This window comes from Pelodiscus sinensis, chromosome 23, assembly GCF_049634645.1.
Source record: "Pelodiscus sinensis isolate JC-2024 chromosome 23, ASM4963464v1, whole genome shotgun sequence".
NCBI classification, from domain to species: domain Eukaryota; kingdom Metazoa; phylum Chordata; order Testudines; family Trionychidae; genus Pelodiscus; species Pelodiscus sinensis.
Genome location: NC_134733.1, coordinates 12,154,738 through 12,272,236, shown reverse-complemented (window position 1 = coordinate 12,272,236; position 117,499 = coordinate 12,154,738). Strand labels below are relative to the sequence as shown.

The window sequence follows — 117,499 nt, the reverse complement described above, 5'->3', positions numbered from 1 at the left end:
TTTAAACACACTGTTAATAAGATAATATATTAAATATAGAACAAGCTGTATATATATAGCCATGAACTATAAATAAATAATACTGTTTGCAACAGTGGGTGCAAAAACCCACTCACTTTTAATTATGCTGTGACCAAAAAATAACCTCAGGGCTAATAACCAAATACATTAAAATAACATCACAGCTGAAACGGCCCAGGATCGCCCCGTGCTTTGCAATGGAGCTCAGAGACCGGCCAGATGCATGGCAGGTGGGGGTCAGAAGCAGGTCCCCCTGCTGCCAAGGATCGGTTTATCGGAAAGGGACTGCTTCTGCCTGAGCTCGGGGCTGAGATAGTTCCATCCCTAGGAGCGGGAATGGATTAGCTGGGTCTGGAAACATGGCCTCTTCAGAGCAGGCAGAGCAGCCCAGCCAGGTAAACGGGGCCGGAGCCGTCTCCTCGCACGGAGGTGGCGGGGGTGGGGTTTGTGCCTTGCACCCCGGGAGGGGCTTGTGCGTCCTGCCCCACTGACTGACCCCCCCCATGGGGGAGGGGTGTGTGGACTCTGCCCCCGCCCTGTGAGGAGGGGCGTGTGCCCCTACATGACTCTCCATGGGGAGGGGCGTGTGCTCCCTGCCCCACTGTCTAGTCCCCACATGGGGATGGGAGTGTGCCCCAGCCATCCCTGTAATCCTTTCTGGGGATGGCAGTATGCACCCTGTCCCCTGTGCGCCCCCTATGGGGAGGGATGTGTGTGTGTCATGGATCCCCCTTGCCTGTACTTTGCCCATCCCATGGGGGTTTGCATGTACGTGTCTGCATCAAGGTCCCCTTTTCCCCTCCCCAGCCTGTGCCCTTTTCCTGCCCAGCTATGGGTTAGAAAAATGCATTGTTTCTCTTTTTCCAGCTGGTGAGGCCGAAGCCCTGTAAGGGTACGTCTACACTGCAACGTTATTTCGGGATACCAGCGTATCCCGAAATAGCTATCCTGTGTCTCAACAGCAAGTCCATTATTTTGGGCTCTCTATTCCGACATCCCTGTAAACCTCATTCTACGAGGAGTAAGGAATGTTTTGGAATAGCGCTTTATTTTGAAATTTGGCAGTGTGGAGCCAAACGCCAAATGATGAAATAAGCTTTTTTGAAATAGCATTGAAATAAGATATGCAATTTGAGCATCTTATTTTGAGTTACAATGCGGTGTAGATGCACCCTAAGTGATTCCCTTCCCATCATATGAAACCTTGGTCTACCTTCATGCTGACTAGGGAGGGAGTCACCTTATTTGGCTGACGTGTGTTTTTTCCAGTTTGTCTGGACTAGTAGGCAGGGGACATACACTATGCTGTTACTGCTAACCATAGATTCTGGGCCTCTATGTGCTTTAGTAGGAACTGATATAAGAGGTACAATACACTATAATGACCAAATGCAGATCTAAATGGAAGAGACATTCAGGCCAGGCCCCCAGACAATTCATGAGTTTTTATATCTCCCTTTTTAGGTAAAATATAGTCGGGGAGAGAAGGGAGATCAGACTAATTTCAGATGGGATTTGGAATGAGTTAGACAGTCAGTGAGGTACTGTAACATGTAATAATGGCAGGTGTGGCAAAGAAGAAGGCTCTTGCACCAACTGTGTAAAGAATATCACAGTGATGAGTATAACGTAAGTGCCTTGTTAGATAGTCTTAGTCTACCTGTCAAATTTAGATCAACCTAACTACACCCTTGAGCGCCATAGTTAAGCCGACCTAACCCTTGATGGAGATGCACCTAGGTCAACAGAACAATGTATCTAGCTTCTGACATCTGGGGAGGTGGATTGCCTGCTATGACATTCTGGAATGCAATCCAGAGCAGTGAGGGGCCCTGTGAACTTGGGTGCTTTGCAAAGCTGCATTGCTGTTGCTCTCACACACTGGGCCATTGATAAACAGCCTTCCTGCATACAGATAACACTCTGCATGTTTGTGTATAGATGTAGCCTGCCAGTCAATCACACTTTGGTTTCTACCAGCCTTGGTTACCACTTGCATGGTGACCCCAACACACTCTCAATCCCTTTTTTCCCCCATGTGTTCTGCATTGTCCAGCCCTCTCCTGGGCAATTCAGATATATTAGGTGCATTGCCCCTCTAGTCTATGGGGATCAATATACCATAAATGGTGTTACCCGCTCACCTAAAACATGGGTTTGTTTTGAATAAAGAATAAATCAAGTTTAAAAGAAATTAGGTTTTAAGTTAATACAAGTATAAAACATTTGAGTCAGAAATGGTTATGAGAGGGGAAAAAAGATAAAATACTTCCCTTTACTAAACTTAACAAACAAGGCTTGGATCAAGATAAAAATTCTTACCACATTTATTTATTTAAAATCTTTTTGCCCCAACTCACTATTTAAAATATTCTAGGAGGCTTACAAAAATGTTTAAAACACAATACAAATATATAAAAATTAAAATACGATTGCATCGTAGCAGCACTTTGATTGGATGCAGAGGGAGTACATGGCGCTGGCAATGTTGTGTGCAGTCGCATACGTTACTTCACGTGCCCTTGCTTTATGTATGTGTCACTTCAGTAATATCAGTAGGGGAAAAACAATGTGGCTGGAGGAAGCCAGTGGAATCTCACAACCCCGCAACGGTAAACAAAATGTTTCGCAGGCCACACTTAGAACCCTGGTAGGCTGCAGGTTGCCCAACACTGAACTATCAGGACAGGATCTCTCTGAAAATCCAAAGGCTGCTTTTTAATGTGCTTAGGTCAGAAAGAGTGATGGATCAGAAGAGAGAACTTGGGATGTTTTTGGCCCTTACTTTTGTAGTTCAGTTACACTTTGAAAAGCATTTTCCTTAGGGTTACCCCTAGATGTCACTTGTGAGGATAGAGTCAAGGAATCTGATGGTGAAAGGTGGTCATGCTGCTGTTTGCTAAGATGCAAATCTGTTTGTTCCTGTCCCCCTCCCTTGCCAAAGAATTGCCACTTGACAGGAGATTGCCCATCAGATTTGATGACACTTGGCTAGGGGCATCAGCTCGTCCTTAGTCTTTGAAAAATATGTTTACCCACTCCCCAGACTTGTCTGGTAAACACGCTCCCATAATGATTTCAGCTTACATTTGTAACTTTACATATAATGTTGATACATACACTGATAGTGTAGGCTAGAGGTGGGGAACCTCAGGCCCGGAGGCTGGATGTGGCTCCTGACTTGTCTGGATCCAGCCCCTGAGACTCATGCCCCCTCCCCCAGCATTGGGGAGCCTGCGCTGGGTCCCCCTAAACCAGGGGTGGGCAAAAGGGCCTCTGTGGGCTGGATCCAGCCCGCCAAGTGGGTGGATCTGGCCCGCAGAGGCCCTGCTTCTCCCCTGCCCCCCCCCCCCCGGCCAATTAGAGCCTGGGGGTGGTGGAGCGCCCGAAGCCTTCTCTGCTCTGCCCCCGCCCTGCCAGCACGCAATTGGCCTGGGGAGCACGCAAAGCCTCTTCCTGCCCTGCCAGGAGCACGTGGCGCTTTGAAGTATCATGTGCTGTTTGCAGGGTGGGGAGGAGGGGGGGAAGTTGAGGCTTCGTGCACTCCCCCACCTCCAGGCCAATCAGGCCCTGGGGGTGGGGGAGCTGCATAAAGCTTCCTTCGCTCTGCCCCGGCCCTGCAAAGAGCCCACGGCACTTTAAAGTGCCACGTGCTCCTGGCAGGGCAGGAGGAGGCTTCCCGTGCTCCCCTACCCCCAGGCCCTGATTGGCCTGGGGTTGGGGGAGTATGCCAAGCCTCTTCCAGAGCATGGGTGCGTAGTGAGAATGGGGGGCAAACAGACTCCCCTATCCCTAGACGAATCATGGTCTGGGGGTGGTGTAGTCCCGTGCCTTCCCATTTAGGCCCTGTCCCTTCCTGTTTAGGCCCCTCCCCTTTCGGGGTGGCCTGGGGTTACTTCGAAAATTTTTGAAGTGGCCGGCCCCTAGGCAAAAATTATTGCCCACCCCTGCCCTACACTCTGGTGTGCAAGAGGAATATGGAGAGTGTCTTTCTCCTTCTCAATCAAGACCGTGTCAATGAGGGTGTGGCTTTTTTCCCCTTCTCACTTGTTTGTGGCCCCTGACTGATTTTTCTGTGGGTCATTGGCCCCCAACCCAAAAATTGTTCCCCACTTCTAGTGTAGACATTCCCTTGTGGAGAGGGGAGTAGGGACCACAATGCCTGTGAGGTTGGCTGGAGCGAGCCCTAGGAGGGTATTAAAAACTAAGGGAAAATAATCTGATTAGTCTGAATCCTTAAATGAATGTGGGAATCCTGAGTATATGCAGTATATAGCTGTTCTAAATGTGTGCAGTTCTGCATATGAAGAGGGGAAAGGGAACTATGAAGGCTTGGGTAAAATTTCAGCAGCAGGAAGGAAAATGATGACATTAATATCTGCCTCCAAGTCTGACCATGGTCTCCTAGGTCTTGTCCACATATAAACTTGGACTTCTTTACTAAACCAATGCAAACCCTTGTATGGATACTCTTTTTTGGTTTGAGAATGGCTAATTTGGTTTAGTTTAAATTGGTTGGAAGTAGGTTTAAAATGAACTTTGAAGCTGCTAGTAATTAATACAAATAAAAAGCTGGGAATGGAAGAAAACTGAAAAGGGAAACAAAGGCACACAAGGAGAATTCTCTGACCAGCTGAAATAAGGACAATAAGAAGGCATTTTTAAGTATTATGAACAAAAAAGAATACTAACAATGGTATGGTCCATTACTAAATGGAAATGCAAGTGATCAATAATAATGAAGAAAAGGCAGAAAAGTTCAATAAATAATTCTGTTCCACATTTAGGAAAGAAACAGATGATGAAGTCATATCACATGATAACAGTCTTTCCATTCCACTGGTCTCTTAGGAGGATGTTTAACAGCAGCTACTGAAGTTAGATGTTTTTAAACCAGCAGGTCTGGGTAACTTGAATATAAGAGTAGTAAAAGGTTAGCTGAGTTAATGTTGATTTTCAATAAGTCTTGGAAAATCAGGAAAGTTCCAAGACTGGAAGAAAGCAACTGTTGTACCAATATGTAAAAGGGGTAAACAGTATGACCCAGTAATTATACACCTGTCAATCTGACATTGATTCAAGGCATGATAATGGAGCAGCTGATATAGAATTTGATTAATAAAGTATTAAAGGAGTGTAATGCCAATCAACATGGGTTCATGGAAAATGGATCCTATCAAACTAACTTAATATGTTGGTTGATGAAGCTAATAGTATTGATGTAATATACTTAGACTTCTGTAAGGCATTTGACTTGGACCTACATGACATTTGATTAAAAAACTAGAACATTACAGAATTAATATGGATTAAAAGCTGGTTAACAGTTAGATCTCAACATGTAACTGCAAATGAGGACTCATCAAACAGGTGTGAATCTAGTGGAGTCCTGCAGGGCTTAGTTCTTGGCCTTACACACATTAACCTTTTTATTAATGATCTCTCAGTGCTGCCTGCCCTGTTGCCTCTAGCCCTCCAGCCCTGGCTGGGGCTACCTCCCCAACCGCATCAACCCCAGACGGGGGCCATCTCCGCTGCCCCCAGCCCTGTCCAGGACTGTGTGCCTGACATTCAGCCCTGCTGCCTCCAGGCCCGGCTGGGGCTGTGCTCCCTGCTGTCAGCCCTGACTAGGGCTGTGTTTCCCACTATGCCAGCCCTAACCGGGGCTGTGTTTCCCGCCGCACCAGCCCCAAGCGGGACTGTGCTCCCCACCATGCTGACCCCAGGTGGGGCTGTGCTCCTCACTGTGCTGGCCTCACTGGGGCTGCACTTCCCATTGCCAGCCCAGCCCGGCTGCGCTTCTGAACCTGGCCAGCTGGGGCTTTCTGTTTCAACAATATCTATGGTCCTACTGGACCACAGATGTCACCAGACCAGAGAATCCCAGATTTTAGAGGTTCAGCCTGTGGCAAAGAAAGGTATAACATGATCCAATGAGTGGAAGTTGAAGCTAGACAAATTCAGATTGAAAATAAGGAGCACATTTTTAACAGTGAGGATAACTAAACATTGGAGCTGATTACCAAAGCTTGTAGAGGATTTTCCATTGCTGATAATTTTTAAAGCAAGAAGGGATGTTTTTCTAAAAGATTTGCTCTAGGCATTATTTTGTGAAATTCTCTGGCCTGTGCACTATAGAAAATTAGACTAGATAATTGCACTGGTTTCACTTGACTGTTCATGCAGAGGTTTGCACTGGTTTAGCTGCATTATTTTAAACTCAGACCTTTGCTTGAACCAATGCAGATCTCCACGTGGGCCAGCCCCGAGGTAATGCTAGCAGGTTAGGGAGGGATTTGCTGAACTTTCATCTTTGCACTGGCCAACCAATCTTGGTGGTACTTTTTAGCACAAGCATTCTGAGCCCTTCTTCCTCCAATGGATGGACATCTCAGCAGAATGAAAATTTGGGAAAGATTGTAACTGATCTGTGGGTCACCTGGGAAATTTGCAAGGTGTTAGCTTTAAACCTTGTTGAAAGGAATGTGATAAATTGAAGTGCCACTTTGAAAGTCTGGTTGTCTGCGTAGTCAAGATTTTTGTGAATTGCCCTTGGAGAGGGACAAGGGAGTTATGTACACTGTCATCTTAACCCATCCCTCTTGAGACTTTCTGTTAGTTATTCAGAGCTGCAGTGCCTCAAAAGAAGGTTTGATATTTGAAAATGGAAACTTCTCCCTGTCTCAGTTTCCCAGTGTGAAAAATGGGGATGGTAATGGTTAACTGGTTCACAGGGTGTCAGCATATGTAAAGAGCTGAATGGTGTTATTACTTGGTCTGCTTTCTTTCTGTCAAGAAGAGTTTGAGAGAGGGCAGAATATTCCTTTCTCTGGCACATGCTGCTGAAGAGTAATTGTTCCACATTAGGGCAATTATTGTCTGTTTAATTGCATTGGGGAGGAGGGAAATAGATTCTCTGGATGGGCTGGAATAACTGTCTTGCTGCCTGTAGTCTGTGAGGGAGGAAGGGGCTGGCTAACCCTTTTCTTGCTGGACTCCACTGCAGGCTGTGTGGAATTGTGGACATCCCAGGCAGTCACACCCCTTCAGGTGACACAGCTGATACATAGGGCAGCCAGATGTATGTTGCCCCAGGTGTGTGGCAACACTGGAGTGTGGTTAAAGAGCAGCTGCTGAGGTGTGGTAGTCTTTGAAACGATGCTCTACTTTGGAAAAATCCTGCTTGCGTGTGATATTTTCTCCCTCTCCTTGCTGTGCACCCAAGTGGAAATTAAATAGGACCATTGTTGCTTTCCACATCCATCAACTCTGGCTGCTGACTTCCCAACCTGGAGTCCTCTGTCTGTGACATTGTTAACATTTCCAGTGCAGTGAATTGAATCCCCTCACAAGGCTTTTTCCTGTGAGGTGCCAAGTGCCCTCCCCTTGCATTGATCTCAGTGGGCTTTGAGAGCACCAGCAATTTGTAGTGTTGGTTAGAAACATGGAGTGAAGCCTCCAAGAGAGCAATAGTCAGTGGGGGGCTGGACTCTTATGGGAGATATTTTTAAGCTAAAAAAAGTCTTAAGAGATTTCTCTACCAATATGACTAATGCAGAGTCCAATCCAACTCTCATTGAAGTTGGTGGGAACATCAGATCCTTAAATTGAAGCTGAAAGAATTTTAAAAAATCATTTACTTTTCCCCATTGATGCTGTTTATTTCAACATAATACTCCACACCCTCATGTTGAACTGTCACCACTAGGGATGTAAAGGACTAGTCGACTATTTGACTATCCGATAAGTAAATGCTTATCGAATACTCAACAGGATAGATGACTAGTCACTCCCCCACCCTTGCTGCCTCTATTAAATAGAGGCAGCAAAGAGGATGGGGGAAAAGAGGAGGGTACTTACAAAAGGCAGTGCCACATGGAGCCCAAGGTCAGCTGGAGTCAACTAGTCCTTAATATCCTTACTCCACGCAGTGTACCAACTTTGAAATGCAGAAGAGCCCCCACTGGGGCTCTTGTATATTTCAAAGGCGGAATGTGGAAGAGCTTATCTACTAGTCAAGTAGTCAATGGAAATTCCATCGACTATTCGACTAGTAAATTAATCGCTAATTACATCCCTAATCACCACCTCCTGTGGTCTATTAATGCAGGTTGAACCTCTCTAGTCCAGAACCTGACCGGTTCCGAACGAGAGAATTTTCTGGGAGGTCAGTATTGTCTAGTAGCATTACCAACACTTTAACTGCTTACTGAACTGTTAGAGAATATATGGGGTAAATTAGAGCTAAATAACAGCAGAGAACACTGACAGCCAGGACTGGTGGCTGTAAACAAACTTTATGGGACTGTGGGAAACTTGGCCATACCCATGAAAAGTTGACATCCTGCTAACTAAAATAATTCTGGGATGATGGATGTTTCTGGATGAGAGAGTTCTGGATTAGAGAGGTTCAACCTATACTTAGTTCTCAGCATGTTTCCTGTTAAAATTTGAATTAGCTTGCATGATAAGAGGAGAACAGTCAGTGTCATTTTGGGGTTATGCTGTGTTTCTATTTGGTTTCATTTTCTGATTCTCATGAATTGGTATATTGCTACCCTCTTTTGGTACCAAACATTGCAGGGTGATGCTGGAATCCATACATATGTGTTTTAATTGATATAGTGATATTTGCTGTTTAAAAATACCATAACAATTTCTATTGGGGTTTGTAAAAGATTTTTTTTTTAACTAAATATGCTTTTGATGCATTTTAGACTCATAGATATTGACAGTGCCTTCTATAAGAAATCAAATAACAATAAAGGTATTGCTTTTCTGTGAATGTTCCTAACAATAAAATCTGGGGAAGAATAGAGAAACAGAGCAAAGTGATGAGTGGGACAGTTTTTAAAGATCAGTTTTCCTTGGGCATCAGCTTTTCTGTTAATTCTAAACTCTATGGCAATATACTTGATGACTCAAGCTTAGCAAGCCACCCATCCTGGCCTCTGATATTTTTAGTAAAGTCTGAATCTCGATACCACTGGAAAACCTAGAATTTCTTTTAAAAGAGTTAGCAGTGTTGCTTTTGGGTTGGATAACAATATTTTAATTTTTCCAAGCCACTTGGTTTGGGACACAAATGACACCTAATTAGCTGTATAATGACACAGAGAAGTTGAGACTCCTGTCACCCGGAAGTTAGCATGTAGTATGTCTTTGCGCGTGAGAAAAAGATTGAAAACTATGGAGCTGCTGCCTGAGTGGCTGTGACATTCCCCAGGGTGCAATCTGGACTATTGAACAACTGTGGTCCCTTAATTCTCAAGCATGGGGTCCCTTTTACACTGCTATGCTGTCATGACAGCCTTACTTGGCCTGCTCACACAGCCTTCAGAATGCAAATTCACGCCCAGCTACATAAATGAGTATTCTGAATATCCACTCATTCATAAAATTATACACAAGGAGATACCTGCAAATTCATATTCCCAGTCTTGTGCCCCACCAAAAAATGGGTCTTGTGCTTTCCAGCACATTACTGAACTATTCAAGCTCCGAGACAGCCTGTCATTTCATCAAAGGATATATGCACCAGCCTTGCTTATCCCAAGTGGAGCTTCCCACACACTTTAATCCAAACATATTGGTTACGATTAGGGATGTAAAATCCCATTTACTTAGTTAACTGGTTAAACATTATGTTTAACCAGTTAGCTGATAAAATGGTGTGAATGGGGCATTGCTCTAGCTCAGATGTGCTGGAGGGCCCCCCGGAACCTGCTGCAGCTGGAGCACTCCTAACCATGACACAGATAGGGGCTGCTTCATCTGGGTTGGAGCATCTCTGCCTGCAACAGGCAGGTGGCTGCTCCAGACCGCACTAGCTAATTGTAACTGGTAAGCCTCACCCATTCACATCCCTAGTTATGATAAAGCAATAAGATAAGTTTATTAACTACAAAAAGATTGTAATTACAAGTAATAATGCATCAAAGTTGAGATTGTTTGCAAAAGAAATAAGAGTAATAGTCAACTTGATACCTGATTTGACAAGCTCAGTGATGTAAAAGCAAAGATTTTGTCTCACCATATTCTGTTGTAAATTTCACAGGCTGGGTCTCTTTGCAGCATAGGATCACTCCTCCCTTAGTTCAGTTCTTTGAGAGTTGTTGAGGTTATGAGCAGAAAGACGGGAGGAGGAGAGATAAAATCAAGTGCTTTGACAGCTGCAGAAACTTAATTTCTCTAACTGTTTCAGAGGCAATATCAAGGCAAGCTTACCCCAAATTTCCAGTGTCTCTGGCTGTGTTTATCCTCTGGCCTTTCTGCTGGGACTACAATAAGAGGTGGGGTGTTTTGTGATGTAGATATCTGAACTCTACATCCAGCTTCCTGGTCAGTTATCCCATGGCAGCAATTTATGTCTCAGCCGGTGAACTGGAGAAGAAATGCTCTGTGTTGCGTGAGAACAGTTCCCTTACTTTTTAATTGTCCCTTGAGTTTCCTGTGTTTGGAGTCTTTACTGCAAGGGAGATGCCTCATCTCCCTCTACATTAAAAAGGGTTGTAAACATGGCTGATACAATCGAAATGCCATAAATAACTTGTAAGTCAGATGCATATGGTCAGTCTCTTTGAAGGCAGCTCTCAATCAGAGTGCTTCAGTATTTGTCCTATGAGTATTCAGGATCCAAATTCCTATTGATAAGTGTAATGTATGGATTCCCACAGTAACCTGCACTTTATATGGAGGAGTTAATCATTGCAAATCCAGCATCAGACCACTTCCAGGAATAGCCAAATGGTCCACATATGCGGAGTGAGTTTACAGCAAATATTGGTTAGACTCCAGAGGGAAGTGCATATGGACATATTAAGGACACTGGTGGAATATCCCACAGTTGTGCAATTGGCATCAGGGAAGTAGGTTCCTTTCTGCGTTTTTCTGCTGATTTTCTCTGTGATCTTAGGGCAATTCTCGTCTCAGTTTCCATATCTGCAAAATAGGAATAATGAATACTAGCAAAATTGATTTGAATTCCTTGGAAAGGGCTACAGAAGGGCCAAGCACGCTTATTCTGAATAACCAGTTTTTGTAGACAGAAGATCTGTGGAATAGTGGCACAGAGGAGTAATGCTCCACAAATGGCTCCATACACACATGTAGCTTTTAGGGTTTCATGAAGAGTTTTATCCATGTGCCTTTTGCTCTGCTTGTTCTCAGAAATTATGATCCAAACCCCACTGAAGTCAGTTAGCTTGAGTGGGCTTTGAGTCAGAACCTGAGACAGCACAATGTTAATCACAAGAGGGCTCTTCCTGTGGCCCTTAAGTACACCAGGTGCTGGAGGGAGAGTATGGGGAGAAGAGGTACAAGTGTGCCAAACAAAGTCCTGGAGACCTTGTGGCCTTGATGCATTGTGTGATGTGGGGAGATGGCCTCAGGGCTCTGTGCCCCAGTTATTTTGTAGTTTATAGATTTCCTTTGAGTAAGGCCTTGCCTATACTTCAAAGTTTAAAGCACAGCCATGGCAACACAGTCAGGGCAGCAATGCTAGGAGAGAGAGCTCTCCCAGCACTCTAGGTTAACCATCTTCACAACACAAGTAGCCAACAATGCTTGGAATGTAGCTCCACCACACTTTGATATTCTGCTCTCTAGGTTCCCTTTCCGGAAAGCCTCCTCCTGACTATAACCATTTGGACACCAGAATTTCCCTGAAAACCAGCCAAGCTATGGAATATTTACTATGAGGCATGCAGACGTCCTCAGTCTCCACTGAGTTAACCTACTCTGATATCTAAATAAACCACACAAACTGTATTTTTCTTTTATTGTCTAGATTTTCCTCACACTTTTATAGGAGAGGCCTTGAGATCACATGGATGCTTGCTCTGACCCTGCTATAAAATCTTGAAGGCATGGGTTCACGTAAGAGGGAGTGAATGTGAGGCCCATGGAAGACCTTGTGGCAGGGGAGATAGTGTCTCTCTTAGTAGCCTGGGAGATGGGTTCATGCACTTTAGTAGTTGGACACCTTTGTCTTGGTACCTTGCAATACAGTCTCCTGCACTTGTATAGAGAGGTACTGCGACCTGCAATACCAGGACCTATATTATATATTTGAGTCCTGCTTGTGATGCAAGTATGACTGGGAGCATTGAGGTTGCAGTAGTGAATTACTAGTGCCCTCTTGTGGTAAATGCTTGTTCCAGTGCCTTATTTTTATTATAGGGAACACTTGAGATGCTTAGGAGGTATAATATGGTGTATAACAAGGGCAGGGAATCTTTATTTTGCCTGGGGGCTGACCCACAGAAAAATCAGTCAGGGGCCACCCACAAGTGAGAAGCAAAAAAATAAACAAAAAAGCAAACCCCTCAGTGACCCTCAGGTTTGATCTGAGGAAGTGGGTCTGGCCCACGAAAGCTCATCATCTAATAAACCATCTTGTTAGTCTTTAAAGTGCTACATAGTCCTGTATTTTGTTCCCTTACTGAGAAAGACACTCCCCAATTCCCCTCACACCCCAGAGCCTAGGCGGCTCAGGCTAGTAGATTTTATATCCTCCAGCCCTGCGGTAGGGCGGTTGGAGCACCAGGGTGGGCTCCCAATTGCTGAGGGAGGCCCCAAGCCTCGGGGGACGGATCCAGGCAAGTTGGGGGCTGGATTCGGCCCCCGGGCCTGAGGTTTTATGAGCATGAGTCAGACAGCATGGGAGGAGAGGGTGTCTCTCAGGCCTATTTTATACTGTATGGTTAAATCAACATAAGCTGCCTTGTGTCAGTCTAGCTGTGGAAGTGTCTTTATTTGAATTTGTCTACCACCAACTTAAGTGTCTTTCATTGCCGATTCAGTAACACCACCTGCCCGAGCAGCATAGAGTAATGGGCAACGTAATTATATCAATGCAGTATCATTGCAGGCTACTATTATCGACTTTCAGGAGCCATCCCACAATGCCCCACACTGACAATACAATTGATATGTATTGATACGATACTGGTGAGGACATACACTGCTGTCACAAGGAGCTAAATGTGCGCACTCAGGCAATTAAATAACTCTGGTGGCTGTGTGCTGATGTAAGGTGGGTCAACAAAATTTGGTTGTGCAGATATGGCGTGAGACTTTGTGGTGTTACTTGACGATTTGAGCCGAGGATTTTGCACACATACAAAAGTCTAACTTGTGCCAAGAAAAGGGGCTTCTGTGCAGTAAACTAGTTGCGATATTTTGTGCTGGTCTTTGATACATTGGTGTTGGATCAAGTTATTTCTGCTCTTGGACTGGTGAGGAAGTCATCAAGGATAAAGTGTGGTCTGAGCCTGAAAGTTAGGATCTCCTGAGTTTTAAATCCAGCTTAATCATTGCTTCAGGTCACATAGCATGTCAACTATCTTCACCTCTCTGTGTTTCCATTTCCACATCTGTAATACAAGAGTGACAATTCCAAGCTCTTTGGGAGTTGTGAGCTTAACTGTATTTCTAAGATGCCTCTTATCTTGGTGAAGTGTAAAGCTCTTTGGAAATGGAAACTCCCATATAAGTGTTAAATATGATTCATAATTCAGCTCCCTGTTGATAAGCAGAACGCGGAATATATAGTGTTTGGTTTTTGAAACATAATGATTAAATTTCCTAATATTTTTTCACTGGTTTAAAACAAATACAACTCCTTTTTTTGCTATGTGGCTAGCTATCGTTAGAGAGTTGCTGTGAGGCCTAATTAATTAATTAATATGAATTAGTTTGAAATCATTGGATAAAAGATGCTAAAGAAATACAAAACATCATTGGATCCCATAGATGGGACATCCCCAGCTTCATACCAAATTCAGTCTTTCTGCACAGGACGATAAAACTCTGGACCAGAGAGATGTACCTTTGAACTAGGGCAATGAAGGACTAGTCTACTATCCAATAAGCAAATACTTATCAGATAGTCAACAAGCTTATCAACTAGTCGCTCCCCCCCCAGAAACAGGCAGCAAGGAGTGGGGGAAGAAGGGGATACTTCAAAGTGGCAGCGCTGCGTGGAGCCTGGTTCCATGCAGCGCTGCTGCTTTGAGACCCTGCCACGGGAGCCCGGCATCAGGCTTCTCCTGGCATTTCAAAGTGACAGTGCCACTCAGAACCCAGGATCAGCTGAGGACTGATCCTGGGCTCCATGCGATGTTGCCACTTTGAAACACTAGAGGAGCCTGATGCCAGGCTCCTGCAGCATTTCAAAGCATCAGCGCCATATGGAGCCCAGGACTCCCCAGCTGATCCCAGGCTCCATGCAGCGCTGCTGCTTTGAAACTCTGGGAGAAGCCTGATGCTGGGCTCCCACAGCGAAGTTTCAAAATGGCAGTGCTGCACAGAGCCCAGAGTCAGCAAGGAGTCTCCTGTTGATCCCAGACTCCAGTGGTGCTTTTGCCTTTGAAGTGTAGCAACAGCCCTAGCTGTTTCTACACTTGAAAGGTGGAGACGCCCTGTCGAATAGTCGATACAAAATGCATCAACTATTCAATTAGTCAATTACCCGCAATTTAACATCCCTACTTTGAACTCCGTTTAATAACAATACTTTGGACTTCTGTAACAAATTCTTCCCCTGTGGAACTCAAAGCCATTTGCAAACATTAAGCCCTGGAGATGGGTGATTTGTTATCCTCCGTAGGCATGTAAAAAACCCGAGGCACAGAAAGGGGAAATGGCCTGCCCAGGATCACACGGAAAGTCCAGTGGTGAAGTCAGAAATGTACACATATTGATTTCCAGTACAGATGTAAAAGTGTAACCATTTAAATGATTAACCGATAAACATCAGCTTATCAGTTTCTGGTACAGTTACACGCCGGCTCCCCGGAAGTGGGGCCAGCTGGGGAGCCAGTTTCACTGTGGGCTTTGCAATGTAAAGCTTACATACGGGATTTTTAGCGGTTGCATGGTTACACTTTTAAACGATTTTTTACATCCCTACTTTCCAGTCTCACATTCTGTCTACTATATCATGCCATTTACTTCTGAAGTGTAATTATCCAGTATGTTTCTTTCAAAATGGCACGCATGATCTATCTTTCAGGGGTTTCTTTGACTCATAGTAACTAATGGCTCCTTAGAGGTGCTGAGCACTTGCATCTTCCAATGGATTACACTGAAGCTGCAGGAGCTCTGCATCTCTGATGTCCAGGCTTTTGGGTCACATGTGATCTGTGGTCCATGAAAGAGCTGCTATTCATGTCGTTGCTCATATTTTCTAGAACAGCCATGGCCAACCCACGGCTCGTGAGCCATATGCAGCTTTTCCTCCCTCCCCTTCAAGTGTGGCTTGCAAAGCCTCCCCTGTGGCTCGCAAAGCTGCCCCTGCGCCCCTAGAAATAGCCCCCGGTTCCCTGTGCTCACCGGGTGCTGGGGAGCCGTCTGGTGCGGCGAAGCCAAATGGTGTTGGCAAGATGGCACCGACCAATGGGAACCTGATGTGGCCAAAAAGCCAACCTGAGGTTTTTTTAAAGGGGGCAGTGTCCTTTTTTTTTTTTTTTTTTTTTTTTTTTTTTTTGCTTGACAACATTTTTCCCCCAGCTCTTTGCACTATATGCACAACTGTTTTGGCTCTTTGCCCGTAATGGGTTGGCCACCCCTGTGCTAGAAGATCCTCGTCCAATACTGTGGGGCCTTAACGTAAAAGTATTTTCAGAGGTGTCCATCAGGTGGCACTGTAACCTCACTCTTATTTTCCCTTTACTTTGCAGACGGGCTCTTCTCCTGGAACTGAGAATGCAGTGTCTCGGGAGCCACTGGTGAGTTCCTCGATATGCAGAGTATCATTTCCTTTCAAACTATTAAACTCCTTTTATGAATTGCTCTCTTAGTTGCACCATTTTGCATGAGCACTTCCTCTCATAAGTGCACGTGCTAAGAGAAAAGGTCTAAACCATTCATGCTGCCCTGCTAGTGACCTCTGAATTCTAATCTTTGCCTATCACCTCCTCCTTTCCAGGGGTTAGTTGTGGGTCAGTCAGTCCTCCTTGCTTATCTGAGCCTTGGGCTGTCTTTGAGCAGAAACTGCTTTTCCTAAATGTGCGTAGTGTGCGCTCTTGATCAGTGTGTATTAGGATATATCTACACTAAAAAGTTTTGTCAGAAAAACGTCTGTTTTTCTGACAAAAGCTGTTATTTCCACACTGCAATCGTGTTCTTCCAAAAGTAAATCAAAAGAAGAGGGGTTTTTCTGGCGTTGGTAATCCTCTTTTCTACGAGGAAGAAGCCTTTTTCCGAAAGAGCTCTTTCAGAAAAAGGCATGTATGGACGGGGAAGAGGGAGTTCTTTCGAAAGAAGAGGAAAGAGGAAAAAGCCCAGGTGCCCTGGTGGCCACTCCGTCCATAATAATCACAGCTTAAATGCGAGATAGTGTGGACACTGTCTTTCGAAAAAGCAGATCGCTTTTTTGATGTGCTTTTGTGTGTGGACGCTGTCTTTTGGAAAAAGTTTTTTTGGAAGATCTCTTTTAAAAAAGTACAGGACTATGTAGCACTTTAAAGACTAACAAGATGGTTTATTAGATGATGAGCTTTCGTGGGCCAGACCCACTTCCTCAGATCAAATAGTGGAAGAAAATAGTCACAACCATATATACCAAAGGATACAATTTAAAAAAAAGTGAACACATATGAAAAGGACAAATCACATTTCAGAACAGAAGGGGGATGCCGGGGGAAGGAAGGTAAATGTCTGTGAGCTAATGGTATTAGAGGTGATAATTGGGGAAGCTGTCTTTGTAATGGGTAAGATAGTTAGTGTCTTTGTTGAGACCGACACGCAGAGTGTCGAATTTTAGCATGAATGACAGTTCAGAGGATTCCCTTTCAAGTGCAGATTTAAAAGGCTTCTGGAGCAGGATGCAGGTAATTAAGTTATTGACACAGTGTCCTTTCTGGTTGAAATGACAAGAAACTGTTTTTTCTTTGTGATCCTGTCTAATATCTGTTTTGTGGGCATTGATCCTTTGGCGAAGTGTCCGGTTCTTCTGAAGGAAGCCTGCAGTCTAGACATAGTCTTAGTGAGGAATCTGAATCCATTGAAGAAAACCTCTGAGACATAAGACCTGCAATCCTGAAAGTTACTGTCTAAGAAAACTAACCTGCCAGTTCAGAAACCTCATCCCCAGTTGACTGCATCATGCTCAAATAAGGCAGGAGCGAACTCAGCAGTGGCTGGCAGCAGGTATTGCATGTCATCCAATGTTTTGACTTGTACTGTTTTGAAAAGGGCTCTGAGATTTGTGTGCGTGATGATAACCACGAGAAACCTCATCTTCTTATAGTGCTGTGGTTTGGGAATCGAGCCACCATTTTTCTCTCCTGTATTGCAGCGACTTTATATTACTGTCTCCTGGTTTCTCTACTTCACCTTCTGGCCCAATCAAAATACTGCCAGAATAGTTGCCCCATCTGCTTCTCTAAACAATACATCACCTCTCTCTTTTAAGTCTCTTCACTAGCTTACCCTCAGTGTAGTTTTCAGTGGGAATTCTGAGTGCATGACGAATATGGACCAGGCTCTCTGTCGGTATCATTAAGCTCTGACTGCTTTCTATAAGGGCCCTACATTGGTAACATTAAACCTCTTGCATTTTGGATTCTTTGACTGGAGCATACAGGAAGCTATTTTTTAATGGAAGGAAGCATTTCCTTAGAGATGGTGAGTTAACAAGTGAGGCTAAAGACATATCTTATAGAAGGAATGCTGCTCATGGACTGGTAAATTTGGAAACCTGAGCACAGAAGCCTTGTAATGAATATCCTTCTAGCCTTGTACCGCTGCAAGTGTGCCCTAATTCAGGGATGGGCAGTAATTTTCTCAGCGGGGCCGCTCCACAATTTTGGTAAGTCATTAGGAGACCGCTCAGGCCCTTATAAGGGTAGGGGTTTTCGGTGGAAAGGGCAGGACAGGGGGCTAGAGAGAGAGAGAGACTGTGTGTGTGTGCGTGTGAGAGAGAGAGAGAGAGAGAGAGAGAGAGAAGACTTTGTGGCACAGACTGGGAGAGGGTGTGAGAAATAGACTAGGTGTGTGACAGAGTGTGTGCGCTAGCTGCTGCTGGGTAAGTTTCAGAGAAATGTCATTCATTGTCTCTTTTAAGACAGGGAAAGCTGCCCTGCTCTGTTGTCTTCCCCACTCCCCGGCTCTGCAGAGATGAGGTATATGTGGGGGAAGTGTTTGTCTGAGTGTTTGTACGAGAAAGAGACCTGGCTTCTGGAGAAATCTAAAAAACAGTGCACTGTCTCTTAAATCTCAGTCACTCACCACACTTCAGACTGGAGCAGCTCCATTGTATGTCTCCCTCTCTCCGACCCCTTCTCTTCAGAGATAGGGTACAGAGGATACCCTGACTTTGGCAACCTCCCTACTTCCCCCTCTCAGCCACCTCAGTAGCAAAATGCAGGACATTGTAGCACTTTAAAGACTAACAAGATGGTTTATTAGATGATGAGCTTTCGTGGGCCAGACCCACTTCCACCTCAGTAGGAGAGTCCTGGACCAACTTGGCTGTAGGACAGAGAAAGGTGGGAGGAGGGGCAGCTGAACACACGCTGCTGGCATGCTCTGCTAATCAGCTGAGTGGGCCAGACAGAAATGCTGGGTGGGCTGGATGTGGCCTACGGGCCATACTTTGCCTACCTGTGCCCTAATTGGTTGAAGCTCCCTATGTCAAGATTTACCCTCACTGGTGTCCTGTTGTTTGAGAGTTTTTTCCCAGGAAGCCCAGAAAAACCCTCACAGCTGGCGCTGACACTGGTCTAGAAGTCATTCTCTTTCCAGGTTAACTCTTCCATTACCTACTTTTTAATTAATATCTCTCCTCTTTTTTATATACAGCTACATAAGTGTTCAGAGGAAAGAAAAACACATAGCAGCTATACTTGTGTGGGAGGGTATAGATATAAAATACAAACAACAAAGAACCCCAAATAATGGTGAATTCTGCATGTGCAGTAATCAGAGCCCTGTTGAAAGGTGGAGCCTTTCTCTATATTTTTTAATTAATTTTATATATTAAACTCTCTGAGGCTCTGTCACATTTGCTTAGGAGGCATTATTGCTTAGCTGAGTAGCTGTAGAAGCCTTATTAAATGAACAGTTCAGTTCTGTGAGCTAGATGACTTGCCCCACACTTTCTTCTGCCGCTTCTTCACCCCCACCACAATGTATGTTCCTCCCATGTATCAAATGGGGCTTGGACCCTTGCAATGGCCTTGTAGACCACTGACACCTGTCACAGGCTTGGATGTGCTCTGCACTGCCTCAGTGGGTGCACAGTGGCCATCCTGTAGTTCCTTTCTCCCAGGGACACTTCGACAAAAACAGTGAGCCTTGGATCATGTAACAAAGTCCCCTTCTTGGGGCTGGTTTCATGAGAAAGCATCAGTCTTTTTCCCCCACCTCTCAGCAGGACATATTCAGTCTCTCCCAACCTCTCCCTCTGGGCAAACAGTTCTTCCCTAATATCTCCTTAGGCTGTTCAACACTGAACATAAACTCAAGCCTCCTCAGCTGTTTCCCTGCCCTCTTCCCACTAGCGGGGTAGCGGATTACCATAGCTTCTTTTTGGGTCCCAGGCTCTCTCAATTCCAAGCTGCTTTTCAGTGTCCCTTTTCCAGAGCTCAGCTTCTGTTCTGCCAGCCCTTCACTGATCCTGGGTTGGTGTCTGAAGCTACTTACTGCTGAGCTCCCAGTTCTACTTGTTTCCTTTCCCCACAACTAATTACAATTAAATTCCTTTCCAGAAGGCCTCAAATCCCTTTTGAAACTTCTTTTAAACTGAATTAATTGTCCCACATTAGGGGTTTGCTGGTAAGGCATAGGTGCACTGGTCCTAGTCATCCCTACGGGCCAGTCATCATTTGACAGTGCTAGACTATACAATGTTCACATAAATCCTAATGATTACATGCACACCCTCTCCCCCTTGCAGCCTCTGTATCAGAGGCAGCAAGGGGCAGAGAGGCGAGAGCTGGTGCCAGTGGGGAGCTGGCTTTTAAGCCTGCCCCCTGCATGTGCTGGCTCCCATACAACTGCCTGCCCCCCTGTGCTGCTGCCTCAGATAGAGAGGCAGCAAGACAGGGGGTGAGGTGGGGCAGGCAGGAGCCAGTACACACAGGAGGTTGGGTTTCAAGCCAATTCCCTGTGCGTACTGGCTCCCACGGAGCCACCTGTCCCCCACACTGCTGCCTGTATAACAGAGGCAGGGCAGGCGGAAGTGACAGCCTGTGCTCATCAGGGGCTGACTTAAAAAGTAGCTCCCTGAAAGCACCGGCTCTTGCCTACCTCCCTGCGTGTGAACGTGTAACCGCTAAAAATCCAGTAGTTACATGTTTACACAAATACACATTTGTTAACATCCCTAATAATCAGTAGAAAAAAATGTGGCTGCTGTCCACAAGTGGACTGTGTGTTGGGGGAAAGGGATCTCTGCATCCTGGTGTAGCCCCACTCACTTCAGAATTGATATAAAGCAATGGTAGGAGGAAGCTTGTTTCCATAAACTTGCAGAAGCTAATATTGGAAAATAGAATTGTGACCAAAATGTGCTTAGTACCCCCAACTCCCTTTTACTTCATTGGGGGTGGAGGGTGCTCAGCAATTCACAGGATGGGTCCTCGTTTGAAAGAACAAGAGGAGAGTGCTTTCATAGATATCTATGACAGAAGAAGGAAGAAGGCAGGTATCTTTTGCCAGGTCAGGGAATGCCACTTTAGGATCAAATCCTGCTTGCGTTTTGTGTGCAGCTTGAATGGAGCTAACCAGACACCCAACCCTGCATGGTTCTCAATGCTGCATGCTCTGTACTGAACATCCTGTCCTCCCCTGGTTTCAGCGAGAGAGCAGGCTCAGTGGCAGCCGTTGGTGCTCAGTATCTTGCAAGAGGCAGTCTGCCTTCTGTGCATTCAAGCGAACAGGATATGCATATTCTCTGCTGCATGATGGGCATTTGCAACACAGCATGTCTGGGTTCAGGATGTAAAGGGCTAGTCAACTAGTCGACTGTCCGATAAGCAAATGCTTATTGGATAGTCAACAGGATAGCTGACTAGTTGCTCCCCTCCCCACTTGCTGCCTCTGTCAGATAGAGGCAGCAAAGGGGGGGAGAAGAGAAGGGTACTTAAAGGTGGCAGCGCCACATGGAGCCCAGGGTCAGCTGGGGAGTCCCCAACAGACCCCGGGCTCCGTGTAGTGTGCCAGCTTTGAAATGTACAAGAGCCCCAGTGGAGGTTCTTGTGCAATTCAAAAAGGAAGCACTGCATGGAGCCTGGGGCCAGCGTGGGAGTCTTGAGTCCGTCGCTGACCCCAGGGTCCATGTGGGCGCTTCTGCTTTGAAATGCACAAGAGCCTCCACTGGGATTCTTGTGCATTTCAAAGCAGAAGCACCCACGTAGAGCTCAGAGTCAGCTGGACTTCTCAGTGGTCCTGGGCTCCATTGGCATTCCGACTTTGAAATGCAGAAGAGACACCGCTGGGGCTCTTGTACATTTCAAAGGAGGAACGCGGAAGTGCTTATCGACTAGTCAATGGAAATGCCATCAACTACTCGACTAGTAAATTAATCGCTAGTTAATATCCCTGGTCTGGATTAGTGTGGGCTTTCAAGAGGGAACCATACCAAACTGATTTCACACTGGTCTCCCCATAGCCATTGCATAGCTCTAGTTTTCAGCCATTTGTGACCTAGGTGTAATTGAAACAACCAGATTTGAAGCCCAGGAGATTCTTGTCCATTATTAAACCCCTGAGCTGTCATAAGAACATAAGAACGGCCGTGCTGGGTCAGACCAAAGGTCCATCTAGCCCAGTAGCCTGTCTGCCGACAGTTGCCAGCACCAGGTGCCCCAAAGAGAGTGGACCGAAGACAGTGATCAAGCGATTTGTTTCCTGCAATCCTTCTCCAGCCTCTGACAAACAGAGGCCAGAGACACCATTTTATCCCCTGGCTAATAGCCTTTTATGGACCTAACCTCCATGAAATTATCCAGATTCTCTTTAAACTCTGTTATAGTCCTAGCCTTCACAGCCTCTTCTGGCAAGGAGTTCCACAGGTTGACTACACGCTGTGTGAAGAAGAACTTTCTTTTATTAGTTTTAAACCTGCTACCCATTAACTTCATTTGGTGTCCTCTAGTTCTTCTATTATGGGAACTAATAAATAACTTTTCTTTATTGGCCCTCTCCACACCACTCATGATTTTATAGACCTCTATCATATCCCCCCTCAGTCTCCTCTTTTCTAAACTGAAAATTCCCAGTTGTTTTAACCTCTCTTCATATGGGACCCGTTCCAAACCCCTTATCATTTTAGTTGCCCTTTTCTGAACCCTTCCTAAGGCCAAAATATCTTTTTTTGAGGTGAGCAGACCACATCTGTACACAGTATTCAAGTTTTATACAGGGGCAGTAAGATATTCTGGGTCTTATTTTCTATCCCTTTCTTAATAATTCCTAACATCCTATTTGCCTTTTTGACCGCCGCTGTACACTGTGTGGACGTTTTCAGAGAATGATCCACAATAACTCTAGAACTCTTTCCTGATTTGTCATGGCCATATTAGCCCCCATCATACTGTACGTGTAGTTGGGGTTATTTTTTCCAATCTGCATTACTTTACACTTATCCAAATTAAATTTCATTTGCCATTTTGTTGCCCAATCACTCAGTTTAATGAGATCTTTTTGGAGTCCCTCACAGTCTGCTTCTGTCTTGACTATCCTAAACAGTTTGGTATCATCTACAAACTTTACCACCTCACTGCTTATCCCTTTCTCCAGATCATTTATGAATAAGTTGAACAGGATTGGTCCCAGGACTGACCTTTGGGGGACACCATTAGTTACCCCTCTGCATTCTGAAAATGTATCATTTATTCCTACCCTTTGTTTCCTGTCTTTTAACCAGTTCTCAATCCATGAAAGGACCTTCCCTCTATCCCATGACAATGTAATTTACACAAGAGCCTTTGGTAAGGGACCTTGTCAAAGGCTTTCTGAAAATCTAAGTATACTATATCTACTGGATCCCCCTTGTCCAGTCTTCTTATGATAAACTGTCCACATTTTAAAAATCCTCCTTTATGAGAGCTCACTGTGGTAAAGCATTGATAGTGGGGAATGGGTAGGGGTTGGGAGAAGCTGTAATTTTTGCAGTGGAGGGCGGACACTCATTTCCCTGCTGTCATTTTTGGCCCATTAAAATTTGACTTGTAGCTCTATAGTGGGAAGCATAACCTTGTGTTATGTGCCTTGAGTCCAGCTGATCACTGTCACTGCCCTGTTCCTAACCCTAATCTTCCCCCAGCTTTTGGTTTTACAGCTATCTCCCATAATGCTCTGAGTACTTATGGAATTTGAATAGGTTTGTTTTTCAGAAGCCACTGAAACCAAAGTCCTGGGATGTGTAAAAGACCTAATTAGAGCACAAAACCCCTCTGTAGGTTAAAATAGCAGAATTTTTTTTTTTCTCCTCATTTTTCTTTTCTCTTTTGTTCCCTTTCTAGCTTCCCTTTTCTTTAGCCTTCATAGAATAGTAGGACTGGAAGGGACCTCCAGAGGTCATCGAGTCCAGTCCCCTGCCCTCGTGGCAGGACCCAATACTGACTAGACATTTATCCAACCTATTCTTCAATATCTCCAGAGATGAAGATTCCACAACCTTCCTAGGCAATTTATTCCAGTGTTTAACCACCCTGACAGTTAGAAACTTTTTCCTAATGTCCAACCTAAACCTCCCTTGCTGCAGTTTAAGCCTATTGCTTCTTATTCTAGCCTCAGGGGCCAGGAAGAACAATTTTTCTCCCTTCTCCTTGTGACACCCTTTTAGATATCTGAAAACGGCTATCATGTCCCCTCTCAATCTTCTCTTTTCCAAACTAAACAAGCCCAATTCTTTCAGTCTTCCTTCATAAGTCATGTTCTCTAGACCTTTCATCATTCTTGTTGCTCTTCTCTGGACCTTCTCCAATTTCTCCACATCTTTCTTGAAATGCAGTGCCCAGAACTGGACACAATACTCCAACTGAGGCCTAATCAGTGCAGAGTAGAACAGAAGAATGACTTCTCATGTCTTGCTCACAACACACCTGTTAATGCATCCTAGAATCATGTTTGCTTTTTTTGCAGCAGTGTCACACTGTTGACTCATATTTAGTTTGTGGTCCACTATAACCCCTAGATCCGTTTCTGCCGTACTCCTTCCTAGACAGTCGCTTCCCATTCTGTATGTGTGAAACTGATTGTTCCTTCCTAAGTGAAGCACTTTGCATTTGTCTTTATTAAACTTCATCCTGTTTACTTCAGACCATTTCTCCAATTTGTCCAGATCATTTTGAATTATGACCCTATCCTTCAAAGCAGTTGCAACCCCTCCCAGCTTGGTATCATCTGCAAACTTAATAAGTGTACTCTCCATGCCAATATCTAATTGTTGATAAAGATATTGAACGGAACCAGTCCCAAAACAGAGCCCTGCGGATCCCCACTTGTTATACCTTTCCAGCAGGATTCTGAACTGTTAATAATTACTCTCTGGGAACAGTTATCCAGCCAGTTATTCACCCACCTTATAGTAGCCCCATCTAAGTTGTATTTGCCTAGTTTATTGATAAGAATATCATGCGAGACTGTATCAAATGCCTTACTAAAGTCTAGTAAGGCTTTATCTCTCTCTTTTCTCTCATTCCTTTTTGCATTCTCCCAGCAGTCACATTGTGTAGCCTTTTAAATCTGACTTGCCATCCCAGAAGAATTTCTCATTAGCTCTTTGGGGTGTTTGATGTCAGAATCTGGTTTCTGCCAAACCTGTGGCAGCAGAGTAAGTAGGGACTGTAAAGTTCACACACACACACACACACACAGAGATATCCAGTCTCCTGACTTGAACCTGGACTGGTGGAGAACCTGAAAAAACTGAGTCATTATTTTTTTGCCATGTTTAAACCATCTTTAAAAGCACTTAAATGAGGTCCTTCCACAAGTTGCTTGCGACTTCCTGACACAGAACATGCTTCTCACCTGCTGTTTTGTGTCTGGGACAGGTATTGGTAAAGGAGCGCTGTTTGTAAATATAAATCACTGCACTGGTTTCTTAGTGAGGACTCTTGATGTGGAGTGTAGGTTGTTTTTCCCTTAGCAATTCTTGTGTTTGCAATATCACTTAGCTTTTCTTTCTCTTGTTGTCAGAGTGGTGTTTTCTCTTTTGTTTCATGTAGCAGGTGATGGCCTTAGGCATCAGAGCATGGACATTGCTTAATGGACCCTGGCAGAGTAATTGTAAAGAGGGTTATCTTTGCCTCTCAGGTAGGGAGTGTTGAATTCGCTGATATCCATTGAAGTCCTAGGGTTTTCATGCACCCCTTCTGGTTCATCATCCTTTCATCTTCTCCTTCCCCTGTAGTAGTTGGCAAGTTACTTATATAGCCCCTATCATTCTAGGATCTCCCAGCACTTCACAGACCTTAGTTTATTAATTCTCATAACGTGCCTGTGTGCAGTATAGGTGATACCTTCATTTTAAAGTAGAGCAAACTGAGTTACAGAGTTAGTGCCTTGACCAAAGTCACACAAGAAGTTGGTGACAGATAGGAATAATCACAGTCCCCTGCTCCAATAACTAGACCACATCCTCCTCTAGATGTTTCACTGTGCACCTACTTCTGTGTTCAGGAAAACTTCTGGGTGCATCACCCTGCAGCGCAGGGTGATAGTCAATGCGCTTTGCTTCTACCTTACTGCACTCCAGGTCTTTCCAAGTGTAGGCTGCAAAACACAGTCTACTTTGGAATTATCTGAATTTCTCTGGGGACAATACAATTTGCTGCCTGTTAGAACATGGGACAGTTTGGCTTCACTGTTTTTATAATTTTAATTTGTAATTATAATTTTATAATTTGTCCTTTTTCTCTTTTTTCATCATATTCATATGAATTAAAATAATTTTGAGAAGGGGAAGAGGAGGTTTAAACAAATGTATCTCCAATATTTTCCAAGCTCTTAATCCTACAAATTGATCTCACAGCTATAGTCAACAAGTTCAGCGTTAGTATCCGGTTTGATTTCCTGGACTGTCAGCTAAGGTCTTGCTTCACAGTGGAAATGTTGATATTTGTATCCTAACACTACAGTTGACTTGAGGAAGGACATTCAGAGGAACTTGTGTGAGCCAAGGCCCATTTGTGCTTTCAGACTGGAGACCAGTGTTGGCACTGTATGTTTGTGGAGATGCCCATGTGGCAGGAATGTATTGGATGGTCCATGATGTACCATAAAGGTTTATCTGCACATGTGACAATGCAGAGATTGGAGAATGGGATGACTCCTTTTCCTGGTGGGTTGTTTGCTTAATTCTGGACAGCCTTTGTGGTGATCAGAAATTATTTGAGAGCTACTCTGGTGTCCTGTGTGGAATGAGTCAGTGGTCTCAATCCAGTTCCTGATAAAGATGGGCATCTTTCATCCCTGCAGGGGGTGGTTAAGTTGGCTGGGAGTTTATGCTGTCTGTCTCCTTTTTGGAAGTCTGAGCCAGGATCCAATGGCTAACGGGGTCATGAAGACTGATTTGGCCTCTTGCCCTGAGATGGGGGCCCTCCAAGACATGGATGAGGCATGTAGAAGGAAGCTTGCCCTGCTGCTACCCTTTACGTAAATGTTTTGTGGGCAAATAGGAGTTCAGTCTCCAGGGCTGTCTGGCACCTTTCCATGAGCCTTAAATATTCTTTCTAAAAGCATCTTTGGGCACAGATGGATCTCAATCATTTTGTGTGAGCACAAAGTATCTGTGAAGGACAGTCAGATTCCTGGGTGCTCCCACTGCCAAGGATTTTGTCAGAGCCATGTGAATGAACAACAAAACCAGTAAAAAGCATAGTAAATATTTATGCTGTGTAAACCCTCTGGGAACAGAAATTGGAGCTAGGATGCTGGACTCTCTCCATGATTTACAGCCTCTCTCAATTGGCTGGAATTGAGCATCTAGCAATCAGTGGCAGAAATAACAATGTGCTTAGGCCCTTCCCGTTTCGTCTCCCCATTCCCAGCTTTGCTCTCTTCTTTCAGCTCTTTCCTTTCTAGAAGAGGCTGAGGGAGAGTTTCAATTAGAATTGTGTGGGAGGAGCTAAAGGCTTGAACCCAAAGTCTGAGCACCTTCAGCTCAAACTGAAGTCAATGGAAGCTGTGGCTACCCAGGGTCAAACAGGATCAGGCTTTTTGGTTCTGGGGCACTTAATTACACAAACAAACCTATTGAGTGGTTAAAAGGCACATGATCGGTCTTACAGCCCTTTTGATTCAAGATCTTGACTGTCTTCGGTGAAGCCAATTATAGTTGAGAGCATTCAGCATTTCTCAGAATCAGAGCCCATGCTTGTTGCTGTTTTTCTGAATGAATCATTAAGTACATCCAGAATCTAAGAAGTGATAATTAACTACATGGCCTTCAAGCAATTACTTTTCTTTGAACTTTGGGTTTCCCCTTTAACTTATAAGATGACGTCTCTCTCCTCAGTCATTCCTACAAACCAAAAGGTGACGCAGAATAAAGGGCCTTCCAACAGACAGAAAAGATCTCTCCTCTGCCTGAAACTGACAATCAGAGTGAATGTGAAGGCATTTCCATTGCAAAGCCTCCTGCTTTAGTTGACTAAAACTCAGTCTCACTCAAGACACATGAACAGTTAAGGCCGTTGGACCTTTTCAGGTTCCAGAATCATAGCTTATGTTTGGGATTAGTAATAGTACGTAGCCTTCTTGGAAGGAATTCTTAGCTTTTGGAAGTTGCTAGGAGATACAGAAGTGTACTGGAGGGGACCTTGTGCCTCCATTTTCTCTCCCCATTGCACCTGTTATAGTTTACAGTTAAAAACAAGATTTATCCTTATTTGCCACACAAATTTTCTTTCTGCCACAGTGAGTTTGTTTGAACAGTCCAGAGCCATGGCCTGCATTGAGTGATTCTCTAAAAGTAAATCTATCCAGAGGGGATTCCCAGACAGCCGGAGTCAGCAGGCAACTAACTTATAGCCCCCAGCGAAACATTAGTCAAGATAATTTACCACTGTCAGCCAGAGAAAGACACTATCAGCTTTGTGACCTCATGTACAAGCAGTAACCCTAATGGTGCGATAATGCTTCAGTTTGTTTGGGGAGTTCCTGGGTATGTTGCTGTGGATTTCCAATGCTAGAGGATGATTCCATCAGGCCTTAGAGGGCAATTACAGTGCAGGCTTCATTCCTATCAGATCAGGAAGGGGGAGTTCGACATGTGTTGCTTCATTATGCAATATCCTTTGGTTTGCTGCAGAGAGAATGCTTTAATTTATCAATCAATTTTCTGTTGTGTTTGACCTTTGGATGAGGGGTTTTTTTTTGGTCTGGTTTTGTCTTTTATTGCTGAGTGTTCATTGACTTTTTTTGTGGTTCCTGTGAAATGTACTCTCTTAATTTGTCGATTCCTTTTACTGTGTTTTTAGACAAATATACATGCGCAACATGCAGACACAAATGTATTTACAGAGCATAGTTAAAGAACTCTGTCAGGTCAATTTAGGTCCCATATCTGCAATCAATAGGAAAGTTTTCTTAAAATTATTTAAAATCCCAATTGCAGCAGAATCTCAGAGCTACAAATTGACTGGTCAACTTACACACCTCAGTTGGAACTAGAAGTATGCAGTCAGGCAGCAGAAGAGACCAAAAAACAAAACAAAACAAAAAACCAGTACAGTGCCGTGTTAAATGTAAAGAACCAACCAACCAACAAAAAGCAAACTCAAAAGGGAAAGTTGGTAAAAAGATTTGACAAGACAAGGAAACTGGGTTGTTATTTTTGGGTTTAAATTAAGATGGTTACAAGCAGTATTTTTCTTCTGCATAATAAAGTTTCAAAGCTGTATTAAGTCAATGTTCAGTTGTAAACTTTTGAAAGAACAAACTAAATGTTTTGTATTGCATTAAAACCTCCTTTCCTAAGTTGTTAATAACTCTAAAGTTCTGCTGTAAGTATTTTTATGTGGATGCCATTCATCTTTCTCCTCCTGCTGTATTCACAACCCAAACATTGCAGTACAGGCAGTCCCCGGTTTACGTACAAGATAGGGACTGTAGGTTTGTTCTTAAGTTGAATCTGTATGTAAGTCGGAACTGGCGTCCAGATTCAGCCACTGCTGAAACTGATCAGTTTCAACAGCGGCTGAATCTGGACGCCAGTTCTGACTTACATACAGATTCAACTTAAGAACCCCAGGCATCCCCAAGTCAGCTGCTGCTGAAACTGATCAGCGGCTGATTCCAGGAAGCCCGGGGCAGGGGCTTCTTGTAGTCAGCCACTGGTCAGTTTCAGCAGCGGCTGACTTGGGGACGCCTGGGGCAGAGCAGCTGGGGTGCTGCCCGGTTGGTCCAGTAGCGCCCAGAGCGGCGCTACGGGATCAACTGGCAGCGCCCCAGCTGCTGTACCACAGGTGTCCGGAGCAAAGCCGCGGAGCACGGGGGCAGCGGGACAGCCTAGACACGCCGTGGCTGTCCTGCTGCCCTCGGGCTCCGTGGCTTTGCTCTGCTTTGCTCCCCGTCCCCCTGGTCTGCAGACCAGGGGGACGGGGAGCAAAGCGGCGGACCACGTGGGCAGCGGACAGCCCAGACGCGTCTGGGCTGTCCGCTGCCCGCATGCTCCGCGGCTTTGCTCTGCTTTGCCCCCCATCCCCCTGGTCTGCAGACCAGGGGGACGGAGGGGGAGGGGGGGCAAAGCAGAGCCAAGCCGCGGAGCGTGCGGTCAGCTGACAGCCCAGACGCGTCTGGGCTGTCCGCTGCCCACGTGGTCCGCCGCTTTGCTCTCTGCTTTGCTCTGCTTTGCCTCCCCGTCCCCCTGGTCTGCAGACCAGGGGGACGGGGGGGGCAAAGCAGAGTCAAGCCGCGGAGCACGTGGGCAGCGAACAGCCCTGTCCGCTGCCCGCGTGTTCCGCCGCTTTGCTTCCTCTCCCTGGTCTGCTGGAGACCAGGGAGAGGAAGGGCCCCGTTCGTAACTGCGGATCCGACATAAGTCGGATCCGCGTAACTCGGGGACTGCCTGTATTGTGCTAGTGCATGAGTAATGGCAATTTGCTGTTATTTAACATTTGCAGTAGTATTGAAGAGCCTACACCAGATTGGGCCCTCATCATAATAGGTGCTGTACAGGCATATAACAAATGACAGTCCCTGCCCCAAAGAGTTTACAATCTGACAGACCATTCAAAACAGGAGGATAAGACAAACTGGTTGGAGTGTGAAGATGGGAGAGAGAGGTTAACAATTGAAAGGATGTGCACTATGCTTTGCCATCATCTGCCTAGTTGTTATCAACTAGCAGTTTTCTGTATGCCTTTTGGCAGAGGTGAGTTTTGAGACAGGAAAATGAGTAGTCATTTTCGTTTTCTTCTTCAGGCAAACAGCATTATTGATCTAAAGTTGATTACAGTTCTAAGATTGTTTTAAAATAATTTTGTATTCTCAGGTGTTATATCAGAAGTGAGGAAATTAAAATATCTGGCCAAAAATGTCAAAACATAGGTGCTAAACATAAGGCATCTAAATAAGTAGTTTGACATTCAGAGGTTCTGAGCTCCCACAGTTCTTACTGAGAGCAGTGCGTGCTTGGGTTTCAGCTGCTCTGATAATCAGCCCACTTCTTTGGATGCATGCTAGGCAGTCAAATGCAAAGTATTAATTGGACGGTTTTACTTCAATTGTGATGAATTTCATTATGCTTGTATGACGCTTTCGAGGTGTAAAGCTCTCTATGCCCGCTAAGCTTTCTTACTGTTGGAGCTTTGAACTGCTAGCTGGCAACTCTGTATTGCCCAGCAAGATTGGGAGCCTTTTGTGACATGTTTCCTGGCTGTTGGAAAGGGCAACATTCATTCCACATAGGTGATGGTGCACGGCAAGGTGGCACCTGCACCGCATACACTTGGGTAATGACGGGTTGTGGGATCAAGGTGTGGTAATGGTGTCTTTCCAAACGTGAGCATGGAGAATGTGCTGTGTGCAAAATGGCTTATAGAGGGCAGCAGCCACCCATGATTCCTGGTTCATAGAAAGAGAGAGACCAGGCTTGAAACTTCACCGCATCTGCTGCTTTTCCAGCTTTTGAAATAACTCTGTGCAGGAGCCTTGCACTTCAGGGAATCATTTGACTCCTGATTATTTAACCCCCACCCTGAAACCTTTCCCTTGAGAAACTTAACTCTCCCCCAGTCTGCAGCGCTCCTGGGCAGTTGTATTCTGCTGCTGTGTTCAGGCGTAGGTTGCTTTTATTGATTTTTAACTTAATCAGAGAGGGCTAATCCGATGGCTAATGGGTAAAATAAGACAAGAAGGTATGAGAAAAGTTATGCTCCCAAATTTTACCTGCCTGCAAATATTTCACACTTTTATTCATTTTGTCCCTCCCTCATTTTTACTGAGGGGAACATGAGTCAATCCCTGAAAGGCCTTAGTTCAATTCCTAGTGGACAAGTTTCCACCTCACTATAAGTATCATCATGGTTGACTCCCTTGCTGACAGTCAAGAATTGAATGAGTCACAGAGACATGAGCTCCCTTCCAGTAAGAACAAATTGCCATTTCTAAACCATTGAAACTCACAACAGCTCCCCTGGCAGGTGGGTTAGTAGCACTATTCCTATGTTGAAGGTGAGGTCACTGAGGCGCAGAGATGGAATGACTTGCCCAAGGATTACAAAGCACTTTAAAAGATGGATAAATAGGAATCATGTCACCATTGTAATACAGCCAACTCTGAGATGGAGGGGAGCAGCCAGGTTAATAGAATTGTGAAGGTAAGAATTAGGAAAAAACCTGACATCGGGTTGCTCCCCATTCCTACTCCCAGAACATTTTTATGGCAGCTGCAGCAATTGCTTATGTCAGGCATTGTCAAACATAGAATCAGAGAGCTGGAAGGAACCTTGAGAGGTCATCAAGTCCAGTCCCCTGCACTCCTGGGAAGACCAAGCATCATCTGAAACATCCCTAACAGGTGTTTGGCTAACCTGTTCTTAAAAATCTCCAATTATGGAGATTCCACAACCTCCCTAGGCAGTTTATTCCAGTGTATAACCACCCTAACAGTTAGGAAGTTTTTCCTAATGTCCAATCTAAACCTCCCTTACTGTAATTTAAGTTTATTGGTTCTTGTCCCATCAGAGGTTGAGGAAAGTAATTTTTCTCCCTCCTCCTTATAACAGCCTTTTAGATACTTGAAAGCTGTTTTCATGTCCCCTCATTCCTCTCTTTTCCAAACTAAACAAACATCATTCTTTCAAACTTCCCCCATAGGTTATGTTTTCTAGATGTTTTATAATGTTTGTTGCTCTTCTCAAATTTGTACACATCTTTCCTGAAATGTGGTACCCAGAATTGGACATAAAGCTCCAGATGAGGTCTAATCAGTACAGAGTAGAATGTAAGAATTGTTTTTCATGTCTTACTTACAACACTCCTGTTAATACATCCCAGGAACATATTTGCTTTTTTTGCAAACATCTTCATGGAAGATTGCTACTCTCCTCACATTCTTAGCCACATAGACTATCTCCTTTCCATTCACAATCCTATAACATCCACAGCAGGGGCAGTTATAGAATCATAGGACTGGAAGGGACCTTGAGGTCTTTTAGTCCAGTCCCTTGCACACAAGGCAGGACTAAGCATTGTCTACTATCCCATACAATCCCTATGGCAGTTGCTCACATGGAAAAGAGATGATATGAGATACTGATACATTTTTAGCTTTTATTAAAAATTATTTACAAAATGGGAACAAGGAAAAGAAGCACCATGGTACGATCCACTGGGATCAACACTAGGTTACTCTGAGAGTCACTGTATTAGATTAGCTGTTCTATCTCTTCTTGGCCTGTGCTTTTGCTAGTGCTTTGTAGAGTCTTGTATTGAGTGGGTCTCTTTTAAATGTCACAGTAATAATAATTCCACAGCCCAGTGTATCTTGCTGTCAGGAAGTTTCCCTGTTATTACGCTTAAATTTCCTTAATTCCATTCCATCATTCCTGTTTCTTTCCCCATGCCACTGTAAATGAGCCATTTCCCTCTTTAGCATCTGTACCCTTCAGATGTTTGCAGACAGTTATGTTGTTTCTGCCTCTCCCCGCCATCCCCATCCTTGTCTCTTCTTAGCCAAGTTCTACATATTTAGCTAATTTAATCTTTCCTCGTAAGTCAAAGCTGTAAGTGACAGCCCTGACATGGAGAGTAGCGTTGGTTACACACGCTGCCAACAGGATATAAATACTTTCTATGCAGTGATTGAGAATTATAGTCAAGATTGCAATGAGCCCTCCCGAGGTCCTATTTTTGGTAATGCCTTTCTCAATGTTAGATTGCCTCAACCCCATACAGCAATGGCTCAGTTTCTCACATTGCAAGTAAGGGTCACCCCGCACTAGGTCCATCTCCATCACTGGCCAGTTGCGACATCCAAGGTTTAAATTGCCTATGGCTGTAGTCTAGATCAAGCCCTGCTGAACCCTAGGCACAGATGTTACTGCTGCCCCAGCCAGGATCAGGGGCAGGAATTGCCATACAAAGAAAGAGAAAAATTCAAGCATTGGAACCTAGTGCATCCAATGTTCAGCTGGTATATTTTTCTATTGTAAGTGCTCCGCTGTGCAGAAACTCTCATGTAGAGGTTCACAGAATTGACATACCCAGCCTGCATTGTCAAGAGAAGGCACACGATGCTGCCATTCCTGGCTGCCACTGCTATGAAGAAATGTAAGGGTCCTGCTGATACAAGTGGGAGCTGGGGGAAGGGCTGTTATCTGTAGCCTGTGAGGTGTTGGAATGGATAAAGGGATAATGCTGTGCTGCGCTTTTCTGTGTTGGTACACAAAGCTCTGTTTTTTCAGCTGAGCAGATTTTGTTGTAGGTTACCTTAGGTGACTTGTCTTCTTGTGTTTGCTGTGCTTTCTGTGAAGAGATGGGTGTAGCCGGCGCTAGTGTTGGAAAGTGGATGATCTGGTTTTAATGCTGTGTTCTGTAAATCTTCGTGCAATGCAGATTCCCCACTGGGGCTAGTTCACAAACATTACATGTATTATTGCAAAGTGTGCAACATAAGAGGGCATTTTATGAAAGGGAATATCAGAGGAAACATTATAGCAAGGACCTTTATAGCCCTTCTATTATTATGGTTTAAATCTTGACGTGGCCTTTATTTGTAATGATACTGGGACCAGTAAAGAAGTGTGTTTCTCCCTCACCCCTCCCTTCTTCCCCATCCTCTTTTCATTCTTTTCTTCCACATCCTGTTCTGAAGCTGTGGTACAGAGATACAAATCACCAAACATGCAAGCAGTCAGAGAGCCAGGTTTCGGTTTGTGTGGAATCGGCCCCCTTTGACTCAGAAGTTAGAAACCAGATGACTCACTTCTTATGCATGTATGTTGTTTCACTAACTGTCATTTTGCAAAATACTGCAAAAGCTTCAAACCACAATTACTGGAGTTTGAGGTGGTGTGTGTGTGTGTGTTTATGGTCCTTTTGGAAGATTTTAACAGTGATTGTAACTGAGTGTTCTCTAAAGAGCTGAAAACTGCGTGTATTGGCAATATAAAAATATGTAGGGATCCATTTTGTCCTGTTACCTGAAAAATATTGTCTGGATAAATTACTTGAAACTCCCCACGTGCTAAACATCTGTTGGGTATTGTAGGGGTGGGTGGGTGTGTGTGTACACACACATTTCTTAAAAGGAAAGCAGGCAGATGTTTTTCATTAGTAATTTTAAGGAATAAATATGGTTCTGGTTTTACTTTATTTCTAACAAAATTCTAGTATTTCTTTTCTAGGTAGGAAACCAGCAAATGTGAGGGTAGGTCAACAGCAGAATTCCATTGCAATAAAATCCTTTAGCAATATGGAAAATCAGAAAAGATATCTAGAAAGCTCTTATTTTCTAGTGATTTCATTATTATTTATACAGCTCAACTACAGTACTTTGTAATTGTGAAAAATAGAAATGCATTTTTATTTGTTAAATTCTACAAGCATGATTCTAAGCTTTGTTAAATCTGGATCCTCTCTATCAAATCAGTGGAGTCACACCAGTGTAAAACTCAGTTTGCGGACTCAGCATTGGGCCCTACATGTGAAAATGGCTCATAGCTCTCTTTTGATGGAATCCACTTGTGGTTATGGATTTCCCCCTGCTTAGTTTTCAGGTCCCCATCCTTTTTAACCACTTTGTGCCATGGCTTATGTTGTGAGAGGAGCTGCAACAGATCACAACACAAAGAACTGTGACGTAGCCCTGAGGGGACTTACCAGCCTATCACAGTGTATTAGAAAGTGACAAATTAGTGGCTAACTTTAAAGAAATAGTTTGTGGTTGGTGTTTCCTTTTAGATTGAGATGGGCCTCATTCAGTATAATGACAAAGCAGCCATTAGAAACAGAAAAAAGGGGCTGCTGCTAATATCACAAAGTTTGGACACAATGACCCACTATCAGAGAGAAAGTTGTGCTTCTCTGATTGTTCTGATCAGAACAAGAATGTCTCTCGCTTATTTTATTTTTGTTAAGAAAAGGGAATTTAATGCTTGTGAAAGTTAACAAATTGATAGCTCCAGAAACCAAAACCTTCTGCTTGCAGAACAGATGCTGCATGGGAGTGGTATTGCAATGAAACTTTCCCCCACTTCAGTATGGAAGGGACCTCCTGTAGGGATGACAGGGGAGTTCAGTCTCCATAGCCCAGTCGATGCTTGGCGTCTCTTCTGAGGCTGCAAAGAAGCATGCCAATTCTTCCATTTAGCTGACTATTGTATATACTTTAAAAGGGAAGGTTTTAATGTAGTTGGCTGCTATATAGACTGTTAAAGGGAAGTTATTTATTTTAGCTGGCTTCTGTATGGATTGTTACAAGGGCGTTCTGTTAGCTGTTGTTGCTATATTGACTGGTAAATGCAATGGACTGTATTGCTAGTAGCTGTCATGTTGCCTGTTACAGAAAAGATCTGTATTTAAGCAGTAGCACTGCACTGGGATCTCCCAAGCAGGATATTAATGCTAATTCATCTGCTCACCCCCTGCTGTGAGTGTTATTTGTTTAAATCTGTAGAATCCCACAGCGCGTTTATATCCTCACTAGAGTGAGCTCCGTTCCCTGTAATTATTTAACATTATATGCTGATATAAATTGTAACAGTTAAAGAATGGTAATGAGTAGCAAAAAACCCCACAAACTTAACCTTAGAAATGGCAGAGTCAGCTCTTAAAACAGCAGCCAGCAACTTTCTCTCTCTCTCTTTTCCCAAGTCCATAGGTACAATATTGTGTATAGGTTATGTGTGTGTGTGTATTCATGCTTGCGCTGGCAACTGTGCCAGACAAGCTGTAATTATGCAGAATATACTGTGTAGCTTAGTCACATACGCATAATTACATATGGTTCCTATGTATAGCCAGTCTCTCAGCCCTTCAGCTTTTTGATGAGCTGATTTGATAGTTGATTTGAGTGGAGGCTACCATATTGGTAGAGAAATGGTGCCCCCTGGATTCCTCCCTAGAGTATCCACAGGGAATATGTGTCCAAAGCTTAGGCTAACAATCCAGTGGGTGTCAGTATTGTTCCACTTAAATGCCTCTGGCAGAGAGTTTGTGTGGCAATAAAAACTGGACTTCAAAGGAGCAGTTTTGTTGGTAAACAACTAAATTACAATTTATATATTCATGCCTATGCTTGTTCCATTTGTATGTAAAGTCAGATGGACATATCTATCAGAACCATTATGTTCTGCTGATCTAAATTCCTCTCTGTTTCATGTGAATATTGTGGCCTCCTTGCCCTACATTGTCATATGTCAAACAGCCACAGTGTTCTGCCCCAGATGTAGCTGTGCTTCACCAGTGGATGATGTGACCCTGTGTATAATTTTTATATCAGTTTAAAACTTGAGAGGTTTGTGGAAATAACTTTTTATGGTGTGCAGAATTACCCTTGGATGCAACAAACATTAACATTCCATTTAGATTTGTGGCTTGCGTTGGAAAGTGCTATACCAGTGTAAATAGCACTTACCTGCATGCACATGGCCCATCCATATGTGTTTCTTATATTTCACCAAAATCAGATCTCTATTACAATAGAGAAATGTCTAAACTGGATAAGAAAGTGTTCATCTACTTAAAAAAAAGTAAATTGCTTAGGAGAGAGAGGAAACCCTATAAAAAGCAAAGAAAATTCATTTTAAAAAGATTTCTTCATTCTCTCCCTTCCTCCTCTGATTTCAGGAAGGGAGTAAAAGCTGCCATAAGAGGAGCGGTGCTTGTACTTGATTTGCAGAGTAGTGTGATGGTCGGTCGAGCTGCATTGGCAGCATGGACCTATGCCAGACTTCACCACAATTCATACTGTGTCAGTTTAATAAATGCACTACTTAAATTATGAAATTACAAAAGAAAAAAGAGAATGCACTTATTCAGACTCTTAATACATTAAAAATAAGGCATTAAAACACTGACTTTTTTTTTCCTTCCGAATCAATAATGAACAGGAAGGGTTGTAGACATTAACAGTCATGGACATTCAAACTCTTATACATAAATTATCTTAGAAAAATGCACATAAGACTTGAATAATGTAAATACATTAATGCATTTAATAATTTAAACATTAAAGCGCATGCAGGAATTCGCAGCAGAGGCTGTTCTGAGATAAGGAACGGTCCTGGAAGTTGTGTGTCCCAAGATCGATGGCTGGTTTCCCCTTGAGAAAACTCTCTGGGGAAGTCGCACTGTACTGCTAGATGACTGCTTGTCCTGAGAAATCCCAGGATGTTCACCATCTCATCTGCTTCTTCCTCTCCCCTGCTCAAATCCCAGTATCCTGAAAAATCCAATCTGTGCACTGAATTCTCCTCTCTCTGTCCATGGCACACACCTTGCAATTTGTCTAAAAATTAGGTACAACTTTGAAGAAAAGAGAGAATTGTCTAAAAACTAAACCCCAACAACAATGGTTAAAGAAGCTGCTGCTCAGCTGGACAATTGAGAGGAAGTCTCAGGACCCTCCGTTCCCATGGCATTGAGCAGGGACAGGACAGAGGACCTATATTTGTGATCATGGAAAGTAGAGCTAAGTGTAATCCGATCTACTATTTCTCCTGGGAGATAGGCCCAAGTACAAGCAGTGAAATGGGGTCCTGCTCTTCTGGGGCTCCACATGGACCCATAATTCACTGGCCAGCACAATTTCTATTCTTTGGCAGCCAGGTTAGGGGAGCCCTCTCTGTCCAGTCATGCCCACCTGCAGGTTTTAAGGCTGCCCCATCTCCAGTGTGCTGACTGCTGCATGCTTCTCTCTGTTCTTGCTTTTGTCTTCCCCTTTGGACTGAAGCATCTTCCTCACTGTAGCAGCATCTGATTAGCACACCAAGGTTCTCATGCCAGGCATTTTCCTCAGGACTGAGTTGTGTCATTTCTGTGGGTGTAATTAAGTTTGAAGGGTGTTGTAGCAGCCCCTCACTGCTTCTCTTCTTGGTTCAAATCCTAATTCTCCTTGCCTTCTCTACAGGGCAGCATGCAAGCAATTGCTTTGGAGGCCATTTGCACCGAGTTGCACTTCTCCTCAGAGTGGTGTGAGGTATACCACTTAGCTTAGATACCGAGGAGATGGGTGCTAATACAAAAAATGCGTAGTTTGAATCTAAAGGGAGACCGGAAGTTCGTTAATGAAAGGAGCCTGGCACAGGGCAGCTGTAATTATAGGTGTGAGAAATCTGAATCTGAGGAGGGCTGTACAAATGGACAAGTGGAGGGAGGCACCCAGAAACTGCGGGCTGTGGGCAGGAATGCTGCAAAACCAGCTTCTGGAACTCATGATTTGTCAATTTCTTATTGAACTCCCTTTTCTTTTAACAGAGTTGAATCTGCGCATGTGCCTGCACATGTGTGCACACTTGCACACAGTGCAGATTACATCCTGTGATTGGAACGGTGATATTATTAAAGCCAAGGAGGTTGGGAGGCAAATCCTGTGGGAGACATAGAACCTGCCCAGAAAATGAATTTGTTTTATTGGTGGTTCCTTTGGGCATTTGTCCTATTTATCATCTCTGCACCCTTGTATATACATCACTGCAGAGAAGGATCTTTGTGGTGGGCCCTGAGGCCCCCAGAGTCAGCTGGGAGGTGGCTCCTAAATGCTTTTGGTGGTCTGGGATTTGGAAAATCCAAATAGATGCTGTGTGTATCATGGCTTTTCTCCGTTCGTTGAAAACCCTAATCTCCATCGAGCATTTTCCCCTGCAGGGACCAGTTCTACAGCCCTCTCCTGAGGTGGATCTGCTCATCACTTCAGTCAAATTTCTAGGTGGGTCCCACAGTGGGAACTATGTGGCTGTCTGTTCAGGGAGCTAGCACTGGTCTAATCTAATGGTTATAGTGCAGGACAGGCATTCAGGAGGCCTGAGTGCTAATTCCAACTGTGTCTGACTTGCTTGGACGAGTCACTGTCTGTGCTTCTGTTTTGCTCTCTGAAAAAGCAGGATATAGTGCTTCTACGTTAAAGGGATTCTTGGGTGAAAGATGCATAAAACAAAGGTGCTTCAGGCCACATGGGGAAAGTGGCCCAAGCAACAGCAGGGAGAAGTACTCTAATCCGAGTCCCTATGATTCCTCCATTGAAAAACAGCAGGGTCACTGTGCGCATAGAATGATCCATGTAACTCTCACACCTGCAACGGCAGGCAGCTCTCCTGCTAGAGAGGCATGTGTAATAGATATGGGAACCTCCGGCCAGGAGATGTTCACTACTATCTGGGGACCGCTGAGGAAAGACTGGGTGAGGTGCTACTCTGGATAAAGCTTTCAGAAAAGAGGAGGTGTGGGTTGGAGATCTCCCAAGGCTTGCATGGTTTACTGGCCACGTTTGGCTGCATTTAAGAGGCAGAATCATTTCTAGCAAATCCTAATGCTATGTCAAAGCCTGCTTTCCGCTTTGCTGGCTTTGTCTCTGTGGGGGTATTGCATGCTTTATCCCATTTCACAGCCTGGACCCTTTGTCTCCTGCTTAGGGGATTACATGGGGCAGAGATGTAAGAAGAAAAGGAATCCTGCCACTATCCCACCCCTTTATCTATCTATCTGGCTATGTATCTATCTGTGTACCTCTGTCTGTCTGCTCTCCCGGCAGCCAGCTTCCTGCCTTCCAAAATCTTGTCCTGAAATGCTGATTCAAAAGCAGGCAGCATCTTTTGGGCTCTTGGCAGATTAAATGGCTCTCACTTCCTCTCCTGGCACAGGGATTTCATCCCTGATTTACTGTGGTCAGGCTTATCAACATCCCTTACTTGAGCTGGGCGCAGTGGTGATGGTATGAAGGTCATTGTGTGTGTAACTCATCTGCTTCTGCAGAAGTCATGGGAGGATGGACATCTAAAGCAGCGTCTCCTGTGGGAGTGAGAGGATGAGGAGGGGAGGAGAGCCCAGCTCTCTTTCCTCTCAGCCTATTGGGATGGGGTGAAGGTTTTGACAGCCTAATACAGCGTTTATGGTAGGATAGAGATGCGCGGAAAGTTTCCCCACTCCATACAGCCCAGCTGTGACCAAATGACAGGTAATTAACAAATCAAGGCCTCCTGTTAGTCTTGTCCCTTATGCTTTGAAACGGCTCTTTCATTGCACATGTCCTTTGGCAGAAGCCTGCACATTGTGGCTGTTGAGTGAGGCATTTGGATCAGCTTTGAAGGTCTGGGGCTTATCAAGATGTCAATGTGCCTGAATGTTTCTGGGCACAGTTAATGTTAACTATCAAGAAGATGGCATAAGGGACAATGTTTGGAACAGTTTAATGCCTTATTGATTAGAGCAGACATTAGAAACCCCTCCAGTAATGCAAGATGTTGCCAAGGAGTATCTCTTGCTTGTGTCTACACTTGAAGCTGGGGTTGTGATCCCCGGCTTGAGTATACTCAGGTGGCTAGCCTATGCTACTGTGACTCTACTACTGTTTTTAATGTACAGTACTAGTTCAATGGGAGCTGGCAAGAGTATGTCTACTCAGATTAGATCTCACACCCCACCCAGCTCTAGATGTAGACATAGCTAATGGAAGTGGGTTCTACAAAAAGTCTTTATGTCTCTGTGAAATCTAGAGTGGTCATGCTTCTCATTCTCCTCCAGATAAGTTTAAATCTCCAACAATACGAAGATGTAGGTGTGCGCAGCCAGTGGTCCCTGAACCTGACATATGTTGGAGCAGTGAAAAAGATCTAATTGCATCAAATCCCCTCTAAGTTCATGTATGTGGAGCCCATCAAGCTGAAAGCATCGAGACAGCATCTGCTGTTATCAAATCACTCATGAGTCCAGCTAATTAAAATAGAGCTTCATTTTTCTGAACCATTGTTTGGCAGGAATTTGAAACAGGTCTAACCCAATTTCTGCGTGTTTATGAGCCTTTATTATATCAAAGATACTTTTCTGTAAATGTACAGGGCAGCGTTAAATGAATTGATCCGCACTGTATCACTGTAAATGCACTATGGACTTGCTAATGATTTCCCTTTCAGCTTTCTGGTTTCCAGACATATTACAGAAAGCTTGTTTTCTTCCCTCATCCTGTCATCCTATTTCTCCCTTGCACACCTCCTTCAGGCTAGTGGGATATTAATATTAGTATCATTTATTTAAAATATGTAAACATTTGTGCTCCAAATTGGCATAGGAGGTATCTGTATTTACTGAGGTCTTACACAGATGCTACAAGATAATGTCTGAATATTGCTGTGTTGAATCTGTTTGGGCTGATGGTGGTTGTTTTTCTTTAAATTAAACTTTTTAGATTTTCAGAGAACAAACAGGTATCATATTCCGTCTCATAAACTGATACACAGGGGATAAAAATACACAAGAATGTGCTCCCTGAAGGCTGGCTCTGCTTGCAGGCATCCAAAAACTAATTCATTAATACTCGCCACAGAAAGAGAATACCACACATAGGGCTGTTCAGTCCAGTATATATCAGTCTATGTAACTGCTGAGTAGAAAGCAAGAGGAGGAAATAACTGTTTCCTAGTTCCAGATATTTACAACTAAATGTGTTCATATAACATTCTGAAGTCTGAGTGTTTAACTCAGAGTATTGTGGTGAAATTAAGACAGAGAAATTTAGGGTTAGCATCAAGAAAACTTCCTGATGGTGTAATCTATTAGTCTGTGGCATAGTCTCCTTAGAAGGATGGTGGAGGCATGGCACTGTTAAAAGTAGACTAGACAAAGCATTAAAAATAAACCGTAGGGAGCAATTCTGGGCAATCAAGGGGTGGCATAGATGGCTTGTTAGGTCTTTTCCTTCTCTAGTTTCTGTGATTCTGTGGAGTTCTGTCGATTGAGCACTTCAGGAAGGACTCTTATCTATCCTGGAATTACTTCTATGGGTGATCATCACTTAAGAACGTAAGAATGGCCATATGGGTCAGACCAAAGGTCCACTTAGCCCAGTATCCTGTCTTCCAACAGTGGTCAATGCCAGATGCCCCAGAAGGAGTTAACAGAACAGGTAATCATTGAGTGATCCCTCTCCTGTCATCCTTTTTCAGCCTCTGACAAACACAGGCCTGGGACACCATTCCTATCCGTCCAGACTAATAGCCATTGATGGACCTAACTTCCATGAATGTATCTTGTTCTTTTTTGAACCCTGTTAAAATCCTGGTCTTTACAACATCCTCTGGCAAGGAGTTCCACAGGTTGGCTGTGTGGAACTAGGAAACAGTGCCTTGTATTTTTCATTTAATGCAGTATGCCCCACATGTATAGTCAAGTCTATGTAAAACTCAAGGACAACAGTCATGAATTGATAGTAGAAACAACCATAGCAATTTAATACTAGCAAACTTGGAGGAAGGCTCTGCCAAATGTGATGACATCAGTAATAGGAAATTTTATCTCATCTGATGTGTTCTTTAGAGATGGTGCAGGTTGTTCCAGAGAGTTTTAGTGGTCCCTTGATGATGAGAGCATATAACGCTTTGTACATCTTTTAAGGCTGGTAGAAAGTGGCAATTGCAGCATAAGTAAATGAAGTACCTCAGATCAAGTACAGCGTGGATTGCTGCACCGTGGGCTTCACAGCTCTTAGCCCTGCTAACAAGACTTGACTAATCTGGGGGACACTTTTTCTAGTCTGCTCTGTCTTCATCCTTTATCCTAAGACTACCAATAAAAGTATAAGTTTTGCTATGCATACCTGTCCTGCTAAGAACTACTCTGTGTCTACCAACTCATATCCCTGGACCAGTCTGCCCAGCCTGCTAGTGTTCATGGAATGACGTACGAGAACTGCATTATATCCACTGTAGTGTTTTGGCAGAGCACAGGAGTGTGAGTAAATCCAGATTCTCTTGGATGGCAGACTCACCCCAAACTAGTTCTGTGCTAACGTTGGTGTGGGTACAGAATGAATGCGTACAGACCAAAAAGGGCTTGTGTATGTCCCGGTGCCTCCTGTGTTTGCATTCGCTGCTCATGTTGCTATTGCAGAAAGAAGCTTTAAACCTGTCATTCTTACAAAGAATGCTATGCCCTTTTTTATTTTAAAACAAAAAAGTGGATTATTTAGTCTGAGGTTCCCAAAGCCCAGGAAATGCATCTCTTGGGCTCCTTGTCAATTTGGGGCCTAATGAAATATAGAAAATACTCAATAAAAGCACCTTTATTACTTTAGTTGTTTAAATGTAGAGTTTTTAGCCATCAGGTTAATGTTTTTGTATCATTTTTTGATTCGATTGTGAGCACTTTTCCAGGTATCTCTGCCACTTGAGCGCTAATTGGATTTCCGCAGATAAATGGTGCTAGCGGTAGCCCTTACTTCACTGCGTTCTTGCTTCATCATTATTTTATTTGTTTTTACTGTAAAGGTTAATAAATCTTTGTATGTTTAAAGCATGGAAAAGGGCAGGCAGGCAGGCAAAGGACCACAGCGTGGACAGGGGAAATCTTTGTAGTGTTTTCTCGAAACTGAGTGAGGCATTGTGCCCTCTGTTGTATTTTAAAATGCCCAGCTGGGTGTGTTATAGGGCCAAGTGGCAATCCATAATCCTTCAGATAAAAAGCGTTGATCTCTCCACTAGTTCTCAGACAGAGCCTGAAGGCATTCCAATTGGGTTACCATTGATTTGGGCTGAGGAGGACACTGAACAGCACTGGGCTATTTAAGAAGAAATATATGGAGTTTATTTTTTTTAAAGGAAAATTGGAAGTCTTTTAGTGCAAATACAACTTGGTATCCCTAGATTATCAGGAAAGTCAATATGGAACCTACTAATGTACTAAAGCCAGGGAAGTAGAAAAGATCAAACCATCTTCCTTGTGCTCTAAAGATGAGAAAACATCATCTTGCTGGGCCAGGCATTGATCATTGGGCTGCTGGTCTTGCAGTGGCATGGACCCAGGCATTCAGTATTGTGCCAGTGCTCTGCTGCAGCATGGACCCAATCATTGTGTTGGTGCTGATGTTTTGCAGTAGAATGGATTGAACATTCAGGGTCGGTGCTAATGCTCTCTGCAGCATTTGTGTAGGTGAAGGCTGGTGTGTGTGTGTTTTTTTTTCTTGAAGCGGGTAATTGTTTATTAATTTTTTAGTAGGTAAAAAGTGTAATTGTAATAATCCTTGACATGCTGACTTCTCCGAGGGCTAAGGAATAAGCAGTGTTGCTTTGTAGCTTCTGTGCCTCACTCACAGTGTCTCCTTATCTCTGTTTTGAAGATCTCTGTATTGAAACTGTTCAGGGCAGGATCTTTTGAGGATAGTTTCCTGTGGCATTACTCCTCTTGAACATTTGATCTTGATCTTGGATTGTGCTAATTTTACTGAAAGGTCTTAGCTGGAGAAATCAGGAGACAAGGTGTGTGAATTCTTTGTGTATACACACTGCTATATTGGTTGAGCCTTATCTCAAATGTATCATGGCATTTTTAAATAGTGATTATGAGATCTCTGAAAGTTCCCAAAATGATCCCACCAAAAAGTGAAATCTTCTCTTTGTTCTTAGAATAGTTATGACATGGACAGTGGCCATACAAGCTATGGATGTAAATCAGTAACCAGTTAACCGGTTACACAGTAAGCATTAGATGCTTACCAGTAACCAGTTAACTGGTGCCTGGCCCAGCTGGAGCAGCCCTTTCCTACCCGCTGTGCACTGCAGGCAGTGGGCTGTTCTAGTCCGGCTGGGCCCATTGTGCTACACTGTGGGCCAGCAGCCGGTAGCCCTGCAGGGTTGGTAGCTAAGCCTCTCGGTTAACCGTGTAACTGATAGAATTTTTATCGGTTACATGGTTAATATTTTTATATATTTTTTTACATCCCTAGTGAAAGCTTTCCCCATGCTTACCCTTGCATTTTGAGCATTTTAGGGGTTAAAAACAAAGTTCAGTCTCCATATCCTTTTGCTCTTTTCTGAAACTGCTCATATAGGTTTCCACTTTTGAAGGAGAATTTTTATGGTGTGGGCATCTGTCCATTGGAAACTGGACAAAGATGAGTGGCATAGCTGAATTTGAGCTGATAAAACTGTATGCCTCTAAGAATCGACATCCCTCGATCATGCAACTCTTACCAGTCAGTTTTTCTAACCCATACTAAGTTGCTCTCCTAATGCAGCAATTAACAACAGTTACAAAGTGCCTAAGCTGATTGATCACGTTGTTGTTGTTGTTGTTTTGTATTGCAGTAGCACCTAGAAGCCCTAGTCATGGACCAGGACTCCACTGTGCTAGGTGCTGTACAAACATAGGACAAAAAGACAGTCCCTGTCCCAAAGAGCTGACAGTCTAATGATGTTTAGGTAACATTATTATTTGCTTAAATGTTCTGTACCCTTCCCCTCTCTCTGCTGCTTCCCATTTGCTGTGCCTTGCATGATTTATTGAGCACTTGTCACTATTTCCAACTTCTCAACCATTTCCAAGATTAGACCTTTTGTTTGCCAGTTTCTTCTAGCAGGCCTGGTTTCCTTTTTCCTTCCCAACCAACTGTGCTTGCATGCACTCTCATGTTTGAAGGTTTTTAAGTGCAGTCCAAGGTACAAGTACATAGTACTAAATTAATCGTCAGGTGTACGAATCCCAACCACGATCCCCTATTTCAGCTCCAGTCACATGGGTTCCTGTCACGCCCAGGAAAACACAATTTCCATTACTCACCATGCATTGCATAAGAAGTGGGAGGTCCATCAAGCAGTTTTCTATACAAGAAGTTCAAGAAATTGCAGCTTGCTGATTCTCCAGTGCACAAGATTCACCTCCCTTTCTTGCATCTTTGGTGGCAACCTTCACAAATGAGACACACATTAGACCTTCTGCAAGGAACTCTAACTCATTTATGCAGCTTGGTTAGCCAGTCTCTTTCCTGTGGAATCCCAGAGAGCCAAGTTGGTCCAAACAGTGACCCTGTTCTGGTGTATCTGTCTTGCGGGATGACTCTTCCAGAGTCTAACATACAATGACAATTTTAACGATTGGATGTTGTCATTAGCCAAGACACAACCCTCTCCTTTCCCCCTCCTCAGTCATCCTTCAAAGAAATAGCATGTGAATGGAGATCCACTAATTCTTGTTTGTCCTGTGCTTAAAAAGGATAAGATAGTTACTTATTATTTTACCTTTGCACATTTGAAGATGCTGTAGTTAGGGTAAAAGGAACAATCCTTCAAAAGCTGTCAGAACTGAGCTCTTTCAGAATGGGGTGGTGCAAAGGAGAAGAGGTGAGTGCTGGAGGTGTTGCCATCACCTAACTCTAATTATTATATCCTGTGTATTTTTAGTCCAGGAGTCACAGGGTGAGCTCACGGTTCTCCTGTAGCGAGCATCTTGGACACTGAGTCATTACATTCCTTTGGAGTGATTCAGCGTAACAGCTTGACACCTTCATTAATTTTACAGCACAGAACTTCAGTGCTCTCTAAGCTTCCTTTACAAAGGGTAGATTTAAAGTGAGCTAATACATAAGTGGGATGCTACCCTGAAGATATAAAATGGGAGCCTAAGGAAATCAAGAAATCAAAATTCCTCACCTTACTCCATCATCTTGCACCTATCCCATTGGATCAGTTCCCTTACTTGCCCATGGCATATTAGCATCACCTACATTTTGAGTCCAGACCCTTCACCCACTTCCCTGGGGCACTGACTTGGTGATCCATGTGTATCCATAATGATCCAGTGCTTTCAGCACTGAGGTTACTGCAGTTATTTCTGTAAATAGGACTTCAAAGCCAAGCAAATGGCAAATGTCATCTCTTTTCCTCCTGTCCCCTCCCCTTTGTAAAATTTTCTTTGGTGGTAGCATCAATAATTGTAGAAGGTTTCCAAAGGTAGAAAGATAAGGGGTAAAAGGCTTTTAATTTATTTAGTATGGTTATTTTTCTTTTGAGAATGGGAGGAATTATGATTCTTTACTGTCCTCAAAAAAACAAAAAACAAAAAACCACAAAAAAAACCCACCTCTGACCTTGCACTCCAGGAATAAAGGTGTAAGCAGTTTATTGACTACACTTGAAAGTTAAAGCAGAATTTGTTAATAGAGGTGTAATTACAGGTACAGATTCCATTAGTGATTTCTTTATAATTTTTTTTCAGTCATTTGTTACTTGACTGGAACAGTTAATTTTGAATTGAATTTGGGACTGCCATGTCTAATCTTCCTTTCTGAGATTAAAAAGATACATATTGTACCAGGTGTGCACGCGTATACATATAGGTTTATATGTACATCTGTAGAGAGAGTCTGGCTGTTTTTAGGATTGTTTTAAAGTGTGTAGTGTTTTCTTATGTTTATTTGTTGCAAAGGTATATTACTTAATATCAGCTTTGTTCTTTTAAGAGTGAAATTTTGACTAGCTGTCCATCAGGTTTTAACCAGAGCCAAAAAAATTTAAGATGACAGACATATTTCACTTTGAAAGGTGGCTACTGCGCAGACGAAGTTGCTACTTTTCATAAGGGCTTTTACTACATATATCAATGTGTTTTAAGAGAGACTTGGGTCAATAATACCATGCTTTAGAATTCCCTAAATACATATTTACACAATAGACCTTAAAATATATTAGTCTATCATGTCAGTTCCTGTACACTGCTATCAGAGATGTTTTATGTCCTTAATGCATGATACAATAAAACTTTATTTTTATAGCATTTTTCATACAAACTTTATCCTGGAATGCATTGTGGAGTAAATAAAAAAATTACAAGGTTAATATTTAAAAAGCTGAAGGAGAGAAAAATTAAAAGGTATATGTGATGGAAAAGGTATTTTGAAATAAGATTCAAAACTAGATAGTCTACAGGGCAGAGAGAGAGGAAGATTGAGGAGAAGGCTCTTAGCTATGGATGTCAAGTTGCGTTTAATCGGCTAATCGAGTAAGGGGGTAAACTGCAGAGCCGCAGCGGGGTTAGCTCCTAGCCCTAGGAGTTAACCCAGCTGACACTCTCCCTTTTAAATGTGTTAAGAGCCTCCAGGCTCTTAATACATTTAAAAAGCAGAGGCACAGTGTCTGGAACCAGGCGTGAGCCGGGAATCAGCTGACTCCCAGCTCATGCCTGGTCCCCCCGCTATGCCTCTGCCTCACGTGCCCTCCCTCCATGGAGAAGGTGCTGGAGGGAACCAGCTTTTAAGCTGGTTCTCCCCAGTACCCACTCCTGCTTCCCTCTCCCCCTCCTTGCTCTGCCTCTCTGATAGAGGCAGTAAGCGGGGGCGGGAAGGGGAAGCAACGAGTCAAGTCACTACTCGACTACCCGATAAACTTATGCTTATTGGGTAGTCGATTAGTTGCTTACATCTCTACTCTTAGGCAGTGGTGAGGATTTTCAAATAGAGGAAGCTGGTTAGACCTAAGCAGAGGGTGTGGAAAGTTCAGGCCTCTATGATCAGCTGCCACAAACGTGAAATGGCTCCTGAAACAAAGGAGCTGAGAATGGGGGTGGGCAGGTGTTTACATGGTCTCATTTCTGTGAATGTGAAAATAGTGAAAAAAAATAGGAGGGAAAAGTAAGTCCAGGAAGAAAGTGTCCCACAAAACATGGCTAGATAACTATGAGATTTTGATTAAAATCAGAGAGAAAAAGGTAGTAGTGAAAGCTTGGGATTTTGTAACTTCTTTCTTTTAACTCGTTCCATTGTAAAAAGGGAGTGCAAGGAGTCTCTGCTCAGTGGAGGATGTCTCCTGCCTTTGGTATTAAGTAGGCACAGCAAGGTGAGATGAAGGCGCCTTAGCTTGGTTTTTTTCTGGCTTTTATTGATTTTTTTTCTGTCACATCTTAATGTAAATTAAGCAGGGTTTTTTTGTGTGTGATAATTATAGATAAATGTATTTAAAGTAGATCTGGATTTTGTCGTCCTGTAGAAAAGGAGGTAGAGTAATTCCCCCCTCCCCGTCCCTGTCATATGTTCATTTTAATTAGCAATTTTAAAAAATTGAAAATAAAAGAGGAAAATGAATAGGTGTTGAACCAGCCTGTGATATGTAAATGCCAACTAGTAATTACCTAAAACCTCAATTTTCTTTCTGTTTCATCTTGCAAAACATTTCATTTCCACTGAGTGAAAACACTTAATTTGGGCTGCGTTCGTTGGGAAACCCAGCCTCTCAGATCCTGCGCCTGCCAGAGGTCTCAGCTAGGGGGAGTACTGGTTCTGTGCTTACACAGCTCTTGCAACTCTGTCCATCCCAAGGTTATTCCTTTCTGTGCCATCCTGGTGGTTTTACTCTGAGTGTTGAATGGAAATCCGCCACCACTTTCCCATTGCCAGCCTCAAATCTGCTTTCAGAGTGCCTTGCTCTTTCCAGAATTACTGAGTTCTAGGCAATCTGTGGCATATCAGATTTTTTACTTTTCACTTGAATGTTGTTGTGTTGACATTTTTTAGTTAGATTTCATTCGTAGGACTATCTCTAGCCTGAGTTTCTGGATCCTTGAGATTTCCAATTTTAGATGTATTGACTCTTCCTCCTGCTGTTTTGGTCTTTCAGTTCAGGATCCCTGATTTAGATCTCATGCCACACTAGTTTTCTTTCCTATCTTCATTCCCTTGGGTTCTGGATCCCTTTATATTTAATTCATTTTTCTCTCTGCTCTGTTTTGAGTGAGAAGTTTAAAATTTGATTTCCTAGGACTGTGAAATAAAGTTCATGTAGGTTTCTCTTCCCTGTTAACTTTAGGGGCCTATCTTTTAATATGTGTTTGTGCAGCACTCTTTTGCGCTCCCTTCTGATTGGTGGCCAGAAAAAAAAAGCCCTGTATACCAGGGAAATGTAAATTAGGAGTCTGTAAGCCATGTCTCTCTCATTAACGTCCTCAAGATACTCTGCTTAGAAAGAACAAATACTTTTTGTGAAATATAAATTAGGAACTCTGAATCCTGAGTTAAGAAAAGGGGGTTTGACTGGGGAGCTGGAAGCTTGGATTAGAGAGAGCTCTATGTTGGTGTCCCAGGACTCTGATTCTAGAGAGCTCTGCCTTGAATCTCAAGGAACAGTGCCTCTTTAGTGAGATATATGGCTTCATAATTAGCCTCTTGCATTTTTTTCATGAGTGCTAGCATCAGCGTTCTACAATGTGTTTCCCTGATTAACAGCTGCTTTGCAACTATTTCCTTGTGCCACCGATGACCATATTTGTCAAGTTTGTCCTGACAGAGCACTGATTTCTTACTAAAATGCAGCATTTCTGTTTGAAGGGATTCTCTTGTTCCTCACCGTGCCAGGCCTTTTAAGTCAGCCCTTGTTACAATATGAGCTGGCTTTAGCCTGACGCTTGTTAACAGGATTCTGGGTATCTCCTTTGGAGTAGGAGTACAGAAACCTTTCACAGACAATTTAATCTTCTGAGCCTTGCAAACGTGCAGCTTTACACGGGGAGGGGGGTGGTATTGCAGTAGGCTATGTATTGATCAGTTCCATTTGCCCTGTAGCCGTGGCCTTCTGCTCTGGCTAAAATAAGGTTAGGTTTTGTTAATACTGCCATATTATTTTAATACACTTTAAAAAAATTAATTCCAAATACTTTTACATACGTCATCTATATTGCCAGTGCTGATTGCCTTCCGCACATGTAAAGTAAACTAGCTGGGCATAGTTCATGGCCTGTGCCTCTGCTGCTTAATGAAAAGGAAGGTTGCATTTAAACAGATACAAAACTGTTCTGCAACAGACTGCCCCTCAGAATGTACAGTCTCAGCCGTGAGCTTTAGTTCCCAGGTCACCCTTAAGTCTTGCTCTGTGAATAAATACTATTCAGTAATGACTTACAGAGGATCCCCAATATTAGGGATCTAATAGATTTCACACTTATTGCTCCTCCAGTGGCACTTTATGGTGTTTTCCCTCTTTATCTTTGTTTTCAAGTCCTGCGTAGTTGGAGTGTGTGGGATGATTTTTTTGAAGGGGGTGGGGAAGAGGTTGCTTGCCCCTGCATCATCTTTTAAACCACGTGTTTTATTTTTCACACACCAGCAGCTGATAAAGCAGTTTGGGTTCTTTATGTAAGAATCCTATTGCTGTGAGCATAACACTGTATTAAAGAGGGCTGACTTAACCTTCCTCACCAACATCAGAGGGAGGGAGATAGGGGGTGTCAGTGAGGAACCTTGAACCAATGTAAAAGTGTAGTGCCTTAGCCTGGAATTGCCCCAGCTTGCTGCACTCCCACAACATCTGCGTAAAGTTCCTGTTTCCATGTTACATCTTTGACATTGAGGTGGAATATTTACTTGAATATATGTAATTTGGCTGGACACAAATATAATTCATGAATAGTTACATTTATCTTCTAATTAGAAAATGAAACGATAGCACAGAAACTGCTGCAGCATTCCCCTCACAATATTTCTGATCAAAAGTGTTTGGGTGTGAGACCATTGCAGAAAAAAGGCTGGTGAGGTAGCAGGTTTGTGGTGCTAATTCACCTTTCATAACTGAATACACTATTTTTTGTTAAGAAAAATAAAGAACAGATAAATGGCACAGTGGTTAAATGTGGTCTTCTGGTCACTGTATGGTGGCAATCTGAGAATCGGAGCTGGTAATATGATGATGTACACTACTTGGCAATGTCCTAATATTAGAAAATTTTGGTCAAGTGTTGCAAATGTTACAGAAATAGTATGGAACAATATGTTTCCAGCTGAGTCAGAATTCTATTTGCTGTATGATTTTTCATCTATGCATGGGACAGCAAAGTCTCTTTTTTTTTTTTTAAATAAACTGCAGTTGCCTTGATTGTTCAAATAGACTGATCCTTAGAAAATAAGGAAAACTCTCTTGTCCCTTCTTTTAAAAAAATGTCACGTTAACATGACCTGAGTTATTTTATATAAACATATTATACACAAGATAAATGAGGAAAATGAAGGCAATTCAGGTGAGGATAAGGGAAGAATGTATCTCTTCTCTAAAAGGAAGCACAAACTTCTCAGTTAGAGGAACGCAGGCTCAGGAGACATTTTGGAGAGGGGATGTAATAGTTAAGGACTTTGTTTTTGTAAAGTTTGTTGTTATGTGTTTTATTTTTAGGTGTTATTTTTGTCTCCTTTTAAAATCAAGACCTTTGTAAAAAAAGTTCAGAGGAAAATGATACAGGAGATAGTTTAAATAATTTAATCCTTTAATGTGGAGGCTTATTATTTTTAATACATATTTTTATTGAAATGTTTACATTTTGTAAAACAAAAATATCTCCCAATAAATAGCTTCAATCAATATAATGTTAAAAATGAATATACTTAAGAAAATAACAGAAGCGAAAATGTTTTATTTTAGGTTAAAACATTTTTATATAAATTGATAACATTATTGTATGAATTCAAGAGCGTGCAACATTCGGAGTCCAACAAGCCCTTTGTATCTGTGTTTACTAGCTGAATAGAAGCAGGAGGGGAATATGGAAGAGTTCGCAAAGAAACAAGTAATTAACATAAGAAGGAAAGTGGTTTTGATATGTTCGCACATCTATATGTCTGCTTATTTGGGCATCTTTCCTATTCAGCACATTATCCTAAAGTTATTAGTTTGGGTACTTTATGTTTCTGCATTGGGCGTAGTGATATCAGAGCCATTTAAATGCGTGATTTGCCTGTCGCCAGCATTTCCAAGGGACAGATCAAGAGCACATAAATGAGACCAAAATGTACTTTATGCAAGGTGTCCTGCTGTATTATTTTATGACTTGAAATTATTGAATGTAAACTTAAAAACACCCAATTGTTCCCCTCCCCCTAACTTTGAAGTATGCCGGGACTTTGTCAAATTCCCGTTAAAATAAAGATGTCAATTTCATCTTCCTTCCAAATTCATTTATCATGCTTTTTTAAAAGGTGTTTTCTGCTTTACCTGATGTTTAAATTGGATTCGCTCGTTTATGCTGTTCTTTGCTGTATCCCCCACGTTTTTCTTAAATGAATTAGTAATGACAGCGTACTCCATCATACCCTCTCTACAGCCACTTTAAGGGAAGCCTGGTGATCTAAACCTTTTAACCTATTAAAGATGATTTTCCCCAATTGAATCAGACCCACCACAGGTGTAATAACTAATCATTTAAACTACACCTGCTATTATGTATTTTTAAGCCATTATGTGTGTTGGATAGATGATAATTCATGTTTATTGCATTGTCCAATGGATCCGTTTTGCCTACACTAGCCTGATTAATGTATTTAAAGAAATAAGAGATGCAATTTAAAAAAAAACACATTGATGGAATGCACTGAGGAGTACATTGAAAGTGCCATTAAACCCATCAGAACTTTGCTCTCTGACCAGAAATGCATATTCCAATGGCTGGATTCAAAACCAAAGTGAAACTTGTTCATTTCAATAGTGATGCTCGATTTTTTTTCTGTCATGACATTTTTGAAAACATACTTAGATCTTAACTCCAGAAGCTGCATTGTGGCTTGCACATCTTAAGATGTGCAAATCCTTTTTCTCCTTTTTTTGCAGTCACTACAGCTTATTGGGAATGCAGATGCCAGCATTTGGGGGGAAAACCACACTTTTCTTCCTTGTACATGGAAGACTAGTTTCATCTAAGTGCAGGAATGGAGCAATCTCTCACTTCAGTATGGATGTGTCTGTCTCCTAAGTTAACTTCAAATAGGTTATCACCCTCTGTGCCACACCCAAAGCAAATGCCTTTTATAGAGGCAGATCAGATGGTTTTCCACAGTATAGTAGAATATACCTTGTATGGGGCTGGATGGCTTGGGGGGGGATTAATATTAGAATACAGAGATTTTCACTTAGTCCTGTGTGGTATGACCCATAGTAGTCACAGTGTAGTGACTGCTCAGCAGTCTGTGTGAAATGAGTTGCTGGGTCTCAGTTCTGTGGATTGCATCACAAGAACTATCACAACTCATACAAAATTGATCTCCTTGTTGATAATATCGGCAGAGACACAAAGAATTAAATAGGCTATGGAGAGTCAACTCCCCGCATATCCTTAATAGGGATTCCTACAGAACAGGCCTGAGGCACATAGAAGGCATATGTGGGGAGGCTTGCCTTGTTATACCTACCTTGTAGTTAGAGAGGAATCTAGCACTATCATTGGCACTTTAAGGAAATAAATTTGTATGTGTGCGCGCGCATGCGCACGCGCACGTGCACGTGTAAGTGCAAAAAGTATCATCCCAGTTCTTACACTCTGTGGAAGTATGTGTCTTTGACTTTATTGTGCTCTAGAAGATGAGCCTTTAAGTGACTTAAAACTTAAAGTTCTTTCACAAAAGCTGTATATAGCTTCTCTTGCTCTAGAGCATAAACATAACCACTTATCTGTCCAGTTGGGTCACTTCAAAAATAAAACTTAACCTTTATGTCTTTAATGTGATCCAGGACAAGGAAAATAACCTCTCACTTGCTGGTAGGAGGCTTGGGACCCTAATGGAGTTTGCTTTGTGCTAAGCAGTGTTTCAGCTTGGTAAAACATGTTCAAGGACAAACTTATCTACATCACAATATTAATACTGTACTATCTGAGTAGGGATGAGCTTGAGCCTCAAATTCTGCTCTGGATCCAATGATTCTCCAAAGTCAGATTGGAGTTCTGGTTCCAGCCCGTCACCATCTGCTGCTGGAGTTGATACCTGGGTGTTGTAATTTAGAATGTATTTAGAATCAGAATTTTGAATGTTCTTAACTCAGAGCTTTTCACTTTTCTGTTTCTCCAATCCTCTCACCCTAATCAGATCGCAACAGCAGTGAAGTTTCTACAGAACTCCCGGGTCCGTCAAAGTCCACTCGCAACCAGAAGAGCATTTCTCAAGAAGAAAGGTACATATTTATCGTGCTAATTAATTAATGAGGAGGTCTGGGGGTGGAATGTAGGCCAGGAGCTATTACTGTGGAAAATTAGGTACTGAGGGTAAAAAAGATCGCTTGTCCCAAGAAATTTGTAGTGTGTGAGGTCAAGGCAGTTCCATTTTCTTCCCTGCAAGCCAGTAGTAATATAGGCAGGAGACACGGCATTACAGAATGAGAGACATTTTTGGAACTTTAGAATTAACTACCTTGAGAGATCTTCAGAAGCAAGGACAGTTTAGAGTTACAGGCTAGATGGTTGATTCTAACTTCTTAATGACATTGGCTTTAGAATGACCAGTTGTAGTTAAAAGGTCAGCTGCTTCAGAAGAGAGTTTGGGAGAGAGGAATGAAGGAAGAGGGACATGGTATAGAGTAAATAAGGTCAGGCTAAGGTCAAGTGTGGGGTCAGCCTGACTTTCAGCCTGAAATGGCATATTACTGACTGTGCATAGCCCTTTCCATGGTGGGAGCAGGAAGGATCCTGACAAATCCAATATTGACTCAAGCCAGTGGAACTTGCCTGATAAGTTTTTCCTTTTGATTATAAAGGAGGTAACTTTGTTGTCTTAAAACTTCAGAACATAAAAAGAAAAAAAAAAATTTAAGAATTTTGTAGCAGATTTCAGATGAAGTTTATTCCAGCGCAAATTGCCAAACCAAGAACCCTCCACATCACTTAAGTCCTTAATGTGGGACTTACGCACTAAAGAGGCTCATGCCCTAGAGTGAATTTTTTCCTTTAAAGAGTTTTAAAAAGTGTTTTAAGTGCTAGAGTGTGTATGAAAATTCAAACTCCAGAGTTGGAGGGGATGGGGACCCATTTTTACAGGAGGTATTGTGAATATTACAGTCTGATTTGAATTCTTTAGCCAAAGACATTGGCCTATGGAACATAAGAAACCCCAGAAATATATTAGCTGGATTGGAGATATGAATTGTTTAGTGAAATCCAGGAGATTTGATGGCATGGGATAATCTGCTTACAGGCGCCCTGCTCATCTTGGGGCAGAAAGCACTGAGGATGGAATGGTAGGGGTTGTCTTCTAACCGCTTTACCATCAACAATATAATTCAGGTACATCATGTGGAATTTGGTCCTTTCCCGCTGGCCCTAGTGTCAGATACAAAGCCTCCCAGCAAGAAGATGCAGCTCTGCTAGGTGCATTGTTTGCCCTGCTCTGCCATCAGGGTGGCATTGAATTTGCTAATATGGCAAAATTTGGAGTTGGTTGGTCACTCTGTTCTGTGAGTTTTTCCTTGAAATATGTGAACGTATGGGGAGTAATTAATCATAAAAGCTTGGGGATTTCAACTCTATCACAGAAGCAATGAAGCAGGGGAAAGCTGAGCCTAAAAGCTGTGCTGATTACCCGGGGTAACCTGATACAAAATCTATTGTTGCCGAGAGATTCTTAGCCCCCAGTATATTGTGCAATATTATAACCGCCTGATCTTCTCCTCTGCTGACAATGACCAGTTATTCCTCATTTTCTCTCTCAACGTAGCTGGGTTAGAATTTCATTTGCAGAAGGTATTTAGAGCAATTTAGAGACAAATGTCTCTGGTGTTTGCTCTGCACTTCCCCACCGCAGGCTTCGCTGAGCAGTTTTTAGTATCAGGAGCTCCATCTAATCTGTTTAATTTTAATAAATCCCTGACTGGGAGAAGAGGAGGGGTGGGGAGAAGGAGGCAAAGAGACACTGTGGCCCGACTAATACTTCTTGTGAATTACTTGGCTAATAATTATCAAAGAGCAGAAACTGTTTGGTAGAACTCTTTGTTCCTGTTTGTTAATTCCCTCCCTCCCCTTTGTGCTAATTGCTCATATGGCAACTTAACAGTAGGAGAAAGGAAGGAACAGAATCCAGCAGTGTCTGCATCCAGGAGTCATTGGGAACTTGATCATATGGGATCTGCCCACTTGGTCATATAAGGTTATCTTTGCTTGATGCTCCACATGTGCATCAGGCTAGTTGTGCCCTCAGGGGCAGGAAAAATATTGTCCTAACCATAGATGCAACTAGTTCAGTCTTGGGAATATGAAGGAGAATTAGCCTGGTTGAGTATTCAGTTCCATTTACACCCTGAGATTTACCCATTGGTATTCAAAGTAACTGTCTGGTGGTTTTCCTGAATTCTAGTAAAGCATATTCCACCAGAACTTCCTGGGGTGGAAATTTCAAGACTTATCCTTTCAAGTGAGCTTCTCCCCATGGCTGGCTTAGGGTGGCTGCATTATCCACCCATTGGCTACTGCCCGGGGCCAGCCTGAGGTAGCAAGGGCCACACTAGCTGTCAGCAGCTTCCGTGGGGGGAGGGGGAGGGAGAGAAGGACGTGCTGTCAGTCAGCAGCTGTTCTCTGGGGCTGGGGTGTTTCCTGCCCCCCCCCGTGGTCATTATGGAGTATAACTGTTCTTGCTATTACACCCCTCCCTTTCTGTTTGATGAGAAACAATAGCATTCCATGTACATCCCATTGTCCTGGCACAACCAAACCCTGAATCTGCTTTAAGTTATAAGAGGAAGCTGCCTACCGAATTGGTGGTCCTAACTCTCTTACTGTTTAGGAAGAGTTCTTGAACAAATGGATAGACACACAGACAGACAAATGCACAAACTCTCTCAAATATATAGTCGATATTATTATTGCTCTACATATGTATAAAACATTTTTCCTGCCGGATGACAGAATGTTCCTGCCGGGCAACAGAATGACATCATTAATGTCATCAGCATCAACAGGCTGTCTAAGCAAAGTGAGAGTGGCTGGGGGGGTGGGGATGAGCGTAGCCCCCTAGTATCATATATAAACATTTCTCCAAACCCCATGTTAAAAAGAACTTTGTTCATCTCTCTAGGGAATAATACAGAGGCATCGTCTCTTGGTAGGATTTTGCAGTTGTAGCTGCCTCCAGGAGATTTTGCTGCAGAAAAGGGGGGTAGGATCACTGGTTTTCTGAGAGCTATAAGGAAAAAGGTACATACTGACAATGGGAGGCTCTCAGATGCCCTAGTTGCAGTCTGTTCCAGCAGGAATGGCTATAGGGAATGTAAAGGTAAAAGCACTGACAGCAGAGATACTCCTAGCTTTGCTTAGGAAATGCCACATGTGGGATTTGCAGTGAAACAAAGCCTTGAATTATAATCTTCACTTTTTAAAAATACTAATCTCTATCCCAAAAAGGAAAATCCATTTTTAAAGTATTATTTAATATAGAAATTGTGATCCCACAGGTGCATGGCCCTTCAGTTGCAAATGAAGGTTACTTTAGAATCCTCAGCTGGGTTGGGTTTGTTGTCATGTGAAATAGCAGCTGGATGGTAATGGCGGGAGGCTGCCCCTATTTCTGTCCAGTTAAGAGTTTGGGGGTCATATATTACAGGCCTGGGATAAGCAGCCTGATGATGATGGAGGGAGTGAGGAAAGTGTCCTGGATTTAAGATCTTTCAAAAGTTCAGTGAGATTTCTGCGCCGTCTTGAACACTTTGAAACTTTGTGAATACAGAGACGTTAATGAGAAACATGAAGTTATTAGAATCATTTATCATTTTCTTTGAAGCTACACTGGCATTTTGTGTAATTTATGACATTTCCTCCTTTTTATTGTGAACTTCTTCAGATGAAGAGGAAAAGCAGCTGTTTCCCTTCGGCGTATCTGAAAGAAAAAAAAAGATACTGTTTGTTTTTGGTCCAAGTAGCTGATTCTGCTGATGACACACCACCACAGTGGCGCCTGGGGAGTAAATAAACAGCATGTGGGGTTTAAACCCTGGTGGAAATGTGTCTGTTGTTGAGCTGTTGGGGCTCAGATGTCCACTGCTCAATTACCTTTCTAGTAGCACATGCAGGTTAGAATTGTGTTCTGAATGTGTGATGTGAGACTGCAGAGGGTGGATGGTTGAGTGGTGAGAGTGCTAACCTGTGACTTGGGAGCCAGGGTGGGCAATAACTTTGATGGGGGGGGCACTCCAAGATTTGGTAAGAGGACCAGGGCCACACTTCTGTGGAGGAGATGCAGAGTCTGGGATGAAGTTTGAGTGCAGAAAGGAGCTCAGGGTAGTGGAATGGGGTGTAGGAGAGGGTGTGGGGTTGAGAGGGAGTTTGGGTGAAGGAGGGGGTTGTAATCGGGGGCAATGGATCGGGGTGCAGCGTCTGGGAGGGGGTATGGGTGCAAGAGAAGATTCTGGACAAGGGGAAGGAAGTTGGAAGAAGTTCTGACCTGGGGGAGTGAGGTGCAGAGTGTTTGGGTGGTGACCTGAGGCAGAAAGGGGTGGTTACCTGGGGCAGGGAGTTGGGGTGCCAGAGACAAGTTCTGTTTAATTAGGTCGCTCCTGGCCAGCAGCCCCGCAGAACCCTGAGGCAACCTCCCTGCCTGCTGCAGCCCCAAGCTCAAAGCAGCTGGTTTTTCTATGTGGCTCTCTGTGCCGCATGTAAGGGTGGGGGAGGCTTTGTGTGCTGCCCCTACCCTCACCACAATCTATCAGCTCTCATTGGTCAGTCAAAGCCACATGGAGCAGCCAGCCGCTTTGAGCAGCTTGGCGCTGCTCCCTGCCAGAATGTCCTGGTGGGGCAGGCCACAGGCTGGATTAAAAGGCTTGGCAAGCCAGATCTTGCCTGCCCCTGCTCTGTCCAAATCCCTCCTCAGTCATAGACTTCCTATGAGACCTTGGGCAAGTTACATAGCTATTGTTCCCCATTTGCAAAATGACAGTCATTGGAGTAAGGAGAATACATTTTTTAAAGGGTGCAAGGTCCTTAGGTACCACAGTGATGGGGACCTTATACATTGAATTGCACCGAGGAAGAGCAAATCCAGATATTTGTGGGGTCAGAAACTCTCTTAGAAAACATATTACCTTGATTGGTGCTTTGTATGTTCATGTACACCTGAATCCCAATGGAGTCAAACTTCTGTTTGATGAGAGAAGCAGGAGGTCAGTGGAAAGCTTTGCCCTTCACACATTGGGTCTATTAATCTATTTCATTACCTTGGCTTGTAAGAAGCAAGTTAATACAGAAGCTTTTCTGCCGCTCTGTGGCCTGTGGGTCCCACACAGCTTTTGCACTGCAGTTCTAGTAAAGATGACAGACGTGGGAGGTGCTTGTCAGACTGGAGTGTAGAAAGCAGTGGAGGTGAGGGCTTCTAAGTTGCTAGTGTAATGACAGTGCATACATTATAGAGTTTTCAATGCCCCACCCCACAAAAGGGTCAAAGGTATTTACTTCTCAGCAAACAAAAGTTGTGAATTTAGGATTCTGCTGTAGAATATGAGCTCCCTTCTCTTCCTTCTTTTAATCAACTGCATTCGTGGAAATTGAACCCTCACTGGCAGCTAAACACCCTCTTTACCGAAGACAAGCCCTGGCGAATCACCTTGAGGAAGAGAGAGGAGGGGCCACAGACTGCGGTTGGAGAGTTTTAAGGGGAGTAAATTGTTCTGTAGATTTCAATTTAACTCTCTTTTATTACTTTCCTTTTTTATAATTTAAGTCCATTTCATGAGGCAGTTTGCATGTCCTTGAATGGAATCTTGTTACCATGAAAGCTTTTTTAGCATTGATTTCATAAGTCTTAATTTAATAGCTCCATCATTACTGAGAAGCCCTGAGAGTGAGGCCCTAGCTTTCCAGGTCACTGACCTTTTAATTACAAACCTTGTTCTGATGGCCAGGTTATCGACTGGACAGCTCTCAGCTTCTGTCCCCAGGATGAAAGTGAAAGTAACGGCCTTTCCTCCCCCACTCCAGAAAAGGGAGGAAAAGAAAAGTAACTCCTGTGTTTCTAAAATTAATTTTCTCGTTCAGCTTTACTTTGTAATTAATTCTTTAGTATGTCTCAGTGAAGCTTGAAGAGTTTTTACAAAGCTTTTCCTTGAGCACAAAATGCAGTGCAAATCAATGGAGTCCAGTGACAGCTCATGCAAAAATATCCAGTTAGTAATGTGTTACCAAGATCCACCCTTCCCAGAAGGATAGTGAAGGTCCTCTCCACCAGCTTCTGAAGACAGACTGAGAGTATGTCTAGACTACAAGCCCCTTTTGAAAGAGAGCGTCTAGACTACAGCCAGTACTTTCGAAAAAGCACAGTTTGCATTACATAGCACCTTTTTTCGAAAGAGCACTTTCATAAAAAGGCATTATTCATCATAAAATGAGGTTTTCCACGGTCCAAAAAACTGCTGCGTTCTTTCAATTTACTTTCGAAGAAATGCAGCAGCACTCTAGACGCAGGGGAAGTTTTTTTCAATAAAAGGCCACTTTTTTCGAAAAAAACCTGTAGTCTAGACAAACCCTGAGTTACTTGAAAGGCAACATGGCATCTTCAGTAACCACAAAGAATCAGGTTCTCTGTTTTAGTTCTCGTATGAAAGGCTTAGCCCAGTATCATTGTACGCTGTCCTGGTGGGAGGGGGAAAGCGCAATGGTTCAATATCAAGTTTTAGGAAAGAGTACCCAACACTTCTTCCTGCTGTATTGTTATGGTCTTTAAAGGCCTCGCTACCATTTATTGAGCCAACATGACCCTGTTTATCTTGTGAGATCAGATGGGGTCCCGGGAACTCAATCAGGAGCAATAGAATGAAGAGTGAGAGAATGAACACTTTTCAGCACTTGCAACAGTTCCCATCTGAATCCAAGTTATCTGCAGTCACATCTGCGCTCTGCTAATGTTTGCCAATGATGATAATGTTCACCATATACAGAGAAGAGTCTTGCTACAGGTTGCTCATGACCCAGTAGTATAAATGTGTTCATGCGTTGGAGATTAGGACCACAGCTCTATGTTGTTAACTTATTTATTTTTCCTGAAAGTGATTGAGAATCTCCATCCATCTGCTAAGAAGAGATGTCTCCCTATCCTGCCAATCTCACATGTGCATATCTGTCATCTATGCCAGCCTATTCATCATGCTGACTCTTCCCCTCATCAATTTTCCCACTGCTTGTGTTATCTGAACTTGTCATGAACTCTACATATTTTCTGAGCTGTGTGCCAAGAGGAAACGTGAAGTACCAGCAAAGGTTCACCAACCAATCAACTGTTAGAATATCCTAGGGAGTCAATTAGATGTGGCTACTCCTTGGGGCTGCTGAGCTTTTGGGAAAAAGTGAAACTTTTAGGATGAAAGATATAAAATCCTACTCCCTCCTTCTGCCAATATTTGGAAGAAAAATAGAGGACAAGCCATTGGGCTCCCATGCAAATGGGGAGAATGATGCACATTCTGCCTCTGATTTTAGCTAGTGATTCAGGAGATGACAAAAAGACACACTGCTTCCAGGATAGCTGATTGTTGACACTGGAGAGAAAAAGAAGAGAAGATCCTTCCTGATCACTGCAAAAGATCATCTTATGTTCCGGTGCACAGGCTTTGCTTAGTATGCCTATGTTTACACTGGTATCCCAAAAAAACTCTGCTGCATCCAGGGATTTGCACTTCTGCAAAAAAATAGTAAAAGTGCAAACGTGTTCTTTCAAATGCCTCTGTAGTCCTCATTTCACGAGGAAAAAGGGGGCTTCCGAAAGAGGGTTTTTTCCCGACATTTGGCCCAGTCTAGGTGGGCCAAATATTGGAAAAGCCTCTTCTGGCAAAAGAATCAGAAAAAGCTACATAAAATGCAGAGCACATTTTGCATAGCTTTTACAGGGAAAAAAATGGCAGGGTAGACCTAGCCTATAAGTGTTACCAATTATTGAAAAAACACTCAGCATTTATTTTTTATGTGAAATAGCAGGGACGGAATCAGGACGGGACTGGGAAGTGTAGCAAATACCTTTAAACATTTAGTTCTGGTCAAGGGATTTTAGAAATGATCTCTTTGTGTCTGAATTCCCACTGTGGTCAAGGAACACTTCATTGTTGTTTTTAAAAGTTGCTTTGTATAACACTATAAATGCTTGAAGTTAGAGGTAGTCGAAAAATGGAATTTTTGCCCTATGGGAAATTCTGAGATTTTGACTTGGAATGAAAAGTTGAAAATTCAGAATTTTTTACAAAATTAAGTATTCCAAAACAGTTTGTTTCTATTATAGTTTATAATATAAGGGATGGATGTAATGAACATATGATATAAAAGTCAAAAAGATAAAACTGTTGAGAGAACTTCTTGTTGAAAAAGTCAGTGAAATGGAGCTGTTCCTGTGAAATGTTTCTGTTTCTAATCAAAATATGGTTTTTGGAAAAATATTTGACCAGCTCCACTTGCAACTGAAATGCTTCTTTATGGATGCTCTTCCTGCAAACAAATAAGAGTGTTTGTTTTGGTAGGCTTGCTCCCTGGAACAGGGCCACACACCCTGTTTCATGTTTGCAGGGTTGCTCACCAGAGTTAGACAACTGGCTTTGAGCTGCAGCATTTACTGATGAAAAGGAATCCTCACTTGGACCTGCAGAAAGACAGAAGAGGCAGAAAGGGCTAACTTAGGGCCCACCAACCTTGACAGCGTGACCCTTTAACAAACATTTCCAGTGGGGTTTGAGAATTGCTTTGCGGTTTGATGTCAGAAAATTTAAAATCGTTGTGGCTTTTTTTCTCCGATTTCTGTGCAGGGTTCTGGACAGTGCATTGCATGGGGCACCTGTTAGATGTTTTAATGATGTTGCAGAAGAATCCGTTGAGGGAGAGAGACTCACAGATTTGACATCTTCTAAATGCTCATTTATTTATTCCATAACAGAGGGTACAAGTCATATTAATGGTAATAGCTTCTCTCTTACTTCAGGCTCACCCCGTGACACACTTGAACCATTTAGATGTGCATTCTGCAGAAAACGAGAGCTGATTTCATTTACTGTACAGTGAGTGAAGAATCAGGCACAATTCCCATTTCTCCCAGTCCACTTGTTGTCCAGGAAATTCAGCAGTATTTCAGTGGAGCAGAGTCCATCAGTACATGTGGTGTGGGTTCATAATTTACAAAGTATTGGTAAATAGGAGTAAATACAGTGCCCAGAACACACTCAGACAGTGCCCAGAACCTTGTGTAGTCTTTATTTTAACAAATAAATGGAAAGTTACTGTTTTAACAGTGACTTTTATTTTGGCTAGCTGACAATAACTATGTAATATATAAATGGTTAAAAGTGATTCTGCAAAATTAGCTCTTTTTGCTCCCTCTGTGTGTTCTGAGTTATAGTTGCCTTGTTTCCATTCCTGTTAGTACTGCAGAGCTCATACCACTGTGACAGAATGCGATGGATTCTATCTTGGATCAAATTGTCAGCTAAATTCTGAGCTTTGAGTCATTAGTATTGATGATGCTGAGCAGAGGGAACAAAGCTAGATCTTCAGATCCTGGTCTGAGATTGTAGTTAGGAAAGTCATCTTTTGATGTATGTATTTAACAAATTTAGCTGTGGATATCCTTGTGAGAGAGACTATGGAGTGGCTAGAGATAGGCTTGTACTATGTGATGATTAAAGATCAGGACCAGATGTCAGGAGATCCAGGTTCTATTCCTGTCTCTGCCGTGGACTTCTTGGATGATCTGGAGCAAGTCACCTAATCTCTCTGAGTCTCAGTTTCCTCATCTGTGAAATGGGAATAAGGATGATTATTTCTGCAGCATTTTGAATGTCAGTCCATTCACATTTGTAAAGGGATTTGGGATCTTCAAGTTGAAGTTGCTAGAAAAGTATGTATCCTCCAATGTGTGATTTTTGGAGTTGCGCATTGTAGTGAGCACTGCACTTTCAGAGAGACAGAGAATTTACCTCAGTTGGCCGAATAAGGCAGGGGAAGTTTGTCAGAATGCCAAGGCTCAAGCAGATTCCGTGCAATCCTAATTTAGCCCTGGAGCTCTGACCTTTGAAGCAAGCTTCACCTTCAGACAATCAGACAGATCTGTGTATGCTAGTAAAAAAAAAAATATGGTTTTGGGTGGAAGGAGTTCAGTCTCCATGGCCATTCAGCCCAGGGGAGTTCAGTCTATAGCCCACTCATGAATGAACTCTCCCAGTTCTGGAGGGACAACCTTGTCCCCTCAGGTTGGGTGTGGGGAAAATAATCTATTAGGCGAGGTCTAGACTATACTTTCTTTTATCAGAAAAAGCTGTGCAAATTGCGCTCCGCAATTTGCGTCTCTTATTCCGATTGCTTTTCCAGAAGAGGCTTTTCCATCATTTGGCCCCGTCTAGACGGGGCCAAATGGCAGAAAAGCCTCCTGTTTCGGTGGAGCCCTTATTCCTTGTAGAACGAGGTATATAGGGCTCCCCGAAAGAGTGTGTTTGCTCGTCCACAAAAAAAGCGGAAGAGCAAATGCGTTCCCTGGACATGACGGAGTTTTTCCAGGATACCGGAAAAACCTGCTAGTCTAGACGTACACTTACATTCCATGTTTCTCTTCTGATGAAACCCACCCACTCATATTGGTTCTGCCCTGTTCGGGGAGGGAGGGAGGTGAGTTAAGTCTCCATATTAATTTGGTCTATGGGCTCTTCTGGGCCACAGTTGTGTTGTGTATGTTATCTGCTGCTGGGCCATGGACTTCTGGCTGCTGGGCCGTAGTGACTCTGCAGGCCAGGGCTGGGGTACACTGCCCAACACTTCCCCTCCTGTCGCAGGTGTTGGGAGATGCATGTCCTGCTCCACCTTTCAGCCAACCAGCATCGGGCAGGGGCGGGGTCTCCACTGGCAGCTGGGGGACAGCGCAGGGCTAGGTGAGAGGAGCGGGGCATGCACTAGAGGGCTCTGGAAGCAGGGCTAGTGCTGGGGGGCTCTAAGAGGCAGGAGAGCTGACACTGGGGAGCACTGGGACATCTGGGGTGTGGGTCTGGCATTGGGGGCTCTAAGGGCAAGGCTAGTAGTGTGGGGGCTATGGAGGTAGGTCTGGCACTGAGGAACTCTGAGGGCAGGGCTAGTAGTGTGGGGATGCTATGGAGGTAGGGCTAGCACTGGGGGGGCATTGGGGGCTGGGGATTTTGGCAGACCGGTATCATTTTATTTGTATATTGGCATATTCATTATTTGCGTAAGGAATATGGAAATATGCAAATAAAATGTTACCAGTCCACCTAAAGTTTGTGACTGGGTTTGCTGGTCCCCAGTATAAAAAAGGCTGGGAAACACTGGTGTAATAGACCACATATCTTGTAGTGACAAGGGGCCAGAGCATCCGTGTTGCTATAGTCACATTATTCCTTTCTGCTCCACACCACTCCCTAATTTTAACCTGGGGGAGGACACTTCTTGTATCAGAGGGGAATGAAGTCTTGAGTTGTTCATTCTGGTTCTTCCTAATGGATCCTGGCCTAGAATGGACCCTTGGCCCTAGGAAGAGAGAGGAGAATTCATTCTCCATTAAATCTGAGGCTCTCATAAGTAAAAGTTGTTGACTTTGTCATATTGTTGAAATGTGCATTGCTTTTATCAAGACAATAAAGGGTAAACGGGGTGATCTCTGCTCCTGTGGAGCGGTTGGATGGTTATATTACACAATCCTGTAGAACATCTTGCAGCAAATACATGGGTTATATTAAAAGTTGCAATCATATCATTTTTAAAGTAAATTGCTGACCTTATGCAGTGGAATCAGCTTTATTGAATTTCGCCAAAAATGCGTTTATAATTCCCCTTCTGCCCCTGCATACACACGATATTCATGTCCTTGCTGTCCATGTGGGAATGTCCCTTTTTATGGTGATAAACAAAATTAAATTTGCCTTTGTCTCTGCTGCCCTACCTCACCTTTAAGATTCCATGGGGGGTAGAGGGAGGTAGGAGCACCAGTAGGTGGCCTCACTTCATAGGGAGCCTGGGCTTTGTCCCTGTACAAAGAGATATGACACTGGACTGTGGCTAACAGGTCACTGAACAAATGAAATATCTAGATCTTGTCTGTTGGCAGAAATCTGTAGTGCCATGGGAATGTTTTACATTTAAGGGGCGGATAAAGTATAAGACAGGTGTAACGCAGGTATTTGCTAGGAACGCTGAGGCATGACACTATGTAAAATTAATTTTGATTTTAAAATGCCTGTAGTTTGTTCCTAGGTTTTTTCTAATTACCATATACAACAAAGACTACAATCCACAAATCATTATTGACATATTCTCATAATATTGCAATTATGCTTCTCCCCATTAGTAAACTCTAATAATCCCTCAGCCTCCTCCTTGAATTCCTGAAAGGAGAAATACTTTGCAGTATGTCCTGAAAGTTAACAAATTTATATCCTGCACTTCTAGAGCAATATACATTGTGCAAACATGAGCTAATCCTCAGAACATACTGTGCGGAAGCACAGCATTACTATCCTCTTCTATACTTCCTTCTGATTGTACTTTCTCATCTAGTTAGCCCTTTTCATTTTTAAAGCAGTTGGCAAGTTTTAATCCTCAGGATGCTGCTGGGAGAAAGTATTATCCCCATTGTACAGATGAAGAAACTGAAATATAGAAGTTGAGGAGTGTACCAGAACTGCAGTTAGTATTGAGGAGTTCCTTGCTCCCAGTCCTGAACTTAGACCACCATATTGTGCTAACATGCCAATATAAATCAAGATGTTGCTATTGAGACAGCATAATTTCTCAGATTATTTTTATGTATTTCCTTCTACAGGCCCCAGCTTCATTTGTAACTAGTTGTAATCACCACAGTCCAAACTGAATCATGTAAGTAGATGAAAGGGCAGGCTGTCTCTACAGTGCTTGGCATTTGCCTCTTTCTGGTACATTTTTCCCAAACCCCCTCTCTAGGCTTTTTTGTGGTATTTAAAAGACCAGCTTCTCACATGTTAAGTGAAGAATATCCCTGCTCCCAATCCTAGAGTAACCAGGAGCATGCAGCTGTTAAACCCAGAAATATAAAATACATGTTTAAAAGATGACTCTGAGTGTGTTTAAAAAGAGCGAGAGAGAAGAGGAGTTCAGGAGAACCAAAAAATAGCAGCTTCCATTACAGTAATTAAATGGCAGCATTTAACCTATCAGGCTGTTGCGTATATGTGAGAGGCGAGCAGGGAGCTGCATTTGAAATGATCACTGAATTCCTTAGGGAACAGAGTAGTTAAATAATTTGTTTGTGAGGTGTGAGTTCAGTGTCGGTAAAGCGAGCGTGTGTATGTGTTAGGAGCTGGGAGAGAAGGGGGTGGAGGCTAAGTGTTTACAGAGAATACCCTGGGGGTTGGTATTTACTAGCACCTGTGTGCTGTCAATAAGAACACAAGCTGTTGTGGCTTGTTGGTTAAGTTATCAGAGGAGTCCGAGCCTTACCTGGTTCCAGGTATTGCATCATAAAGGCAAAACTTGCTTCATGCCAGGCCACCTGGGACAGGCAAGAGGAACTTTTAAAGCAAACCAGGGAGAAAATGGGGGAAGAAGTGAATGGAGTCATTCTGATGAACTTCATATACTGCAGTGACTGTAAAGGGTAAGTTGTTCTATCCTGTCGTTGGACTTAGTACTCAAGAATGTGGAAGTAGGGATCCCCAGGGGACAAGGCAGAAGCTACTGCATAGAGATCTGCCACTTCAACATCACATCAAACAGCAGCTTGTGCTGCAACAGAGAGTGGTCCACCTGTGCCTGGCATCATTCCTGGATTTCCTGGATTGATACAGAGTGACAGGAATCCGCAAAGCCTGCCCTTCCTGCCCCTGTTATCAATGAGCTCAGCTCTGTGCAGATAATGGGGAAACCGTTTGTGCACCCCTGTCTGCTGAGAGAGGAAGTTTGTTAGTGTTTTGGCCCCAGTTAAATGGGAGAATTTCCTGTTTAGTGCCATCTAGGGTCTGTCTGCCTCCTCTCATTCCCCCACTATATTTGAAAAGATGTTTCATTAGTCTAGATGGTATTTCCAGACACCAGAACTTCAAAACCTATCCTTGCACAATGTGAAAGGATTTTGGAATGTCTCCAGCTGCCCCACCATCTAGTCTACCCTATAGTCTCAGTAACATACACATAAATGTTCCTGAATATTCACACAAGTTTTTAAATGAATTTTCTTTGACCATGTTGCTGCTTCTCTTTTGTTTGCTTTCTGCAAAGATTTCAAACAGTGAGTTTGCTAGCAGAAAATAGCCACGGTTTATTTGAAGTCACAATTGAGTGTTCACCCCAGAAACCTAAATCTAATAAAACAAAGCCTTTTTATTATGCAAGTATGAAAACTCCGGAGGTATATTTGGCATGGCAATTGTAACCCTAGAGAACTATGTTTTGTGTATGCCCAGAGAGAGCAATGATGAAACTCCTTTTCTATCTTACCACTCCAGTATGCTGTGTGCATATGTGTGGTCACCATAGTATTTTCCACTGCTTCCTTATTTTTACTATTGTTAGCATGAGTCATCTTTTGGGCTTTTCATCCAGACTTCTTTAGTTTTCTCTAGAACTCTGAAGAGCTACTGAAGAATCATGGAAAAAACATTCTTGTTTCTAAATGAAACATTCTCCATTAGATTTGCATGTCCCCTATATTTTCTGTCTGCCCTCCCTCCCCTTTATTACTAAATACACATAGCCCAAATACAAAATTTTGTTTCTTAAAATTCATCTGCTGCTATTTCTTAGCCCCCACCTGAGATCAGTGGCCTGTATGATGACATAGGTTGTTTTCTAAATGCACATGAAGTAACCAACAGAATTGCGAAGGGCAGATAGATATAATTTAAAAATATATTTTACAATTACAAAGTAGGATTACCTTTTAAATAGAATGTATTTCAACACTTTTATTGGCACCATCAGCCTTTAATTTTACAGGTGGCTAGCTTTGTACCAGCGTTCAGCAAACATTGTTTTAATGGCATTTAAAAGATGTATCTAAACCAAAAAAGAATACAGAAACCAGGGGTGATTTGTAATCTGTAATGAATACTAGCTGCCACGCCTCTTCATATGAATATATTGGCATATCTCTCACTTTCAGGGAGATGCAAATCAGAGGTGCCATAAGAATACCTACCACTTAGAAGGATTTTTCCTTATCAAATTAATCCCTTCAACACACTGATGAAGTATGCAGGTGTACAGTGTTGTCCCCATATTACATATGGGAAAATTGAAGCAGAAAGATGATGTGGCTTCCATGATGCATAGAGGGAATCTGACAGAGAAGGATTTGGAACTCTTTAGTTCCTGGCTTCCAGCCCTGTGTTCATTTCTTTAGAGTAGTGGTCTCCAACCTTTTTAACCACAAGATCACTTTTTCAATTTAAGTGCCATATAAGATCTACTTCAAACCCAAATACCCTTGCCCCACTTCCTTCCTGCCCCTTCTTTGAGGCTCTGCCCCATCTCACTCCATCCCCCATCCTCCCTCACTTTCACCAGGCTTAGGTAGGGAATTTGGAGTGCAGGCTCTGATCTTGGGCCAAAGGGTTTGGAGTATGGGAGGGGCTTCAGGCTTAGCCCAGGGTGGGGGATTGGGATCCAGGAGGGGCTTCAGGGTGCAAACTCTAGGAAGGAGTTTGGATGCAGGGGAGCTCATGTCTGGAGCAGAAGGTTGGGTGCAGGAGGAGGTTCAGGACTGGGACAAGGATTCAGGAAGCAGGCTCTGGCTGGGCACTGTTTAACTGAGATGGCTTCTGGGTGGTGAAGCAGTGGAGTTAAGGCAGGCTTTCTCCTGCCCTGGCCCTGCACCACTCCTGAGAGCAGCTGGTATATACAGCAATGGCTCCATGGTGCCATTCGCTGCCCCTCATCTACAGGCAGTGAGGCCACAACTTCTACTGGCCATGGTTCTCCATTATTGATCAATAGGAGCTGCAGGACTGGTGTTTGCAGGCAAAGACAGCATGTGGAGACCCTGTGCTCTGCCTTCCTCAGGGGCTGCAGGGACATGCCAGCCACTTCCAGGAGCAGCAATTGCCACAGGGTCGATTACTCCATCCATGACAGGTTAGGCATTTTAGACCTCACTACTCAAAACAGTGAATTTAAGCATAAGAGAGAAATGAAAATTATGAAATGCACAGACCAGTCAAAAACCAAAAATAACCCACTTTGCAAGCAATAAAAGAAGTAACAGCATCCCTCCATGTATGTGTTGGGTGGGGAGATGAGAGTGAAGGATAGTGTGTGTTTGAGAGAATGACAGACACACACACACTGTGTGAAAGTGACTGATTTGCCTTGCCAAGCTCCCTCCATCCCCTTCTCTCTGTGTGGAGATAGAGTACAGAAGTGGAGGAAGGAGGGACACCCTGACATCAATGCCCCCCCTATTCTCCCTCACTCTGTATAGCAAGCAGGAAGCTCCGGGGGGGAAGGGAGGGCAGCTCCAAGGCACAGGGCAGGAGCAGCATGACAGTGGGTGGAGGGGCAACTGAAGTGCCTGCACTTGATAGCTTCCTGATCAAAGCAAGCAGGATCAACTGTCAGAGATTCCAAGATCTACTGGTTGGTGATCACTGCTTTAGAGCATTCTCCTATTGTTTGAGGGACGGGCAGTAGCAAGTAATTGTGCTTACTCCCATAATAGAAAGACTTCCCGATATTAGGAGGGCATAATAAACAGGGCAGTATTGTAGATGACTGAGGCTGTCTACGCAGGCGCTTTACAGCACCATAACTTTTTGGCTCAGGGTTATGAAAAAAACCCCAACCGCAGCAAGTTACAGTGCTGTAAAGTCCCAGTGTGAACCAGGCTACAGCACTGGGGCCATGCTTCCCGCACTGCTAGCTACTTGCCTTTGGACGTGATTTACATAGAGCTCTGGGAGATCTCTCTCCTGGTATGTCTACACTACAGAGTTAGTTCGAACTAACAGATGTTAGTTCGAACTAACTTTCATAGGCGCTACACTACTGCTCCGCTAATTCGAACTTAATTCGAACTAGTGGAGCGCTTAGTTCGAACTAGGAAAACCTCATTTTACAAGGATTAAGCCTAGTTCGAACTAGCTAGTTTGAATTAAGGGGTGTGTAGCCCCTTAATTCGAACTAGTGGGAGGCTAGCCCTCCCCAGGTTTCCCTGGTGGCCACTCTGGCCAACACCAGGGAAACTCTATGCCCCCCTCCCGGCCCCGGACCCCTTAAAGGGGCACGGGCTGGCTACGGTGCCCGTGCCAGGTGCAAGCCTGCCAGCACCCAGCCAGCAGACCCTGCACCTGGCACGGATCGAGCCACCCACCCGATGCCCCCCAGCCCTCCCCTTCTTCCTGGGACCAGGCTGGCAGCTCCCAGGAGCTTGCCCGGGACCGCAAGAGGCAGGCACCCGCCTGGGCTAGTGCAGACATCGTGGACCTTGTCCACGATCTCCGCACTAGGCACAAGAAAGTGGCCGGCTAGGGCAGTAGAGCTGCCAGCCTGGCCACCCAGGAGCAGGTGTGCAAGAGAATCAAGGGGGTCCACTGAGACCCCCGACCCTGAGCCCTGAGCTTACAATGGCCGTCCTGGGTCAGACCAAAGGTCCATCTAGCCCAGTAGCCTGTTTGCCGACAGCGGCCAACCCTAGGGACCCTGGAGGGGATGGACCGATGACAGTGACCAAGCCATTTGTCTCTTGCCATCCCTCTCCAGCCTTCCGCAAACCTTGGGCAGAGACACCACTCCTACCCCCTGGCTAATACCACTCCATGGACCCAACCTCCATGACTTGATCTCACTTTTCTTTAAACTCTGTTCTAGTTCTAGCCTTCACAGCCTCCTGCAGCAAGGAGTTCCACAGGTTGACTCTTTGCTTTGTGAAGAACAACTTTCTGTTACTAGTTTGAAGCCTGCTACCCATTCCTTTCCTTTGGTGTCCTCTAGTCCTTCTTTACGGGAACTAATAAAGAACTTTTCTTGATGCACTCTCTCCACCCAACTCCTGCTTTTAGAGACCTCTATCCTGTCCCCCCTCCGTCTTCTCTTTTCTAAGCTGAAAAGTCCCAGTTTCTTTAGCCTCTCTTCATATGGGACCCGTTCCCAACCCCTCATCATTGTAGTTGCCCTCCCCTCTTCCACCCTCTCTCTTTCCCTCTCCCTCCTCCTTTTCCCAGTCTCCCCCAGTTTTGTTCAATAAAGACAGATTCCATTTTGGAAGACACGTTATCTTTATTTTGTACATCAAGAAGAGGGGCTAGGGAAGGGTAAGTGGAAGGAGGTGAGGGAGGAATGGGGTACGAGCCCCCGATGGGGAGGACTGGGCTGGCTGTGCGGGCTTCTGGGGGTGGAAGCTCTCCTGCAGCCCCCCAATTGCCCCGTCTCCCCAGATGGCAGCCTGCGGCAAATGCAGCCGGGCTGATGGCTGAGTGGTGTGAGTTGTCCAGTGTGGGTAGTCCGGGCAATCCAAGCCAGGACTGCTTTGCAAGCGGGGCACCCCTGAGATCTGTCTGTCCGGGGTGGGGGTCGGGACCCTTTAAGCACAGCCCTCTGCTAGCTTGAGACAGCATCTCCACGCTCTAAGTCCTCCTCTGATGCCCTGCCGGCACTGCTTCCGGCCATCCTTAAGCCCTGTTCAGGGTCCACTTAATGTGGACATGCTAGTTCGAATTAGCAAAACGCTAATTCGAACTAGTTTTTTAGTCTGGATCCATTAGTTCGAATTAGCTTAGTTTGAATTAACTAATTCGAACTAAGTTAGTTCGAATTAACGTTGTAGTGTAGACATACCCTCCTAGAGTTCTTGCCATGGCCACACTTTCAGTTTAAAGCACTGCCGTTGCTGTGCTTCAAACTTTTACATGTAGACAAAACCTTCATGTGTCTTTCATGCGTCTCATTGCCCGTTGCACACTTAAAAAGGGTCAACGGCTACACATTTTAGATGTTTTTTCTTGGCATTAGCCTTGGCTGATTTCTTTATTTGGTTCATTTGTAATATTTAAAATGTTGATAGTAAGAGAGGCGGTAAGTAACATCAAGACAAATACATCCCAATCAATCTTAGGCTGCAGAGTACTTCCTGATAGTCATTGTGTCATATAAAATATGCTAGATGCCTTTGCTAGTGCATTAGGAGCCATCAGAAATTCTAGAGTAAAATAAAGAATAAAAAATGGCAACTGAAGACAAGATTTCTTATTCTTTTATACAGAATTTGTGCAACATCCCAGGCACCCTAACAAATCCTGTTAAATGATTCTTAAATATGCTCTGAGTTTGCTAGAAAGCAGTCATCAGTATTTTTATAAGATTTCTTACTCCAAAATCTCAGACTTCAAAAACCCTGAATCTGGAATTTCGTACTAGTCTTCTAGTCTCGCAGGTTGATATGAATTTTCTGATCCAAACTGATTCCAAGTCTTTCAGAGAAGCACCGCCATGTGGCTTCAATGGATAAATTCATACAAGAAACTGGAATTTTTATAGAAGTTTCTTTGTGAAAGTTTGGGGATGATTGGACAGTGAATTCCAGAACTCCTTTCCTGCAAAGGAATCTTGACTGAGAGTTAGCCCAACTGGTCAATCTATAAAATGACACCTCTCCTCTCTGCCATTCAAAATATTTCTTCTTCAAAATTAATTCGATCTTATATGGAAACTTTGATGAAAGGATTGTATTTGGCCAACAGTCCTCATACCTTGGACTGTTGGGCTACTTCTACACTGCACCATAATTCGATATAAGATACGCAATTTGAGCTACACAAATTGCATATCTTATTTTGATCTTATTTCGAAATAACCCGCTATTCTGAAACATCCCTTACTCTATGGGTGTGTCTAGACTACATGCCTCCTTCAACGGAGGCATGTAGATTAGCCAGATCGGAAGAGGGAAATGAAGCCGCGATTAAAATAATCGCGGCTTCATTTAAATTTAAATGGCTGCCCCGATCTGCCGATCAGCTGTTTGTCGGCAGATCGGGGCAGTCTGGACGCGATGCGCCGACAAAGAAGCCTTTCTTCATCGGCACAGGTAAGCCTCGTGAAACGTTTCACGAGGCTTACCTGTGCCGATGAAGAAAGGCTTCTTTGTCGGCGCATCGCGTCCAGACTGCCCCGATCTGCCGACAAACAGCTGATCGGCAGATCGGGGCAGCCATTTAAATTTAAATGAAGCCGCGATTATTTTAATCGCGGCTTCATTTCCCTCTTCCGATCTGGCTAATCTACATGCCTCCGTCGAAGGAGGCATGTAGTCTAGACACACCCTGAATGGAATGAGGTTTACAGGGACGTAAACTCCAGTATCCTGAAATAGTGTTGCAGTGTAGATGTAACCTTGGAGGCCAGTGCCTTCAGATTTTAGTGCTGGCACCTTTGCAAAGAGGAAGTCTTCAGAGTTGGCCATTGAACATCAAACACCTCAATGAAGGAACCACTTGGCATTTGCTGCTGCTGAAGCTCCCCTGTTATATTAGTGGAACTGTTTGAGTTCCTGCTGCTCTTCTGTGCTAGAATTCTATAGTGATTCTGTATTAATCTGTCAGCTTAGGTCCTGAGGATATCTGCATAGCAGTTGTGTTTTAAAGATGCAACTGGCTGATGTGGGTCAGCTCATTTGAGTTGGAAATATAGTTGAATATTTTTATTCTAAAGATAGAATTAAAAAAACAACTTCTGAAATTGCTTTTTTGGTGTCACTTGATTTTGCAAGAGAGGCTCAAGCTTTCCCATCTGTCCCCCCGAATACTGATATTGTCTCCTGCCCCATCGAAAATGCTCTCTCGGGTTGTACATCAGCCAGATGTCAGTATCATTCTAATAATTCTCTGCTACCAAATAACTACAGAAGTTATTTAAGTATGGACATTCGTTTCATGCCTTCGAACTGTATGAAAGTTTTCCAACCTTTCTGTTTCTTGTTAAGATTGTCAGCCACGCTGCTTTTTATAGCTAACTTTTCTAAAGTAAGATTTGGTGAAGATTTTCTCCCTGCTCTCTCCCTCCAATAATGCAAGTGGTTCATTTGTATGCTGTGTAGACTAAAAACTATCCAAGTGTCAGAAAAGCAAGCCCACAGCAGGAATAAACATGAGTTCTAAGCATGGGCCCTACTGTAGCAAAAAATAAGTTTCATGGACTCTTTTCCAATTTCATTTCCAGTCACATAGCATCCCTGTGACAATTATAGCAATTGCTTACCAGAAAAAGGAGGGCTAGGAAAATATTGCTGTAATTTAATTGTGTTTAATGAAATTACCTTTTTGTCCTTAAAAAAAAACAAACAAACAAAGAACTGATCACACTGTGTCTTTATCTATTCTTAATGTAATCTTCCTCTTCCATGCATTGTTGTATTGTGATAGCATCAAAGAGCACCATGGAGGGATCAGGGTCCTATTTGTGTTCAGTGCTGTCCAGACACAGAACACGATTCCGTGTACCAAAAAATTTACAAATTGAAGTAAAATGTAAGAAAAAGTGGGTGGATACAACAAATGGATGGAGTCCCCTCTCTCCACCGCCCTCTCCAAGTAGATACCTCTTTGCTGTCTGGTTTCCTTCTTTCCTGCATGTGTTCTCAGCTTCCTGAGCATGCTGCCTAGTCTCTAGCTACCCTACCCTTTTGTTCCAGCTTCCTTTGTATGCTGCTCAGATACCTGCTCCCTTGAAAATCTGCCTACTGGCTCCCCTTCACATGCTTTCTGGTTTCCTGCTCTTCTCCTGCTGGCATCTTCTGGTGGTGGCTCTGGTCTTACTGTTGTGTAAGATTCTGAACAGCACCTCCTGTTACTTCTTCCTCTTTCTATTATTTTAGTCATGTACCATAATAGAAGTAGGTTGGCTGACCTCTGCTCCTTATTCCAGCAACTCTTACAGATACCTAGACCCTTTTGATGTAGTGTCAGCTTGGAAAAAAGAGCATAATTGTACAGTAGGAAGGGAAACAGTCCTGTGATGAGCGTTCCGTGCCCAGCTCTGCCATTGACTTGGATTGTGGCCTAAGCCAAGTCACCTCCCTCCTCTTTGTCTCGGTGGTGGGCAACCTGCAGCCCATGAGCCGCAGGTGGCCCATTAGGGTTTTGTGTGTGGCCCATGAGACATTTTGTTTATCGTAGCCCATGCGAAGAGTTGCCAGAGTCTATTGATTTCTATCTGCATACTTTTTTTTCCTACCAGTATTACTGAAGTAACATGCATGTAAAGCACAGGCATATGAAAGCCATGTCCTCCTTTTGCATTCAGTCAAAGTGCATGGAAGCACAGCTAGCAAAACTATCCTATCCCAGGAGACCGTCTTAGGTTACAACAAACTTGCTGCCCGCTGAGATGGAGGAGGCCTGGTTTGCCCATCGCTGCTCTATCCTATTTAGATTGTGAGTTCTTTGGGGCAGAGACTAGCCCCTTGCTATGTGTATGGACAGCACCTAGCACAATGGAACCCTGATCTCTGTTGGGGCTTCTAGACACTCTTGTAATACAAATAAAGTAATGAGGAGGAGCAGGAGCCAGCACCATTTGACCTATGAGCAAGGACTCACAGACCACAGTATGCAATCTGATGTTTTGGGACAGAAATTAGCTGGTAGGTACACCAGGTGTCCATTTCTCTGAATGAGAGACCCCCGTTTCCAAGGAGGTATAGTAGTAATGGTAGCAAATGTTTATAATATGAAAGCTTTAGGCTTATTAGATTTAGCATCTAACCTCCTCTATCATTTGGGCTTCAGAGAAGGATTTACATGCTGGCCCTCAAGCAAATATTTCTGAGAAGATCTAGAGTTGATCATCTTCCATTCTTGGTAAATTACTCTACTTCAGAACTGGCTTCCTGCCATGGATTCCCCTAAGCTCAACGTGGAGATGCATTTTAAATCATTTCTGTGCTCTTGGGACTCTGTGCTCAGGCCACCTTCTCTGTGAGTCAGTTACACAACAAAGGGTGCCTGTGCAGCCTCGCATCCCTTTGCTGTGACTTTAGCTTCCAGCTTAGCCAAATATAATTGTCCCCTCCATGCTGGATGAAACCTAACTGTAGTGGGCAGAAACTTCTTCTCCATTTGCTTGCCCCACAGAGTCATTCTGTTATCAAATTTCTGATAATAGAAATGAAAGGCTGTAGGCAAGAGACCTAAAAATAACTATGGAAGAGGAGGTTTGGAAATTCTCCCTCTCTGTGTCTAAAAGAGTCTCAATATAGGCTACGTAGCGGGGGTAGCTTATTTCTGTCTTGTTTTCTAGTTTTACCTCTACCAAGAAAGACTTAATACGTTTAATAGACAAGTGCCTTCTTGTAAGGAGCTCACTAAAGGCATGTCTACACTAGGAAATTATTTCAAAATTACTAAATTAGAAATAATAGCTCCTGAAATAATTATTTTGAAATAAGCTTATTCCTCGAAGAAAGCAGGAGTACAGATTTTGAAATAACCAGCCCGTTATTTTGAAATAACAGGCTTGGTAGCGTGGATGCTCCGCTTATTGTAGCACAATAAGGAGGGTTATTTTGAAATAACTCCCCTAGGCCGTGTCCAGACTCAGGGGTTTTTTCGGGAAAAGTAGCCTTTTCCCGAAAAAACTTCCCCTGCGTCCAGACTCAAGCCGCGTTCTTTCGAAATTATTTCGAAAGAACGCGGCTTTTCTTTCGATGGCGGTAAACCTCAATTTACGAGGAAGAACGCCTTCTTTCGAAAGTTCCTCTTTCGAAAGAAGGCGTTCTTCAATGTAAATAGGCCGTCTTCGAAAGAGAGCATCCAGACTCGCTGGGTGCTCTCTTTCGAAAAAGCGGATTTCTCTTTCGAAAGAAGCCTGCAGTCTAGACATAGCCCTAGTGTAGACCAGGGCTAAGAGATAGATAGGGCCTTGTCTATTTTTACCTTAGAATTCAACCATACTTAGGAACAAAACTTTGTGTGCTCTGGAGCTAAGACTATGAGAACTTCTGATCCTACTTCATTTGGTTCAGATACTGACACTTACATAAGAACATAAGAACGGCTGTACTGGGTCAGACCAAAGGTCCATCTAGCCCAGTATCCTGTCTGCCGACAGTGGCCAGCACCAGGTGCCCCAGAAAGGGTGGACCAAAGACATTGATCAAGCGATTTGTCTCCTGCCATCCCTCTCCAGCCTCTGACAAACAGAGGCCAAGGACACCATTTTATCCCCTGGCTAATAGCCTTTTATGGACCTAACCTCCATGAAATTATCTAGCTTCTCTTTAAACTCTGTTATAGTCCTAGCCTTCACAGCCTCCTCTGGCAAGGAGTTCCACAGGTTGACTACACGCTGTGTGAAGAAGAACTTTCTTTTATTAGATTTAAACCTGCTACCCATTAATTTCATTTGGTGTCCTCTAGTTCTTCTATTATGGGAACTAATAAATAACTTTTCTTTATCAGCCCTCTCCACACCACTCATGATTTTATAGACCTCTATCATATCCCCCCTCAGTCTCCTCTTTTCTAAACTGAAAAGTCCCAGTCGTTTTAACCTCTCCTCATATGGAACCTGTTTAAAACCAGTAATCATTTTAGTTGCCCTTTTCTGAACCCTTTCCAAGGCCAAAATATCTTTTTTGAGGTGAGGAGACCACATCTGTACACAGTATTCCAGATGTGGGCATACTATAGTTTTATACAGGGGCAGTAAGATATTCTGTGTCTTATTTTCTATCCCTTTTTTAATAATTCCTAGCATCCTATTTGCATTTTTGACCGCCGCTGCACACTGTGTGAAAGTTTTCAGAGAACTGTACACGATAACTCCAAGATCTCTTTTCTGATTTGTCATAGCCAAATTAGCCCCCATCATACTGTACGTATAGTCGGGGTTATTTTTCCTGATGTGCATTACTTTACACTTATCCACATTAAATTTCATTTGCCATTTTGTTGCCCAGTCACTCAGTTTGGTGAGATCTTCTTGGAGTCCCTCACAGTCTGCTTCTGTCTTGACTATCCTAAACAGTTTGGTATCATCCACAAACTTTACCACTTCACTGCTTACCCCTTTCTCCAGATCATTTATGAATAAGTTGAAAAGGATTGGTCCCAGGACTGACCCTTGGGGGACACTACTAGTTACCCCTCTCCATTCTGAAAATGTACCATTTATTCCTACCCTTTGTTTTCTGTCTTTTAACCAGTTCTCAATCCATGAAAGGACCTTCCCTCTTATCCCATGGCCATGTAATTTACACAAGAGCCTTTGGTAAGGGACCTTGTCAAAGGCTTTCTGAAAATCTAAGTATACTATATGTACTGGATCCCCCTTGTCCGCATGTTTGTTAACCCCTTCAAAGAGCTGTAATAGGTTAGTAAGACAGGATTTCCCTTTACAGAAACCATGTTGACTTTTGTCCAACAAATTATGTTCTTCTACATTCTTCACAATTTTATTCTTTACTATTGTTTCGACTAATTTGCCCGGTACTGAAGTTAGACTTACCGGTCTGTAATTGCCCGGATCGCCTCTAGAGCCCTTTTTAAATACTGGTGTCACGTTGGCTACCTTCCAGTCATTAGGTACGGAAGCTGATTTAAAGGATAGGTTACAAACCACAGATAATAGTTCAGCAATTTCCCATTTGAGTTCTTTTAGAACCCTTGGATGAATGCCATCCGGTCCCGGAGATTTGTTAACATTAAGTTTTTCTATTTGTTCCAAAACCTCCTCTAATGACACTTCAATCCGGGACAATTCCTCAGATTCATCACCCACAAAGGACGGTGCAGATTTGGGAATCTCCCCAACATCCTCAGCCATGAAGACTGAAGCAAAGAAATCATTTAGTTTCTCCGCAATGGCTTTATCGTCCTTGATTGCTCCTTTTATAGCTTGATTGTCTAGGGGACCCACAGGTTTTTTAGCAGGCTTCCTGCTTCTAATGTATTTAAAAAACATTTTGTTATTTCTTTTTGAGTTTTTGGCTAGCTGTTCCTCAAAATCTTTTTTTGCTTTTCTTATTACATTTTTACACTTGATTTGACAGTGTTTATGTTCCTTTCTATTTATCTCACTCGGATTGGACTTCTACTTCTTAAAAGATACCTTTTTGTCCCTCCCTGCTTCTTTTACGTGGTGACTCTTTTTTAGGTCTCTTGCTATGTTTTTAAATTTGGGATATACATTTAAGTTGGGCCTCTGTTATGGTGTCTTTAAAAAGTTTCCATGAAGCTTTCAGGGATTTGGCTCTAGTCACTGTGTCTTTTAATTTCTGTTTAATTAACCTCCTCATTTTTGTGTAATTCCCCTTTTTGAAATTAAATGCCAGGGTGCTGGACTGCTGAGCTGTTCTTCCCATCACAGGAATGTTAAATGTTATTATATTATGGTCACTATTCCCAAGTGGTCCTGCAACGGTTATCTCCTGGACCTGATCCTGCGCTCCACTCAGGACTAAATCGAGAATTGCCTCTCCCCTTGTGGGTTCCTGCACCAGCTGCTCCAAGAAGCAGTCATTTAAGCCATTGAGAAATTTTATCTCTGCTTCTCTTGCTGAGGTGACATGTATCCAGTCAATATGAGGATAATTAAAATCCCCCATTATTATAGAGTTCTTTATTTTGGTAGCCTCTCTAATTTCCCTCAGCATTTCAATGTTAGTATCGCTGTCCTGGTCAGGTGATCGGTAATATATCCCTACTGCTAATTTCTTATTATTGGAGCATGGAATTACTATCCATAGCGATTCTATTGAACATGTTGATTCATTTAATATTTTTATTTCATTTGATTCTACATTATCTTTCACATACAGTGCCGCTCTGCCACCCACCCGGCCTGCTCTATCCTGTCGATATATTTTATATTCCGGTATGATTGTGTCCCACAGATTTTCCTCATACCACCAGGTTTCAGTGATGCCTATTATGTCAATCTCCTCCTTTAATACGAAGTACTCTAGTTCACCCATCTTATTAGTCAGACTCCTAGCATTTGTGTAGAAGCACTTTAAAAATTTGCCACTGCTTATTTGTCTGCCCTTCCCTGATGCATTGGATTCCTTTATATGCAGCTGTTTGTCTGCTCTGGCCCATGGGTTGCCCTCTCCCCTCCTCTCTATCTGACTACAGCTTAGAGAATCTCTATCTATGGATTCTCCTATAAGAGAAGTCTCTCTCCGATTTACATGCATCTCTGCACCAATCGGCTTTCCCCCATCTCTTAGTTTAAAAACTGCTCTACGGCCTTATTAATGTTTAGTGCCAGCAGTCTGGTTCCACCCTGGTTTAGGTGGAGCCCATCCTTCCTGTATAGGCTCCCCCTCTCCTAAAAGTGTTCCCAGTTCCTAATAAATCCAAACCCCTCTTCCCTGTACCATCGTCTCATCCACGCATTGAGACTCTGAAGCTCTGCCTGCCTACCTGGCCCTGCGCATGAAACTGAAAGCATTTCAGAGAATGCCATCATAGAGATCCTGGATTTCAGTCTCTTTCCTAGCAGCCTAAATTTGGCCTCCAGGACATCTCTCCTACCCTTCCCTACGTCATTGGTACTTACATGTTCCACGACCACTGGCTCCTCCCCAGCACTATACATAAGTCTATCTGGGGGAGGGATAGCTCAGTGGTTTGAGCATTGACCTGCTAAACCCCGGGTTGTGAGTTCAATCCTTGCGGAGGCCATTTAGTGATTTGGGGCAAAAATTGTCAGGGATGGTACTTGGTCCTGCTGTGAAGGCAGGGGACTGGATTTGATGACCTTCAAGGTCCCTTCCAGTTCTAGGAGATAGGCAATCTCCATTAATTTAGATGCCTCGAGAGATCCGCAACCTTCACACCAGGCAGGCAAGTGACCATACGGTTCTCCCGGTCATCACAAACCCAACTATCTATCTTTCTAAAGATCAAATCACTCACTACTAACACCTGCCACTAACACCTACCTCTTCCTAACAACTGGCATTCCCTCCCCCTCAGAGGTATCCTCAGTGCGAGAGGATACCGCAACATCCTCTGGAAGGAGGGTCCCAACTACGGGATGGTTTCCCTCTGCTCCCATTGAATGCTCTGTTCCCTTGAGACTTTCATCCTCCTTAAGAGCACTGGGGCTCTCAGACCGGAGGTGGGACAGTACTACAGTGTCCCGAAAGGTCTCATCAACAGATCTCTCTACCTCCCTTAGCTCCTCCAGTTCAGCCACCCTGGCCTCCAGAGCCCAAACTCGGTCTCTGAGAGTCAGGAGCTCCTTGCAACGCGCCTTGCAACAGGTGCACACATACGCCACCCGCACACAGGGCAGTTAATCATACATGTTACACTCAACGCAATAAACAGGATAGCCTCCACTCTGCTGCTAGGCTTCTGTCTCCATTTTTCTAATGAATAAGTTTAAGTATAAACTGGGCTTCTTTTTAAACTCTGTATCCGGGTTGGATGACCCTAGTTTTGACTGATCTTGAGCAAAATCTATGACTACCAAAGTGAGCAGTCTGTTGATTTAAAGGTGATGAGTCAAAATCCTTCTGAGGCCTTGATACTGCATCTGGCAGCCTCACAGAATTTTGAAGTAAAGAAGACCTCCTATATTACATCATGTATTCAAACCACTTCTTCCGCTTCCATAATTGTTCCCTATACTCTATTTCTAGCATTTAATCTAATTTGAGTCCCTGAAATGTACAACTTACTACTGGAAGCTTTTGCTTCGACTATCCTTCCTTTTTTTTTCGTGAGCAGGACAGAGATAACATACTTCATACAAATAGAGAACTCGCTGTATTAGAAGAGAAAGACCTGACTCTCTTATGACAGGCAAAACTGTGTCTCCTCTCCTTTAAACCACCAATGAAATACATTTTCCACTACCTTATAATGCTGTGATTTATGCAGCGATATGCTTTGCAATAACCCAGTGTCCTTTTGCCTTTGTGTTGATTTTTTTCTCTCCTAATTTAATATATGTTGTGGGGATCTTAGTGCACGGGTTTTTACCCAAAATGCCCATGGGAGGCAATATTCCAAGCTTTTCCTGCTTCCTAAGGGGAGACATCTAGTTTCTGTGTGTGCCTTTTTTAATTTTCTAAATTTATTTTATTTATTTTTCTATTTTTGTTCTTTTGCTGCCACCTTTTGAAATAGCATTAACAAGGAGCAAATTTTAAAATAGAGATAATTGAAGGAAAACATACACAGTATACCAACCCTCCACTAAGTGACTAGTAGCAACTTTTTCACTGTATATGTTGAACTTCTCACATTTAGAAACAAAGAAGAAAAGTTGCAGCACTTGTTCTTGGTTTTTCATTTAAAGAGACACTCACTCAGCAGCCCCTTCTTGTTCAGGATGGAAATACTTTGATTGAGTTTTCCTGAAAACAATGCTCATTTCATGAGAATATTTAATCAGTAGAAAATAGGCAGGATTTAGTTTGTTTAGTATTTAACCAAGTGAATAAAGCAGATTAAGTGGGGGAGGGGGAAGAAACCGGACCCATAAACAAGGTGATATATAATATTTTTTTTCGTTCTCCTTTTAAATAAATACCGATCAGCTTTATGTTCGGAGACAATAGGAGCCGTTGGCTTAAATTTGCAGTTTACTGTATTTATGGCTGTAATATCAAGGTGCTGCCGTCGTAATTTCATGCCCCAATGAGAAGAGCAAGGTCGAAGCAAATGCTTCCATCGGCATCTGCTAACACACTAACTCATAAACAAGGCCTGGCTGGATCAGGTGGCACGGAATAATACAGGCTAATGAAATACAGCACAGCTTTCCATTACTGTTAGTTTTTACAGTGTCGTCATTACGTGTAATTTATGTTTAAAAAATTCAATTTTATACAAGGCTCTGGGAAATAGGGGTCTGCAGGTCACCCAACGACTTTTAACGGCTCTGAGAGTCCTTATTGCACTCCACTGTTCCAACAAAATGTTAATAATAAATAAAAATTTCCCCTCTTTTTTACTTTTTTCTTCTTTTCCTGGCTGAGTCTCTCCTTTTGCCTTTTTAATTTTGAGCACTTTAAAGAGCGTTTGGGGATTTTAGGCATTTGGGGGTGTCTTCTCCCATCACTTTGACATTTGGGGAGGCAGCAAGTTCCTGGCCATTCTCCTTCAGTCCATATATCAATCACTCAGGGTCCTGTAAATGGAGTAAACACAGCTGAGGAGAGGGAGATACTTAACTACCCTCTCCCAAGTCCTCACCCTCTGACACTGCCCTTCTGTCCTTCATTACACTTCATTTTATTATAGACTCCAAAAGCCCAGGAAGAGAAACTGCTGCCAGGGTTTTTTTAATGTGTGTGTGGGGGGAGGGAAGGAATGCCATTTTTAGCCCTCTACTTCCTGGGTGCTCAGCTGAATATTTAGTTGTGTGCTGTCAATCAGGTTTTCCTTTAATTTAGTGCAAGATAACAGAGAAGGGCACTGTTGTCAAGTCAGAATGCTGCTTAAAGGGACTTCTGGCACATTAAACAGTTGCACAGAATGTAGATAGATACGTGTGTGTGAGAAGTTCATAGTGTGTAACAGTGCCATAGATTATTAAAGCTGAAACAATTCAAAGCACTCTAAATTACTTTAAAACCTGCTTTACTTTTTTCCTTTCTCTGTTTGACAATTAAACTAGACTGGTCATTTTCACGTTGACAGTCAGGTTCCCATGTGCTTGTACAATGCTGGAGTTAGAAGTGGATCTGGGAAATGTTCACATCCAAATAAACTCCTTCCTTTAGATGAAGAAAAAAATCACAGGGAAGTTTCTATCGACTTTGGGTTTGGGTAAAACCTTATGCTGAAATTGACCTGCTTACCAAGGACATATGGAAGGAGAAGGATCAAGGGATTGTATCTTTGACCCCAGTGAAATGTATGAAACTCTATGAATTTTTCAAAGGGTTGAGTGTCGAAAGAAGAATAGTACTGGCATCTTGATTAAAAAGAGCCAGGTATGGAACTGACTCTGAACAGGTGGAATCATTATTGTGGATCACATTCCCGGATGCTTGTGTGGTGATTCTTTTAAACTGTGACCATGTTCTTTTGAGAACAGATGATGCAATGGTTTTCAGGGACTGGGCAGTAATGTCATTTCAGGATACCTGCTGATAGGTCTTCGTTTCAGTTGTGGGATTTGATATAGACATCAAGCAGACAGGTGATTCACTGCACCTAAACAAAGTCAGCCAGATTTGTCTTGTTTACTTTTTACCAAAAACAGCCAGGGAAGAGGGGGAAAAAAATCCCCTGCTTGTCTGTCAAAGTGCAGGTGTAGCAACAGCCCTGGGGCTGGTCTATCAGACAAAAGCTAGAGTAATGCCAGCTTTAGAAACCGACAAAAGAGTTTAACTCAACGTTTTTTTTTTCTGCTGGAGGAGGGATAAAGTTTTTCATCCTTTCTTAATGTAACGTTTTCTCTTCAGAACCAATTTACCTTCCGAGAACTGGTGAAAATCCTGTTCCTGGGTGAAGCTCTGGGGAATATTATGTAGTGAAAAATACCCACACAGAATGGGGAGTGAACAGAGTGCCCTAACAGGAGTATGTATTGGAGACTAAAAAGACTTAATAGTACATTTAGTCCATCTCTCAGCTAATGCAGGGTTTCCCCTACTGTATGCTATTTTAGTATTTTATCCAGGAAGTGATGGCCTTGTGGTTAAGGCACAGGGCTGGAATGCAACTGGTCAGTTCTCAGCTCTCCTACAGACTCACGGTGCACTTGTCTTCAGGTACAGGGATACAGTGGCACAGCTGCGGCAGCATTTTGGTGAAGATGCTACTATGCTGATGGGAGAGCTTCTTCTATCAGTGCAGTAAATACACCTCCCTGAGAGACCATAACTATGTCTGTAAGAGAAGCTCTTTGGTTGGCATAGCTCTCTGGGAAAGGGGTGGATTGGGTTGGTATAACTACTTTGCTCAGGGATGTGGATTTTTTTAGATCCATGTAGGTCTACAGACTATAAGACTGCGTCTACACTGCAGGCTTTTTGCGCAAGAACACCTGTTCTTGCGCAAAAAATTGGAGAGCATCTACACTGCACACATGTTCTTGCACAAGTAAATTTACAGTAAAGCATCAGAAAAGAGGGCTTCTTGCGCAAGAGTTATTCCTCTCCCCACGAGGAATAAGCCCTCTTGCGCAAGAGCTCTTGCACAAGAAGGCTGTGTAGACAGGCAACAGGGGTTTCTTGCGCAAGAAACCCCTATGGATGAAATGGTCATCAGAGCTTTCTTGTACAAGAGAGCATCCACACCGCCATGGACGCTCTTGCGCAAAAGCACATCTCTTGTGCAAAAGCACATGGCAGTGTGGACGTGGTCTTGCGCAAGACCTTTTGCGCAAGAACTCTTGCATGAGAAGCCTGCAGTGTAGACGTAGCCTAAAAGTTTCAGTGTATGTGAAATCCTCGGGTATTACAGTAATGAATTTTTTAAATTGTATACATAGACAGTATAATTTTAAAAGTCCCAAGCAAAGGATATCCCCCCCAAGTGCAGAGGTAAAAGGGATTATTACCTCCTGGCCTCATTCTCTAATTTATTTTGATTCTGTGTTTAACGACAATTTACAGAGGCTCTGTGGTTTTCCTGAAAATTGGAAATGGCAACAATAGTGAAGTTCCTGAAAGAAAGGCAAGAACATCAGAATGCAAAGCACTGCTTGGTGTCAGATAATGCAAATCAACACCCTGAAACCTAAAGAGGACATTTTAAGTCTTTATGAAAATTATGACTAATTCTTACAAAAGCAGTGGCTCTAAGGAGGAATTAGATAGATGGACCGGAGATGGGAGGCGGGGGGAGGTTTGCATTCTCTAGGGCTGTGAAGATAGTTTCATCACATCCTTCTCCTCCGCTCAGTCCTTGCTCAGTACCCTCTGTGGTTAGATTATTCCTTGCAGATAGCAATCAACTGGAAGGAAGTGTGTGTCTAATTTGCATGAGATTATTTAAAACAAAAAAAAGGGCTGCATTAGTCAGGGTGATGGTAAACAACGCAAAGAGATGCCTTTTATAATATAGCTGTGGCTCAGCTTTCAAAGCCAAATATAATTCACTTACAATTGGCAGTTTCCTTTATTGTTCCTTTTAACCTTTTGGATTCTGCATGGTCTTGATCTTGCTGCAACTCCAGAAGATCTAAAATGTTTGCTTTTCAAACTGGGGGAGGCGAGGGTTGGGAGGGGGAATCTTCTATTATATACTGATGTGATTCTATTGACACAGTTGTCCCCAAAGACAATCCTATTAAGCACAAGACTTTAGATTTTGTGGCACTGTTGTGCACCCGAGAGAGAGTGTTATATTTGGGTTGCTAAATTCATATTAGATAAGAGAAATGAACAAGACTCTGAATGCTTTTTAGATGCAGTATGATGAGGGGCTGTAAATTCTTAGTGGGACTTGGGGGAGGGAGGAGGAGAATGGGGGAAGCTGATGAACCCTAGAACACAAATTGAGGTTTGTTGTCCCTGAACCAGCACGAACCCAAGAGCCAAGTATTCTTCTGGGGTGGTACACTGTGACCTGGGGTCACTTATACCAGCACTTTGGGCTTTACAGTCTCTGGGTAGTACCAAGACCCTTGGCTTCATTTTGGTTTAGGCAAGGCAGATGGGACAGAGGAGGAGGGAGGTCAAATTATTTGAATTTGTTTAACAAAGAGCAGACTAGCCACCTTGATAAGTCAAGACAGGACGCTGGGCTAGATGGACCACTGGTCTAATCTGGTATAGAAATTCCCATGTTTCTACATTAATGATATAATTTTTTGCATTCCCAAGCCTGAAAAACAAAGTTAGGTATATCTAAGTTTGGGGAAATCACTGCTAGGATAAGTGTGTCTAGGAAAAAGTTCAGCCCCAAGTGAATTTTGATGGCTAAATTAGTTACTCTTGAGAGAAGACTTTTACAAATATATTGTAATTTTTTGTTAATGTTTTTGAAATTTGCCAGATTAACAGCATTCAGTCTTTGTGTTTGTTACAATCTTGTCCTCTGCTTATTAACAGGGGGTCAATTTGGTAGTGTTTTCTGTGGCACAGGCATTTGTCAACTAGTCATATGAATGAGAGTACTTCGTGGAGGCCACAAAATAGCCATTGGACAGTAGTGACTTTCACACATTCCTGACTTGTGCTGGATTCAAACCAGCAACCTAGATATAAAAGGCTCCATATCTCATTACCATTCACATGAGCTTTTCCTTCCCTATTAAAACAGCATTTTGTAATAGAAATAGTGGCAGTGTGGTGTTGCTAGTGGGCATGACCAGAATAATGCAAGAAATTTTATCTGTAAAACTTTCTTTTTCCCAAACAGACTCAGAATCGAGGGGGTGGGAAACAATGAACATTATTTCCTGTTCTTTTCATGCTTAAATATCTCAAGGACAAAGTATCCTTCATAACTCGCTTTATGTTCCTCAGAGTTAAATGTTATCATATCTGCTACCTTTGCATGGAAATAGAACTAAATGCCCCTTTTTAGAGAGAGCTACATTTGCAGCCTGCCCCTAATATTGGCTTGCGTGTCTGGCTCCAGTTTTATAAAATTCCATGGTTGCTAGTGATCTACAATGCTTGCATCTGCTTATGCTCTCTCTTCATTTGCAAGTGCGGTATGCCTACATTACCCCGCTAGTTCGAACTAGCGGGGTAGTGTAGACATACCCTTTCTGAGTCATTGCTCTGATGAGACGTGCATCCAGCTGTGTGTGTGTGGGGGGGGGGGGGGACCAGGAACTTCATATTTATAATCATATCTCTGACACTGACAGCACTTTGTGACCTTGGAGAAGTCACTTAACCTGTGTTGCCCATTATAAAACTGGGATAATATGTAACTTAACTCACAGGAGTGTTATGAAAATCAGCTAATATAAAGCCCTCTGATGATTAGAAGCATTGTTGGTACTATGCCTTTGTAAGTAGCAGTCCAAAGACAGCCTCAAACACCTACTTTTGGCTGTGTTGCTTGTGTTATGGAGTAGTCTGTTTTATGTGGATGCACAATGTGCGGTCAGATTTTAGATCCTAGGTTAACTTTTCCAAGCAGGAGTAATGCTCTAAGAATCCTGGCTATTTCCTATATCACACCTCACCAGGATGCTCTAGAGTAGGGTTTCCCAACCTATGGGTCGGGACCCAAATATGGGTCGCCATTATATTTCAAAAGGGTCGTCAGGTATCTCCCCAGGTGGCTCTTAAGGTGCCATTCACACATTTTTTGAATTGCTGTGGGTCACCAAGTCTTCCTGAATTGTCAAAATAGGTTCCCAACTGGAAAAGATTGAGAACCGCTGCTCTAGAGAGTCTAGGTGGTAAAGTTCCAAGCATTCTATCTGCCAATAGTACCAAGAATAGCCATGTGGCAGTACAGGCAGTCCCTGGGTTACATACAAGATAGGGACTGTAGGTTTGTTCTTAAGTTGAATTTGTATGTAAGTCGGAACTGGTACATATTGTAGGGGAAACTCTAGCCAAACATTTCTCCAGAGCTCAGTTTTATTCTCCCACACCTCGCTTCCCTCAGTCCTTTATTCTCAAGCTGAGGTGTCTTCTGAGAAAAGCTGCCCCGCGTCTCCCTGGTCTGCTGGGGGGGAGGGGGGCGCTAGCTTCGCGTCTCCCTGGTCTGCTGGGGGGAAGCAGCTAGTGCCGGGTTGCCTCACCCCGTTTGTAAGTAGGGATCCGATGTAAGTCGGATCCATGTAACCCGGGGACTGCCTGTACTCTGCTAATCTCATGTTTAAGAGAAAGTTCTTCTTCTCTTTTCTGCTCCACTCCCAGCTTCATGCCATCTTCCTTGCTGTCCTGTCTGCTTGGAACAGCTTCCTTAGATCCCAGCCCCCTTGATTGATTGATTGATTGATTGATTGATGTATTTATTTTTGGCAAGCCCTGTTACTATGATCATCTCATTCCCAATATTGCAACACTTTGCATAAGCACTGCTCCTCCATGCTGTGGTGTACCTGAGCTAGACTGTAAGCTCCTCAGGGTAGGGAGCTGGCCTTTTACCTGCTTTTGTGCACAGTTTATGTCATTCCACAGTCAGTGCACATTCTCCCAGGCCCTCATTGTGGTCTCCATCCTAACATTGCATTCTTTTGCTAGCGCACATTTTCTCTTGTTGAGAAAGTCATCCAGCTGTGCTTGCTTCCTTCACAGATGCTGGTCATCATGAATCTTTCAGCTGCTGTTCCTTTTTCCCCTTATAGGCCAAATTCTCTCCATATGTTGTGGCCGCTTACAGATGGGCACCTTGGCATTTTCCAGAGCTAGGAAAGACTTTACCAAAACATACCATGTGTGCAGGGTGGCTACAGTGATGTGCAGAATAAAAACCAGGCTGGCCTAGGGCAATATAATCAGGCAGCAGTATGCTGGGACAGTGCTCATCTGAAAGTTTGAGTTTGGCCTTGTTTTCATCTGTTTTGTTAGTTTTATTTCCTCCTTGCATTCTGTGTCCCATTCATACTAATCACAGTCAGTCCTGATTTTTTCTTTTTATTTCTGCATTTGTCATAAAATAAAGCAAATTATTCCCATCTTCGGAAACGATCTAGACTAATTAGTCGTCTAACCCAATAATTAGTTTTTTGTTTCCCTGTCTGTTTTCATGCATTATTGTTCGTTTTTTCCCCTCTCTTTTTTTTTTTACACCATTACAGATTAAAATGAGCCACATTTGCAGTTGATGGTATCTTTTTTTCGGGGGAAGAGTGGAGAATTGCAATAGAAAGCTACTTCCAAAGCAGCAATAAACTCAAGGATAAATTAAGGAAATTGAATGAGCCACATTTGGAAGCGGCATCGAGGCTAATATTCTGTCGCTTAAGGTTAAATTGCAGCGGGGGGCGGGGGGGAAGAGTAATTTCAGTGAATCCAAAATCGGGGAGGTGACGCTACTCGAATCACCACCAAAATCCTTCTGCAGCTTGAAAGGGCTCTGCCAGGCTTGCAGATTTAATTACAGGCGCATCAAGTGAGTAAAGAAGCTAAACTGATCTCATTTCCTCTTCTCCCCCAGGACTGACGGATGAAGAAATTGACCTGGCTTTCCAGCAGTCGGGCACTACCACAGATGAGCCACAGTCCCTGGGTCCTTCCACACAGCTGGTGCCAACACAGCCCCCTCACCTCTTGCCGTACAGTAAGTAGCCTCTTGAAAGCACCTGGTCCTATCGTTTCATGCAGTGATTTTGCTGTCCTATACCCTATCTGCTTTCTTACCTCTGTGCTCTGTAACTGATACTAGCTTGCAGTGCTGAATCCCAGAAAATAGTGGAATCTGCTATGGTTGTTTTCAGCAAATATCCCACTTATTGTCAGAATTGCACCCCGGTCTTACTTTAAAACACTTTTTAATTGTTGATGCAAGTGACATAAATACACAGCAAACACAGTCTGAAGACAGTGTCACACAAGGCAGCTAAGGTACAAGCCATATTATTTCACAAGCTAATGTGGTAAATAATCGTCTGTTATCGTTTATGCCAGTGGTCCCCAACGTTTTGTGGCTGCCTGGTGCCTGGGGGCGGGGCCGCTCACGCGCTGCGCGTACGGGGGCAGGGACGCTCACAGGCCACGTGACTGGGGGCGGGGCCAAGCATGCGCCGCACGCCCGAGGTCAGCACCGGCTGCCCAGGTTCCGCGCGGCCGGGGCCAAGGCCAGGGCCGGCAAGGGCACGCGCGGCGCCCCCGGGGGCGGGGCCAAGGCCAGCGCCAGGGCCGGCAAGGGCACGCACAGCGCATCCGGGGGCGGGGGTCAGGGTCGGCACCGGCACACACGGCACACCGGGGGCCAGGGCCGGCCATTCGCCCGGGGCTGGCATCTGCCGCACGCCCAGGGGCGGGGCCAGCCAAGATTGCTCCGCGGGTGCACGTAAAGGACCTGGCGGGCACCATGGCGCCCGCGGACACTGGATTGGGGACCACGGGTTTATGCTAATGGTGTAGAGAGATGTGGGCTCTGTTCCCAACTCTGCTACTGACTCACTGTATAGCCCTGGACAAGTCCCTTAATCTTTGTAGGCCTCAATCCGCCCCCAAAAAAATTGGGGCTAATACTTCCCTACTTCATAGGGAAATTATGAGATTTAAATAATTGATATTTGAATAGTAGAAAAAGGTTTTTGGATGGAAGGTGCTATAAAAGTGGCAAGTTATTTAGTTTAAATTTTACATTGGAATCTGTACAAGAGTTCTCCTTCACCAGGTTAAGTCCTGCTTTTAGGAATCTATCACAAATTATCCACAAAGGTACTGAGTATAATTCTGCTCCACGTTAATTGGAAGACTTACCTCTCATAAGTGACTGATTTTTATAATTGATCCCTTGAGTGGTTGCATAAGACAGGTGAATAAAGAATTTCAGCCAACTAGACTGTAAGTTCTTAAGGGCATGGATTTATCTTCCTGTGTGAGTGTGCACCACTGAGAACAGGTTCTCAACTCTGACTGGGCATCTAGGTACTGTGGCATTACAAATTATAATAAATAACAATGGTGCTTATTTATTGTCAGAAATATTTTCCTAGTGTTATCAAATCACACACCAGTACTGTTTATGTATGTATACATGTATATAAAAATACACTCATGCTCTGTTTTTAAAGTCCCAGTGGAATCTGTGCAGGTTTAAGATTTACGTATACTTTTTGCTAGGTTTGTTTTAAAATGCAAATGTATCTGAGCTCCATACAATAAAAACCAAAACGCGACACCATTAAAAATCCATCAAGAGTAACTGTTCAGCTCACATGTGTGGCTGGCAGTTTGAAAAACAGTTCTTCCTTCACTCACCTGCCAAGTACCAAGGACTGACCTTGTTATTGTTCCTACCAGAATGTAGCTTCTAAAACACTATGTTATCACGATGGTGTTGATGCACTCTGGTGTTGCAGGTAATGCACCCATCTACTCATGACCTTTCTGTGGTCCAGCAGACAGGCCCCATCAATGGGAGTCAAGTGACTTGTCTTCTATGTCTAGCTCTCTTACTGATAGCTCTGTGATCTTGGGCAAGTCACTTAACCTCTGTGCTTCAGGAACCCTTTCAGTGAAATTAAGTTAATGTTCCTTACCCTCCTTTGTGAAGTGGGTACAGATCTTAGACTAAAGAGCACCATGTAAGTGCTCAGTGGTGATTATATTGCCGAATACGGCAGAAAGCGTTTGCACTGAATTTGGAACTTTTATTTAGGTACCCTGCGAGCTACAACATTGGGTAAACACAGCAGTGGAATTCGACTACAGTTCCACAAACCACGCGCTGACCTGAATTAGGTGGGAGTGGCTAGTTTATAAGTCATTGTAACTACAGTTACTCCCAGGGGGTTCCACGAGGCGTACAGATAGTTCGGATTAGAAGCCTAATCCGAACTATCTAGTCCGTGCCGCGTGTAGCCGCGCGGCACGGGGTTCGCACTAGCCGGCTTTATGCTAACGAAGCCCGGGAAATTCAAATCCCGGGCTTCATTAGCAAGTTTGGTATGTATACATTACCCCCCTAGTTCGAACTAGGGGGGTAGTGTAGACATACCCTGAGTTACAAACATTTGAGTTACAGATATCCCCACATACAAACAAAAGCTCACCTGCAGGTCGGGGGAGCAGGCAAGAGGCACAGGTGGTGGCGAGCAGTTCAAGTGCTGGCCAGAGGACTCCAGAGAGGGCAGTCACACAGCCAGATGCTGGAGAGAAGCAGTGCTTTGAAGGGGAAACTGCTGTTTCTCTCCAGCTGCTGGCTGCACGGCCACCCCGTACTCCTCTAGAGTCCTCTGGCCCATGCTTGTGCCGCTTGCAGCCTCCTGGTGAGCGGGACTGGGTGCAACCTGTCGGGAGGGGAGAGGGTAGCTGGGGGATGCCCAGAATTGCCATCTACCTCTTCATCCTCCTCTAATTAAACCTCAATCACCATCATTCAAGTAGGGATGTTAAATTGCGAGTAATTGACTAATCGAATATTCAATTAGTCGTTAGGGTGCCTCCGCCTTTGAAGTGTAGCAACAGCTCTAGGGCTGTTGCTACACTTCAAAGGCAAAAACACCGCCTGAAGCCTGGGGTCGGCGAGGGGACTCCCCTGTCGACCCCAGGCTCCATGCAGCATTGCCGCTTTGAAATGCCGCAGGTAGCCTGGTGTCAGGCTCCTCGCTGCATTTCATAGCAGCAGCGCCCCATGGAGCCCAGGATCAGCTGCGGACTCCTGTCAGGATGGTTAAACACTGAAATAAATTGCCCAGGGAGGTTGTGGAATCTCCATCACTGGAGATATTTAGGAGCTAGTTGGATAGATATCAGGGATGATCTAGATCAGGGTGGGTAAAATGGCCTCTGCGGGCTGGAGTCGACCCGCCAAGCAAGTTGATCTGGCCCACAGAGACCCTGCCGCTCCCCCCCATCCCGAGGCCAGTCAGGAGCTCCCTGATTGGCCTGAGGGCGTGGGGGAGCGCATGAAGTCTCCTCCCACCCTGCAAAGAGCTCGGCACTTAAAGTCAACCGCCAGCTGCTCAAATCATGGCACTTTCTTGCAGGGCGGGGGCAGGAGCAAGAGACTTCATGTGCTCTCCCTCCCCAGGCCCTGATTGCCCTGGGGGCAACAGAGGGGAGCATGCAAAGTCTCCTCCCACTGCCAGGGGCATGGATACCTAGAGGGAACCCCCAGCTATTCAGAACAGCTGATGGTTCTGTCTGGTGGTGGGGCAAAGACTTTGCATGCTCCCCCACCCCCAGATTAGTCAGGGTCTGTGGGTGGGGAAGCATGGAAGTGTCCTGGCCCCACCCCTTCCACCTGAGGCCCTGCCCTTTCCAGGGCGACCTGGGGCCACTTCAAAAATTTCTGAAGTGGCCCCCGGTCAAAAATTATTGCCCACCCCTGATCTAGATGGTGCTTGGTCCTGCCGTGAGGACAGGGGAACTGGACTGGATCTCTCAAGGTCTTTTACAGTTCTAGTATTCTATGATTTTATGATCCCGTGATTGCTTTTCCCATTCCACTTGCTGGGTGTTGTCTGGTTAGATATAGGCCTGTCGCCATTATCTGCCGATACAGTGCTTTGCTCGCTGTTGGAAATGTACAAGTAATAATCTATGAATTGCCTTATGGCTGATGAGTTACTCTCAGCTGCAGGACAGAGTGTCCCTGCAGACTTGGCCCAATGAACTTTTAAGGTAGCTCATTTGCTACTTGCAGTTTTATCTGTTGGATGGTGATAGCTTGATGGATATTTCTTCAAAGCCCCAACTCTGCCCCAGAGCAGTTGTTTCCATGATAATTTACCCAGCCACTTAATTGTTGGTAGATTCTTCTGGCGCTGCACTGTATAGTAAAGAACCCATTTCTGCTCTTTATCTATTCTGGGTTCTTATATGCCTCCCGTTCACCCCACCGAAATGTCTAAGCACCTCTGTAGGTAGTGCTCAAAAATTCCCAGAGGGCAGGTCAATCCGAGAGCTGAATTTAAATCCTATGAGACCCACCAGATTCCTCTGTGCTTAGACTCCAGTGCTCTTGGCAACTTTGACTATTCCGAAGGAGAAAATTACAAGAGACAAATATAGTATTTAAATATCATCTGATGCATAGATTGTGATGGGAGAGGAGGCAGTAAATTTTGATCTTTCATTGACAATAGTTATTAGCCATACAAGTACTTTAAAAAAACAAACCTGTAAATCTTCTAAAATAACTTAGATTCTTGCCAGTGTAGAATCTGTCCCTGGTTTGGTTTTAGAGCAGCAACTGTAACTTTTGAGGGGCAGAAAAGGGAATTAAACTCCACGTTTCCAGTCATTGTCTTTGAACTTGATGCTTCTAATACCATTTCACCCCATCTCCATGGGGGCAATTCCTTCTCTCCTTTCCTGTACTTTTGCCAAGAGGTGTCAAAACTGCTTTAAAAAAAAAGCTTGATTTTGATTAATATAGAGAAACAAGACTTTGCCTGACTGATAATAAAACTGATAAATGACATTTGAATTACTTGTAGCGGTAATTTATTACATAAAATATCTTTTATTTGACATGCGATTAGTTGCTGGAAGCATCACTCAATCTGACTCGTTCAAACATGGTCTGAAATGAACCCCCAGCAAAAAAAAAAAAAGGAAAAAAAAAGGCTGTCTGCTTCTGGTATTATGAAATACACTAATACGGGAGTGAGGAAAAAATCTGACTTTAAATATTTAAATGATTAATTGGGTTTATATATTTTTACATTTCTAGCCCCCTTAATTACAAGCAAACTCAGGGGAGTTTCTGAGCTTGGTGTGCAAAGCTGCTTGCTTATCACACGGGCATTGTCTGCAACCCTCTCCATGACTCCATTCATGCAGATTTTATACATTCTTTCTATGTGACCTTGGGCAAATATCCATCAAACTATCACCATCCAATAGATGAATCTGCCTGTAGCAAATGAGCTACCTCAATAGGTCATGTGAACATATGTGCCTCAGTTTCTCCATCTGTAAGAGAGAGCAACATGCCTTTCATGCAGTGACTAATAGGGTTCAAGGATTTAGTGCTTTTCACCTACTTTGCATTAAGTCATTGACACTCACAGTATAAGTCTTACAGTTCCCATTTTACAGCTGGGGAAAACTGAGGCACAAGGTAAGGTAATTGGCAAGTGCCCAAGAATGTAGAAGGAAGTCACTGTAGGAGAACTCTGGAGTCCCAAGTGTCAGTCCTTTGCTTAGATAACAATCAGTAGGGAGACTGAGAGGGGATCTTAATCATAATTCTGATCCCTTGTGACTGTCCCCTCTTTGTAATATTGCATGGTGGATGCAGAGTCTTCCCTCTATCCCTCTCCAGCTTAGTTTCTTTATCTATCTTTCCCTCCCTCCCTCCCTCTCTCTTTTTTTCTATAAGACAGAATTGTTTCACACATCTCTAAAACGAGTAAAATGGCATTTCGGCTTCTTGTCTTTATAGACTCTCTGAACTTTAGGAAAGATCATTCTGGTCCCTTTTCATTAATAATGAAAACCAGGGGGCAATAAAATGTTCTTAGCACAAGCATTACATGAACAGAGGGAAAGATGAGAGAGGTGAAAGGGCAAAGCTGACAGGGATCTACAGGTGTCTCTTAATTCCAAAGGAGGTCATAGAAGATATGTGGTAGGTGGGGACAACTAGAGGAGGGCTGGGCACAGTTGGGACCCATTGCACCTCTGAGATTAATTAATGGTTGGGAGTTCACCGTCGAATGAGTTCCTTTGTCAGGGAAAGATGTTTTTAGGGTGGGGTTCAGCACAGAGAACTGGAATTCTAAGCAGATCCAGAGTTCAAATCCCAGCTGAGCCACTGACCCCCAAGTGTGACAGTAGATTCCCTCTTGTTTGACTCTAAGCTTGGCTGGGATGAAACATTGGATTAGGAAGGTTATTCCATTCAGAACTGGGTGTTGCATCTTGAGCAGAGCTCTTAAGAAATATGAAAATGGATAAATAAGAGATTTTCACAAGCTCTAAAGCAGCAGATGCTGCGCTCACAGAGATTGTTGGTCCTCCACTCATTTAGCTCTTCAGACTACTACTGTTCGTTCTACAAGTTCATAGAATCATAGAGCTGGAAGAGACCTCAGGAGGTCATTAAGTCCAGCCCCCTGCCCAAGGCAGGACCAATCCCAACTAAATCAACCCAGCCAGGGCTTTGTCAAGCCAAGACTTAAAAACCTCTAGGGATGGAGCTTGCGAACAGCAGCTGTTAACAGGGAGTTTGGTGAGGGAGTTCTCCAGATAAAGGAGGAAGCTAATACAGGACCCTTGAGGAGGCATTCAATGGAATCTCCATCCCTAGATGTGTTTAAGTCTTGTCTTGACAAAGCCCTGGCTGAGTTGGTTTAGTTGGGATTGGTCCTGCCTGGGGCAGGAGACTGGACTTGGTGACCTCCTGAGGTCTCTTACAGCTCTATGATTCTATGCTCCCTAGGTAACCCATTCCAGTGCTTCACCACCCTCCTACTGAAATAGTTTTCCCTAATATCCAACCTAGACCTGTCCCACTGTAACTTGAGACCTTTGCTCCTTCTGGTGACACAGGCTTTGTTCGGATGCATTCAGATTTCCATTTGGTAGGTACACTGGGAACCATGCCCTTAAAGGTAGGAGGTTCCCATGATGCCTCCATTAAGGGCACATTTTCTATCTGTAGCGCCTGAGGGGCTGGGGTTTCAGAAGAATTCTTGCAATGAAGGAGTAAGCAGCAGGAAATCTCCATGGACAATGAGTGAACCAGATAGACGAGAGGTATGTTTAAAGTTATCTCCACCAATTAAGCCTCTCTCTCCTGGAAGTCCCAGTTGACAATTTGGAGGAGACACTATGTCTCTGAAACACTAGTAGGTTATAGGGATGTGAACAAGTAGCCAGTTATCCTTGCCGGGTGGAGATCACCGGTAACTGGTTAACTGGCATCTGGGACCAGCCTCTGCCAGTAGCCCTGTGGGGCGAGGGGCCAGCAGTCCCATGGAGTTGGGGGCGGCTCTGGCTGGGCTGGGCCCACAGCATCCACTCTCCCTTGGAATCCCGCTTAATTAGTTCACCAATTAAACATAATGTAATTTAAACAGGATTTTATATCCCTCGTAGGTAATGTGTCTGGTTAGTGGCTTCCTGCCAGCCTTTGCTTCTTTGGTGTCTGCCCACATCCTGCCACCAAATTTTAGGAAAGATCACTCTAGTCTACAGCCTCATTATTAATGGAAACGGGGAACAGTATAGGAATCTTAGCAGGAGTGTTATGAGTGCTGCAAAAGGAGGTAAAAGGGTGAATCTGGCGGATTCTATTTGTAACAGAGGAGCAGACTGAATCTTTGCTTCGTTGAATCTTTATGCACCTATGCAAAACTGTGTGTTAAATATCTCACACCCCTCTTTCCACTCTCTCTAGTTGTCTTAGTGCATATTCCGGCTCTGCTGCTTTTCATTTGCCTTTGCCCTGCTCTTAATTCAGCCAAGAAAGCCGTGGAATCCCCATTTGTTCCTGTATTTTAAGGAAACCATACATAAAGGCTGTCACAGAACACTTCGCTCTTCCTTCCTCTTGTAAACTCACTTGCCGTCGTCCCCCCCCCCCCCCCCGGAGTATTACTTCACTTCCAGAGAACGTTTCTCCTTTCTGTCCCTCCTTTACTTCCTGAGATTTCTTCTCCTTCCCAGGTTTCTGAAAGAGTGATCTGTGAAAGCATGATTAGACTAAGCTAATACTAAATGAAAAGGCTTGCCAGGGTCAATGCAGCAGAGATTTGAGAGTCTTCTCCAAGAAGACTGTAGGCTGAACAGGACCAATGTGACTCTTAATTGCTGGTATGATTCTGATCCCCTCCTCACTCTCTCTGTTAAAGGGTTAGGAAATAAGAGTTGGCATCACCCTGCCTGACTGTGCCTGAATTGGGTGTTTGGGTGAGATGCACACAGATCCCGAAAAGCCTTGATGCATGTGAGTTCTGACCATGCTTCTTTCTTGCTTTTGGCCATTAGGTCCCCCCGGATCCAGATGGCGAGACTATGGTGCGTTGGCGATCATTATGGCAGGGATTGCCTTTGGCTTCCAACAGCTCTACAAAGTAAGTAGTGCTCTCCCTACTACCTTAAGGTGCCTTGGTGCTCCATTGCAGCCTTGGAATTGCCCATGTCCCATGCTGGCTCTTGGTTGCAATGAAGTCCTTGGAGCCACTGCTTTTATCAGTCTTCATTTGGGTGTATGTGCAGTGCTATATGGACATGCAGCAAGTGGCGAGCAGAGGTCTTTAATAATAATAGCTCTTATCTACTGCTTTGCATTGGTAAATCTCAAAGTGCATGACAAATGAGGTCGTTGGGGAAACTAGCAAAGGGAGATGAAGTGACTTGCCCCAGCTGAACTAGCAGGCCGGTGACAGTAGCAGGGAATGAACCCAGGTGTCCTGAGTGCAGTCTGTTGCTCTAACCACTAGATTACATTGCCTCCATGAACTAGAGACAGCTCTCCTTTGGCTGGTCAGTAGGCCGAAGGGAAGATTTTAAACTCCAGTTCTGTCTACTTCCCAGTAGATGTGTATAGCAAGTGTGTAGACCTACATACCCCCTGTGCATTTATCTGGCTGGACACACTCTCTTTCTCTGTCACTAAAGACCTGGTCCCCAGCTCACATTGCAGAGGTTGTTGGGAGAGAACCCAACTCACGGGTTGAGTAGCAAGGCATGGGGTCAAAAGCCAAGTGGCTCCGGTACCAATGGAGTTCAGCAGCCACTCACTTGGTATATTACGTTCCACTTGCAAAGCGGGTGTGTCTGGGGCATGGGAATGAGATGGAAAGTAACAGTTGGCTTGTGAGAGGGTGGTGGTTGTTTTTTATTAAATTGGTCAGATTGGTGTGTTTGGCAAAGCCCGTGTTTAAAGCTAAATGCTTTTAAAAACACCCTCGATCATTTTTATTTTTCCTTTTCATTAATTACGATGGCCTGGGGAAGGTCAGTATGGGGAGCATGTTCCAGGATTGCACAAGGTAGCTCCTTACATGGCTGTTCCCATTGCGCCCTTGCTTCTGACTGTTTCATGCTGAGCAATGATGTTTGTCTGCCTGGTCCATTCGTACTGTAAAGATAGGTGGGGGTTGATAAATGCCCAGAGTGACACTGCGGAAGGAGCTACTGGTCCTTACTGGATTCATAACAGACTGGCCTGCCTGGTGGGCCTTATTGCTGTTGTAAAGTGTCAGCTACTACAAAAAAGTCCATTATTTTATTGACAATATCTGACAGTCTCAGTGATGGTGACAATAGACTGCATCCCACTGCCATTTTCTTTGTGTGCAGATCTCCGCTCCATCCAGCCCATACAAGACACCTTGGTTATCCAGCAGAGGCCCCTGTTCGCTTATGGGAGCCAAGGATGCCTTGGGTCAGCTCCCCAAGTGTAACTGGTGCATACGTTTCTTTGGCAGATGATGCGATTTTTGCACTTGCGCTAGTGGCCTTTATCTGAAAAATAAAAGCACCCTGCCAAGCCATTGGTATGAGTGTTCCAGGAGGTTCAGAACAGAACCTTCTGTTCACTGCACTTTGTTTTCTTTGGGAGTCATCAAAAGCAGCTTGCTCCTCAGAATAGTGGAAGGAAGAAAGTGGAGTGACTGGCAGAGTTAGATTAACTCTTTTGGGAGCCTTGGGTTTGTTAGATATTGTGGGGTCCCCTTGGACCCAGGGTGGGGCCAAATTGAGGGGTTCAGAATGCGGGAGGGGGCTGCAGGTTGAGGCAGGAAGGTCAGTGCAGGTTCTGACTGGGAGTGCAGTCTCTGGTGGGGCTGGAGATGAGGCATTTGGGGTGCAGGAAGGGGCTCCACAGTGGGGGCCAAAGGATTTTGTGTGCAGGAGGGGAGTCAGGACAGGAGGTTAGGTTGTGGGTGCAGGGTCTGCATGGGAGTTGGGGTGCTGGAGCTGGCTCAGGGCTAGTGGTCAGGGTTGGGGTGTGGAGTCAAGGGCCTACAATGCAAGGAATCTCAGGGACAGGCAGGATGTTGGGGTGCTGAGTCTGGGAGGAAGTTGGCAGGTGGGAGGGGTCTCAGGGCTTAGGTAAGGGGTTGGGGTCCCAGTCACTTACCTGGAACAGCTCCCTTTGGCTGGGGGGAGCAGGTGGCTCAGCATGGGCTGGCCTGCCCTGTGCTCACCTGCAGGTACTGTGGCCACTACCACCGGCAGCTCCCATTGGCCAGGAATCCTAGCCAATGGGAGCTGCAGGGGAAGAGCATGTAGGTAATGGCAGTGTAAAGGATGGAACTCCCCCAGCACTTGTGGTGACTCGGCTGCAGCCCTGCAGGGAAGACAGCTGTGCACAGAGCTGCTTCCCTTCCTGGCCTCTTCCCCCCCACCCCAGCCAGACAGGGCCAGATAATGCACAGGGGCATTAGTGACTGCATCCTGGGCGCTAAAGAGGCCTCATAAAAGGTTAGCTCATTTGGTGGCCCAGAGATCTTTTTTGAGGCCCTGGGCTACAGCATCTAAAGTTCCTTTCTAAATCCATTCCTGGTGGCTGGATGTGTGTGTCAGAGCTAAATGTAGAGACCAGCTAGATCTCTCTACAACCAACAGCACCGAATTCAAGAAGCGGATATTGCTGTCCTAGACCCCTCATGCCTGTGTGAGAATCATTCTTTTGAGTATGTCTCTCTGGAAAAAAATCAGACTACGAAGGAGCCATTAGGCAAACTGTTCCTTGTAATTGAGACTGTTTATGCACCCTGGTTACTCCCCCCTCTCTCCTTTTTCCCTCTTTCCCCATTCATGCTGTGTCTGAGGGTATGTCTACACTACAGCGTTATTTCGAAATATCTCATTTCGAAATATTAATTCAAAATAAGTTATTTTGAAATAATGCATCTACACACAAAATGCATTTCGAAATAGCATTTTGCTATTTCAAAATAGCGCGTCCGCACTGAAAGGACGCTGAATCGCATTTAAGGCCAGCTGGAACCAGGTCCAGCAGGGCATCAGGTCAGGAGTTACTTTGTGTGGCTGCTGCCTGAGGCTATCTGAGGCCTGTGCTTAAAGGGACTGCCCCCCGGACAGCCAGTTCTCAGCTTTCCCTGCTTGCTTGCCTTCCTCAGTGAGGGATAGCAAAGCATTTTGTCTCTGCGTGCTCTTGTTGCCATCACGTGGGACACCATAGCACTCTGCAACATAGAGCCAGAGCTGCCCCATGGCACTCTGGTGCTTCTCGTGGACGTGTTTCTGCAAGCCTGGCTGCACTTTATGCAGGCTGCCATCCGGGAGGTCCATTGGGGGGCTGTCAGTATCCAGGAAGCCTTGTGGGAGAGCTTCCACCCTGAGGAGCACTAAGAGCCTCCCTGGTCTGCCCCACTGGGGACTTGTGCCTCATTCCTCCCTCATGTCCTTCCACTTATCCCTCCCTAACCCCCCTTCCTGATGTCAAATAAAGTACATGTATTTTCATGAACACAAACTCTCTTTATTTAACAAAACTAGGAGGGGGGGGATGAAACTCTGGTGAGACTGGGGAAAGGAGGCGGGAGAGGGGAAAAGAGAGGGGAGGGGGAAACCTGGGAGGAGGGAGCTGAAAGAGGGAAGAAGGGGGAGGGGAAGCTCAGGGTTGGGGGTCTTGCCAGACCAACTTGATTTTCATGCAAACCTGCTTCTGGGTTCGCATGTGGCCTTTGGTGGCCAGGCTGGCAGCCATCCTGCCATAGACAGCCATGTTCCTCCATCTAGTGCGGAGATCATGGATGTTGGGGGCATCCCCCCCAAACCTGAATAAGGTTCATGATCTCCTGGGAGCTGGCAGACTGCTTCTGGGGAGTGGTGGAGGGCTGGCTGCCAGTGGGTCAGGGGCAGTGACTGCTGGCTCTGGGCTGGCAGGCTTGGAGCTGGCACAGGCACTGTGGCCAGAGTCAACCCCTTTAAGGGCTCCGGGAAGGGGGGAAGGGAGAGGAGTGTTCTTGGTTGAGGCTGGAGTGGCTACCAGGGCACCCTGGGAAGGCTGGAGGCCCCCTATTTCGATATAAGTGTCTATACAGCACTTATTTCGAAATAGCTATTTCGAATTTGGTGTTATTCCTCGTGGAATGAGGTTTAGTAAATTCGAAATAATCACTCCGCTATTTTGAATGAATTTCGAAATAGCGGTTTGGCTGTGTAGAGACGCTAGTAAAGTTATTTTGAAATAACGGCTGTTATTTCAAAATAACTTTGCTGTGTAGACATATCCTGAATGTGCTCTTGTTATACTCCACACTCAGTTTAGGTAGCTGTGCCCCAGAAGGGACCCCAGTAATTAGGGATGCCTACAATGTGTTACAAGAGGAGGCTGAGTTTGATTTCATTGCCACTGTGTATGATGTCATCGAGCTGCCACTACTCCTCTAGTGCCCTGATTATCTATATTAGCACCTCCCTTGCAGTTGCGTGCATGGCTCAGAGCCTCCACTTGTTACCTCAGATCCTCTCTACCTTTGCTCCATCTCCTCTGCTCTCTCAATCCTGTTTCCCCAGAACTCTGCTTAGCCCACCACTATACTACCTACCAGTCTCTGTCATTTTCTCTTCCCTCTCTTTTTATGCCCTGACCTCTCCATACCTGTGCTCGCCTCTTCTCTAGGCTCTGCATTGCCTTCCTTGTGGATAAAGCTATAGTCTCATGAGAGATGAGTGAAGTGGAGTTGAAATCCCTTCTGAATATGGTTGTGGAAAGGGTGGTAGGCTGAGAATTTTCCTAAATAGAGCCAAGGACCTTCTCTCAGAGCCTCTGGGGAAAAGAGCACAAAAGTCCTTCTGTTTTCTTGTGACTTATTTGAATTCCTTTTTCCAGGGCACCGCTCTCTTCATCATATGGGAAGATGGCCGTTTCTGGGAGAGGGTTAAAAATGTCTGGTGGGCTCTGGGGTGTTTGGGATAGGTTAGAAGAAACTCCTGGCATATCCCCATTTCTTAACAACATCTCCATGCTCTGTGCAGAAATACCTGCTCCCTCTCATCATGGGAGGCAAAGAAGACAGAAAACAACTTCAGAGGATTGAGGCAAACATTTCTGAGATGAGTGGCAGCGTGACACAGACAGGTAAAGATTAATGACTCCATCAATTCACCCCTCAAAGCCCTTCTCCCTGTATCCTCCACCCTGCCCAGACCCCCCTCCCTCTTCTCCTCCATCTCCACTTTATGTGGTGACTTCATTTATCTGCTCTGAGAATCTGTTCACATTTGCAAATGAAGCCGCCGTCATTTCGGTTTAATTTGAAATTGCTTGTTTACTGTCGGCGCGGCCTCAATTAATTATGTTTTTACGGAAAGGCTCCCAACCTCAGAATATTAATAAGGGGAATAAAATGACAGCCTTTCGGAGGGCTGTAAAGTTCATTTTTAATTTCTGCTTCTCTGAGGTTTTCAGGGGCTTTTTTTGGTGATTTCTCCCCCCGTTGCCTCCAAGAATCCAAAGCAGGGTCAAGAGAGTCTGTAATTACTGTGCCTCCATTGACCCCAGCCACCTTCTCTGTTATTGACTCCATAGGGCGCCTGTTCATTACCCAGTGCCCTAATGATGGCCCAGATTAGCTGTTACCTGTCACGCCAATAGATTTTTTTTTTGTCAAGTTGTTTACTGGATGAAAACTCCAGCTAAAACCGCCAAAGCTGCAGGCAGTTCCCCTCCCTCCAGACACAGGCTCCTGTTCTAATAGGGGAGGTTTCTGCTGAAATCCAGGAGAGGGTGCTGAGTGTGTGGTCAGCTGTTGAGACAAGAGAGAACATAGCAGGTTTGTTTCAGCCTTCATGGGGTGAAAGAGAGGTGGTCCCAAGGTGGGAGCTAACTGGACCTGCTGGCAGAGGAAGTGCATAAAAGAGGCTTGCTTTCTTTTCTCACTCCATTCTGGAATTGATCCAGGCACCTGTGGGTTTCAAAACTAGAGATAAACCCTGTATCATGTGCCTGTGTGAGGCCCGAGGTGGATAAATGGTACGAACATTGTATAAGTTCAGAGAGATGTGCAAATCATAAACTGATATAATTAGAAAGGAGAGGTTTTGGATGGATATACTGTGGGCTTATAGACATCTCTACAATGGAAAGATAAACTAGAAATACTGGAGGTTAGATGCAGTGCAGGTAGATTACCCATAGTGCAGATAATTTATATGGATTAAGGTGAACAGGCATCTGTAGATAAATTAGATATAGCAGGAACAGAGGCATCTTGTAGCTAGACAGCAGGAAGGATATGTGTGTATGTCTCAGTTTAACAGAAACTCCTGCTTTTCCATCCCACAGTGACTCAGTTGCAGACAACTTTAGCGTCTGTCCAGGAACTGTTGGTGCAGCAACAGCAGAAAATCCAGGAGCTAACCCAAGAGCTAGCTGCTGCCAAGGTATTCACCTCCATCTCTTCTCTAGGCCACCTGTCAGAAATTCTCCTGTCTCTTTTTAGTGTACATGACTTCTCCAGCCCCTGTCTTCATCCTGTCTGGTCAGTTTGTGTATCCAGCTTTGTCTCTCAAGGGTGTCTGGATAGAGTAATGGGTGCTGACTGGGTGCCCCAAGCTAACATATAGGGCTTCTCAGAGGGTGTCATTTGCATCTTTCATGTCCACCATCTCCTTAATTGCTCTCAGCTGTACAGTTAGTGTTCCTTGTAGGAGAGCTCATTGTATATCCAGTTGGAATGATAGGGAGCAGAAGTGGCCCTTCTTCCTACCCATGGGCTGAAGGAGGAAAAGGATAGAGGTAGATGTTTGTATATTTTAATCCTCTGTCTGTTGATGTGCCTGTTAATGCAGGTATCTATTCTGTGCCCATCACCACAGTATCTCAGTGCAAATCAGTGCCCTTACTGCAAAGTATTCAAACACAGATCAGTTGGATTATATGACTTGAGACTGGGAAGGGGCTATGGACTCTTTTGCATTGTAGGCCTCTTGCCTGTACTGCCTTGGGCTGTCAACCTCAGTTACGCAACTTCAGTGACATGAATAACGTAGCTGAAGTCAGCATAGGAAGGTAGGCTTACTGCGGTATCTTCACCGTGGTAAGTTGACGGTTGATGCTCTTCCGTTGACTCTGCTTACTCTTCTTGTGCTGGTGGAACACCGGAATCAATGGGAAAGCACTCGGCAGTTGATTTGTCATGTCTATACTAGATGTAAATCGGTTCCCCTCTGCCTATCTCGCTTGCCCATAGTGAAGTCATGCCCTGAGTCACCTGTTTCATTTCAGGCCAGGTAACAACTGAATGTTATTGCTATCCAGTGGCTGTTGGCTGACCTGTGTGAATGGTTTTGGTGGTCTCAGTCCAATAGGTGGTGCCACCCTCAAGTTTGGTACACATTGGCAGCCTCGTTGGCACTCTTTATCAGGAAGGGCAGGGACTGTGCATAGAGCAGCCAAAGCACAGGAGCAGTGCAAGCACCAAACAAGAGGAATCATCTCTAAGGCTGAGATTGGAGTGCAGTCTGCATGGCCTGTGCAGTTCTTGGTGCCTGTGCTGAGACTGATCACAAGGAGACTGGTTACTGCACCTGGTGACTGGCATGTTATGTGGGTACTTGTGAGTTTGGGAATTGGGCCAAGATCAGTTTGCATTGTGAGGACAGCAGCGCTTTTCATCTCTGAAGTGCTTTACAGCCGCTGTTCTCGGTCTCCCAGCAGCCAGCAGATGTCAGTCATTCCTGAATATGAACAGGTGACCTAGAGATGAAAGCCTTCCTCTCCTTATCCCTGGGACCAGTCACTGCCTTCTTTGCCTGCCAATAACTGGAGAATGAGGGCTTTAGCCCCCTCTATAGCGCAATCCCTGAAACAGTTAGGTATTTATAGAGGAGTCCTCCATCTCCAGCCTTCTCCAGGCTCCAGTTTCTTGTAAACACTTTGATGGTGGATAGCCTGTGGGCCAGCTCTGGCTGTGCAGGGAATATACCTTACAGTAGGAATCCCTTAGAAGCACAATTGTAAACCCAGCCGTGAAAGCCAATTTATCCACCTATCCACTCGCTTTCCTTGGGAACCGTGGCCCGTCAATGGCCTGGAGCCATTCCGGAAATTGAAAAACTGTTTTCAGGTCGTAAGTGTTAAGATTAAGACCACATGTTGGGCTCTCGAAAGGGAAAAGGGCATAGGAGTCTTGGTGGTTTACAGAGTCTTTAAAAAGTTCTCCCTCCCTTCTTTCCTCTTCTGTGCTGAAATGGTAACGCACGCTGTTATGGTGTCTCAACCTCCTGTGTACAGAGACTTGGGCAACCCCACAAACCAAAGAGTAAAAGCTGTGTTTTCTCAGCTGTAATGTAAGTTTTTATATCTGCTTTTCAAACTCCTACTGGCATGCTGTAAAAAATTAAAAAGAGGGGTTTTAAGTAATTAAAAAACCTACATAAAAACTCAAGCCTTGAATTTTCTACAACTGTTTTTTAAAGAGACTAGCTAAAAAGCCCCAGATGTCAGATTTTATTTCTAAATCCTAGGCATCTGGCACCATATGTGTTTTGGAAATTTGAGTCCTGTGCAGGCCGGTGAGTGGAAATCACTCTCTTGTTAAAGTGCTGATGTAGCTTTCAAGTCTTGGAGAGCCAGAACAGTGGCTCCTGGATTCTCACTGTCTGAGGGCTGGGAGTGTGAATCCCAAGGGAACGCATCTGTGTATATCACAGCTATTACAGACTGAGTCTCTCCCAGCTGGAATCACTGTAGGGAATGTTGGCTGTGAAGGTGCTTGTGTCTGTCCAGCCCCTACTGAAGCCTGTGTAAGAAATGAGCAGGAACACAGGCCGTGTGGGAGCTTACAGTCCCAAATTCTCCCGGTTGGAATTTGTGTGGAGGAGTTGGCAGCTCCAGTCCTTGAGCACTGGCTGTGGGGGTTCTCACACTAACTCCATCCTCAGTCCCTGCCAGCAGAAATCATTGTAGGCAGTTCTGCCTTTGGAGGAATTTACTCCATTTGTATCTCCTTCTAATTGGAGCCCCTAAACTCTGGCAAGTCAAGTGTAAAAAGTACCTCAGAAGTAGGAAGCCTGACAAAAAATCAGTGGGGCCACTGGATAATTGAGGTGCTAAAGGAGCCCTCAAGAAAGACCCTCTTTAAGGCCATTGTGAAGAAGCTGAGTGAGTTCTTTGCATCAGTCTTCACTGCTGAGGAAATGAGGGAGATTCCCACACCTGAGCCATTGTTTTAGGTGACAAATCTGAGAAACTGTCCAACACTGAGATGTCGGTCAAGGAGGATTTGGAACAAATTGATAAGTTGAACAGTCGTAAGTGTCCAGAACGAAATAGTATTTACCCACAAGTTCTGAAGGAACTCAGGAATGAAACTGGAGAACTACTAACTGTACTATGTCACTCATTGATTCAATTAGCCAGTGTGCCAGATGACTGACAAAGAACTAATATAACATTGATTTTAAAAAATGTTCCAGAGGCAGTCCTGGAAATTACAGGGCAGTAAGCCTAACTTCAGAACCAGGCAAATTGGTTGAAACTATGGTCAAGAACAGAATTATCAGACACACAATAGAACACTGTATGTGGGGGAAGAGGCAACACTGCGTTTGTAATGGGAAATCAGGCCTCACCATTCTATTAAAATTCTTTGCAGGTGTCGTCAAATCTATGAACTAGGATGATCCAGTAGATAAAGTGTACTTGGCCTTTCATGAAGCCTTTGACCAAGGTCTCTCACCAAACACTTGTAAGCAAAGTTGGCAGTCATGAGATGAGCAGGCCGTTCCTCTCCTGGATCAGTAATTCCTTAAAAGTTAGAGGAATAAATAGAAAACAATATGTAGGAATAAATAGCTTTCACAGTGGAGAGAGGTAGTAGCCAGCTCCCGCAAGGATCTGCACTGGGATAAGTGCTTTTCAACATACTCATAAATGATTGAGAAAAAAGCAGTAAACAGTGGTGTGAACAAATGTGCAGAAGATTCAAAATTTCACAAGATAATAAAGTCCAAAGCTAAATGTAAAAAGTTACAAAGGGATCTCAAAAAACTGGGTGACTGGGATCAAAATGGCTGATGAAATTCAATATTGTTTAATGCACAATAAGCACAATCCCAAATGTACATACAAAATGGTGGGGTCTCAATTAGCTGTTACCACTCAAAAAAGAGATCTTGGCATCAATGTGGATAGTTCTCTGATAACATCCACTCAGTGTGCTGAATTGGTCAAAAAAAAAAAAGCTAACAGAATGTTAGGAACCATTAGGAAACAGATAATAAAACAAAATATCATAATGCCACTATATAAATCCATGAGACGCCCACACCTTGAATGCTGCATGCAGTTGTGATCACCCCATTTCAAAAAAGTTAGAACTGGAAAATGTGCAACAAAAATTATTAGAGGCATGGAACAGCTTCCATATGAGGAGAGATTAAAAAGATAGGAACTGATCAGAGTAGAAAAGACATGACGAAGGGGGATATAACAGGTCTATACAATCTTGAATGGTGTGGAGAAAGTGAATAAGGATTTTTATTTACCCTTTACATTACACAAGAACCAGGTTTCATCCAATTAAATTAATAGGTAGCAGGTTTAAAATAAATATAAGAAGTACTTCATACAAGGTGCAGTAAATCTGTGAAACTCTTTGCCAAAGGATGTTGTGATGGTCAAAAGTATAACAGGATTTTAAAAAGATAGATTCGTGAAGGATATAACTTCATGGCTGTTAGCTAAGATGGTTGAGCACACAGTCACATGCTCTGGCTCCCTAAACCTCTGACTGCCATAAAATGAGACTGGAGAACAGGATGGATCACTTGAAAATTGCCCCATTCTCTTTATTGTCTCAGAAGCATCTGGCACTAGTCCCTGTTGGAAAACGTGATACTGGGTGAGATGGACCACTGGTCTAACCCAATATGGCCGTTCTTGGGATTGGAGGAGGAGGGGCACTTTCAATGCAGGAGATTGTTTCTTTTTCTGAGAGCTCTTCCCTTTGCCGTATGTACACGTGAAGGCAAAATTAGTCTGGTCATGGGAAGCAGAGATCCTGCTTCTAGTCCCATGAAGGTATAAAATAAAAACGGCCAAGTTATTACTTGCAATAAACCTTCCAAAAGCTGTGCTGTGCCCCAGTTTCCATCCACTATCAGACAGACATTACTCTTCAATATGGTGCCAGTAGCAGCTATACTAGAGTTACGTGAATTGCTCATCATCTTTCCCCACCAACTTGGGCTCTTTGCCTTGAAATTTCCAGAGGAGAGTACCTAGTACAGCTGCTTCCTGGAGATAGTCTGGTAGTTCAGGCACAGCTCTACTTGTTCTGATCCAGAGGAAAGTCCTTTGGGCTTTTAAGTATCTATTGCTCAGTTGACCTAGAACCTCCATACAGTAGAGTTTTTTGGTGATTTAGGAGAGATTGAGTTAGTCAGTTCGGTTCCTAGCGTGCAAGTATTCAGATTATAATCAGTTCCCTTGACTGAGGGCAATGTCAGGAAAGGATGGAATTGACTCTGCTTTCTAGGCATAAGGTAACAATTTTAATACATCCCAACAATTTTCCGTGGGACCTAGGATCTAAATCACTTGTGCTTTTGAAATTTTTACTGAAAATCTCATGCCCTCTTCTCTAGAAGTAGTCCAGCCAGGTCAGGGCTGGGCATGCTGGCAGGCCCATGTGAGGAAGCTCGCATTGATTCTCAGATGTGCTGCGCTGGTTCTGTGACTAGGTACTTAGGTTTTCTTACAGATTCCTTGCTGTAGGGATCTCTGTTTAGAGCCCTCGCAAATACTTGCTTCCCCTTTTTAAGAAAAAGAGAAGAAATCTCCCTTGGGGTTGCTTTGGCAAAGGCTAGGCTTGATGCATGGATCCTAATCTGTGCAAAGTGTGTTTGGAAGCGGGTTAACCCTTCCCAAGAATGGAAGAGAAATCTTTGACTCCTCCTAGCATCAGAGCAAAGAAGTTTTCTTTGGAAGCTGTCAACAGAATCGGGAGCCGCTCAGATGCAAAGTTCACATTGCAGAAATCCCTCTACCCAGCACTGAGATGTCAGAGCCCAGGCACAGTAGCCCGTTGCTGAAGACTGGTGGTGAAGAGAGAGGGTAGGAGAGAGAACAGCTCTGAGTTATCTTCCAATCCACTCACTCATCATTGCCTCTAATTTTTGTGTCCTAGGCTACCACTTCCACCAACTGGATCCTAGAGTCACAGAATATCAATGAATTGAAATCTGAGATCTACTCATTAAAAGGGCTCCTTCTAAATCGGTAAGGAGGGGTACATGAGTGGGATAGCAGGGCAGGGAGGGTGGCAGTCCTTGGGAATTCCCTCAGGAAGGAGGACAGTATCAGAAGGACCTAGCCCTAGCTCCTCTGTCAATGCTCTTTAATAAGATTACTTTGCACTTCACTGTTGCCTTCCTTTTGGCAACAAAATGATTAGGGGTTTTCAGCTTAGAAAAGAGGAGACTAAGAGGGGATATGATAGAGGGCTATAAAATCATGAATGGTATGGAAAAAGTGAATAAGGAAAAGTTATTTACTTATTCCCACAATATAAGAACTAGGGGTCACCTAATGGAATTAATAGGCAGCCGTTTTAAAACAAACAAAAGGAAGTTTTTTTCCACTCAGCACACAGTCAACCTGTGGAACTCCTTGCTAGAGGATGCGGTGAAAGCTAGAATTTTAACAGGGTTCAAAAAAGAGCTAGATTGATTAATGGAGGTTAGGTCTATCAATGTCTCTTAGCCAGGATGAGTAGGAATGGGGTCCCTAGTCTCTGTTTCTCTGGAAGTGGGTGACAGGGAAGGATCACGTGAGGATTACCTGTTGTGATCCCTCCCTCTGGGGCATCTGGTATTGGCCACTGTTGACAGACAGGATACTGGGCTAGATGGACCTTTGGTCTGACCCAGTATGGCCGTTCTTATGTTCTATCCAAGGGTCTCAAAGCACTTTACAAACATGCATTAAACCTTAGGGTGCCCCTGGAAGATAAGTAACTTTTATTGTTTCCATTTGGGATAGAGATTGACTGACACTGAGAGAGTAAACAGAAAAGACGGGAATGGGGCTCACAATCTCTGATTTAACCCCAAGGTCACCTTCCCGTAGAGTCATTGGTGCTTTATTCTTCCCATCTTACCTTGTCTGTTTGCCCAAATGTAACAAAGGCTGCCCATTGCCACTGCTGTATGACATAGGTAGGCCCAAAGACCCATTAAAGATGAGATCAAACAGCTGCTGGACATAAGCGGATACTCTAAATGGGTACAGAGGCCTGTAAATTGGGTGGGGCTTGATTTTTTTAAAATCTGTATCTGAGGAACCTTGCCCCAGTCCAGCAAAACTCACAGTAGAAAGCTTTGGGGAACTGGGGTTATGTTATATCACTCTCTGGGAGAAGTCACAGGTCCCATTTCCATCTATTGGGGGTCACACTAACCTTCTTTTCGGAGCAAGGGCATTGGCTATTGAATCCCCTCCAAGGGGGCAGAGATTGGGGGAGAAGAGTGTCACTCTGAGATTTTTGGGCAGAGCTCACAAGCCTGGCCATACTTTGGCGTGACTTTCTGTCTCAGGCCAGCTAAACGGCGCAGCTCACAGGGCTACCCGGCCCTTCGCCTTTCCAGTGAGAAGGGTTCTGCCCAGGTTCGTGCATTTGGACTGGCGGCAAGGGATAGAGCTCCTTAGAGTGGGCGAGGGGAGAGCTGTCATTAAGGGAAATTCAGTGTTTTTCTGCACCCTGGGGATAAGTGCTTTTGGAAAATAAAAATAAAACAAAAACAAAAAGCATATCTCCCAGCAGTGAGCAGGCGGCAGCAACATTGGAGCCAAGAAAGTCTCCAAATTGAATTTCTTGATAACATTTATGATCCTGGTGAATAATGCAGACATTAGCTTGTTTGCACTCGGACGAGATGGAGGCTAGAACGGCAGAGCTCCTCCAAGGCCACTGGCAGGGGGAGGGAAGTGAGTGCAGTTGTTTTTAGGTCTGCCGAAGAAAATTAAATCTGTTGCATTGGCCTCATTTGAATACTCAATTCAGAAAGGCAGCTGGCCTCCCTGGATCTCTTCTGGAGCAGCCTTTGGTACAAGCCAGCTCAACATACAACCCTTTCCCACGCTCACTTTCACTTTATGGGCCAGATCTCATATTCCTATGCGTGCTGAAGTGCACGCTCATCAGCGGGAACTGGGGCTGTGTGAGGAATGCAGGATCAGGCCCTGGTTGAGTCCTTTTCTGGGTGACAGAGATGTTTCCAAAGGCACCAGAGGGAGCATGCCCCTTTTCCCCCATGTGGCTATCTGGGCTGCTCCTCAGCTGATGTAAATTAGTGTAACTCCATAGAAGTCAGTGGAGCTAAACTGCTTTACAACTGCTGAGCCTTTAGCCCTGAGGGGTAGGGCACACTAGGCCCAGCAGAGGTGGCTTGGACTGCAGCGAGCTAGTGCATGCGCACACCTGCACGAGGAGACAGTGGGGTGCCAGGCTGCAGCTTCACCGCAGCTCAGACTTGGGGTGGTTGAAGCTCCTGATTCCTCACATTGATCTTCCCCAACTAGGATGGTTGTGAAGGGAAAGTGAAACTTCCCTGTCTGATCAGAGGCAGTGCTCCCTAGTGGCTACAACTTGAGCGGAGGACTCAGAAAGCACCTAAGCTCTATCCTAGCTCCCTCTGTGAATTTGGCCAACTCTTAAGTCTCTCACCACTTCAGTTTGCCCAGCTCCAAACCAGGATGATATTTCCCTCGCACGTCTGGGCTCAGTTCCTGGATGATTGTAAAGTGCTTTGACATCTTGGCACCAGGGGCCTCGTGACTATTCCTTTATTGCAGAGGAGACTTGAGATCTCGCTGGTGATTCCCCTTGCAGAGTTTGTAATAAAAACTCCTTTTTCTCGTTCCCCTCCCCACAAGGAGGCAGTTCCCACCCTCCCCTTCAGCCCCCAAGATCCCATCATGGCAAATCCCGGTGAAGCCTGCCTCGCCCTCCAACCCCATTGTTACCAACCACAACAGCAGCAGTGACATCTCGCCCGTCAGCAATGAGTCCGCCTCCTCATCACCCGTGAAGGAGAACCACAGCCCAGAGGGGGCAAAGGTCAGCTGCCACCTGCTGGGTCCGGAGGAGGGGGGCGAGGTGGTGATGGACGTCAAGGGCCAGGTGCGAATGGAAGTGCAGGGCGAGGAAGAGAAGAAGGAGGACAAAGGGCACGAGGAGGAGGAAGAGGACGATGAGGATGATGATGTCAGCCATGTGGATGAAGAGGAGTGCCTGGGCGTCCAGACTGAGGACCGGCGAGGAGGGGATGGGCAGATTAACGAGCAGGTGGAGAAGCTACGGAGACCTGAAGGAGCCAGCAATGAAAATGAGATTGACTAGGGTGAATGGGCTTCTTCCCATCGCACCCTGAATCTGCCCAGCCTTCCCCCACCCCTGGTGCCTCTCTCATTCGGTGGAGAGCTCTCTCCCCCTGCCCCCCCAGTGATTCGCCTCGAGTAGCGTCACGCTCCTCCAGTGAGCAAGGCAGGCTCTGTGTTGCCCCAGGCCCATACAGCGTTGCAGTGGTTTCTTTTCCCTCTCCACCCCACCAGCACTGCTGGAGTCTCAGCTGGGGGTCACTGCTAGGGCTGGAAGAGCACTCACCCAATCATGCACCACAGCTAGAGAAACCAGTCCCCCTGTACCCAGCCTCCTTTCTGAACCCGTCAGCCCCTTCACTCCTTGCTGCTGCTTAGAGGTCTTCCATTTGATCTCAGAAACTGGCTTGCCCGTGCCCCATCTCATCCCCAGCCCTTTAATTGCAGCTCCATTTTAAACCACTTCTTCCCCACCCCTGAAGTGTCCCATCTGGTTTTATTCCTGAAATTAGATGGAAAGCCATCCCCAGACTGACTGTTTCTGTGCCTGAGATTCCTCTCAGATCTGCCATCCCAGTCCAGCCATTTCCCTCCCCAAACCTCAGGCCAGGCCTCAGTCCTGAAACCATGCCGCCTTTGAGAAACCCTGACGTTCTTATGGGGTCCAAAGAACAATACTCCTACCCCTGCCCCCTGCTCTCACCTCCACACCCCGGCAGCCTCTTGCTAGAGGCCAGATCCATGCCTCACGACCATAGTCATGCACGTGAGAGCAGGCGGCCTTGTTACTATTTTATCCTCAGGTGAAAGGCCTTCTCCTATTGGTAGGAATCCCACCTGGATTTCCCACTTAAATTGGTTGCTGCTTACCCACTCAGAGCGTCTTCCGTTCAATTCACAGCCCAGCCTGCATGGATCAGGTGTCCTTGCTGCTGGTGCAGTCAATCCGTTCTAAATCTCTGCCATACTTCTGAGCTCATCTTCTTCCCTGAATGAGGAGAAAGCCCCCCAGGAACAGTCAGGCGAGACTTGTGTCAGCAAAGTACATGTGCCCACCTCACCAATGTGCTGCTGACCGTATGGAGAGGGCTTCCTGAGCAGAGATCCCCCACTCCCTCTTCCCAGCTACCACACCTCAGCCCTCTTGGCCCTCCAGGGACTAAACACAAACCAACACCTTTAGAAACCTCTTGTTTGCAGCACTATGTTCTCAACTGGTAAAACATGGTGGTGTCTGATTCTCATTCACTGCAGAAGATCTCTTAGCGGAGGAATTCCTGTAACATCTGAGTCTCACTGTCGTCCTCACCAAGCAAACGTGCTCATCCGTGTGATCATGTATAGAGTTCAAATATAAAATACTATTGTATATAATTGTAATAAATATGAGTTACCACTATTTAACACCAGTCTGCCAGGATCTCTGCTGCTACTCTTGTTTTCTGAGGACTGGGAAGGGAAGTGAAAGGGCAGGGAAATGGAGCCCCTATACAAATATTTTTGAAAGATAATTGGGAAATCATTAGTTTTATGTTCAGCTGCTGCAGTACACAGCTCTCCCAGCAAGGGGCAGCACAGCATATGACAGGCATGGGCAATAATCTTTGATGGGGGGCCCACTCCAA

General features: G+C 44.2%; 1 protein-coding gene across 1 annotated transcript; it reads left to right on the top strand.

Annotated features, from left to right (window-relative positions):
* Nucleotides 1-321: 321 nt before the first annotated feature.
* Nucleotides 322-117,283, top strand: PEX14 (peroxisomal biogenesis factor 14). Its single transcript, XM_006127059.3, has 9 exons — nt 322-416; nt 15,705-15,752; nt 55,238-55,322; nt 92,100-92,222; nt 100,559-100,644; nt 105,527-105,629; nt 106,836-106,933; nt 112,684-112,775; nt 115,431-117,283. The coding sequence occupies exons 1-9, from the start codon at nt 381-383 to the stop codon at nt 115,894-115,896; spliced, it is 1,137 nt and encodes a 378-aa protein (XP_006127121.1). The 5' UTR covers nt 322-380; the 3' UTR covers nt 115,897-117,283.
* Nucleotides 117,284-117,499: the final 216 nt, after the last annotated feature.

What these genes read in the sequence shown, in the direction of transcription:
- PEX14 (XM_006127059.3), top strand. Translation starts at nt 381, where the DNA reads ATGGCCTCTTCAGAGCAGGCAGAGCAGCCCAGCCAG. An exon ending in AGGCAGAGCAGCCCAGCCAG is followed by an intron (nt 417 to 15,704) that starts GTAAACGGGGCC and finishes TTTACTTTGCAG; the next exon opens with ACGGGCTCTTCTCCTGGAAC. An exon ending in CCCTCACCTCTTGCCGTACA is followed by an intron (nt 92,223 to 100,558) that starts GTAAGTAGCCTC and finishes TTTGGCCATTAG; the next exon opens with GTCCCCCCGGATCCAGATGG.